The 126,535-nt window shown below is 42.2% G+C and overlaps 4 protein-coding genes and 2 long non-coding RNA genes across 11 annotated transcripts; 3 read left to right on the plus strand and 3 right to left on the minus strand.

The window, feature by feature from the left end:
* Positions 1-17,161: 17,161 nt before the first annotated feature.
* On the minus strand, positions 17,162-29,793 carry SETD4 (SET domain containing 4). Of its 4 annotated transcripts, none has more exons than XM_082220521.1 (12): positions 29,668-29,793; positions 27,753-27,861; positions 26,505-26,590; positions 25,956-25,993; positions 24,960-25,048; positions 23,040-23,472; positions 21,714-21,888; positions 19,672-19,753; positions 19,100-19,180; positions 18,804-18,927; positions 17,570-18,093; positions 17,162-17,282 (listed from the first exon to the last, which is right to left on the minus strand). In XM_082220521.1, the coding sequence occupies exons 2-11, from the start codon at positions 27,800-27,802 to the stop codon at positions 17,959-17,961; spliced, it is 1,293 nt and encodes a 430-aa protein (XP_082076647.1). In that variant the 5' UTR covers positions 27,803-27,861; positions 29,668-29,793; the 3' UTR covers positions 17,162-17,282; positions 17,570-17,958. The 4 variants fall into 4 exon arrangements, with proteins under 4 accessions (XP_082076647.1, XP_082076644.1, XP_082076646.1 ...); XM_082220518.1 differs by having other exon boundaries at positions 26,505-26,600; XM_082220520.1 differs by lacking the exon at positions 29,668-29,793 and adding an exon at positions 29,270-29,621.
* LOC309531180 (carbonyl reductase [NADPH] 1-like) lies at positions 29,751-33,948 on the plus strand. The gene is made up of 4 exons (XM_082220537.1): positions 29,751-29,887; positions 31,052-31,342; positions 32,398-32,505; positions 32,673-33,948. The coding sequence occupies exons 1-4, from the start codon at positions 29,761-29,763 to the stop codon at positions 33,107-33,109; spliced, it is 963 nt and encodes a 320-aa protein (XP_082076663.1). The 5' UTR covers positions 29,751-29,760; the 3' UTR covers positions 33,110-33,948.
* A 2,968-nt stretch (positions 33,949-36,916) lies between these two features.
* LOC309531181 (carbonyl reductase [NADPH] 1-like) lies at positions 36,917-43,071 on the plus strand. 2 transcript variants are annotated; one of them, XM_082220538.1, is made up of 4 exons: positions 36,917-37,015; positions 37,578-37,885; positions 41,229-41,336; positions 42,383-43,071. In XM_082220538.1, exons 2-4 carry the CDS (start codon positions 37,597-37,599, stop codon positions 42,817-42,819), a joined length of 834 nt encoding a protein of 277 aa, XP_082076664.1. In that variant the 5' UTR covers positions 36,917-37,015; positions 37,578-37,596; the 3' UTR covers positions 42,820-43,071. The 2 variants fall into 2 exon arrangements, with proteins under 2 accessions (XP_082076664.1, XP_082076665.1); XM_082220539.1 differs by having other exon boundaries at positions 36,924-37,015; positions 37,551-37,885.
* On the minus strand, positions 42,969-46,196 carry LOC309531203. Its single transcript, XR_014219136.1, has 2 exons — positions 45,725-46,196; positions 42,969-44,572 (listed from the first exon to the last, which is right to left on the minus strand). It is a non-coding gene; the product is annotated as an uncharacterized lncRNA (long non-coding RNA).
* Positions 46,197-46,243: 47 nt separating this feature from the next.
* On the plus strand, positions 46,244-106,411 carry DOP1B (DOP1 leucine zipper like protein B). Of its 2 annotated transcripts, XM_082220483.1 has the most exons (37): positions 46,247-46,435; positions 50,520-50,682; positions 57,155-57,336; positions 58,257-58,427; positions 60,072-60,261; positions 61,500-61,598; positions 62,156-62,279; positions 63,956-64,065; positions 65,352-65,466; positions 68,313-68,433; positions 69,117-69,236; positions 70,008-70,104; positions 70,800-70,991; positions 72,126-72,813; positions 74,334-74,605; positions 75,666-75,818; positions 76,948-77,048; positions 78,581-78,771; positions 80,545-82,162; positions 82,892-83,003; positions 83,863-84,048; positions 84,975-85,100; positions 85,403-85,537; positions 86,087-86,142; positions 89,574-89,678; positions 89,780-89,846; positions 92,227-92,371; positions 93,822-93,904; positions 94,285-94,394; positions 95,122-95,268; positions 95,821-95,882; positions 96,035-96,163; positions 98,314-98,450; positions 99,865-99,920; positions 101,413-101,568; positions 103,450-103,582; positions 106,004-106,411. In XM_082220483.1, exons 2-37 carry the CDS (start codon positions 50,545-50,547, stop codon positions 106,259-106,261), a joined length of 6,885 nt encoding a protein of 2,294 aa, XP_082076609.1. In that variant the 5' UTR covers positions 46,247-46,435; positions 50,520-50,544; the 3' UTR covers positions 106,262-106,411. The 2 variants fall into 2 exon arrangements, 1 of the variants encoding a protein (XP_082076609.1); XR_014219113.1 differs by lacking the exons at positions 98,314-98,450; positions 99,865-99,920; positions 101,413-101,568; positions 103,450-103,582; positions 106,004-106,411 and having other exon boundaries at positions 46,244-46,435; positions 95,122-95,273; positions 96,035-96,093.
* LOC309531198 lies at positions 102,260-105,848 on the minus strand. Its single transcript, XR_014219131.1, has 2 exons — positions 104,708-105,848; positions 102,260-102,541 (listed from the first exon to the last, which is right to left on the minus strand). It is a non-coding gene; the product is annotated as an uncharacterized lncRNA (long non-coding RNA).
* Positions 106,412-126,535: the final 20,124 nt, after the last annotated feature.

The following is a 126,535-nucleotide window of genomic DNA, read 5'->3' on the forward strand; positions in this document are numbered from 1 at the left end:
CTTCAGGTTCCAGACTCTGCTAACCCAGAAGTAGTACCTCAGGTTGAGAACTTTACCTCAGGATGAGAATGGAAATCATGCGGTGGCAGCGGGAGGCCCCATTATCTAAAGTGGTACCTCAGGTTAAGAACAGTTTCAGGTTAAGAACGGACCTACGGAACAAATTAAGTTCCTCCTGATGTCTGCTTTTGGTTGATTTCTGTCCCCTCCAATAGTGGCTGGTGGGGCAGCAGACATAAAGTGCTGCTACTCTCCCAGCTTACAAGTACAGCATGTTACTGCTGCAGTTACCAGAGGGGAGGAGCAAGGTATGGGGAGTTTAACGCTGCGCAGTGGAGCACAGTGGAACCAATCTGCTGCTCCTGCCATTATGTGCATGTACATAGGTTATTTAAAATAGGAAATGTGATGATCATCTGAGGCCCTCTTTCACCTGTTACCTTCACAGGAGGTCCAGAGGACAGCAACACGAGAATGAGCCTTTTCTGTGGTGGCCCCTCATTTGTAGAATGCTCTCCCTAGGCACCTTCCTGTCACCTTCATTACATTACCTTTAGGCACCAAGCAAAAAAAATCCTCTTCATCCTAGCTAATTAAGCAATCTATGACCTTTTAAATTTGGGTGGGGGGAGTATTGTTTTGTTTGTTATTATGTTTATGTTTTGTGTTTTTATACTGCAAACCACCCTGTGGTCCTCAGATGAAGGACAGTTTATAAAATTTAACAGCAGCAGCAACAACAGCGTGTATAAGTTAGTTATTGTCCCATTTGCTTCTGCATTTAAGAGTTTGTAAGGTTTGGTGCACTGCTGAATATCACACACTAGGCCTTCAAATGTGAGGCCTTACAAATCAACATGAAATGTGATAGGTAAAGGTAGGTCGGCAGCTAAGCCTGCTCTGGAAGCCAAGCCAGGAAAAAATACATTGTTGTTGACAGGTCTATAATGCTGTGTTAGACAGCACCCATAGAATGGGATGGATGTGAAAAGCTCACAGAAAGCCACGTTGAATAGAGGGTGGAGGAAGATTCGATAACATTCCAAAGTACTGAAAGATAAAGGCGTGTAAACTTGAAAAGGAGAAAGCTAAACGGATCATCAAACACTGCATTTGGGCTTGAGTGAATGCGGCATTAACATAAATATTGAAACGTTTGCCAATAGCTACACACAGGGAAGCCAGTCATTCTATAGAAAGAAGTACCTTTTCTGTATAGAAGTTAATCAGTACCATGAAGGTTAATGGCAAGGACCCAGGTGCTTCTGATCCTGGTTGTACAGGCAATGCAGAATAGGAAGCAGCGATATTTCCAAATGATAAACTGGGATTGTTAACCAGCGACCCTTCAACCTGCAGCTGGTGCATATTTCACCAGGTGATTATCCCAGAATAGCTGCAGTTGAAATTGGGCTTGAGAGGGAATAATGGAAAACATTTCTCCACATCAAAGGCAGTATGCTACTGAATACCAGTTGCTAAGAATCACAAGTGGGGAGAAACGTGGGGCTGGTTGCAGGCTGCCCATGGGCATCTCATGGGCCACTGTGAGAACAGGATGCGGGCCTAGATGGGCATTTGGCCTGATCCAGAAGGCTGTTCTTACATTCTTAAGTTTACTACCAAACAATACCATTTGGCAACAAGATGTCCTATATAACCCAGCAGCTCTCCTTGGGCTCTGAGAGGAATTTGTAGGGAATACAAGCTTTGCTGAAAGCTTTGAATAGCAGGGGCTTTCTTCTGTGTCAATGTCATTTGTAATCAAGGCCTGACATGAGTATCTTTTATGAGCAATCAGAAAGCACAGCTCTTCCACACACACGCTGTTCTACCGATAACATCAATGCATTCATGTCAAGAATGGAGAACTTGTGGTCCTCCAGATATTGTTGGATGACTAGCTCCCATCAGCCACAGCCAACTTGAACCACAGTCATGGATGATGGGTGATAACGGGTCAAGCAAGATCTGGAGGGCACCGTTAGCTTGCCAGGCAATAATGATGCAATGCGATACTGAAAATCATTGGCACTGAAACATTTCAGGGGTTAAACACATTTTGGCTTTTAAATAAATACTGAAGTGTGATTAGGAGGCTTTCACAGGACAAAAACTTCCCAGATGGTATCGTTATATCACCTCTACACATCTGTCTTTGATTCGTTAAGCCATGTATCAAAATTGGATTTCATTTTAATACACACCGGGAGAAAGAAAAACTATACCATGCTAGCTCTTAGACAGTGGTCTTTCTTTAGCTATAATCCCAGGAGATTTTCTGGATGATCCAGATATCTTTAGAAAGCATAACCTGCACATTTCAACACCACACCTCCATTCACCTTCAGAAATTTGGAACCTTCAAAGAACATAAAAAGTAAGATTTGCAACAAAGGGATACTGCAAAGACCCAGGAAGGATAATGATACTGCCAGCATCTCCCTAAAAAAGACACCATCATTTCTCTTATTAGCTAAGAAGCTATATAGCTGAGGAAGCCCAAACATCAATGAGAAAGGAAATAAATGTGGAAACAGTTTTAAGGTTGCTCCATCATACATGTAAATCAAACTAGGATCAATTTTCAGATCTGGAACTAAGAACTTAAATCTGAGTTTGCTTATTTCCTCTTCGCTACCAATTTGTATTCCTTTTTGTATCATGTCTTTTTAGCTTGTAAGCCTAAGGGCAGAGTATGTCCTGTAAGCTGCTCTTTACTGTGCTGACTGGGGCTGATGGGAGTTGTAGCCCCAAATATCTGGAGGACACCACGCCAAGGGTTGTGTTATTTTGTGTGTGCCAAATGTCATAGCAGACTTCTTAGGACCAACCACCAAACAGATCTCTTGTGATTTTTGCTTTTCCTATTTGCAGCCCTACTTCTCTGAGGATGTGGTAGGGGTTCACGTTTAAAGCTGAATCACACTTTTTGAAACAGTATGAGAACCAAAACACAGCCATCCTTCAAAATTAGAACTTATCCAAATTTTATGATGCTGATCTTCAACCAAATAAGATTTACAGAAATGCCTACATTAGGAGGAAGTGTGCATAAATATGCATATATGAGTGAAAAGAACATTTAAAAAATTTAGGGAAAATACTTTGCAAAGATGTGTAGATTAGTCAAAACATCATATAAATTGAGAAATTTGCCCTAAAATGCTGAAGAATTTTAATAAGGACTTTTTATTTTTAAAAAAAAAAATAGTGAACTGATACGGAATCATGAAGAACTGGTTTATGATTGGAAAAATGAGAAACTGAGAGAACCGAAGTTGACCGATCCTTCCATTCCTAGAAGTGAGTGTTGCTCTGCAAGATTACCCTCATCCCCTGACATAGCTATTAGCTCAATTGGGACAGGGGCGGCCTCTGCTCCTATCTTCTCCCCTCCCCTATTGGGGGAGGGACATGAGAAGAAAGGATTAAACACACCCTGGATCATTGCTGTTCTACATCACCTCTGGTTTGGCTCAAAGCTGTTGGTGAACCACAGGTATTTCCTTAAAAACCACTAATGGTTCATTATTCTAGCCTTTATCTTTAAAAGGTCACATATTTTGTTTTGTGGATTTGTAACTTTTTGTGGCTTTTGTGGCCAGCCCTGCTTCAGAACCAACACTGTTGGCCTGTGTTTCTGCTTGCTTCTCTCTGCTCAACCTGTTCATAAGTAAATAAAAAGATACTGCCAGGTCTCAGCAAATCTCACAAAGGAAACTGACTCTGAAAATCTGCTCTGGAGCGTCTCGTCGCTTGGGGAAATGGTGAACACAAACCAGTATGGGTTTTTTTGCTCTTTGCAATTGAATTATACAAAATGCCACATGTTGGGTGAATTACCATAAAGATCAACCAAGGAATTGATTTCTGCACTGATTTAATAAGTGAATAATCTGTATGCCATTTGCACCAAATGAAAACAAATGTTAGTACATAATCCAAATGACAAATTTGGGAGGGAAAGTGGTATTTCTTTTCATATGTATAAATGTTCCTTTGCATTGCTTGCTGCTGAAGACATCTCTTAATATGTATTGGTATTAGTCAAACACTGCTGCCACTATTTTTCTTCCTTCCTTTATAAATATTTTTAATAGACAAGGAGACTTACAGTTTGCATGATAGGCAGATCATTAATTAATCTCAAAACTGGCCAAGGTTCATATTTTGCTGTGATTGTCAAACCGGAACACCTACACGCTGCCTAAAAGCTTTGGAAAATCAACTTCCAATCATTTATCACAGGGAAAGGTCAGAACTGATTAAATTCTGATTCTTCATCATGCTCTCTTTCATATGCACTTAATCAAGGTTTGCTTGGAATATGAGAGATTCTCAGCCATTTCTTTCTTTCGAAGAACACCCTAAAGCATACTGAATGAATAAATGCAATGAGTGAAATTAAGATCATAAGCATGCAAGTGTCCTGCTGCATCAGGGCTAAGGCCCATCTATTCTAGCATTCTATTCTCACAGTACAGGACCAGCCCACCTATAAGGTCAGATGAGGCAAGTGCCTCAGGCGGCAAGATGCACAGGGACAGCAGGTCCTGGTGTCAGTCTTTCTCTCCTCTCCCCCTGCCTGTTCTTGATGTAGCTATTCCTTCACCCCTTCTTCCCTGGTGGGGAGGTGGCACCATTTTGGAGTCTGCCTCAAGACAAACTCACCAGATAGAGACATTACTGATGTTTCTAACCTGAAGTAGGATCTGAGGTCACTGCCCCTGTGTCTTCCACACCAAATGCAGCAATAAAAACATATAATGTTAATAAAGTTATCTGTAAGTGCCAGCCATGCTTTCACCCCCACCCCAACGTTTCTGAATCAATAGATGCAGGAAAACCTACAGGAAACACCTACAGCAAACTTGGACACAATGGAAGTTTCAAAACTGACTGTTGATATTTGCTCACGTATTCTTTCTAGCCACCTGTGCTGAGTTTACAAAATGGGTGTGTGGTTCTTCTATCTTTTGTGTTTGCAGCTTGCGTTGCTGAGATACGGAGTCTCAGGCCCCAGCAGTGAAAATAAGCCAAATTGTTTTCTCTTTTATTTGAAACCCAGGCGTTCTCAATCAGATCATACACCTGAGTGACGCTAATGAACTCTTTTATGTGGCTTGTCATAGGCTGTCTTTGGAAACTCAGAGTGATGGAGTACGGTCTCGAGGATTTAAGAAAGAAAGAGACTTTAAACAAACAGTACAAAGCCCAGATCTAAACAGACGGCAAGAATTGTGGTCAGTTCCCATGCTGTCTGGAGTTGCAACATTATATCACATCTGTGCAACAATAAATGATCTGCTTAGTCATCAGCCTAAGCAGTGTGTGTTTGGTACCCATCTGTATCTCTTGAAGGGGTAGGGTGCCACCCCTGTGCAGGCCTTGTCGTGCCACTTCCGTTGCTGAACAGATTTCCATGTTTCTCAAGTGCATGGCTGGACTTCTCTGCAAATTTAGACTCAATGCTGAGCGATGATGTTGATCTACAATTTTTACAGAGCAAACCCAAGGGGATCAGAGGGCCAAAGCAGCAAATTCACTGCAACATCCAGAGCCATACCAACAACTTTCAGCTGGGACAGAAGATGTGCAGCAAAGCTGTTTGTTTCCTTTTTGCAGCATCAGCTGCCTTATTGTCTCATATCCACCGTAATAGGAACCCATGGGGCTTCATCAAACTTTGATAGAGTTCCACCCCACACTCTTCCACCAAGTAAACTATTTGGACACAGTGAACACTGACAAACAAAATGTGCAAACACTGACACTTTCTGTCACTTCTGCACCTAACTCATACTGTAATATTTCTCCTGCCGGGGCCTCTCTAGACATTTACTTTATTCCTATCTCATCTTTCATTCTGTGAAATTGACACTGACATACATAGGGTCCCCTGGCACTCACCAGAGCCAGTTCTGCTTAGCTTCAGCAAGTTGGCCCTGCATCCTGGACTCTGAGACCATGGCCTGCCCGAGACACTTCATACAGTCTATGCAGAAGAATAATGGCATGGCACGCACTCTTGAAGTTTTGCCATACAGAATAAACTCACTGAGCTTTCCTTGAGTAAGATTCAGAGCATGAGGCCAGTTCAAACAAAGCTTCGATGGAACACTTGTAGTTACACAGCCGTTTGGCTGCAAATGGAGACACAGAACAGAAAAGTCTTGTCTCACACAACCTGCCTGCTTCCTTGTTTGCTATGGACCCTCTCCTTCAGGCCCATGCTTCTTCAGATGCAAGCTACTTTCTTCCAGGTTTGTTTTTAAAACTTAAAGAAGCTGGATACAAAGTCTGTGCAGAAGAACAGCACAGAAACAAAAGCAGCTTGCACAAGTGGCATTTCTGAACTTTTAAAGCAAGCAGAAGGGAAAGGGTTAAGCAGTCTCTCTCCCTACCATCCTTCTTGTGCTCAGATCCAGCCTGCCTTGGGGTTTTTGTTTGGCTTTTTTCAAGGAGGAAATAATCATAGAACTCCATTTAACCTGTTGTTTGAGGTGCTAATACTGAAAGAAATGTTAGCTAATTCTCATGACACAATAGGGCAGGGTTTGTTTGCTTTGGAAGGTGCTCTGTGTCTTAGTGGGAGCCCAAAATAACTAATCAGAAAGTTGTTCTAGAGGGAAAGGTGGAGATTTCAAAACATTCAACGGCAGCCAAGTTGCCAGGAGTACATGCAAATGAACTACATTCATGCTCTGAAACTACATATACTAAATAGATCAATGTATGCACACAGGCACAAAGTACACAAGAGTTCTCCTTTGCATCCTCAACTCTTTGCAGCCTCACTGACCCTCTTTCACACACTGAAGTACAGGCACTCCTCATCAAAGGCTGTGCTTGAAACCATATGTATGAAGCTTTCGTTAAAATCTTGTGAAGTTGGCTTTGAGCACTCCTAGTTATTTTGCAATGAGACTAGAGTAACAGGATCTGGTTTTGTTTTTTAAACTTACCTTCATTCAAATGCTACTTTTAGTTGTGGTGTAATGACCACAAGAGAATTTTACAACCTTGATTTCACATGCAGAGCATGTCATTTGAATCGCATGGAGAAAGCTGGAATTTAGCATCCCAGAGCAAATTTCCAAAGACTGGGCTTCACCATGTGAATCTCTCATGTGGGAAGCCACATTTGTAAACATATTCACCAGATTTGTAAATAGCCTGGTTGCCTGTGGTGAGCAAGAATCTCCCCAACTCCCGGAAAGGGAGATTAACAACAACAACAAATGTTATTTTCTTCTTCTTCTTCTAAGTTGAGGCAATAACTGAGGAACATGGGTATATATGGGAAGACAAGGTAGTCATAGAGCATGTTACTTTTGCAAGCTGTTTTCCAAGGCTGGCATTGACCACGTGGAATCAACATACATTTGTGCAATTGTTCAGATCCATTAAAAGTCATGCAGCCATTTGATAATGAGGCATGGGTTGTATTCTGTGCCTCTATCCCTTTCTGGCATAGCCATCTCAGAGGGGAAGCAAAAAGAAGCCAGGATTCACAGCTGTCTGAAGGAAAAGGCAGATGTGTTTACAAATACAGTCTCGAGTCACCAGTGTTTACTGTGGCTCCAGCCCTCAAAGCACATAAGAGCTCCTATCCACTTTTCAGCATATCTCCACTGAGGTTTTTGTGGTAAGCCATGAGAAGTGTTCCTAGAGTTACACTATCTAACCACACTTGTGTTATCCCAGCATGGCTGTGGTTTGGTCTTCAAATAATCTCAGAAATCAGCAAACATCATCATACCTTGCGTGACCCCTAAGCATAATGAATACTACTGGATGAAAGCAAGCAATAGTTTAAAACTGTGATTCACATCATTCATCTGAGCGCTGATTCAGCTCTGCAGTTAACTATTTCTACTTCCAGGTCAGACTCCCAATATACACAACCAATAAGTGGTGCAGAGGGCAAATAAAGAATGGTCCTTGGCCTTTAAAGGGGCCTAATACTGGGATCCAAATGTCACACTACATGTATAGGCTGCATCAACAGTTGTGCAAAAAAGCATCGCTATTGATTTTCTCCCCACCAATGTTTTTTGCTATGTTAGGCTGCAGGAAACACACAGCTAATAAGACACTTCAGCATCTGATCTGCCAAGCCTCTGAGCAAATTGGCATCTTCCTTTTCATCAGTCACCTTGGACACATGTCCAGTTATTCCATACTGAAAATATTACATTGTTTAAATTTGTTTTTTTAAAGTAGTGGTTTACTGTACTGAATTATCAGTGGCACTCACTTTGAGTCCTGTCAACTTTGTCACCCCATTCTGAATAGGATGACAACTATTATAATGGCGAAAATTTACAGCATAGCTTCATACTGTGGGGTACTTGACTATAGCTACAGTGGCAACTCCTGAGGGATGCGGACAACCTATCCCATTAAATCTCATATATCCATGGCTACCACCAGCATAAATCAATGTAGATTTGAGCGTGCATCAAAATGCAGGTGCCGTCTAGCTGCTCCATACTTTCAGTGAGATGTGCATTAGAAAGCACACACAGATGAGCATCCAAATAAGCATCTGACTTCAGATGCTCTCATTCTACTCCATCTCTTTTAATAGGCTGTATATTTGGATACAGCTTGTGTAAGAGTTTCTATATCCTTTTGCTCTTCAAAATAATGTGTGCAAGAATTTGTGCTTGCAATCACCAATAATTTTGTGTTTATCTTTAATTTATTAATTAATAGATTTAAATACCAATGGATATATGAAAAATAAATCAGATAGAATCATACACAATTGTTCATACCAGTAGACTATGATACTCAGGACAGAAATCATGGCATCTCTAATAGAGAGCTGAAAACCACATTGGCCCAAAATTTGAGCTTTTCAGCTCATAGGAAATAATTTCTAGATGTCATTCTGAACCTTGACGTTTGTTATATCTTATATGAACACTCTTGCATATCAAAGATTAAGGTTTCATTCTTCCCACACTTTTCAACCTTTGCAAGACCAACATATTGATGGTGATACCCTTTTCATTCCTTCTTCCATTCTCAGCCCCAGCATGTTCTTCTATACAATCCCCAGTGTTCCACAGGCAGCCATACAAGAATACAGCGAAGCTCTCAGTGAACAGAAATGTAGGGGGGAAATCCCAGCTGACTCTACTTTGTGGCAGGATGGGCAAGCTGTTGCCTCCAGATGTTGCCAGGCTCCAACTCACATCATCCTTGAATAGTGGAGTGGCCATGCTGGCTGGGACTGATGGGATCTGGAGTCCAACAACATCTGGAGGGCAACAACATTCCCATCCCAGTCTTAAAAAGTAAAGTATTGTTTATTTACTCTTACACACACACACACACACACACACAGAGAGAGAGAGAGAGAGAGAGAGAGAGAGAGAGAGAGAGAGATGCTGTAAGTATAAGGAACCCATTCCCATTTAGTTGAGTGGAATCAGGATTTTGCTGTGTAAATCTTTTTGCTCTCTTGAGCTATAAAGTTGTCCTTAGCAACCTAAGATTAAAACATGGTTCAGAGTCCTTTTTAAACAAAAAACATGATGATCTACAATTTCCAGTAAGCATTCCCTTTTCTTCTAAGCAACCCTTACATTGGAAATTATTGATGATAAAAACAATATTCTCAGTGATTAAAATACACTTGTGGTTATTTATGAAAGCGCAAAATAATTACCAGTGTTTATTCCTAGAATTTCCAGGCTTAAAATAGTATTTGGGTGAATGGATGTATTAAAAGCATGCGTATACATAAATAATACACAGTGTGTTAAAAGTTTGCCATGTCACTTAGGTCCTGTGTTTCCAATCCATAGAGCAATCAAATCTGCTGAAGAATGGGATCAGCTAATATAGAAGGTTATAAGGGAGTTTAGAGAAATGTGCCACTCACTTGGCTACCACACCCAAAAGCCATGTCTTCCACTGTCTGGTATGTTTGGGATACATCAGAAGGGGCCCTATGTATGCACTGACAAAATTCCATAGAGTTCCATAGGGGACATCCTGGTTGGTCTGGGTCCTGCACCCCATGTAGAATGATAAGGTTCACAGAGATAATATAATTACCGAAGGGACCTTGTTGGACTCCCTCTAATCCAATGTTCTTCAATCTTGAATCCCCAGATGTAGTTAGACTACAACTCCCAGGACGTACCATTTCCTGCATGTGGCTGAATTTCTCATTGGCACCATCTCTCCCTAATATACTTTTTCGCTGATCCATTCACTGTTGCAGACTCTTAGGAAGAATTACCATGCCTTCTCTCTTTTGACAATATATAATTATTTCCTTAAATAAAACAATGGGGAGTAGAACCATTGGAATGAATGGCCTAACTTAGTAACAGTTATTAATTTCAATGTCTACTCTGATTAAAACAGAGTTGAATACCAGCCCAAGGGGTGTCTGTCCTAGAATGAAGCTCATAGGCCTACTGTGTATATTAGGGGAAACTGAGTGAAAATTTCATTTCAGATTCAATGCCAATTTTTCAAAGATTAGGAAGAACATTGGGCCCGATTCAATGAAGCCTCATCATGCACCTGGTCAGAATGGGGGTAGGGAGAGAGAAACCAACCCCATGCAAGCCTGACTTGTGAAAACTGTAGTATTTGTTAATCCATCTTTTGTCATTACTGTAGACAAGCACACCGACAAGAGGTGATGAAGTATTTTTCAATTTGCACGGCTGCATTAAGAGGAAAGGTGATTAATTGCACAGAGGTCTTGGTGTGAGAGTCATTACTCAAAAAGGAAACACCCAGGAAGAAATCTATGACTGCATGAAAAAAGGGAGGGCGTCAACATGCAAGAGGTGCAGTCATCGGGCAAAATATTATACCTTTCCAAACTAGCCAAAACCACAATAAGTGGTTGATTTAAAAAAATAAAACCTTTTGAAAAGAATTCAGAAAGTAACTGTATGTACATTGTGGTTACTTCCCAGACAATACTGTACATTACTAAAGAAAAGCTACTTCCTGAGGTTTAAGAAGGAGAACTCTTCAAGTTACGGAATGCAGACATACATCATGTCTGTAGAGATTGAGGCGGGGGGAGATCAAATGTAATATTTTCTTTCAACACAGACAACTGCTTTGAGATTTTCCACCCAGACAGCCTTGAAAACTGCCTGCAGCCTTTGCCAATTACTACTGACAAATACCACTTGGTCCTGAGTGATGTTTTAAGTGAAATAAAACAGTGAGGAAAACTGAACATGATGAAAGGGCTCCTTCTCTTTTCTCCCCCCCCCCCTTTTCTAAGAGGCGACTACAAGTTATATATTCACAAGGAAAGGTATATGCTTCCTATCCATGACAAATTCCATATGAAGTCAAGAGCCGAGGCAAACTTTGTTTGACAGTAAGAGGAAAGGAAGACTGAACTCATTTTCTTGACTTCTAAAACATATATTCTTTTAATTTTAAACAAAGGAAGAGAAGCTAATACAGTCCCCCTGTTCAACATCATTCTTCACAATATCAGTGCTCTAATGGGGTAAACTGATTCCTTACTGTGTGTGCGTGTGTATAGGATACATGCAGGATCTTTGCAATACAGACTCTCGAGACTTTTAGCATTATAAAATGCTTTGAACACAACAAACCAGCAGCCATTTTAAGAGGCTTAATCATCACGGGCAACTAAAATAAAGATACAGATATAGAAGTACAGCTCCCTCAGAGTGTACATGAACCTTTGTTTGCCACCAGGAATGAGATGTCCTGTGCTTTATTCAAAATTTAAAACAAGCAGGAATTAGGGTTTCTTTGCCAAACTAAACAACCACTATGCCTATCAACACTTGCTACTGCACCCATATCTTCAAATATGCATCACTACTCATTTATTTCTACTATTCCACTTTAGAATAGACTGTTCCAAACAAGAATAATACTTTATTCTATTCTCTCTCACACAAAAAACACACCCCTTGGCCTGCTGCTTGCAGCTTTCATTACCAGGAAGGGGAATCAGATGACATCTGTCATTAACCCCAGTTTAGCTGATCCTTGGGCATGTAAAATACAAACCTCTGCTGGTCAATATAGCACAACCAATTGCTCCTAAATAGCAGCATAAGAAAAGAAAACACATCCTGAACCTTGGGAAGATTCTGTGGACTAAACATGTTAACAAACAGGCATGGGTGTGCAAAACCACACACCCCACATCCCTTGTATGAGGCACTTGTGGAAATCCACAGCAATATGTTCTTGTGAAGGTCAGTTTTATAACTAACTGGGTATACAAGATCAATGGGTTATTGGTTTTCAAAGGTTATCAACATGTTCCCAATGGGAAGATCAGTGATGGGAGACATGCTTCCCTGAGATAACTTACTTGCTGCTTCCAACCTGAAGGCAACAGTGAAGTTTTGTGTGCATGCTATATAGCAACATCTTGAGTGAACTCACTTCTCTCAGCAGTCACATACAAAAGAACTTCCTCAATACGTCAATGTGCAAAAGGTTTCCAGGTTGGTAAAGTATTTGAAAATTACTGATTACAGGTTGGAAGCAGCAAATTTACTTGTTTGTAAATAAAAGTCTTTATATACAGGCATCATCAAATATCTGCAATCAGCATGCAAAGTATTCAAGGGAAGCAGAGCTAAGGGGCTGTGTCTGCCCAACTGCCCAGGTTGATGGACAGTTGGATATGCCAGGATCTCTGTGGGATATGGGACACATGTATTGACCCTGGACTGGATACTTGACATGTTGACTTGCTGCCAGGTAGGCCAGGGGTTTGGGACAAGTGTGTATCAAGCAACCAAATTTAGGACTTAGATTTTTAAGAGCTGGAAGGCTCTTCTATCAAAACTGAACCCACAGTGTATTTGGGTAACTGGAAATGTTGTCCAGTGAACAGGCACTTGAACTTTCTCACTCTTCAAAAACCTCAAAGAGCTATTATGGTTGCATGCTGCAGTTCCCTGCCAAGACCATTAATGGTCAATTTAACTGGACTCCACTGGAAGGAAAAGTGCAGGCCCCTGTGATGAAAGCTATCAGGAATCACTATCATATTGTGCTTTATTGCAAATATTAAATAATGCCGTTAGGAAGGATTTGAACCTTCCGCTTTTAAAGCAGGTGCCTAGTAGACTGATGGGCATTATGGCAGAATTCATTTGAAGGGGGAGGATAAGTAGATAACCAGAAGGGCAGCCTTTTTAAGGCTGGTCGTGAAGTTGAGAGCTCAGATCATCTCACAGTGAGCTTCAGATATATGTAACATTTTGTATGTCTTGTCTGTGTTATGCTTCATGTGATGTTTAACATTCCATGTTGTCTGGGGTCTGTTACTCCAGTTATTTTACAATGAGCCCATATAAATAAATCCAATCTGACCTGACCAAGCCCTAGTGCTGTCTACTTTGGGGGGACTTAATATGCTGTGCGCTTATTAAAATGGGCAAACAATTCTCTTTGAAGAGGTTTCAGAAATACACTTTTGCCTTACTTTTTCTTGAATGGCAGAAGTCAGTGAAGAACTTCACTAGTGAAAGAACAAATATATTTTCAAGCATTGTTCTTTTTAAAAAAATAATAATAAACTTTCAGTAAAGGGTAGCTTCCACTGCAGTATACATGTGCCCTCTAGTGCACTGCTATGTAAACAGCAGTGGTTTCTCAGAAATTATCTTGCCAATGCCTTCTGCATTTGTCTTGAGTTTAGCACATTGCTTCCTTTGTGAGCAAGGCAAGCATGTTTAAAGTACATTACTCCCCCCCCCCCGATTGCTGGGAACTGTAGTGTGTTAAAGGTGCTGAAAACTAACTGTGATGGGTAAACAGAGTTTTGGGGTGGTGGGGGTGATTTAAATGTTTGGTGTGCATGTGACCTAGGTGAAGGTCGACATGTCTTGCAATTGCACATTTTAAAAAGGTTTGTTTCTTATGGCTTGTGAGGAGCATGACACCATGATTTAACCGTATTAAAAATATTACTGACATAGTAGCTAAAAAACAAAACCAAGCTATTAGTAATAGTTTCTTCTGCACATTCAATGGGCAAGATGCTTATTCACTTTTGCAGTGCTTTTGTAACATAAGATGCTATGCATAATCTTCAGCAGCAGCGCTGAGGCTGGGACAGCGATTTGCTGAAGACCAGGGTCAGTGTGGCTGAAATTTAGAATCACAAAATTGTAGAGTTGGAAGGGACCACGAGGGTCATCTACTCCAACCGCTTGCAATGCAGGAATCTTTTTCCCAACATGGGGCTCAAACCCATGACCTTGAGATTTAAGAGTCCCACCATCGTGCTGACTCTGTACAAGCAAAAAATATAAAACACCTAAAAGTTTTTGATTTACACTTTTCACCATATATTGGAATCAATAACAAGCTTCATCCATAGGCCTTTAGTCAGTGTCCCCAGCCTACTAGGCCAGATCCAGAACAGACCTACCCTCAAGCGGGATGGGCAGAGCAGTCTTTAGCCAGGGGTGCAGGGCACCTGGGTGCCGAATTCTGGGGGGCACCAGGTGCCCACCGCTAAAGTCGCCCTAGCTCTTAACTAGCTACCTGTTGTGAAATAATAATTTTGATCAAGATAGAAAAACAAAATACATATATACCTAGGTCTTACCGAAATGTATACCTACTGTTTCGCTAAAGGACTTTCAACTTTGTGTGCTCATTTACCAAAGACGCGACACGCCAGCGGCGGCGCTTGTCATTCACAACAGTGGCACTTGTCAGACTTGGGGGCGCTAGGCAGATCTTTGCACCCCGATGACGCATATGCTAAAGACTCCCCTGGGGGTGAGGGGGCCATTTTTCACAGGTAAGCGGTCACTCAGCTCTTGTCATATGTCACAAAGGAAATGCACTCCAACCGCCCTGCCGATTCCTCCATTCTAGCCCTTTCAATTAACCTTGTGCTACTTTCCCTGTCAAAAGCAACACTTGTGTGAGGGGAGAAACCACTCTCAGCTCAATACCAGCAGGAGTTTTATTTGGGGCCAAATTTAGAAGGTGCAGAATGCAAGTTCTGCTTACAGAGGGACAAGTGGATGCACACTGTAAGACTCCCAACTGCTCCTCTGCAGCCACAGCTGTACCTGCCCCACATACGGCATCGGGTGAGAGGCAAGTGAGCAGGGTTGGGGGGGGGACCCCGGCAAGCCTAATTAGTCCCACTGGCAAGAAACAACATCATTAAAAGGCCCCAGACCTGGGCCATTGGCAAGGGACAGGTTTCTTTGCCCTACAAAGGAAGATTCATTCTATGTTCTGGTCAGAGACAGACTTGCATTGACCCAGTGTCACCCGAGCAGATAGCAGTGCACTGGCTCCTGCTATATTAGACTTTTGCCTGGAATCACTCAGCCTCCGTTCTGATCCTGTCTTGTTTCTTCAGCCACACAGTCCAACTTTAAGGAGAGTCTAGACAAACAAACTTCACAGCTTAATTGCTTCGGCTGACTTTTGCATTCATCTCTCGGTACCACCAACATCACCCACCTACAGCATACCTTTCAGAATTCCAACATGGCCAGCACCCTTCAGCAACAAATAAGGACAGGGATTAAATTCATGCTGTGACAATAAAATTCAGACCACAACGTACATTTAAACTGCTTTTATGCTTATCAAACTATCTTTAAGGTTCTCCTGGCTGCACATTTCAACCATAAAATGCTAGGAATTTGTGTGTGCTATTAGCACAAAAGCAAAAATAGCCCCAGGTGGATGTGAAGCACAGCCTATGTTTACAGTCCCTGTAACAAGTCCAGCCTGCATTTAGTTTGCAATTAAAGCAAGCTAGGCATGTTTCACTTTGCAGCAGGGCTAACCTTTTCTTCCATTCTCCCCGTTTATCGTCTCCATCTACACTCATAGATGCACCATGCTGCAAATTGCTTCATATAATTCATGCTGTAAAAAAAAAAAGTCCCTTTCTTCTAACGTGGCTTCATATTTCTAAGGAATATTTCACTTCTAAGAACAGTGAATCCTTAAAGACATCACTTACTGATCTTTTCCCCTTAGTGAGTGTCATCTTTTGACATTTCATTCATAATGTACTTAAAAGCTTTAATTAACAGAGTTTGAAAGTTGATACTATCTTATCTTTTCCTGAATAGACAGGTCTAAAAGCACTAACGCAAGATGAATGATTCCCACATTTTATAGCTGAAGCTGGGAAACTAAAAACCATTCTAATGATAGCTGTAAAATGATATCAAGGGAGCTTCTGAGATCACCACCCTCCCCCTTTTTTCATGAGTACCTGACTAGTAATAACCAGCAGGGGGAATAAAACACAGTGCCTTCCATTGGCATAACAGTGTAGAAGGCATATACTCTTTCCTGTAACTTTATTATAGCGAACACAATTGTTTCGCTGTTAAATTTAAATAATGCGCTAAAGTGAAATGTAACAGCGTCGCACGACGTATCACTCCTCTTGGCCTTTAAAAAAAATATGTAGTTGCGAAAAAAAATGCTAAGTACCAGAAAAATACTTTGCTATGTAATATGCTAGCTGCTTCATCTCTTCCAGGATAAATAATTCTAAAAAGAGTAAAATCTGTCTTTGCTGGGGAGGTTTGATAAGCCTTATAAACAGATGGAGAAAAGTCCGCTTACTAAGCAGCTCTAATGAATTCCTCAGACACAGTCAACACAGAGACTGCGTAAAAGGAAAATTGCCATATTGTTAAGGATGCCTTGCTCTCAAAACTAACAACTCAACCTTGTTCATGGGGACCCTAACACAAATTCTGAAATTCACCCTCCCACACGAATTCAGGAGTTCTGCTCATCTTCCAAGTCCCTTCTTGGTGTCTTGCTTCTAATAGAGGTTTGGCTGGTGGGGATAAAAAGGCCTCTTTTTATCATGGTCTCCCCACAGGCAGGTGCAGCTGACCCCCACCCCTTTGTCCACTTTTAAAGCTGTCTTGTTCCTCCCCACCCCCATTAATGGTAACTCTTAGGATTAACTCTTATGGGTTTGTATTTTCCCCCACCTCCCTTCTATTTTATTAAGCTCCCTTCAGTGGCTTTTAAATTATTTTACTGTGGTACTGTTCTACTCAAATTGTTGCAAGCTGCCTTGTGTCTGCGTTGCCAAGAAAGTGGGGAATACTAAGTTTTATAATTTAAGTAAATAAATAAGCAAGCTGGTGGCTTTTGCCAATAAATAAATAATTTATTATTTATACCCAGTCCATCTGGCTGAGTTGCCCCAGTCACTCCGGGCAGCTTCCAACACATATAAAAACATAATAAAACATCAAACATTAAAAAACCTCCTAGGGGTTTCCAGCTGTAATGCTTTAGGAGATATGAAAAAAAAAGGTTTATAAATGGGTAAAAGCTTAATGGTAAGGATTTGCTGAACTAACAAATTGAAGTGGAATACAAAGAAGGGAGGTATGAGGAGGTCTGGGGAAATAAGCGTAAGGAAGATATATTATGGAAAATTATTTGTTTTTTAACTGTTTTTATGTTGTATTTTGTTTCTTTTTATTTTTTTATTTTTTTCATTGTTATATTTTAAAAAACTTTAATAAATATCTTTTTTATAAAAAAAAACCTCCTGATACAGGGCTGCCTTCAGATGTCTTCTAAGAGTTGCAGTGTTATTTCTCTCCTTGACATCTGATGGGAGGGCATTCCACAGAGCAGGCGCCACTACCGAGAAGGCCCTCTGCCTGGTTCCCTGTAACCTCACTTCTCGCAGGGAGGGAACCGCCAGAAGGCCCTCGGAGCTGGATCTCTACATCCAGGCTGAACAATGTGGTTGGAGATGCTCCTTCAGGTATACAGGGTCAAGGCTGTTTAGAGTTCTAATGGTCAGCACCAACACTTTGAATTGTGCTCAGAAACATACTGGGAGCCAGTACAGATCCTTTACGACTGGTGTTATATGGCACATTGCACACCAGGTATTCTATTCTGTGATGCAACTCTGTTCCAAGGAGGTCAGATTGTGGTGGAATGTGAATGCTGAAGAATCTCCGCTGACATTTGCAAGATCTTTAGGTCTTCTGTACGCAACGCCTCAACCAAAGTTAGCTGGCTTGCAAGATGCTGGCGATCAATTTTTAACAGAGAAATCTGAAAAGTGAAAAGGTAAAAAGATCATTAATAAAATCCTATTGGACAGAAAGAAGCCTGGGGGGGGTTGCCCCCGCCCATGGTCTAAGGTACCCCACCTATGTGTGATGGAGTGTAGAGAACCAATATTCATGGCTCCTGCACAATTATGCAATTATCCATTGAAAACTGTAACAGCCAAGTTACAGATCATAGATTTAGAATAACATTCTTGATAGAAATCCATTAACTAGAGGTATGGTGGGCTCTCCCTTGCTGGAAGTGTACAAGCAGAGGCTAGACAGCCATCAGTGAGGGATGTTCTAACTCTGGATTTCTTGCATCAATGACGAGGAAGATCTACATTGCCAAGAAGTCCCCTTGCAAACTTCATTATTATTATTATTTGCATTTCCTTATCACTTACTACAAAACTGTCTCAAAGTGCTTAGGATTATAGAAGCACACATACAATGCTAGATATATGTAGAGAGAGATAGAGATATATGAGAACTTTAATTAAAATAATTCTATGATACTGTTTTCTATAGAAATTGAACCATCTTCATTTCCGAGTGTTAAGCTATTATGACAGAAATCAGTGTGCGGGATTTTCAGTCTTTTGGGGATCCTATTGCTCTTAAATGCAAGTAGGAAAGGGGTTTTTTCCCCCATGTGAGTTTCACCTCCAGCCCTTGGGTTACAGCAGGCTAATTCATTCTAACAGATACCTTCTGAAGAGCATGCTGGGTCTCCTCTGTCAATGACATACATATTTTTGTTGCGAGATCCAAACTCTTCTTTTCATTCCTCTTTGAAATTACATCTCCAATCAGCACTTTCTTCCAGGAAGTACTACAGTCAATAAACGTAAACACACTTATTGTGTAAACATAATAAATGTAAACACATTTAGGTATTTTGCTTCTGATCCAGCCATCAGACAGCTAAACAAAGTCCAACAATGGCATTCAAGAAATGCAACTTTTGCATTAACGGCCATTTTCAGCAAACATTTGCTACTTACAATTGGTCTGCTTCAAGACATAGCAGCTTGAGAGCAGTAAGAAGTCTCCAAGATGGTCCATCCCAGTCAAACGTCAGATTACTAGAGACGAAAAATAATAAATCATTTTTAAAAGGATCTATATCCAACATATTTTATAATAGCAGCCTCATACCCAGCACCACTTGGGAATTCTAAGCAACTATAAAACTTAGTGCAGTTTTGAAAAGCTCAGTCCCGCCTCTTGATTCAAAATAGCAGAATCCAATTGTACCCTAACTTGGAGGAAAACCTGTTCCTTGTCCTCATGCAAAATATGGTTATGGTATGTCCAAAGTGTACAGACAACTTTCCAAAATACGTAGTACATACTGCATACGTACTGTATATGACACACACATTTATTAATATTAGCACAATTTATAAAAGGATTTTACTTGATTATATTTTATCCAATTTTTGTCTAAGGTTTAACCATGGGAGGCGCCCACTGATCAAAATATCCTAACCTATCTTCTTTGTTGACCTGAAGTTATAAACTAAAATCACAGGGGGGAGGCTATTGCGTTCCAAGATGCATATGCGTACTTAACTCTAAAAAGTTGTTTTCTTGTAAAATTGAAAGTTTCGTATGCCTCTGCTTATCTTCTGGAAGGGTATATTTGAGTAAGGTTTCTGAAGAAAAAAATTTTTTTAAGCAAACAAGTTATGAGAGTTACGGTAACAAAGAAGCCTTTTGTGTGTCTCTAGCACTATTAACTATTAGCATTTCTGCTGAGAATATTTTAGGAAACAAAGCCAAGAACACATTCGCTCTCACTTGTGGCTGGGTGCTCACATAATTTTAGCATGACTGTCTGACTTCACTGGCGTAGGGGGAATCTAGAAACACACACGTGCTGTGGTTGCTTGACTAGAGGAGGAAATGCAGGTTTTCCTTTCCCCAAGAACGGTCATGTCCACACCATACATTTAAAGCACTCTTACAAGTCACTTTAACCATTAGGACATTCCTACAAAGAATCCTGGGAGCTGTAGTTTGTTAAACATGCTGGACAGTGTATTTCTGTGGCAAGCAAACTACAGTTCCCAGGATTATTTTGAGAAATCCATGACTATTATAAAGAGCCATTTAATGTATGGTGTGGATGTGATCAGTGGGAGGGAGAAGGAAATTGTGTGTGTATATATGCTTGTTTAAAATGAATGTATTTTGATGGAATAGAATATGATCATTTTGTGGAGGGTTTGGCAGGTGTACTTTAAGTTGCCTTGTCTCTGAGACTAAAAGCCTTCCCAACACAAACGTATATATATGAATGACATGACTGAGATACCATTCCATCAGAAAAACTTCAAAGAGATTTGCATAAAGCAAAGTTAAAGAAAATACTGATAAAATCAAACTTTAAACACAAGTAGACATAAATAAAATTTATCAGCTGAAGATACAATCTACACTTTAAAAACAAGCATGCACAATAAAATTAAGTGTCTGAGTAAGCTCGCCTCCCCCACCAATAAAAGCCTACATAAAACAAGTGGCTCCAGCCTAGATGTGGAGAGTTGGAAATGAAAAAAAACAACACAAAAGGCAAAACCCTAGCAAAGGAAAACCAAGGAAAAAGGAAAACCAAAAACAAGCTGGCTATTTAAAAACACAATAAAAAGGTGGGGAATCTGCCTATGGCTTAGATTTTCCCTGCCAGCCCTAACCAGAGTGGGGGGGGTTGTTATTATTTAATTGATTTACAATCCAAGTTGAAGCAACAACATTAGCTGCAAAATATAAAAGCTGGCCGCAAAGAGCACACTGCACACAAATACCAAAGCATTAAACAGAGTGTAAACACCAGCAGCTAAAACCTAAAGGACAAACAGATGCCGAGTGGTAGAAAGCTGAGTTTTCTCAACCAATTCCATAGCTAAGCCAAGATGACCATTAGCACTAACAGCAGAGTGCTAGGATAATGTGTGTACCAGGATAATGTCAGCTCTCAACAGCAAAGGATGATGGCATCCCCTTCAGCGATCAAATTCACCTGGCACATTTTGCACCTGGCTATTGGCCACTTGCGACCAAGTGAAGATGCATGCCTGGGGATCCTTGGATTAGTTTTCACACACTAGCAACACATCCTGTGCAATTCTGTTATATCTCATTGGCACAATCAGAATGAATTTCAGCCATCTGGCCCAAAAATGGCAACTTGGCATTCTATTTTGGCGACTAACCCTGGTTTAAGGAGCCATTTGGCACCTAACTTTTATGTCCGAGTTTCTAACTCTGACCCCCATCATTCCCAGAGTTATAAGCCAGAGGTGGGCAGGCTTTGGAGAGGTGTTATACTGCCACTAATAGTTACAAGTAAAGGACAACCTCACTGTGGGCTTATCATTATTCTACTGCACCGTGCATTGCCCTGGTTGATTTTCAAAGGCAGCTCTGCCCAAGACTTGCAAGATGAACTGAAGTCAGGCAGGTACAGTGCACAGCTAGCTGCAAGTGGTAGCTGGAACCCTTAAAAAATGTAGTGGAATTATAAGCTCCGCCCACTGAGTGGCAGGTTGGCCGCCCTAAGCCTCCAGTAAAACTGCATCACCCATCAATGTCAAGATCAAATCTCAAATTTACCTGTCCCAACATGCACACTGCTGTGTGGATTGGAGTTCGCAACAAAACCATATTCGAGAAGCAGGCGCTGATTATCATGTGGGCCATAACAAATAAATACTTCTTTGTATTTCTGACAGCCTGAAAGTGTTCTTATTTCATAACACTTTGTCTTCTCATTAAATGCAGCTTTCACCTTGGAGGAGGAGGAGGGAGGAGAGAATAAGGCAGTTTTATCTGAAAAGAAAGTTCATGAGAACAAACCAAGCCTAAAATGTTTCAAGCTATTTGTGAACCACTCTTCTTCCCAACACCAAGGACAACAGAAAATAGGAGCGTGTGGAAACGGCAAATTTAAATGCCAGTGCTGGAGGAAATGTTGACTGTTTGGTGTCCATCTCTTGATTGTGTGCCGCAAACGGCGCCTTCACATCTTACTCACTTGGAGAGTCCCTGTGTGGTGCAAGGGAATTAGGACCGCAGCTCCTGGCCCATGCATTGAACATGGATGCCTACAAACAGGCAGCTATGTGTGAACTCCTGCATAGCAACTCCATACGATCACAACCACCACCACCCCAATACACACACCATTTTGCGGATAAGCAGCTGTTCATGCAAAGGTGTATTTTTGCCAATGCTCACACAACATGTGGCCAGGCACAGAAGTGTCCAAGGAGTTGGTAAGTTGTCTGCCCTGGTTGGGCATTCCCTGAAGGAGCAGGTGCAGAGTTTGGGGTGCTCCTACATCCAGCTGGGTCACTGGAGGCACAGGCATCCTCAATGGCTAGGAATGCCTTTCTTACTAACTTCTATCGGCAAGACAGCTGCAGCCGTTACTGGGTCAGGTTAGCCCGACCACAGTTGTCCATGCATTTGAAACCTCACAGTCGGTTTGTGCTCCATGTGCCCTTGGGGTTGGTCTGGGGGCTGCAGCTGGTGCAGAACACAACTTCTATCACCCCCGAGCAATGGTCAAGGGGGCCTGGGGCAGATTGTAATTGTAGCTCGAAACAAGTGGAGTGCACCAGGTTGGGGAAGGTTGATCTACTTCAAAGCAGAACATTAAACACAATGAGCCTTCCAACAATTAAAGTACTATAGTCAGCAGAATGACGGATGTCCCTTTTTGCCTTTTACCTGGGCTCTGGCAGAACACTCGAATTAATTTGGGAAAGTATTAAAAGTGGATTTTTTTGTGCAAAACACAGAGAGGAGTAATGAAAGGAGGGTACCTTGAAAGAAGGCATGGCTGGCTGGAACCGTTCGCACTGCACAGTTCAGTTCCTATTGTTCATGCCAATCTCCCACCTCCATATTCTAGAAACCTGGCTTCAATTAGCTTACCTGGACAGCTGGATTGTGATTTAGCAGATCCAAGTAAGGGGCCAAGGCGTATGTATCTGACTCCCTAGAAAAACAGTCCCCCTGAGAATGTTTCATATACACTGTCCTGGTATTGACGGTGCACCAAGCCCACCGAAAGGCACTATAGTTAAAGACAGATGCTACGTCTTCAGAAAACAGAGGCTGTAAGGAGAAGAAAAATGGCTGGGACGAAACAAACAGCTCCTGGACCCGTCTTCTTTGCTCAAGGGCTTTTCTTCTTAAGGGCTCAGGGAAAAGGTTCACTGTTTCTTGCTCCAAACAAACAGGGCAGGTATATGTTTCGGGTAGGAGTTCCAGGTATGGCTTCCACAGAGATTCCTCCTTGCAAGCACACTTTTCTGCGATTAAAAATGTACACAGTGCTGCCAAAGGAGAAATGGGGGGTCTCCATCTAAAGGCAGAAGAAAACATGAGAACCACAAACACTCCTCACTACATGCCTATAGCTTTAAACGACACAGAAAGCTGCTCACGTAGCATTAAGACTTACTTACGTCACCATCGCCCATGCAAATGCTATGAGTAGGGGCAGCCAAGATGGCACCTCCCCGATGTTGCAGACTTTGTGACTCTCAAATACCCCAGCCAGGATGGCCCCAAAGATCAGGGGTAATGGGAGATGTAGTCCACAGCATCTAGAGGGCACTACATTGACTACTCCCACTCCAGAGTAAGCAAATTAACCAGAGGATCCAGTTTGTCCGTGTGCGATGGATGGGCCTTGGGGTCATCCTCACGGACACCCAGAAGCCAGTCGTGGCTGGGCAGAGTGTCAACCACTCAGGAGGCAGAGGAGAGTTAAAAGACGGAAAGTTTAACTGTCAGGTCTTAAATAGGGCTTAGGGTGTGGTAGATTTTAGAAAGGGTTTGTCTGGGAACTAGCTGGGCTTGCTGTAAAAAGACTCAGATGCTTTATGCTGTATAAATATTTCATATTTCATTTAATCAAGGGAAATATTATGTAAGCAGCTGAAGAGGAGAGGACAGAGGGTGAAGAAAGAGCTGGCGAGGGGGGCGCTTTTCACATCCTCTGGACCCCCTAGGAAACTCAGCAAACCTGCTGTACAGTCATACCTCATGTTATGTTTGCTTCATGTTGCAGCTTTTCAGGTTACAAACGTAGCAAACCTGCAAGTGTTTACTTCCAGATTCACTGCGCACGCACACATAGAAGCAATCTGCGTGCTTCGCACACGTGCAGTAGCGGTTTTCTACTTACGGGCTTTTCAGGGTGCGAACAGCACCCCGAAACAGATCACGTTTGTAAGTAGAGGTGCCACTGTACCTGAAATTGGGTGTGGAGAGTGGAACTGAATGGGACATGGCTGTGGGCAGCCTGAGGAAGTACCATCCACCTCGGGCCTGCCCATAAAAAGCAAGCCTAGAGTGAGAGACTAGGGTGATGTCTCTGGCTGCCAGGAACTCTTCTCATTGTGAGACTTTTGTGGGTGAGCCAAGAGTTTGTTTGAACCGTGAGTGAGAACCCGGAGCCTGAGAGGGAAGAAGTGCCAGAAGGAAAATGAACTGATACTCTTGATTTTTATATATTAGCAACTTTGTTTTCAAATAACATTTTTATATCCAACTGTATTTTTGTAATGTTTTGTTTAAGTCATCTGTTGTTGCTTCAGTTTTTTGTACACCACAGAGATATTTTTATTAAGTGGATATACTTTATTTCACTGTTCTTTTCATATACGTGTCTTCAAATATATAGCACCAAATAACTTCTCTATCTGCATGGCTATGCTGAAAGCGATGGAAATGATTCTGATAAGAAAAAGTACAGTGTGAGGAATGCTAAGAGTAGGTTCAAGGGAGAGCTAGGAATTCTTGATAAACAGAATTCAAAATTGTATTAGGGGATTGTAAACTTACTTTATGATGAATTCTCCAAGGTAGCTGCTAAGGACAGTATCAGTGGTGAGCAAGCATTTTTCAGGCAATGAAATAATCAGCTCTTCTGCCTACAATTTTTTAAAAAGAAAGAAATCAGAGTGAACATACTCCCAAATACAAACTGCAATAAGAAATGTCAAAATGCACACATAATTATCACTATTGGGTCAAGGAAAAATATTGCACTGATGAATCCAAGAAAAAATTAGTATGGCCTGTCTGCACCTTAACAAAGAGCATTAACTTCAAAGAGGCTTTTTTTCTTCTTTTTTTTCCAAAAGACTGAAAGTTGTCACTTGAAACAAGACAAGCACTGGACACTTTAGATACTTTAGATACAGACTATATTACTCAACAGAGTGCTGAAAGATTAGTAGCATTGGCAACAAAGAAATATATTTCTGTTCTGATTAATAATTGAGTAAAAACCAGATAAACTATACAGTTTTTAATTGGTTGTCAGCACCTTTCTCCAGTTCTTTAGAAGTTATATTTAGCCATGAATGTGTGACTTGAAGGTCAAAACTTCTACTCTGATTTTTATTGTGGTCAAACCATTACAATATTACCTCAATTTTGTTAATTTCACACACTGAGTATTTCTAGCAAATTCACTACTAGGAGTTGACCACCTCCTATGCCAATTATTTCAGAGAAAGTGGTAAATACCAGCTTTTACCACCTGGGGGAGCAAAATCATTCACAATAACTTGTTCCACAATAAAAATGGTGTTAAGAAATTGGCCATACACCAATCTACAAAGCTCAGAAATAATTATTTTAAAATGGTTGTTCTGTTTACCCCCCACTTCAGAATTTGATTCTGTGAATCCAGTATAGTCTAGTGCAAAGGCAGCTTTAAGACAGTTGTTAATACTATACACAAGGATACCATGGGGGCTGGTAGAGGGAGGGATCTCATATTTTCAATCTGGCCCAGAAGTTGTGCACCAGCCTCTTCTTTGGAATACAAACCTGAAGAGCTTTTGTGGTCATCAATCCTCTTCCTGTCTCTAAAAGACAAAAAAGAGAAAGCTGCAATGAAATTCACTCCTGGTCTCTCCAGAAACTTGCAAATGGTTGTTAACTGGTGGTTCAAGAAAAGAAATGGGGTCGGGGGCAAGAATTCAAAAATGGTTTGTATCTTCACCACCACTAGGTTCCCCAGAGATATGCAGTATTAATTATTTCATTATTTGACTTGTGAAGCACCTCAAGGCAATTTGACATTACAAGAAAAGCATGTATAAAACAATTTCATACACATGCATACTGCATATCTAAATAGACTGCTCAGGCCTCGAGGAAACAAGGCAGAAGGAGGGGGAAGAACACAGAAGAGTTTTAGAAAGCATAAAAACTCATGGAATGTTTAATCAGAATTATAAATAGGGCATGGAAGCTCCTGCCTTCAAACTTTTGCCGCGGAGGCATCCCAGCTGTCCCTGGATCACCTGTAGTTTCAAACACAAACAAAACACTCAAATACAGCTGAGGTTTGTTATAAAAGTATTATATCATTACCTGAAAATTGTGTTGGCCGTAATTTATTATCTTCATAGCCTCTTTCTTTCAGCCATTTCTTTAGCAGCACATATTCGTCTTTGTGGCTAAGATTTACTGAAACCATTATACAGAAATTATTGTACTATGGCATTCTTTCATTAATGCTGATTCACCAAAAGATGTTTTTCACAGCAACATAACTACTATACATGCAAATCACAACACTGGGGAAAAATGGATGCCATGAAAGTACTTTGGCTTAGTGGAATAAACAGAATAACTTGGCAGTACAGTAGCAGGACTGCGCTCCTCCCTGATAAAACTATTGTATCAATGTTACCCTATACACAGGAAAAAATAGGGGATAGGAATTCCATCTTCCTATCTGCACTATACAATGTGCATTGGGGTGCACTAATCACTTAGGCTGCAATCCTTAGCACACCAGACATCAGAGTACATCCAACTGAACACAGTGAGGCCCGCTGCTCAGAAAACATGTATAGGAGCATGTTGTTACACTGTGTTGGCTCAATGGCTTTTATGAACATTAAGCCCAGTTGCAATACTGAATTAACTATTCCCCCACTCCTAAGCTAGTGTTGTTTTCCCATTTCACTGATAAAAAAAATTCAGTAACAATATGACACCCTGGTTTGTAAGAATGTAAATGTTTTGTATTACAAATCCCATTAAGTGTCCTGGCTTAGGTTAAACGTCTTCCATTTGGGGAAGGCCACAGCAGGTGGCGCTGTGGGTTAAACCACAGAGCCTAGGACTTGCCAATCAGAAGGTCGGTGGTTCGAATTCCCGCGACAGGGTGAGCTCCTGTTGCTCTGTCCCAGCTCCTGCCAACCTAGCAGTTTGAAAGCACATCAAACTGCAAGTAGATAAATAGGTACCGCTCCGGCGGGAAAGTAAACGGTGTTTCCGTGTACTGCTCTGGTTCGCCAGAAGCAGCTTAGTCATGCTGGCCACATGACCCGGAAGCTGTATGCCGGCTCCCTCGGCCAATAAAGCAAGATGAGTGCCGCAACCCCAGAGTCGGCCACGACTGGACCTAAAGGTCAGGGGTCCCTTTACCTTTACCTAGGCTAAATGCTGGAATGCTACATCTCAAAGCATCCATTGGCCCAGCATGTGTTAAGATAGGACTTTAGGTAACTTTGTAATCTTCACTTTTAGGCTTTGCTTAGCTTTCCGAGGTTTGAGGGTGCCTTAATAATAAAAGGCCTTGAAACAAACAAACAAACAAAAACACATTACCACCACATAAAGACAAACTTCTCGATTGTTTTCTTCGCCTCTTTCGACATGTTCGACCTTTACTCTTCTTCATGTTAATCAAAGGCCTTCAGATTCTGTACATCAAATTCTGCATGGAAACAAAATGCATTTCTTACAGTAGGTTTTTTCAGTTGCTATAGATACAAATATGTTTTACACCATGATAATGTTGGGGGAAAACTTTCATGGCCAACACACTCATAAATGGCTTAACACAAAAAACATCAAATGTGCAAAGAAACAGGGAACAAAAATCTCATCCTCTTGCATCCACTGAACTAACTCATTTTGGAACAGACCAACAATAGCTGACTAGTTTGCTGGTTGCCTATCTTCATATTGCCAAAACAGAGTCATGAGGGAGGCATTGGTAGGCTTTGGTGACCCCACAAGGTTTGAGGAAGTACAAACAAAAACAAACAAAAACCCCACAACTATTGTGGGAGGGAGAGGTTCTAAGGGGATGGGTGGGGAGGAAAAACAGAAAACAGCCAATAAACACAGACTGTGTAAAGCAGGCATGGCCAAACTTGGCCCTCCAGATGTTGTGGGACTACAATTCCCATAATCCCTGACCACTGGTCCTGTTAGCTAGGGATGAGGAGAGCTGTAGTCCCAAAACATCTGGAAGGCCAAGTTTGGCCGTACCTGGTGTAAAGCATGCACTGAGATCTATCAGAGTGGGCTTAAAAGTTCCATACTGTATTAAGTTGTTCTCTAAAAATCTGCCCCAAGTTAAGATATACTGCAAAGTAGTTCATCACATATTTGGTGACAGCTGCACTGCATGTGGGTTTACTGTCGGCAAAAATATTAAGCGTTTCCAACCATAACTGTATTTCCAAAACTAATTTCTGAACATATAAAATGAGACTATTCATCTAGCTATTGGCTAGCTCTTGCCATCAAATACCAGCTGCTGGGGGCCAAAAGCAGGACAGGGTTTTGGCCTTTAACCCCTACTTGTAGGATTGAAAGAGGGCAACTGACAGGCCACTGTAGAAAGGAGAATTAGAGACAGCCTTAGTCTGAGGACCATTATTAGTGGAGGGAATCCATAAATATGGGGGGGGGGGGTTACAAAGAAGCAGAAGCAAATCCTCATTTATTATTCCCTCATTTCACTACGATCATAAACACACGAAGACCAATCCTATATATTATATAACAGTGCTTTTTTCTGTTAAAAAAAAAGTTTAGGTACTCTCATTTTGACTCAAGAGAATCACCATTTTATAGTTCAAATCGGGGGAAATAAATACAGTACATGGACAAAAGTACAACGATTCACAAAATGTTTAGGGCTATGCGTAGCCCTGCCTGCTCCTAGGAAAAAAGCACTGCATCCAACAGAGCTCCCGCCTATGTAAAAACAGCACATGACCAATGCTGCAACACAGAGCGACGCAGCCTTGCAGAGACGTCTGCATTGGGATTTGCTGCCTCCCTAAGGAACAAGCCGCGCGGCATCTCAGCGCACAGGCAACTCCACTCACCGAGCCCCCCGCAGTCCCCCGGGCCCCTTAGCGGTTGCCGCGCTTCTCCCTTCGGCTGCCACCGCCCCCAAAACTCTCGCGGGCTCCTTTCCCAGGCTGCAAGTGGCCGGAAGAGGCGGGCCTTGTCCTTCCACGGCAGCCGCCTGTCGGCCAATCCCCTGGCGATTCGAGAGAAAGGGTCGAACGAGCGCCGCTTCCCATTGGGCGGAGAATAAAAAAAGCGCACGCTTTCCTCCTTCACCCCAGCAGCTGCGTCGTCGATTCTGGGGATCCCCGCTTAGAACAGGCGCAGCTCTTTAAGGCAACCCGATATAGTTGGAAGTCGAGCAGCTTTGCTCGCCTGGTTTCCGCAAAGGTCTTTCGCGCTAATCCTACATTATAACGCTTGTTTTCCTAACCTGTAGCCGCGCAGCGACACTAAGGAATTTATTTGTCGCTGGGTGGTGTTGGCGCCTCTGGATCCTAATGCATTCAGCGAGTGCGTCGGTTATATGCGGGGTGTGGCTACTGGGAAGGTTGCAGCCACACGATTATGCTCTGTTCCAGGGAGCATTTTGCAGAACTGCCCTTGTTCATTTTTATTTTATTTTTTTGGCTGCTCTAGGGTGCAGCGTCACGGTAGGGAGTGGCTTGTAGCTGTACAGTAACGCGAGAAGTTTCCTTGGGGAAGTCCAGCCAGATGGGCGGGGTATAAATAATAAATTATTTTGTTATTATTACTGACCCTGAACCTTCTTTCTTTGTAGTCAGATATCTGTTCTATGTTTCGAGTTACGCCACTGAGAGATGTGCTTTTGACCAGAATGGGTGCAAAGTGATAACAGTAGAAAGCATGTTGCCAGTTTCGTGCTTTCGGCTTCCCCTCCTGCATTGCACGACTGCATTTGTAACTGAAAGGTCTTTTTCTTCCCCCTTCGTTGGGCCTCCCTGCTCACGCTTAGGTTACCCCGTTGCAAGGTTATGGCGATCTAAAGCGGTGCTTCCCAAACTTTTGGGGGCCACTGCTCCCTTGGTTGCATAAACACATCCTCAATGCGCGCTGCCCTACGCTGTGAACAGCATTTTTTCAGAAGAGCGGTTTGCACGACCCACTAAGGAAGATAACACAGTAAAACTCAAACCAGTAAAAATAAATAGCATATTAATTGAAAAGCTAATCCAAACTAGTTTAATTAACTCAACAAAGTGGGTGAAGATGCAGTGGTGCCAGTGTGATAGTTGTTTACACCTCCAGTGCCACCCCTGCCACCCACTTGCCTCTTTGAACCCCCCCCCCCCCATGGGTACAGCCCACTTTGGAAACCACTAATTTAAAATGTAGATGGGTTTAATGTTGACTCATGACACAGGGTATTTGATCAATAAAGATCTTAAGTCAGTGCCATGGCTAAACTGTGCTTTGGCTCATAACTGGTGCCATGGCTTACAATGCAAAAAAGCAGCCCAATGCAGTTTTCTTGAAGCACAGTCCTGTGTCTGTCTACTCAGAAGCAAGGCCCACTCAGTTCACTAAGACTTACATCTAGGTAGGTGTTATAAGATTGCAACTTGGGACTCTGCATAGGTTCCAAAGTGGTGTACTAGTTTATTATTTTTTAGCTTTTCAAGCAGCTCACAAGGGGTAATTTATAGAACCAAAATCACACAAAATTAAAATAAAAGCCATTCAATGCTATTGTTGCAAAAGGTTTGATAGAATCTTTTTAGCAGTGAATAAATTAACCATCTCATTCTTTTTGATATGAATGTTCCTTTTGAGTTACTTTGAAATTTGCTTGGCAGGGAGAATGTCTAGTACTCCAGTAGCTGTGGTGACTGGATCCAACAAAGGCATTGGGCTGGCCATCGTGCGGGCTCTATGCAAGAAGTTCACTGGGGATGTTTACCTAACAGCCCGGGACATCCAGCGGGGCAAGGAGGCAGTGGCCAAGCTTCAAGAAGAAGGGCTGAAGCCACAGTTCCACCAGCTGGACATCACTGATCTGCAGAGTATTCAAACCCTCCGTGATTTTTTGAAGGAGAAGTATGGAGGATTAAATGTGCTGGTCAACAATGCAGGGATTGCTTTCAAAGGTAAAATACATTTATAGTCTTTGGCTGCAATCATGCAGTCTGGCTGCAAGTTAACTCTGCTTCAGGCTCCAGCCTTTGTCATTTTCTCTCTTGGTGAGTGGATGTCTGTCACTTTCTGGTACTTCCTCACTTTAATTGCCTGGTTACCTGCACTATGAACAGGTTGCTAGGAAGAATTGTCCAGAGTAATAGGCAGAGCATTTCTAATTGTCAGCCGCAGAGTGTGGTGGAGCAGCATAGCCATACCCACAGTGCTTCTCATGTAGGCTGGGATAGAAGTTGAGGGGAGCAGGGGAAAAGTCTAAACTGGCATAGGAATCAGGTCCAGTGCCATATAGTGATGGGAGAGGCGCTGGATCCTGGTCCGACTCAGCCCCGTTGCTAGTAAGGCTTTTTGTGGGACATCAGCTGTGGGAATCCTGTCAGTGGTACTTCCAGTGGGCTGATTGGAAAGCTCTATGCTGGAAGAGAGAGGCTGGTGCCATCTCAAGGGTAGAGGCTGGCCGAGCTGTTTTGGATCAGGTGGACCTCTGCTTCAGCCAAACCCCCTTCTTCCCCCAGTGGGTCAGATGTGACAAGGGGGTTGGATTGCAACTTAAGGTTCTCTAGCTTCTGCTACTTGAAATACGCTTTTTGATAAGATCGCAGTTCACACATTAAATCATTTTAGATTTGATTTTTAAAAGTTCATTTAAAGCCTCACTGAGACATTTCCTAACAATGGTGATTGGAAACTGTATTTTGGCATGATGTATGCCATTTGCTGTGCTTACTAATAAAACCTAGTTAAGTATTATTGTGTGATCACCTTTCCAGTTCACTTTTGGGTGGACCCCTTCTAATACTTTATTTGTAATGGTGTGCCATATCATCTGGATATAGTATTTTTTCTTATAAACTATTTATTTGTTTTATTGATGTTTAATCTCACCCTTTAAAAAGAAACTTTTCTCGTGAATATTCAAAATAACTCTAAACTAATGAAGAAACAAAAGCAGGATTTTACAAAGTTTATATTTTCATAATGTCCATTCTGCTTTTTGTTTGGCAAAAAGTTGCAGATACAACTCCATTTGCTATACAAGCGGAAGTCACACTGCGAACAAACTTTTTTGCAACGAGGGATATTTGCAGAGAATTGCTACCACTGATGAAACCTAATGGTAAGTGCTCCACACTGACTTCAGGGGAAAATACATTAAGATTTAGACTGTAACCCTATGCACACTTACCTGGGATCAAGGCCTATTGAACTCAACATGAGGTGGGGTGGAGGCAACAAGCTTAACTAAGGCTAGTTTCTTCTCCTTAACGTTTTCCCTTTTAATAGGCAGAGTGGTGAACGTATCTAGCATGTGCGGGGCTTCAGCATTGTCCCAATGCAGCCAAGACTTGCAGCAGAAGTTTCGGAGTGACACAATCACTGAAGAGGAACTAGTGAAACTCATGGAAAAATTTGTAGAAGACACCAAGAAAGGAGTGCATGAGAAGGAGGGTTGGCCAAGTACAGCTTATGGCGTATCCAAAACCGGATTAACGGTTCTGTCCAGAATTCAGGCAAGGCGCCTGAATGAGACGAGGAAAGGTGATGGTATTCTCCTGAATGCCTGTTGCCCTGGGTGGGTCAGGACTGACATGGCAGGTCCCAGAGCCCCAAAATCTCCTGATGAGGGAGCTGAGACTCCAGTGTATTTGGCCCTTTTGCCCCCGGGAGCCGATGGGCCCCACGGGCAGTATGTTAGTGAAAAGAAAGTGCAGAAGTGGTAGTTGTTCAGTGTACACTGAATAATGCATTTGCATTGTTACTACTAACTTGATTACTAGCAGTAATAATGAAAATGCAGATGTGGGCTCTTCCACTGGGATCTGCTGTAACAGTCGTGGCAGGCTCCCATGCAAGGGAAGAAAGTGTTTCATAAATGCATCATATTGTCTGTTAAGCGCCTGTGCAAATAACTATTTTGGTTTGGTGTGTGCATGTGGCAGTTTGTGAGCATCTTTTTGCTACATTTGCTCTTCCCCGGATTTGGGAAGCTGTCTTGGCTTAATATGTATTTTCCAGCTATTTTGAATTATTTTTGTTTCACAATGAGTGAAAACCATTTGCTTTTTGAATTTTAAATTGTGTATACATGATTTTCTCTCTTGTGCAAGTCTGTTTTATTTAATACAGAAATCAAGCCATTACAGCCTTTACTGCAAATATGAATGCATGAAATCAGTAAAATGAACATGATGGCTTATCAAATATAATTTGGGCTGCTGTTGTGGGGAGGGTGCACGTGGGCTGTATAAAGAGAACAAATTTGCACTCTTAAACCCCTAGAAATCATTCACTCCACTGTTAGCATGGTGGGACATATCCTCCAAGATCAGGAAAACACGAAGGATCATTTTTATACATTATGTAAGTGTTAGAAAATAAAAGTTGAATACTTTCTTTGTAAAAGGATCTCTTAATACCCATACAAATGAAACTGAAACTAATATTCCTGGATCTTTGTTTCTGATTAATAAAAATGTCTTCTAAACAATATACATGCATGCATTTTCATATGTTTGATGATAAAGCACATATTTAAAAATAAAAGGCTTGATCATGTTTACCTCTGGTTTTTTGTTATATTTTAAGGGGTCTGCATAAAGCAGAAGGGGAGAGATGCACTTATCCTGTATTGTTTTGTTTTTAAAAATTATACAAGTGATGGGGAAAATTGTGTTTTCTACATATAAATGATCTTATGAATGCCATATTATACAGAGCCATCTCAGTGACAATGGAAACACTACCTGTGGGAATAATTTCACCAGCAGTGCTGTACCTTCTTCTCCTGCTCAGTGCCAATAGACTGCAATGATTTTTTAAAAACCAATAATACTTAGGCATTATTTTTTGAATAATCAATTAATTTTAATTTTGAATCTTGAGAAGTTGACCTATCATCATACACAGTATGATAGGAATCACTTCTCCAAGTACTTGCCAAAACAGTACCATCCACACACAAGAAATAAGTAGCAGTTAGCTTGGGGAAAACAAGATTTGCAAAAGTGGGCTGAGGTGGGGGGGCTCAGTGGAGAAAATAGGCCAATGGGAACTTAAGTGGACATAATGCTGACAAATGGAGGTGGCGACTAGAATCCTGAAGTGGAATAGTCCATATGGCAACATTTAGCTGCAGATCCCACTTCCCAAGCAATGAAATGCAGGAGCATGTTTTGTTCGTTTTGGTAAGCCTCCTTTTCTAGACTAATTTGGCAGCCCCACCTGCCCTCCCTTCTTACACACAGCCAGGGGCTGACTGGACCTGTGACTGGCTTTGACCCTACTGCTGGGCTCCATGATCACTGCAGATGCTGACAGCAGTCCAAAATTAAAAGATGCCTGCTCCTTGGGAGAAAAGTGATGACAAACCTAGACAGCACCTCAAAAAGCAGAGACATCACCTTGCCAACAAAGGTCCATATAGTTAAAGCTATGGTTTTCCCAGTAGTGATGTGTGGAAGTGAGAGCAGGACCATAAAGAAGGCTGATCACCAAAGAATTGATGCTTTTGAATTATGGTGCTGGAGGAGACTCTTGAGAGTCCCATGGACTGCAAGAAGATCAAACCTATGCATTCTGAAGGAAATCAGCCCTGAGTGTTCACTGGAAGGACAGATCGTGAAGCTGAGGCTCCAGTACTTTGGCCACCTCATGAGAAGAGAAGACTCCCTGGAAAAGACCCTGATGTTGGGAAAGATTGAGGGCACAAGGAGAAGGGGACGACAGAGGACGAGATGGTTAGACACTGTTCTTGAAGCTACTAACATGAGTTTGACCAAACTGCGAGAGGCAGTGGAAGACAGGAGTGCCTGGCGTGCTCTGGTCCATGGGGTCACAAAGAGTCAGACACGACTAAACAACAACAACTGCTCGGCTGCCCTCCCAGTCCCTTTGGGCACCACCCATGGCTGCTTCTGCTAGTACAAGATGAAGCACCCAATTTTCATCAATTGTACCACTACCTACTCGCCCTGCAGCCCTCTGTGCCATAACCCACACTTTTGTAGAAGATCTGGCAACTTTCAGCAGCACAGGGGGCTGCAGTGAAATAAGGAGATGAGCTTGGATAAGCAAAAGTGCTTTCCATAATCTCAACTCTTACGCTCACGTATTTTTATTTTCTTCTCATTTTAGTTACAGTACTGTACTTCTCTATAGGTTTCCCTTTACTGACTTCCTCTGTTGCTTCATGTCAGATTTCAACTTCTAGCCGCTATTCAACTTCATGGCCTTGGTGCTTCTTATCTTTGTTCCTTTTCCTCTATTCTCCTTAGCCGCTTGGTTTGCCAACCACAAATCTTCTGTTTAGACCTCCCTTCCTCTGTGCTAGTTTCTGTCTTCAAGGTTTATTTCTTGTGCTAACTTCTTCCCTAAGTAATTATTTTGTACAGTGGTGCCCCGCAAGACGAAATTAATTCGTTCCGCAATTTTTGCCGTCTAACGAATTTTTCTTCTTGCGAAGCACGGTTTAAACGGCTTAACAAAGTCGCAAGACGTTTTCGTCTTGCGAAGCAAGCGCATAGGGGAATTCGTCTTGCGAGGCAAATCGCGAATGAAAAAACCTTTCGTCTAGCGAGTTTTTTGTCTTGCGAGGCATTCGTCTTGCGGGGCACCACTGTATTTTTATGTTGTGAACCACTCTGTGATCTTCAGATGAAGGGCAGTGTACAAATTTAATAAATAATAATAAACTCGTTCTCTCTATTGCATTGTCCCCACCACCACCACTTTCTTCCTATGCCTAGGCTAATGCATGCACTCTCTCTTTCTTCTTTTTACTTTGTTCAATCTTTGCAAAGTTTCCACACTCCCTCCAATTCCTCCTTCCCTTCTTTTCTTATTTTGAAAAATAAAACCCAGTACAAGTTCCTGTTTTCAGGCTCACCACTAAATACAGTAATAATAATGGTGAGCCTGCAAGCAGGAACTTATATTGGGTTGTTGTTGTTGTTGTTGTTTTTTACAGCACCAAACACATATTAGCCACATTGTAAATTATGAATTATAATGAATTTGACACATGATATGAATTGTACCATTTTTAGCTTGTTTACACATAGGTCTGAACACAGGCGCAAACTATTTTTACACATCTTCGAGTTTGCGTGAAGAGTGTGCACTTGTTGTGTTGTAGTTTGTGCATGTTGCTACACAGCTTGTACACAAGCTGAATGTAACTTGCAAACACCCCTATTGCAAGGACATTTAGTTTAAGAAATGATCCACTTTGAACTCAGTGGGATTTATTTCTAAGTAAACATAAGGTTGTGGAAAGTGCTTCTCGCTTCCCTCTTCCTGAGGGCAAACTTGCAAACATACAAGCTGCTTTTAGGTTTGTACAGGTCTCATCTCCCATACACAGATAATACTCCTGAATGTGGAATATGTTACCTAACTTCAGACTGTTGCATAAACAAACAAGAGCGCACAAAGCTAATACCCAGAGGAGCAGATTTATCTTTGATTCTCCTATAGGCTACATTCTAATATTCCCCCTCCTCCTTAAATGCTTGAGGCTCTATACAGCTGCCAGGAAAGGCGGGCCTCCATAGCAACCTTGTCGTGCCTGCTCTGTGCAAGGGAAGGCAGAAGAGAGTCAACAGCAGGCGCTGCACAGAACCAGCAGGGTAAGTTCTTGTTCTTTTTCTTTTGCATGAACCTGCTCAATTCTGCTGATAATCTAAAAAAAAAACAACCAGGGTAGATTATGGTCTCCCTACTACGTCTCTGTAAGTTGCAGAATAAAATAATGTGTAAAATAATGTTCAAAGGTCAGGAAGAGCCAATAGGCACACCCTGGGAATGGAGGTTTCAAAGCAATACTCCAAACCACATGCTCCAACTCAGGCAGTCCTTCATCTTTGCAATAGGGATAAATGTACCTATCCAGTGAAGTTGCCACTCCATGTGTCTGGCAAATTGGCTTCAGACAAAAAAACAAAACCCTTCTGCCACAATAAATTCACAGGTTTTTTGAAAGGTGTCACAAGATTTTTTGTGTGTGTTTGCTGCAAAAAAACATATTTATGGAATTACTCCAGCAAATTGTTTTTGAAGTTTTCTTTCTGATTATGCTGTGCTATCGGATAGCGCAATAATGCTGTGATGTTCTGACGCCATACAGAAAACATGCTCGGTTATGTGGATGTGTTTATTCCTAAGGTGTCTTCCGTCCTCCTATCTGATCAGAATCCGCTTGGCAGAGAGGATGTCTAAGAGCATTCCAGTGGCTGTGGTGACTGGCTCTAACAAAGGCATTGGGCTGGCCATCGTGCGGGCTCTATGCAAGAAGTTCACTGGGGATGTTTACCTGACAGCCAGAGATGTGGAACGGGGCAAGGAGGCAGTGGCCAAGCTGCAGGCAGAAGGGCTGAAGCCACAGTTCCACCAACTGGACATAAATGACCTGCAGAGTATCCGAACCCTACGCGATTTCTTGAAGGAGAAGTATGGAGGATTAAATGTGCTGATCAACAATGCAGGGATTGCTTTCAAAGGTAAAAACAGTGTTCAGTTTCTGGAAAGAAAGTATACGGGGATCAGGTCTGCCTGGGAGCACCGCAGTCTAATAAAAAAATGACCCTGTTGGTCCCCGATGAGTGGGAAGTTGAACTCACTGCAGTTACTTGGTGGTCAGGAAACTTTCATTCACCTTATTTCATATATTCTGGGGCTGAGCCTAGGGCTAAGAACAGATGCTGAGCTGAGCCCTCTAACCAAAGTTAAGTACTAGGTAAAGTACTTTTAACAGTGTACAGTACTTTGGACCCAGTGCAGTACAGTAGTTAAAGATTTGCCAAATATTTGCTTGTGACTTTCATGGGTCCTGCTCCTTCCTGCAGCTCAGGGCAGCTTTCCAACACAGAAAATGCATCAATAGGACTAAGCATGAGAGCTGCACGTAAATAATCCAGTGTACCAATCTTGCATATGAGTACAGTGGTACTTCGGGTTACATACGCCTCGGGTTACAAACACTTCGGGTTACAAACTCTGCTAACCCAGAAGTAGGACCTCGGGTTGAGCTTTGCCCCAGAATGAGAACGGAACGTGCCAGTGGCACGGCAGCAGCGGGAGGCCCCATTAGCTAAAGTGGTACCTCAGGTTAAGAATGGTTTCGGGTTAAGAACAGACCTCCAGAATGAATTAAGTTCCTAACCCGAGGTACCACTGTATTCACTGCATGTACACATGTGCAACTTTGTGTCTGTTGAGCTACACTTGAACCTATGTTTCTTAATACATGATAAAATCTTTTGCATGCAGCAAAGCATAATCTGTGATGGAAAACTGCAAAACATATACAATTAATGTTTGATAAAAATGCAATTTGCTTCTTGCATTTCCTGTGGAAACTATAATCAGAATAGTTAGACAATCAAACAATCATTCAGAAAAAGGTACTTTTCAGTTTGATTACTGGTTAGTTGCAGAGACAGAAGCAGCTAAATTTTTGTTAGTGATCTTTCTCACTATACAATACATAACTGTTCCATGCAGGAAGTAATGAAAAACACAGGGTACCTGGTGGGTAGCTGGCAACTGTCTATTATTATTACTAATTAGCAGTAGTAGTAGTAATTCCGAATGAGAGGTGATACTTTTAGCCTGCTCTTAGCTTTATTCTTGCACACAGAAACCATGGGTACACAGACATAAAATCAATTGTACAGTGGTATCTCGGGTTACATACGCTTCAGGTTACAGACTCCGCTAACCCAGAAATAGTACCTTGGGTTAAGAACTTTGCTTCAGGATGAGAACAGAAATCGCGCGGCGGCAGCGCAGAAGTAGCGGGAGGCCCCATTAGTTAAAGTGGTGCTTCAGGTTAAGAACAGTTTCAGGATAAGAACGGACCTCCGGAACGAATTAAGTACAGAGGTACCACTGTACTTATTAAGGCGGCAAATATAATTTCATGTTCTACAACAGAAATGAAAATTATTCCATCTAGATTTAATGTGGGTTTGTGTGTTATTGTTATTTTGTAATTTAAACATCTGGACACAATAAAATATATGTCATTCCCTCTCTTGGCATGTACAAGCAGCCAGAACTGCGGCAAACAATGCTAACTCAAGTGAATGCAGATGGTGTGGGAGCTTTGTACATCTTCAACATGTTTAAAAGATTGTATGACATCCCAGACAGTTTTGACATGTGTGTTTGTGGCAGCCACCCTAGGTCTTGTGCCATCTGGGGAGAGGGTGTTCCCGGCTAGCATAGAGTGCACCCCTCTACTCAGCCGAGTCTCCCCCTTTAAACAATAGGTGTCACTAGATAAGGTGTAAATGATTTCCACAAGGCTGTCTTTTATCAGCCGGCCTCCAAATTTCCCTGGGGTCTCCTTGAAGCCTCATAAGGTAGTGTGGTATTCTATCTTCTAAGCTTGAGGGTGTTAAAAATAAGCCAAGACCACGCAGGGTTATGAAACAAGTTCTAAAGTTTACTAAACCTGGAAAAATGTGGAGATTTAAGAAAAAGATATGCAGTGCAAAAGTTACAGAAAAGCAGTATATTCCCTTTAAATCAAAATGGATTAAACCACCATCTACTTTCCCTGGACGAAACAGTCCCTTAATCCAGGTTTACAAAGTTTTTCCTTATCAGGTTGAGTTCCACCTTGAACTGCCCATCTCCTCTTTTTATATTGTGATGAGTTGGGAGGAGGGGAGGCTGTATGCCTGAGCCCCTCTTCTAATCGCTGGATCCAGCACATTTTCAGTTACTGAAATGGCTCGCTAATGAGTCATTACGGGAAGGGAGTGGCTCTGTGCCAGAGGGCCAGGGTGGAGGGTGGAGTGATATGAGCTAGAAGCTGGGTGCAAAAGCTGCAGGCAGGAAAGTCAGAGAGAAAGCCAGGCCTGATTTCTGCTGGAATCCAAACCTGTGGCTATGGGAGAAGCAATGCTCTCTTACGGCATTAATGCTGTAAACCCCTCCATTGCCTCTTGGGCTTGCCAATCAGAAGGTTCAAATCCACACAACGGGGTGAGCTCCCATTGCTCTGTCCCACCTTCTGCCAACCTAGAAGTTCTAAAGCACACCAGTGCAAGTAGATAAATAGGTACCGCTGCGGCGGGAAGGTAAACGGTGTTTCTGTGTACTCTGGCACACCTCATGATGTCCCGTTGCCCCAGTAGCGGTATAGTCATGACCCGGAAAGCTGTCTGCGGACAAACACCAGCTCCCTTGGCCTGAAGCGAGATGAGCACCGCAACCCCATAGTTGCCTTTGACTGGAATTAACCATCCAGGGGTCCTTTACCTTTACGTGTGTGTGTGTGTGTGTGTGTGTGTGTGTGTGTATACACTGTATATCATAAAGACACCACAGCCTCTGCCATGCCTTATTCCAAAAGGAAACATGAACCCTGCATCAATGCCTGAACCCCTATAATCCTTCACTACTCAGAGATTGGGGTGGTGTGCAATAATATAGATTCCTGTCAATCACATGAAGCACCTTAGCCAGAAATGAGGCAACTCTCACATACCAAGGACTTTTAATTAACTTGATATTTGAGCCTTGAGGTATTTGCTAGGTTTCCAAGTTAACCCTATAATCCCCCAAACAAGCAGACAGGCTATCAAACAAGTAAAATATACAACAGCTGGCTGGGGGTTGATGGGATAGTCTAAAACATCCGGAGGGCACAAGGTTGTTAAAGGCTGTAGTAAGATTTTCAATAATGTTACAGCTGCACAATGTAATTTCAACTAACGTTAGCCATAAGTGGACTATGTTGTTTGCCTTTTTAGTGTACGTGCTGGAAAGACTGTGTGCATTTGTACCTTAATGCATATTTTTGTATTTCCATTTTCTTTGCCCAATAAAAAGTGGAGGACCCCACACCGTTTCCTACACAAGCAGAAGTGTCCATGAAAACGAACTTCTTTGCAACCAGAAATATTTGCAACGAGTTATTACCACTTATTAAACCACAAGGTGAGCTTTGCATTTTCATCCTGCAGGAGTAAATATTGTATTTTTAAATAGTCACAACCCATCCGGGGACCTTATAGTAGGGCAGGTAGGAAATCAAAAATGAATAATTACTAATAACAACAGACAAACAGATAGACAGACAGACCAACTGAGCTTTTCAAGTCTGATCCTGTTCTTTACAGCCATCGTGTAAAGAGGATAGGATAGCACTCTTTATGTAGTACATGAAACAAGAGACAAATAGAAGTTGAACTAAGCCAGATAGGGCTTAGTGAGGTTTATCACACGGATTTATTGAAGAAGAAGAAGAAGAAGAAGAAGAAGAAGAAGAAGAAGAAGAAGGGGCAGGGGGAGCAAACTGGATTTGTTTTCTGCTCTGTGTGATACAATATTGTAAAATCAGCAGCCTGTCAGATTCAGATTTCTAGCTATTTCGAGAAGCTAGTGAAATTACTGGCATCATACTGCACTATTGATCAACTCTGAGTAACTGCTGCATTCTATCTTGAAATGTCCAAACATTGTATACAGTGCTTTTTTCTGCATACCTTTGAGTACCCCCAGAAAAAAGCACTGTGTGTATGTGTTAAATGCCACTGTGATAGCCTTCAGAGCTATTAAACTCAAATTACACAGCATATATATTTTAGATTTTCCGTCAACCGTTTCTTATTTTAGAATATCTCCATGGCATCATAGAAAGGTTTCTGTTCTCGTGTATGCAACTTGCTTATGATTTATTCTTCATTATTTACTTGTTGTATGACACTTATTATTTCTACTTGCTCTGCAGAGTATTGGGTTGTACACAATCATGGGCATAGCCAAGGGGTGGGGTGGGGGTTGCAGTACAAATAAATTTGGGGTAACAATACAAATAAATACAAATCTGAGGTTCTGGTGTGCCCATGTACCCAACGTGTTACTCAGAGGGGACCCATTATAAATAATTGGCTTGCCTAACTGAGGTCTGCCCAATATGTCTACTTTGAGTTGGATATGGTCCATTGGTTATTGTGGAATTACCATCTTTTTTTTTGTCACAGGAAGAGTAGTGAATGTCTCCAGTGTCATGAGTGTCCGGGCCTTGGCCATGTGTAGCCCAGAACTACAGCAGAAGTTTCGGAGTGAGACAATCACTGAAGAGGAACTAGTGAAACTCATGGAAAAATTTGTAGAAGACACCAGGAAGGGAGTGCATGAGAAGGAGGGTTGGCCAAATACAGCTTATGGGGTGACCAAAATCGGGGTAACGGTTTTGTCCAGAATTCAAGCAAGGCGCCTGAATGAGACAAGGAAAGGTGATGGTATTCTCCTGAATGCCTGTTGCCCTGGGTGGGTCAGGACTGACATGGCAGGTCCTAAAGCCCCAAAATCTCCTGATGAGGGAGCTGAGACTCCAGTGTATTTGGCCCTTTTACCCCCGGGAGCCGATGGGCCCCATGGGCAGTTTGTTAGTGACAAAACGGTTCAACCTTGGTGAATTTTGGCATGTGCCCGATTTTATGGCGCTCCATTCTAGTTGAGATCAGACGGGCTCCTTGCTCCCTACTGAGCCTCCAGCGCCTACTGAAGACTAATTTTATTCCAGCAGGCATTTTAATTGTAGTTTTATTTTTTAGTTTTAGCTGATTTTTATTTTTTGTATTCTTTGTAAATCACTTAAAGGCTATTATAGTGAAGTGCTATATAAATTGTTTTAATAACAACTAACAAATAAAATAACTGGAGCTTATCTGAGATATTGCAGCTGGCTCTTAATGAGTAGAGCTCTTGAAAAGAGGATGGATGGAGAATTTTTTTTAACCTTCCCTGTTGCTCTGTGGTCAGTTGTAATCACAATATAAATTTAAACACTGTACTACTCTGTACAACTTCACACGTAAGGAAACATGTGCATCTCTCTCACCCACATACACAAACACCTCCTGTCGCTACTCACGTGTGGTGTGGTGTGTTTTTTTACATCTCTAGTGCTGCCTTCACCCTTAAAAGAAAATAGAGATGCTGGGTGTTCAAATCAGGGCCCTGTAACCCTAGATTAATAGGTGCCATAGTTATTCAATGTGGAGGAAAATACAGACATAGCCAGCATAGTTAAACAAAATAAAATAAAGATCCCTGTCATATGAGCCCTTGCATTGAAAACCAGCTGTTGGCTAAAATGATGCCCTATAATTAACGTCTTAATTCCTACTATTTTGTTATATCCCTCCTGTAAAAAAAAAATAAGTGGAGCCAAAAGCTTGCTGTCCTTCTTTTACATCTCTATTACTTGTAAGAAAATGAGAATGCATAACCACTTTGCAGGAGAAATTAAATGCAATTATATTGGTACGGCTAACCTATTCTATATATGTAACTCTGAATCAGGCAAATAGTATTTTACATGAACTTTTGTGAGATTTGAATAAATTATGAACTGTTACAATTACCTGCTTATTTAGAGCTTCTTAACATCATCAAGTTTTTTGAATTAGGTTACTTTTTAAATATTCTTTGTTTCAAAGCCAAGTTACCGTATGATCAGCAAACCAATCACAAACCAGCAATCCATGTCCCTAAAGATCAAATCACCCACTACCATGGTCAGAAAAGGAAACCAGAACTGCTGCGTTGGGAGAAACAGGCGAGCTTTCCAGAGAAGCCCCCACCAGAATACTTCCCATCTCACTGATCTGTTCCAGCAGCTGGAGCAGATTTGCAGGATCAAAGCTGTTGGTGCAAAGATTGTTGAGTGGGATGCAATTATCATGTCCTATGATGGTCTCATCTACAAACCTTTGTTTATCCAGGTCAACTACCTTGGTCCCAAGGGAACAAACTAACTCCCTGAGGTCCAGGACTGATTTGCACTCAATACCCCACCCCTGATTCTGTCCATCAGGAAGACGTACAACATTCTGTGCTACACTGGATAGCTCCCACACCTCTGCTGGCATTCTACCAGCAGATATTGTTGCTGAGCGAGTTAATTTACTTGGGAACCTGGGGCTTGTAAGTTCACTAAGGGGAGGGACACAGTAGTCTGCCCTGTTGCTGAACTCGCTTGGCTGCCTTACTTACTTTGGCTCAAGGCTCCGCTCTGACGCTTGGGCATGCAGAAATGCATATTCAGCCTAGTCTCTCCTGTTCTGCTTTTGTAGCCCTGGCAAAATTCCTCCAGCTGCTGATGCAGGAGGTCCTCATTTGAAAATTGCAGAGAGCTGCTGCTCAGCTACTAGTTTCAGCCAATCCTAGTGAGCAGGAATATGAAAGGTGTGTTAGGTTAATATACATACAGTATGTGTGTTATTTCTGAGCAATGAATTATTCAAGGGATACAACAGTCACGCAAGGTTCAGCTCACTGGAGGCTGTGATATTTTTTTTGCAATATATGGTTTACAGTGGTACCTCAGGTTAAGTACTGAATTTGTTCCGGAGGTCCGTTCTTAACCTGAAACTGTTCTTAACCTGAAGCACCACTTTAGCTAATGGGGCCTCCTGCTGCTGCTGCTGCGCCACCAGAGCACGATTTCTGTTCTCATCCTGAAGCAAAGTTCTTAACCTGAGGTACTATTTCTGGGTTAGCGGAGTCTGTAACCTGAAGAGTATGTAACCTGAAGCGTATGTAACCTGAGGTACCACTGTATTTATAAAATGGTTTACAAAAAACCCAAAAGTAGCTCTAAAAATCTACAACCATAGTTAAAACATACAAGTCCAGTGTAGTAGTAGTAGTAGTAGTAGTATTAATACTACAAAGGGAAATCCAAATTCTTCCCCGTCCCCCAAAGAACAATCTTCAATTTTGCCAGTAGTGAAACATCAGGTAACATTTACTTTTGCTCTCTTCTTGTGGAAATAGCTGCCCACATGCCCCAAACAGGAAAAGCCAATGGCGATAGCACGGAGTAGTGACTGAGCGGAGAAAACACAGCATGGAAATACCGTTGTTGTTTTTTTTGCTCCATAAGACTCACTTTTTCCCTCCTAAAAAGTAAGGGGAAATGTGTGTGCGTCTTATGGAGCGAATGTAGGCTGCGCAGCTATCCCAGAAGCCAGAACAGCAAGAGGGATTGCTGCTTTCACTGCACAGCGATCCCTCTTGCTGTTCTGGCTTCTGAGATCAGAATATTTTTTTTCTTGTTTTCCTCCTCCAAAAACTAGGTGCGTCTTATGGTCTGGTGCGTCTTATAAAGCGAAAAATACGGTATTTCATCAGGGGCCACCCACTGATGGCTGGGGAAATAACGGAATACCTATGCAAAACTGATGACTAAAAAAAGGTGTGGACAGAAGCATGTCAGTCATACGCACATAAAAATTAGACTCGGCTGACCTAATAAAGCCCCCTCTGGAAACACTTTTACAACCAAAAGCCGAAGAGTGAAAAGGATCGCTAACCTTCATCTCCCAACCTTTCAACAGCATCCTTTCGATTTTTTTGCAGGATCCAGCCAATGGATCCAGGGGCACAGATTAAGCCCCTCTTTTAATTACGAGATTGGCATTTCCCAAACTGCCCGCAGCAGCCCGACCTATGTACTCCGAGATTAGTGCCACACTCGAACCAAACCAACCCTGCAGTCTCCACTTCTGCCAGCAGGTGGAGCTAGAGACGTGCCCAAACGCGCGATGTTGGGATGCACCATCTCATCGGGGCGGGGTGGGGGTGGGCAGCTGCGCCTTTGAATCCGACTTAAACATCGCCAAGGCGAGCTGTCCACGCTGAAGCGGCTGGGAAGGCGATAACGGGGACGAGGCGAAGCCCCGCGCCACTTTATAGAAAAAGCGGGTGTCCCGTAAATCTTGCTGTCACCATTCTTTCCCCCCCCCCGCGCTTCGAAATGGTACTCCCCCATCCGGCAAGGGCAAGAGGAGGCGTAGTAGCCCGGCCGCCATGGCAACGGGAGATTCCGCCCCCGCCCTTCCTTGTAGTCTCTGGCTCCCGCCTCGGCCCCGCCCAGCCGCGGGACACGTCGCAGGAGAGGGAAGCGGCCGGGGAGCCTCAGCGAAGCTGCGGCGGCGACGCGCGCCCTTCCTCCGCGGTGGGAGCAGCAGCAGCAGCAGCAGCAGCCAGCGCGACGCCTCTGCCGCCTGCTCCTTCCTCAGTTGGTGAGTAGGGAAGATGGGGGACAAACTGCTGCTGCAATTGAGGAAGTCCAGCCTGCCAACGCTTCCTCTTTCCCCTCCCTTTTCTGCATAGGGAGGACGGCTGGGGGGGGGAACCTTCTTCCCTCCACGAAGGGACCAGTTTGCCCCCCGACCAATGAAGCGCAGGTGGGGAGAGGGGGAAACAAAGCAAACACCCCATTTTCTCCCTTAAGCATCCCTTCAGGATCTCTCTCTATTTCTGAAATGGTGCTTATTCCTAATTTCACCTGGGGAGGGGAAAAGGTGGAAGCCAGCGCTCTCCCTCGCTTCTCCACATAGGCAGGCGTAGAAATGTTAGAGGGCATAAACACGTGTTTGTTTGTTTGTTTACGTGTTCAGCAGTGCCTGCGATTCTACAGGTTGTCTGTATCCTGCTGCCGGCCCCCCCTCTCGGGTGCTTTCGCAGCTGCCTGTTATGTTGCTGCTGCTGGAGAACAGCTGTTGGGTTGTGTTTGCTATGTAGGAGCAGCAGCCTGTCAAAGGCGAGGAGAGGGAAAGAAGGGCGGGGGGGGGGAGGAAAAGCTGTTTTACTGCATAATCGATGCTGTATCTTTCCCCACCTCGCCTTATTTGCACACCATTGTGTGTCTGGATGATCTGGCAGAGCTGAAATGAAGGGGGGGTGATTTAAGAGAAGCACTGATTTTAGCACCAGTAAACAGGCTCCGTAGAACAGGTTTGGCTTCCGCAGTACAATGCATCACTGCCAAACGCTGCAGTTTTTCCCTGTCTGTAAGCAAAATGGAGAGAAGTAGAGGGCATTGTAACAATATTTACATGAATGGTCTATTATCCCCGTTTTATGAGTCTTGTGTGTGCTTTGACCAGAAGTTGCATTTTAAAAACAAATGTCTGGTTGCTGTTTTTCTTTTAGTGCATTTTGTTTTATTCTGTACTTGACCTTTTTTTCCAGAATAAGTTCCTAATTGTCCTGTGTTCTTTGTTCATTTTCAAGGCCGTCATACTTGGATAACAAACCCTCATTATCCATGGTTCCCAAACCTTTAGTGGCCTTTTAAAAATAAGAATTTTAGCAGTGCAGCTTTACATGGTGTAGTGCACCATTTGATTCAAGATGTTGTAATTGATGTAGGTTTTCCCTTCTCACTTACTGATTGAGGCATAGGGACCATATCCAAGATGTAAACTGGCAATGGGTGAGTTGCCAGGCTACCAGTGATTGGTGACACACTTAATTAGGGTTTTGAAAACCACACTTCAAGTTTAGAGTATACAAAGGGCCATCAAGGTTCTGAATGATAGCCATCAAATTTTAGTGACAGAACATATACAGTGGTACCTTGGGTTACAAACACTTCAGGTTATAGACTCCGCTAACCCGGAAATAGTACTTCGGGTTAAAAACTTTGCCCCAGGATGAGAACAGAAATCGCACGGCGGCAGTGGGAGGCCCTATTAGCTGAAGTGATACCTCATGTTAAGAACAGTTTCAGGTTAAGAACGGACCTCTGGAATGAATTAAGTTTGTAACCAGAGGTAATTTTGATTAGGGGGCAGATCTGATCACTTTATTTCTTCTGCACACTTCTGATAATAGAGGATGTTTGTCCTTCCAGCTCTTGACCAGGAATATTTCTGCCTGCTTTGCAGGAGGTATTGATAAGGATACAGCCGCTTAGAGGGACTTCTACTAGACTAAAGTCTGCATCAGCTAGTGAAAAAGGCTAGTAAAATGAGAAAAATAGCAGCTGTACATTTTGTCTCATATCTCGCTTCCTTGACTGCTAGAAGCTTACTCCTTTTAGAAAGATGTTAGCTGGTCACTTGGGGCTCATGCTGTGTGGGACAATTCACCTCCACACACATAGATACCTTTGCTGGTGCTTTTTTCAAACTGGTTTCTGGGAGGCCGTTAGGGTTTCCAAATAGCAGTTCTGAATACTGAGTTGATCTTGTCTCTTTTGTGGCCTCTTTTGACTGTGTCTTTCCCTTATTAAACTCCCCTGCCACCATGAAGTCATGGCCATTTGCCTGAAAAATACACAACACTTTCTCTCATGGTTATTAAGATGTGGCACATACAACATCATTTTCTACGTGGCTGATAGTAATGAAAGCTGCTGAAAGGCCCAGCATGAAGATTTTATTGACTATTAAAATATATGAGCCATATTCAACTAGGACATTGCACTTGCAGAAGCCAGGACAAGGGCTTCTGCTGGCACAATGGGATTTCCCTTGAGAGAACCATTGGAACAGTGTGCAGGGGAAGGAGAGAGAGAGTATTGTTACATATGGTAAGCAAAAATGCTGTCACCAATGGAAAGATACCCTTAGCGCTACAGCAAATACAGCCCATAGCTTCTAAAGTCATATGATAAGAATGGCTGGTATGTTTCTCCAAGATCCCCCACTTAATAATATAGCATACTGAGCCGCTTTCTTAATCTAAGAAAGTAACTCCTTCTATCTACATTTGCTTTTGCCTTTATAAAGAGTTAATTGTTAACTTGCTCACTGAGGCTTGCGGGAAAGTGTTCAGTTCCTGTTTACATCTGCCTCTGTGAATTAAAACATATCTCAGTTTCCTGACAGATGGAAAAAATAATAATCACTACTGTACATTTATTTTATTAAATGATAATTAAATGAAAACATAGTATCAGAAGCAATATATACAGTTGCTAAGTTTGGCAAACCAATTAAATCAAGTCAGGCTTCTTCAACCTCGGCCCTCCAGATGTTTTGAGACTACAATTCCCACCATCCCTGACTACTGGTCCTGCTAGCTAGGGATCATGGGAGTTGTAGGCCAAAAACATCTGGAGGGCCAAGTTTGAAGAAGCCTGAACCAAGTAATGCACGTGAGAATGGAGTTTGGAACCTGTAGTCATCCAGCTGTTTCTGGACTACAACTCCCATCTGGACTACATCATCATCTGGAGGGCCACAGGCTAGCCACACCTGCTTCAAGTTTCACTCTGAGTCAATTGCAACAAATGCCTAAAACCTATTTTCTTTTAGTAGTGAAGTGTGTACTGTTAGACCCTAATGACAGGCTTGCCATATATAATTATGGATTCCTTTCCATTGCTGCTGGTTAAAATGTTTGATATACAACATTATGTGCATGAAAAGGTTTGGGTGGCAGGCTTGTGTGCGTGCCCTGCCTCGAGTTGTCGTGTTGTCCAAACTGGACAAACCATTGCTTACTTGTTTGCCAAAATCAATCCGTGACTTGTAGGCAAACAGTGATTTACCCCAGTTCAGACAAAATGGCAAGTTATGGTTCGCTGAGAATCCGGAAGCAAGTGCAGAAATCATGTGCATGAAGTGGTAGAGAGTCCACACCAACCCGAGGCTCAAGCCTGTTTGTGCATGTAATGCACCAATTTGCAGTAATCTTCATTTTTAGATGCTTATTTGAGCCTGAAAAACTGTGATTTGTTAACCATTAGTGCAGTTTGACGTGCTTTGGTTATACAACTGAACCGGCATAGGATTCATGAATTACGAGTACCGAGTAGAGCAATTGTCTATTGTCATTCTTACAGTGAATAAATAAAAACCTCTTGGTTTCCCATAACAGAAAAATTACTAATCTGATTCCAGTGAGAGCAATTTTAATATAAAATACTAGGGTTTCTAGATGAAGAAAAAAGCAGACATGTCTGTAGCAATACTATTTCAAGTATCAACACAGCCTTGAATGTTAACGGGTATTTTGTCCTAGAAGGTGGGACATTCGAGTATATGTGAATGTGTGCAGTTTGGAGTATTTAATTATCTTATCATGTCACATTATCAGTAAAATAACTGATGAGTAACTTTCTTGTATTTTCGAGATTTTGTATGAAACAGTGAATGGTTCTTGCAGTTTCAAAGCATCTTTGGAACTGAACTACAGCCTCAAAGCAGTGGGATCACATTTTTTGGTAGAATTTAATTCAGCAAGAAGAGCATTAAATCAGCTAATCTTGTGTGTTTAGTGACCCTCATTAAGGACAACTGCATACACATAATGAGTACAGTATATAAAATGCCATTAAGATCTGACCAGAGTTTGTTTTTGTTTGTTTCCAAGAACATTTTGGCTATGAAAATTTAAAATGGACCCTGAAGAGCAGGAGCTGCTTGGTGATTATAGATACAGAAATTATTCTTCAGCAATTGATAAAGCTTTAAGGAACTTTGAATCATCGAGTGAATGGGCAGATCTTATATCTTCTCTTGGTAAACTTAACAAGGTACAGTATCTGGTTTTTTGCTGTTCTTACTGTTGTTCAAAAAAATAAAAATGAAAATTTTATAGCACATAATGACAGCTAGTAGGCAGGTTTACAGTTTGTATATCATTCTGAAAAGCTGTTGATAAGCATATTCTGGATGGTATTCTAGTACAAAAGGCAGTTGCAAAATGAAACAAATCAATTTTTACAGAAGTACAAAAAGCAGCTGCAAATGATAGTTTGGAGGGACAAATAGCAGCAGAGCAACAAAACCCTCCAAACAGCCATGCTGGATTGTGTGGACAACTATGCTTCCAAAAATCCAGTTGATTCTCTTGAAATTGTAGCTTCTTTGAAATTTCCTAAGTCATGAATTGCCGTGATGTGTTGGGTTGAAAATGAACGATTCATGACCCTTTAGTGATGCTTTTCCCATATCACTGACGTGAATTAACAGTGTTTTTTACCCTGTGTAGTGTGACAGCTTTCAAGAATGGTTGGTCACTTTTCTGTTGTGGTTTGAATGCGTTGTGATGGAACCAAGTTACACATATAACAGCAAAATTCTCACTTCGTATTTCATGTCACTAAAGAGCTCAGCTTTGTTGCCAGCTTAAGTGTACCACTCAGTGAAGGGGGGGGAGTGTCTCAGGGTCAAACACCAATTTCGGCCCTCCGGGCCTTTCTATATGGCCCTCAGCTCTCCCCAGCCATATCCCTCTCCTGCCTTGATTTACACGCTCAGTTATTAATATTTTTTGCCTGGCTAGAATGTGTCCTTAAGCTTGGGTAATGCTTCTTGTTTGCCTGGATGGAAGATACAAGAAGGGTGTGTGAGTATGTGCAGAAACTAGTTTACTGTACAAAAGTAAAATTCATGTTCATTGCTCTGCCTCCTTTAGCCTCTGGCACTGCCCACCACAGGTATGTGCCACCTCGCAGAAGGTTATCCAAAAGGGAATGTGGCACTCAGGATTAAAAAGGTTCTTCATCCCTGCCTTAGCACTTTGACTCCAAAAAAGAATCGTTCTGGATGCAACTGTGCAAAGCAAGGGCTTATAGTTAAACAGCAGCATATACAAGCTATAATAAACAGAATATGTGCTTACCCTGATGCCAGAGGTGAGGAATCTCTACCCTGCAAGCCTAATTAGGCCTGGTTCTGGTCCAGATTTGACCCATGAAAGAATTTGTCAAAAACCACTCCTACATATGCAGCTAGGAAGGAACTGTCGGGATCTTAAAGAGAGCTCCTGATTCTTCCTTTGCAAGAGGAGCTCCCTATCAACACCAGTCAGTTGGGATCAGCCGCCCTGAGGAGTTCCCTGTCTGCAGCTCCCTAGTGCATCCAAAAGAGTTGGAAAAAATGATTCACAGTGCTTTCAATCCAAGCCATTTCCTGTTCAGAGGGGGAAATGCCCTGTTTAAAACAGAGCATTTCTCTCTCTCTCCAGAGCAAGCCCTTTTGAAGGCACTCTCCCAGTTCCTTCCAGCTGATTGGCATCTGTCAAAGCTCAAAGGAAGTCTGTGTAGCTCCCAGTTGGTGGTTATGGCAACCTATTCTGAAGATGCGCTTTCCGTGCCAATCACCTGATGTCATTATGACGCAAGAAGATGACTCTGTTGACCTTGATCCTCTGTCTAGTTATGCACATGGAACCTGCTTCCACTTTTTCACTCGGTGCCAGTAGCTAGGAGGCTTGCGTCCAACCAGCTTACCAAATACTGTAGATTGCTTCATCCCAAGGAAGGCAAAATCTTTTAAGAGTTCTCTCTCCAGGGACCCTGGTGTTCTTCAGCCTTCATGCGATATCTCCTGAGACAAATTCTCCAACCCTAATTTAGCGTGCTCCCCTTCCTACCTCCTTTCTCCCCGTTGTTTCCTACCCTTCTTCTATCTCTGACTTGATTTTGATACAGCTGTGTACCTAAGGGGAATGCACAGCCTCCTGCTCCCCTTGCAACCCATCTCTTCCTTTCCCCAATTAAGGGGTCTCAAGGGAAACAAGTTGCCTTCCTTTAGAGACTGAAGGGAACCTTTAAAACCTTGCTTACTTTCAGCTTCCCATCATTGCCTTTGCCTGCATGACACTTGTTTCTGTAGAGTAAAACCATGACCCATAATTCAAAAGGAAAAGCTCCCTTTAGCTCTGGTAAATCAGTTGTTGCGATAAACTCCTAGGTCACTGTGAGGCCTTAAGAAAAGACTTCCACACGTTCCATTTTTCCCTGGAACAGGGAAATATCTGTGCTTCCTTTTTTCTATTTCCACAATAATTCCTCTAGTTTCACTGTTCTCCGTCCTGTCCCAAACTTCATTTCGTTTTCAGCTTGAGTTATCTCCAAGGGAATTAGGTATCCCATGCAGCCTGACAGATCAGTTCCCACCCCCACCCCCTTTGAACCACTTGAGAATCGCTGAAGGTCTTGGCCAGGCATAGGCAGACTCAGCCCTCCAGATGCTTTGGAACTACAATTCCCATCATCCCTGACCACTGGTCCTGTTAGCTAGGGATCATGGGAGTTGTCCCAAAACTTCTGGAGGGCCGAGTTTGCCTATGCCTGGTCTTGGCAGACCATTTAATGAGTTTTCTACCTGTTGCAGCAATTGCAGTTTCATAGAATGGTAAGTTGTACAATGTAAGAAGCAATAAAAATAAAATACAATTAAAAATCAGTATGAATCTTCAGTATGATGGAAGTCTTTCAACTTCAACCACAAATTCAGACTAGGTCTGGGCAATATATCGGTATATCACTGAGTGAAACCGCCATCCCACTCTTCCCTCTTGCGACGGAGAGGGGGAAAAACAAGCTGTGTTGACAAGGTGCCGATACAGCTTGTTCCTCCCTCTGCATCTTAAACTGCTCGACTGAGGACGTCCCCCCCCCCCCCGCCCAGCTGAGTGGCGCAAACAAGCTGCATTGTCCCAGCCCACAAGCCTGGGTGAAACAGCCTCACCCCTTGAGGTGAGAGCTGAGGCAATTTCACCCAGTGTCTCGTGGGCAGAGGCCAATGCAGCATGTTTTTTCAACATCACGGTATATCACGGTATATTGGCTGGTGATACACCATGATGCTGAAAAGCTGGTATCACCTAGTCCTAATTCAGAAACACTGCAGATCACCTGAAATTTAGCTCATGGACCACAGCTTCGGAAACCCTGGTTTAGGCTATGCTTTGCTTGCACATTCTTCAATACCTGTTTGTTCCACAGAGGCATACTTACTAATCCTTTCGTTGTTTTGCAGTAACCTATATCAGGGGTGGGAAACTGGATCCAGAAAGTGTGCTGGCTTGTTTATCTTCCCCACTCCCTTTGGGTGGCTAGAGGTGCCTGCCCCAAGGACATCAAGTGCCCCAAGTGGGCCAAGGTAGTATCTGGGGTAATGAGGTGGTGCCATATTACCATCCTTCTGACAGAAGCATTGCTGCCACTTACCTAAATGGTGCAGGGTAGGTCAGGGTGGCAGCAAGGTAGAGACTGCACAGGCACACTGGTGGGAGCGCTGGATTGGCACTCTTGGCGCACCCGTGTAGCCCTGACTTCACCAGCAGCACCCTGACCCATCTCCTCACAGTTCTTATAAGCTGCAGCCCTTGAGAGGTCAGTGGTGTGGCACCGCACAGACCAATCCCAGTTTACTCTGTAATCCTGTACACTTTGAGCTTGGTCTGAGTTAACAGGCATGTTCAAAAATATTTGTAGTAGCTAATCCTAATAGCAGGCTAATAGTCCTAAAATATATTTGTTGATCAGTCAGTGAGTTTTATACAAGTTGTATTGATTAACTGTCGGTAATTTTTGAATCAGGAAACATACTTCCTTTTGTAGATGAATTGCATGTATTTATAGCAGGCATCCTCTTAGACTTATTCCCTCCTATATGCTGGCCAGATGCAAGTTTTATAACAGCATATAGAAAATATTTAAAAAATCTTTCCTGTATCTCACTTTTGCCATTGCCTCTGCGAATGTGCATAAGCCAGCTCCTATTGCTTTCTTTTCATCCCTGTTCTTTCTTGAAGTTTTCTGTAACAATTCTACCATGACCGTCTTACCTATTTTTAATATGGGCTTTTATGTACTGACTATTCACATTGGTATGGAAATGGTAGCATTTTCTTCCTATTGGCAATGGAACAGAATCATGCAGAGCAACTCTTACTCATGGCCACAGCATACGTTATGCAACAGATGCATGTAACAGTCTCTTCATTTTGTGTGAGTATGTTTAATGAAGAATAGCTCTGGGAGGCTACAAATTAAGTAGAGGAACGGCAGGGGAAAGGAACTGCTTAACTTCCCCATCTTTGGAGAGAGAAAATAACATTGGGGACCATACTCACCTAGTTTGTTCTTTGCTTCTTCAGTTGAAACTACTCCGTAGCTGCTAGGCACTGGCATAACACAACAGGAAAACCTTGGAAAATAAGTTTTTTCTTTGAAATGTTCACTGGAATGTGCTCCATTTGCTTAGAACATGGGTATTTGTTGCACATAAATGCAGTGGTCAAGGCAGAATGACTACTTGCAAATTAATCTTAGTTTGAGATGCACACTTAATTTATGGGTGCCAAGCAAAGCTGTACAGTACTGCCTTTGCTTACATGTGCATTAATACTCTTTCCCCATCTGCTTCAAACTTGCATGTGTAGGGTTTTTTTCTTGTCTTTTTCTGCTGCAGGTAGTAAATCACATTCTGAGCTTCTGGGTCTTAAATGCCTCGTTGGTGTTACGGGCAGTGATTGTAATTGGTCTTAATTAGATTTAATGGTATAAACTAAGTTCTCGACAGGATAGTGGGGATTTTCCAGTTGACAGGTCTTGATGTTGTAGCAGATGTTGACCAGGCTAACTTGTCATAGTAGTGTTGAACAGTGTTTGATTTACAGTATTTCAAAATTTATTTGCTGCCTTAAAACTACTAGGTAGTTTGCTTTAAGCTGTTTTTAATGTTGCAGTTTAAATTGTTTTGACCTGCCCTGGGAACATAGACAGAAGGGTGGGTTATTCTTATTACTATATTACTGTTAGTATTAATAATAATACAGCTCATTGCTAGTCAGGCAAGAGCTTAACTATCAGCCAGGTTCAGATGACGCATTAAGAAAACCTTAGCTTAGCTCACTCCTGCACCAAAACGGACCAGAGAAGAACAAAGTGGCTGTGAGCTCCTTCCTGAGAACCCACACATTTGCACTGAGGCAAGGCCTGGCTTAGCATGATGTGTGGACCATTGCTTCATACTACTTCCTTATCATGTGACAAATAGGGTAACTGAGTCCTTCTGATAAGAAGTTTTAGTGCCCCCACGAGCTGTTCAGCTGAATGTTTGAGTGGCATAGCAATACAGCCCTTGCACACCCATATCCATTTGTTTGTAGAAATGAAAATGATTAGCAAAATTTTCAAGATGGGTTTAAATTTGTAATATAAAACACGAGGGGGGGGGAAACCCTGTTGAATGAATTTTTAAATATTTTTCCAATGCCATATTCTTTTGCATTATGGATCACAAATTAGCTGCAGTCGTTTGGATCTTTGATCAGTTTACTTTTGCAAACTCAGCATAGCAATTCACACACCCTTAACAAATAGTCCAGATGTTTACACTCTGTCTACTTGTTCCCAACCCAGTTATATATTCTAGCTTTTACATATTCTGCCTGTTCTAGGACTTCCGTGAAAAGAGAGAACTATTACTATTCTATGCCACAAAACATGCCTTTGTTTAACACAATTCTGTCCTTCTGAAACCAATCTCTAGATTCAGAGTGGTGAACAGGGGTTGGTAGCGCAACTGTATACATAGTCAAATTGTATGGGGACCACATTTTGAGATACTTGCATTGCAGCAGGGTGAACTAGATGACCCCATTGCACAGATTCAAACTGCCAACCTTCTGATCAGCAAGCCCAAGAGGCTCAGTGGTTTAGACCAGAGCGCTACCCATGTCCCCATAAGTCTGCTAGTAACAACATGCATACATAATCTGATTTTTGTGCTGTCTTTCCATAGTCAAAATCATGCTCAAGGTGGCTTACAGCATGAAAAAATACATAATTACAACATAAGAAAAGCCATAAACAATAAATAAAACACCAAAAATACACAACCAAATTGAAACAATTTCCACATAAGATCTGAAATAAAGGTACAAAACAATTAAAACCAGTAACAGCAATAGCCCCCTCACACACACAAACAGTACTCCATCCCATGAGTGTTTTCGGCAGGTTCAGTTTTTGTAACTGGAGTCAGTCCAGGCCCCACCCTCTCAGGCCATGTGGAAAAAGGCCATCAAGGCAGGGAGCAGGTTCTCCAGGACTCACAGCTGAGGTGATCTTTGGCCTCTTCAGCGGCCTCATCTATCTGAAGGCTAGTTCTGTTAAGTAGAAGATTACAGTAAAGCTTTAGCTAAGTTCATTTGCTGACTAATGTTGATGTAAGTTATAACATTTAATTCCTACCATTATTTTACAGGCTCTTCAAAGTAATTTGAAGTACTCCCTTTTACCAAGGCGTCTGATTATTAGCAAGAGGTTATCTCAGTGTTTACATCCAGCGTTGCCCAGTGGAGTGCACCTGAAGGCACTAGAGACCTATGAAATAATATTTAAAATCATTGGAACCAAATGGCTTGCAAAGGACTTGTTTCTATACAGGTAAACATTCTACTTAAAAAGTAAGACTGTAATTTAATATTAGTGGCTGTGCTTGCAGATAATATTAAACTCTGGTTTAGCGCTGCAAGGATGAGTTGCAGAAGGCGCTCCAGCTCCCGCTTCCCCTCCCCTCGAGTGTGACTGCAAAAAGCAGATTTGGAGCTTCTGTTTCAGGTAAACTACAGTTTAATGTCATGTACAAACCCTGAACTGTAGTTAGTCTTCACTATTGTTGTTGAAACGAGCCAACTTCATAAAGTGTGGTTTGAGGTTAACCTGTTTGAACAAATAACTAAGATTAGCCGCAGTTTTCCAGGTTTCAGTAGTCACAAAAAGCTGTGGTTAATTTCAAATGGGAACAAATGTTTCTTAACTTTCTCATAGCTGCCTCAGGGGAGAAGGAAGTGCACAAGCCCAAGGTAGTTGAACGGGGTGTTCAACACATCCTTGTAATAGGTAAAGGTAAAGGTACCCCTGCCCGAACGGGCCAGTCTTGACAGACTCTGGGGTTTGTGCGCCCATCTCACATCTATTGGCCGGGGGCCAGCGCTGTCCGCAGACACTTCCGGGTCACGTGGCCAGCGTGACAACGCTGCTCTGGCGAGCCAGAGCCGCACACGGAACGCCGTTTACCTTCCCGCTGGTAAGCGGTACCTATTTATCTACTTGCCCCCGGGGGTGCTTTCGAACTGCTAGGTGGGCAGGCGCTGGGACCGAGCAGCGGGAGCGCACCCCGCCGCGGGGATTCGAACCGCCGACCTTTCGATCGGCAAGCCCTAGGCGCTGAGGCTTTAGCCCACAGCGCCACCCGCGTCCCATCCTTGTAATACTAAGCCGTAATTTAAAATAATGTGTGAATGCAGCCAATGGCTGACACCCACTCCCCCTTTTTAAATCTCTCATTCTCTCTCTGCCACCAGCTCAGGCTTGTTTCCATTGCTGGCAAATGCAGCAATGTCGGTGAGGCCTGTTCTTCTTGGCCTGTACGAGAAATACTTTATCCCACTGCAGAAGTGCCTCTTGCCAAGTCTTCAAGCCTTCTTGATTGGACTCCTGCCCGGTTTGGAGGAAGGGTCAGAAATCTATGACAGGTTGGTATCACTTGCTCTTACAATAAATGTCATTACATTTTAAAAAACTTTTTAAAAATATATTTATTTAATAGAAATCCCCCACTTCCAAGAGTTGTTCACCTGTGCACTATGGGTTATGTGGAAAGGCTCTTGGTGGAGTCAGAGAAGACAAGCTACTGAAAGAAACAGGAAGGGCAGAGCCGTAAGGATTTAAGAGTTAAGATGTTCTGTTTGTATTTGGCAAGGGCCACAGGACAACTTGAGCAGGAAGTGCCTGTGGCTGCAGAATCATAAGTGCAAACAAGCAGGTTCTTTTGGGTACAAATGGAAATGTCGCTGTGCCAAAAGGCATCTGGAAGCAGCAGGAAAAGCTCCCTTCTGCTTAATATTTACAAGCTCTGTCAATGGAATTTAGAGAAAGCCTTGCCAGTTTCAGAGTTTTATGGAAACATTTGCTTGAGCTTTATCCTCTAAACTCACCCTAAGCATTTTTGTTTTTTTCTTTCAGTCTTATAAGAGTGCAAAGTATGTCACTATTGCCTATTGTAGATAGGAGTAAGGGATGAAACATAGAGACTTAAGGCCTCTAACAAGATTATGACTGGTATGAGATTTGGAACATCAGTGATGCAGAACTGATGCAGTGTAGTTGAGAGTCTTGTCAGCCATCAAGTCTGTCTCTACTACGTGTATTATTTAATTATGCACATAATTTGTGTGGGTAGTTTGCTTTTGGTTAAGCTCACAGGATGCGGGCTTCCTTTCTCTAATTCTGCAAATTCATAGTATTAATCCAGTTATGTAGACAACTGAACTATCAGAAATGATTTTCAAATATTAAAGCCTTCTCAGACACCAGATCTTCACCAAAATCCACAAAAGGCAGGTGAATGGGATACTGTTAGTATTACTTACCTTTCCAATATGTTTCACCGCCACCACATGTTGGTACTCCCCGCCCCCCAAGCAAAGTCTTCGCAAAAATCTGTATTTGAAAGAGAAGAAACAAAGGTGGGAAGCTTGCGTCCTGTTCTTATCAGCACTTCCTGAGGTGATTACTTCTTTCCGATCAAGAGATTCTGTCCACTTAATTTATTCAGATTATGAGCAATCATTGGGTGACTCGTACATTAAGTCTTGCCCATTAGTGATGTGACTTGGTGGGGAGGAGAGATTTAAAGCAGATGGCCATAAGTAGCCCCTTATTATATTTAAATACTGACAGCATTAAATAATTAGCAGCCAAAGGGTGAACTTTTTTTTATCTAAGTTGTATGGTTGAAGGCATGGTCGCATGATCCTTTGAGTCACAATTGCTAAAATGTGGTAAGGTTGACTAGAGTAGTAATTTCATTCAGCACAACCCTAGAATCATTTCTCCATCTTCTTCCGTAACATCAGTTCCCAATTTTGAATACCTGTGACGTACATGAGTGGCAATACAAATTTACTATAGAAAGAGCAGGCCTAGACTGGGTATAACTCGTGACAGAGGGACAAATTATGTGAAAATGTGAATGCAGTGACAGTTCCAAACTGGAGTGAGTGATCTTTTCTAGATTAAGCTGTTGTTTTTTATTTAAAAAAAAAAAAGAATGGTCATTTGATGGAAGTGGTATGGAAACTTCCCTTTTTCATTTCCACTTCTTTTTGTTTTCACAGGACAGATGCTTTACTTGTGAAGTTGTCTCTAGTAATTGGCAAAGAAGTGTTTTACTCAGCATTATGGGGGAGTGTCCTGGTTAGTCCTTCCATAAGGCTGCCTGCCTCCCTTTTTGTTGTTAGTCATATCAACAGAGAATTATCTGGAAAACAGCAGAAATATATGCTGGGAACTGATACTAAGCTCATGGTAGGTTACACAACTGGTAATGTGTGTTCTTTGTATGTGTTTCTAAACAAACAATTCTAGAAGCATGGGCAAATTACAAACTAATCATACACTCATGAAGGTGATACATAGCCATCCTTGGATGTCCTTTCTCAGATCATTTTCTCTGGCTGTGTTGATCAACAGCAACAAATCTAAGAATAATAGGGACCATGTGAAATCTCCCTCAGTTTAACTGCTTTGGAAAGGGGGTGAGTTTATATCCACCAGCAGAACCTTGAACTGGAAGTGCACTGAATCCCTATTTGGAGGAACACACTTTTCGCTGAAAGCAACCATAGAATCATAGAGTTGGAAGAGACCACAAGGGCCATTGAGTCCAACCCCCTGCCAAGCAGGAAACACCATCAGAGCACTCCTGACATATGGTTGTCAAGCCTCTGCTTAAAGACCTCCAAAGAAGGAGACTTCACCACACTCCTTGGCAGCAAATTCCACTGTCGAACAGCTCTTACTGTCAGGAAGTTCTTCCTAATGTTTAGGTGGAATCTTCTTTCTTGTAGTTTGGATCCATTGCTCCGTGTCCGCTTCTCTGGAGCAGCAGAAAACAACCTTTCTCCCTCCTCTATGTGACATCCTTTTATATATTTGAACATGGCTATCATATCACCCCTTAACCTCCTCTTCTCCAGGCTAAACATGCCCAGCTCCCTTAGCTGTTCCTCATAAGGCATCGTTTCCAGGCCTTTGACCATTTTGGTTGCCCTCCTCTGGACACGTTCCAGTTTGTCAGTGTCCCTCAGTGCCCACAGAGTCTTCAGTATAGAAAAATAAGAAAGCTACATTAGTTAGAAGAAGTGCATGTTTGATCGAAAGCTGGCCCTAGTTCTGCCTAACTAAGAAGGAGATGAGGAGAGCCATGCTTGCTCTGTCATCTCTGCAGATGAGAGAAGCAAAAAGTGGGATCAAGGAAGGGAGAAGTAAGACGTGAGGTCAGCAGTCCTAAGAGTCTGGCATCTGAAGAAAATCACTACAGGTTAGGTGAGAAAGAGAGTCTAGGAAGCATGGGGATTACACTCTTACCTACTTTATCCTCATGCAGACCCCATCAGCCTTACTACATCCTAACACTTCCAACAACTTCCCATTCCCTTTGCCCAAGGGAAGCTTGTGCCTCCGTCATGCCCTCCACTACCAGGTATATTCCTTGGCAGCAGAGGGGTGTATTCCTCAAATGCAATTCTGTTCTTTTCTTACAGGTGAAAGCTTTTTGTGTGTCAATGCTGGATTCAAACGTTCTTGTGCAAAGGAACACTTTGGAAGTGGTTCTCTTCTTCTTCCCATTTTATTCATGTTTGGTAAGGAAAAGACTTAACTTTTTGTGGTCCAACTCTAAGGCTCGCTACACTGACAGGCAAGTCCAAGGGAAAACTGCCTAGGCTTTGTACATTTTCTGTACATGCAAGTGATGCCTTGGCTTCTGGTTGGGTTTATTTTTTAGTTCTCCCCCACCCATTCCAAAATCAAACAAACCATTGGTCTCTGTGTAAGTATTCTGAAGATGTTTAAAGAAGGGGCAGCCCTGTACAAAATTCTGGTTCTCTGAGGTGTTCACTGCCATATCCACCAAAACAACATGCTGCTTTAGTAACTGCAGTTTCTTGGCCACCTCAAGGGACATTTAATGCAGATTGCATTGCAATAAATCAAGTCTTGAAGTTGCCAGTATCAGAACTACTATGGTTAGGCTGTCTTGGTCCTGATAGACATGAACAGATTGCAGCGTTAAAGTGAGAGGAGTTTTATGTTGCTAATTTTTTTATTGCCACAGTGCGGTGGCTTTGTTTGTTTTTGCATTTCCTGGTTTTTGTTTGAGGAAACTCACCTATATCTGACTTGTTTGTTCTTTGTTTAGGATCCCAGTGAAAGTGCTGTCACACTGTCTAGATCTGATATAGTCCACCTTCTCTCAGCATCTGCCCAAACTCTCTTAAGAAGAGATATGTCACTTAACAGAAGGTTATATGCATGGCTGCTAGGTACTGTACAAATTATAGCCACATTATCTTTGTGTGTAATTTTTGCTATTGGTGTTCAGATAACTTTAGTGCACACTCTTGAAATAGAATGTTTAAAAACTCCAGGTTTCATCTGTATTTATGGGCCATCTACAGCAGAATACCGTTTTTTACAACATTTTTGTCCTGGGATATTCAGGTAGTATACAGACATCCCCAAACACTGTATTATATGCATCTTTGCTGGAATTGCCTTACACAACTACAGCTGCAGGCCTAACCCCACTTCCCTGGAAATAGGCCACACTGAATGCAATTGGACATACTTCTGAGTAGGCGGGGTTATGATTATACCGTATGTAGAGAAGTGCCATTTGTGTTACCTTGCATAAGATTTTGTGTGCACAAGCGTTTCCCCAATGGAAGGGGAGTACCACAGAAGTATCAATTAGACCAGGGGTACCCAACATGCCCCCCCCCCCGCCATCACCTGTGGCCAAGCTGGCTGAGGCTGATGGGAACTGTAGCACAACATCATCTGGAGGGTGCCACATTGGCTACCACTGCCTTTGTCTTTGAAAAATTGCACCCTTTATTGTCATACATTGCTTACTCAGTGACTTAAATTGACAGCTTGCTTTCTCAGTAATTCAGGAATACCAAGTAGAAAGTTTAAATTAATAGAAGGCTCTGTGTCCACTGTATTATGAACTATTTTGTGAAACAGAAATCAATATTAAGCCAGACAGTTGATTATTCACTTTGTAAGACTGGTGGGATTAAAGGTCTATATTTCACTTACCAGGTAAATGCCATGGATCAGGACATGCTTTGTATGTAAAAAATCCCGGGTTTAATCCTTGGCATCTTCAGATAGAGCTGAGAAACAAATGCTTTTGTCTGAAACCCTAGGGATCTGTGGCCAGGCAATGGAGATGATACTGAACTAGATAGAGTGAGTGATCTGGCTGTGTATAAGTCAGATTCCTATCTCCAGATCACTATTTTACATCCATACTAGATATTGCTTATGTGTGAGGGGAAAGTGTATCCAACTTCATGTCAGATTTTAATAGCACGAGCATAAATCTGACATCCTGTTTATTACATTTTGTTTATTCAACCATTTATGGTCTGTTTAACACCTTAGTCTAGTAAAGGTGCACAATAAGGTCACAAAAAAGATACAATGAAGATAAAATCATGTTAAAAGAAATTGGGAAAGGGTACTGCTAAAATAAAGCACCAGACATTCAACAACCAGCAGGCCTGTCTGAACTCAGCTGGAAGAGAGCTCCAGAGAATTGGGCCCACAGTGCTGGATACACAGCTCCTGGTGGATGCACTTTGGTCTCAATATAACTCACAGGAAGTTAGCATGCATGTATTGCATCTATAGTAGTAGCTCATATTATGGGCTTCCACCACCTACAGTATCGAATGTGACATGTATGTGACTCTACAAAAGACCAAAGAAAGTTAAACGTACTGCCACACTTTCTTTTAGATTGGTCCTGCTGCCAAATTAAGCAAAATCCCCTGATTCCACACTGATGGCTTAAGTGCTATTAATGTCGGAAGGGGAAAGCAGTTCAACCTTTGTCATAGTTGTTTGTGCCGTTGATTTAAAAGTATATTATATTGCATTCATTATATTTAATCCACTTTCATATTTTCTTTATTTATCATGTTCTCAGGTTCTGATATCAAGGGAGGTACTTTTCTACCAGATCCGTCTATTTCTATGTCCTTAGAGGACCACGCCTTCTACTTTTTTGGGAAATATTCCAAAGATCTTTTAGTTGAGGTGCGTAATATTCCTTGAAGAATGTAACCTGTATTATAATAAATTCCCTGAAAGATGCATTCCTTGTTGCCTAGTCACCCGTGTGCAAGCTCAGCAGCTCATAGGATCACATATGGGAATTTTGGTGGTAGCATCCAGTTCTCAGTCTCAGTGTGTAGGTACAGCAGGAGGAAGTGGCACAGCCATGTCAGCAACTGCATTTCATTGCTGACATCATTCAACTGTCTCTACTAGTTATGCTTCTGTTTTGTAGCTCTGAGTGCAAGGAGGAAGCAGGTCGTAATACTAGAACTGCAGAAAAATCAACATTTCCCTTCAATTCATAGAGTCATAAAATCGTAGTTGGAAGGGACCCCGAGGATCATCTAGTCTAACCCCCTCTAATGCAGGGATTTCAGCTAAAGCACCCAAGACAGATGACCATTCAACCTCTGCTTGAAAACCTCCGATGAAAGAAGAGTCCACCAGCTCTTGTGGGAGTCTGCTCCGCTGTTGAACAGAAAGTTCTGTCTGATGTTTGGTTGGCATCTCCTTTCTTGTAACTTGAACCCATTGATTTGGGTCCTTGCCTCTGGAGCAGGAGAAAACAAGCTTTCTTCTTATTCCATGTAACAGCCCTTTAGATGTTTGGAGATCATAGAATCATAGAGTTGGAATAGACCACAAGGGCCATCGAGTCCAACCCCCTGCCAAGCAGGAAACACCATCGGAGATGGCTATCATATCTTCTCCCAGTCTTCTCTTAGCCAGACTAAACATACCCAACTCCCTCAAACATTCCTCATCAGGTTTGGCTTCCAGATCCTTGATCATCTTGCTTGCCTCCTGCACACGTTACAGCTTGTTAATATCCTTCTTAAATTGTGATGCCCAGAACTGAACACAGTATTTCATATGTGGTCTGACCAAGGCAGTACAGAGCGGTACTGGAAACTATACTTCTATTGATGCTGATTCCTAGTTCTAAAGGCAATGTGGGGGAATTGTCTGCTGTGGGTAGGAGCTATTGGCTATGCTCTTTCCCCTGTTCATGCCAAACCACATACTACTTTAGCCGCTGCAGTGCAAGCCACTATGTTTTCTCTGCAGTTGCAGGAGAACCACAATGTTAGGTTGTAAAAGAGGAATTCTGAAAATGGCTTTGGAATCTGCCGTCAGTTTTCCACCCTTCTTTTCAGTCGGGGTTTGGCTGTGTTTTGAGATTAGCAGTAAGCAGTAAGATTAGAGTAAGTGACAATGTTAATGCTATTTTTGCTTCCAAATTCAACATTTGATTGTTTTAACAGGCGTTGATTGAAATACTGCATCAAAATTTTGCAGAATCTGACTTGGAGGAACAGCATCATGCATATTTGAGACCATTCCGCATTCTGATAAGCCTACTTGACAAACCTGAAATAGGTAAGAAGGAAGTCTCTCAAGAGAACTAATACAAAAATATACTTGGCTACATATATTTGTTTTCCATTTGTTCTAGGTTTGTGCCTTTAGCAAGCATCTGACATGGGATGACAAATGATGGTTAAAGAAGAAAGTTAAAGAACTAAGTCACAGCTAAAACAAACCATAGCCAGCAACAAATCCTGACTGCAGAGTATTGTTTGTTGGTTATAAACAAATCATACCAATTAATAAACTATGGGTTAACATTACATGTGAACAGGCCAATAGATGGCTAAGCAAAACAAAAGACAAACTTTACAGCATCTTTGCCAATAGGTAGCAGGATGTAATTCGCTCTACGCAGGGCTGCCCTTGAAGCTGTCCCAGAAACTCCAGCGGGTACAGAATGCTGCAGCGAGGCTCCTCACGGGGTCTCTGCCATGGGAGCATATTCACCCAGTGCTTTTCCAGCTTCCCTGGCTCCTGGTGGAGTACAGGGTCAGATTTAAGGTGGTGGCTTTGACCTTTAAAGCCCTTCCTGGCCTAGGACCTCGTACCTACGGGACCGCCTCTCCCAGTATGCCCCACGGAGGACCTTAAGGTCCATATATAGCAACACCCTAGAGGTCCCCAGCCCTAAGGAAGTTAGATTAGCCTCAACCAGAGCCAGGGCCTTTTCAACACTTGCACCGGCCTCGTAGAACGCTCTGCAGGGCCCTGCAGGATCCGATTTCTTTCCGCAGGGCCGGTAAGACAGAGTTGTTCTGCCTGGCCTTTGGCTTGGAATCAACTTGATCCCCTCCCCCTCTTTTTCCTTTTTCCTTCTGTGATGGAACTCCTATTTGGGGACTTCCCTGGCTTTTTTCTGGCCCACGTAGGTACAGTCTGGATAGTTGGCCTTGGTGAAGATTTGACGTTTTCATCCCCAAAAAGTTTTTGATTTGAATTTCTACTGAAATGAAGCTGCATTTTAATGTTGTATTTTCAGTTTGTTTTTAAGTTGTATTTTAATCAATTGTTTTTATACTCAGTGTTAGCCGCCTTGAGCCCAGTCTTGGGGGGGCAGGGTATAAATAAAAATTATTATTATTGTTGTTGTTATTATTATTATTATTTATTTGTTTATTATTCTTATCATGATGAGTCCCAATAAGGCTTGTGCCCAGATCACTAGTCATGTGCTTCAGTATGCCTCCAGGATATGCAGGAAACACACTATGAACTGACCTTTGTTTTGTCCATATCAGCTTTATGGCCATAGCTTCATATTGGTTTTTAAAACCATCTTGTCTCTAGATTATGTTCTGAATGGCTGTCAACCTTGGCTGCTTGAGTAGCTCTTGTGGATTTCTATTGTGGAAATAACATTTCTGTTCCTAAATGTTTAGAAGTAACTCTAATGGTTCTAGGGGTTGCTCGTGCGTAAGCCAGTGCAAACACCTGGATGGGTTGCCTGAGTGAACCTTTTCTGTCCGGACAGCCACTCACCCGTGGCTATCTCAATCGCTGGCAGAATCCGTCAGTGGGCGTTTCTTAAACTTCTTCCAGCAAAGAAGTTCTTTGACGCCCAGTCTCCTCCTACTCTCCCTGCGCGGAAGCCTTCTGCGCAAGGAGGGCGTAGGCAGCGGAGGACCTCTACTCTCCCTGCTGGTCCCCGGCAAGGAGTCATGTGACCTCCTCGCCGCTTCCCCCATCTGCCCCCCTTCTCCACTGGTGCTACGCTGATTCTCTTCCCCAGAAGATGGGCTGCCTCTCCCACTCCCGGGACGCTCTCTGAAATCCCTCCGGATTTTGCTCTCTCCCTCCGGCACTGATGGCAGTTCCCTGACAGTAACTGCCAAACTAATGTTGCATTTTCAGGGTCTCTTGTGGTTTAACTGTTAGATGTTCTGCAATCCTGCTTTTTCTTTCTCTCTAATAAAATAAGGAAGTATATTCCACTGGTATGAGCATGCTACTGTTACTTCACTTTTAAAAGCCTGACATATAATAGAAAAATACTACCATTATTTCATACATCTGTGCAATATTTAAATATAAGAGAACCTGTGGCATTATTTCTATCCTTTTGAAATATTGCTTGAAATTGGTGTATAGGCTACAGCAAGCAAGATCTTCTCTCAAAAGTATTGTTTGAATTTATTTTGAGGAAACCTAGTGCAGATGTAAAGAAGCGCTAGCCCTTCTGCTTTCAAAGGAACTGGTTGTATATTTGTTGTTTGTTCTGCTCTGAGTAGACCCATTGAAATTAATGAACATTACTTACTTGGCAGCATCTATTCTTTGAAACTCCCTGCTTATTGACATCAACCTTGGATGTTCTCTTTTCAGTGCCTGCTTAAAACATTTTGTTGAAATAACAAATCTGTGGTAAGGGGACAGGCCACAATAGTAGCTCAGAATAAATGTTGTATAATATGAATTGTTGCAGTCATTGCGGGGGGGGGGGGGAATACATATATTTCTAAGTACTTGCAGTGGGTCTTGCTGAGGAATATAAAATAGAAGAAAAGCTCCTGAAAAATAGTTGTATTAGTTTGTTGCAACAAAAACAAGGATCCGTTGCTTTAAAGGCTAAAATGTAATGCCATAAGCATTCTAAGCTAAAGCCTACTTCATCTGATGACCTGAGACCAGTACAGTACTCAGCTTCTCACTAAGAATATTAAGGTTCTAGGAAACAATTTCTGATCACATTGTCGGTTTTTAATCATTCCAGTAAAAATGGAACAGGGCTTGACAATTATCTACATAATTCATTGGGCCACTAAGAAATTGGGTTTCTATTTCCTCCTCTTCTATGCTGAAATAAAATATTGCCACTCATTATGATCAGACTTCATTGTATCTTTCTTTTGTTGAAGGACCACCAGTTGTTGCAGATTTGTTTCTTGAAGTGATCAGAGCATTCTATTCTTATTGCAAGGATACACTGGGTTCTGATCTTAAACTTAGTTACAGTCAAACGGGAAATGTCCTTACAAGGTATGCTTTGGTCTTTCTTTTTCTTTTTTTGCTCTGACATTAATCAGGTGCCTAAAAAACACTACTGGGATTTGATTTATCTCCCCACCCCCACCCCGCTAGTTCCCTGCTGACCATGACTATTGTGTCATTGCATTTGAGTACCCAAATTAGCATTTCCCTGAAAGTAAATTTCATTGAAACTGAGCATTGAACTAGAATACTTAGACAGTTAATATGTCGATCATTTTTTTTATAGGTAGTGGTGAGTGAGCACCCCTGCACTCAGTTTAGAATGGGCACACTGCAAGCAAATTGTAATTAAGGGTTTGGTTTTATTTGAGACTGCATCAAGCTGAGACCTCTCAATTCTCTTGATGATGACATAGGGGGAAATGGCTGCAGGGCCCCTTGTTGGATTATCAGCTGCAAAAGTCAATTGGAAATGTAGGTCCATTGATGCCGGTAGTCCAGTAGGGCTTATGGTATCATGGCAACTACAGTACATAACCCGTCTTCTGGTCAGGATGCTGTCAGAAGCATATGCAGCAGAAATCAACAACAGCCGATGAGACATAGTTCCCATTACCCTGCTAGATTTCTTATTTTGCAGTATATATTTGTTCTTTGACTTCTGTCCTTAATACTTCAGAATGCTTACTGCTGAATATTTACTACATTTGTTTGACTCTTGCTGTTTTTAGTGCAATCAAAGAAAACAAGAATGCATCTGAGATAGTTAAAACAGCTAATCTGCTGATCACATCCTTAAGCACGGATTTTCTCTGGGATTATATGACCAGATGTTTCGAAGACTGCTTCAGGTAGCGTGCGCGCTCTCTCTCTATATATATATATATTATGCTGTTAGAGTTAATCTAAGAGTCTGAACTTTGCTACTTATTCTTGACCTACTGTGTGTTGTATGTATTTCCTATGAAGTTTTATTGTTGTACACCACTGTAATACATTTTTGAAAAGCATTATAGGAATCTTTCAATAGTCATTTATTTAAGTAAGTGAGTGAGTAAGTAAATGGCTGAGAGAATGGTAGAACAAATTTGAATTAAATGAGTTGGTTACTTTACCTAAAAAAGTATTCAGTATATCCTTTTGAACCTGTTGGACAGTTCAGTTGAAGATAATGTTTGAATCTTAGTTTTGTTTGTTTATTTATTTCATATTGTTGATGAATTGCTTCCTATGAAATTTCTTTATTTAACAATAAAAGCATAACTAACCGAAACAATAGTTTTCATATGCAGGTTTTTAAAATCTTGTTTTGTTTGTTAACTTTTTATCTTATTAAAGGGAGTCAGGTTAATTCATCCTTTATCCTTAAATGTGTATGCATTTTCATGTCTTGGCATACAAGATCCTGGCCATTGATATAATGTATAAAACTTAGGGATAATATGCTGCTGCAGTGTTCACTTTCACATCTCTTCAATGCTTGAGCTTTATTACATTTCAGCCATAAATATCGAAACATTTCTTAGCTGCATTTCTACCAAAAGTAGCAAGCAAGATAAAACATCAATGCAGTTCAGTTTCTAAAAAGTTTCTCAAAACCACGCTTTCCCTTTCAATTGCAGAAATAAATCTATGCAGACACAACTTATGACGAGGAATGTTGCAACCGTTTCAGAACTCTGCACTCTACTGATATTTCTTCTAGATGTAATACCATTAGTAAGTCAATTTCCATGTGTATCCCTGCAAATAAACTAATTATTAAGAAAACACATTTTTAATTGCCAAATATCTGATGGTGCATGAACACATTTGTCATTTGAAAAGTGTTTTTTGCATACTAGTCTTGTCTTTATTATTTGCTCAACTTTTATGACTTAAGTCTCACACATCTATTAAAGAGCTGTGGAATGATAGGTTTTGTTCGATGTTTTGTACATTTATGGACAGCTTTTGTGCCCTAGAAGAAAACAAAAGATTGATCATTTGAGCGGGGGGGGGGGGGGGAATATGCAATAATCTGCAAACTTGTTTTTACAACCTCGTTTAATATTGGATAACTATGTATGTGCTGTGTTCTTTAGCTGTTCTTTAGGTTCAAGTAAAGTGACTTCTCTAGGGTTAATAAATTATTTTATTAATTATTTACTTAAATTATTTAATATAACCTGCCATTCTTCAACAAGGCCCAGAATGTTAGCAACATGAGTAAAAGCAGTTGTTTAAAAAATGACATCAAAGTGTACAAGAATCAATCTTTATTTTAAAATGTTAACAGAATAAATAAGATTAGAATAAAGATGTAATTGGTTGCCTGTATATACATAAAACTTAATAAGCAAGAAGAACTGATTTCTAAATTAAATGTACGTCATTTAAGAGATTTGCTTATTTGAAATGTCTTGTTTTTATAGGAACTTTATTCCGAAGTGCAGTCTCTCTATCTGCCACAGATGCTCTGCTGTATAGTTCAATCTCTCCTTGAAAACATGGAAACACTAAGTTTACCAGAGCTCACTCATGCCTTAAGGACATGCTTCAAAGTACTTAGCAAAGTGCAGATGCCCCCTGCCTACCTAGGTACTGATACAGGAAGCTCAGACACTGTAGGTATTAAGAGATGAGTTTATGTCTATAATAAATTTTGTGAACTGATTAATCAGATTGTTAATGTGGTCATTCATTATGCTGTACTGTAGTTCTTATGCTGTAATGGGACGCTTCGCCTCCCCCCCCACCCCACCCCACCATCCTAAGTATTAAACTAGGTATCAGTACTATGTTTCTTGCAAATAACACAAATATTCAGTTTGACTTGTCATGTCAAGAGTCTGATGCTTATGGTGGCTTTCTGCACTTGGCCCAAAAGGCTAAATATTCAGTCTCATACATGATGAGAGGTGTAGGGGCTTCAGTACAGTATTTTGCTATAGTAATATTAATATTGGAATAACTACCAACCGCTACAAATATCCGCTTCTCAGGGAAGGTAGTGGAGAGTTTGACTTTTACAGGGAGCAACCATGCTCCTGCTTCTCTTGTGGCTTTCAGTACCACAGACAGAGATATGCTCCTGGACCAGCTCCATCGGATGGGGATTCTGTGTTACACTGATTTTGATCCTTTCTACAGGACCAAGTCCAGAAAGTTGTATTAAGAGATTGCTTTTTTTGCCCCCTGGTGATTACACTAAGGGATGCTGCACTGTTTTATTTCAAATGGTATTTAATATTGATATGAAGCTGCTGGGAACATTCATGAGGGCAAAATGGCATCAGTACACTGAAACTCAGCTCTCTTTCTCCATAACATCTGAATTTGTGTAATACTTAAAGCAGAATATGCCTTTGCACTTGAATAGCACAAGGATAGTTCCAGGCAAATATAAATCCCCACTGTTTTCTACCAGATATGTGTCTTTGTTTAATGTAAGGCAGTGTTCAACCCCACATCTGTTCATTTACTTATAAAAATATTTATATGCCTATAAAGAAAATAGCAAAGTGGTTCACAACTGTACATAAAGCCATACAATAAAAACCATATAAAAGGTTTACATCAGAAATTGGATAGCTGTTGTGGAAGTATATATTTCTTGTTTGCTTGCACAAGCCTGATGGAATAGAAAAAGTTTTTACCAGGCATTTGAAACATGCAAGGATGTTTTAATTTTATTCATGTATGGTTTTTGTATAAACCTCAACATTCACATTTGGCTCCACATCTTTGCGTTATTTCAGAGCCCCACGGGGGAAGAAAACCAGGAACTGACTACAGAATCCAAAGTGCTCCAGAATGAAGATGACGCTCTTTTTCCTCCACTCAAGTCTGAAGACAGTGGTATAGGCCTTAGCACTTCATCCCCAGAGTTCTCTCAGCACTTGAGAATACCTAGGGTAACTCCTGAGAAAGATGATGTCTGGAAAAAGGGTGGAAGCATGCAGAAGACCTTGCAGTGCATCCAGGAGCTGGTGGCAAAATTTGCCAGCAAATACGTATTTGTCGTTCATCTACAAGATCCCAGTAATGGCAGTGTTCTGTCAGTGCATTCAAGACAAGGGGAGAAAAAAGGAAATCATTATCAAGCTGCTGGAAATATTTCCAAGAAAAGGAGCTCATGGGACTCCAAGCAAATAACTGTGCCTCAGTTTAAGCAGATGCTAACAGACCTATTCACTGTCCGAGGGTCATCTTTTAAACAGAAAGATCTGGATCCTCCATCTCCAGAAGAGCTTGGTGGTGAAAGGGGGAAAAAGGAAGAAGAATGGGATATTGACCAAGTTATGCTTGACTTGGGAGATATGAGAGAAGACTGTAGAGAGGCCTTTGCAGCTATGTGCTACCTCTTATTGGATTGTACTACATTCCCTGTTTATCTTTCTGAGGAGGAAACTGAGGAGCTCCATTTGTCTCTCTTTCAAGTGCCTGGTAAGAGGAACATTATAATTTGCAGAAGAGTACATAATAAGGCAGTGTTGTGTATTCAATAATCTTCCATTAGAATTGTGCAAAAATAGTAATGTGATAGGGCTCTAAATTTGTAAGTGTAGGGCAAGGACCAGTTAAGGCCTAGGGCATGTGGCTTTCAGAGTGCTGGCAAAGAGCAAATAAAGCCCTGAGTGAAGAAAGGATAGCCAGGTATGTGTTGGGCAGATTGAAGGTGAAAGGATCAAATAGGCACAATCTCAGATTTGCCAGTATTTCGTTAAAGTGATGTTTTCTGAAAGAGCTTGTGCTCTTTGACTGCATTCCAATGCATATTTACCTAGGAGTAAGTCCCACTGAGCATAGTTGGACTTGTTGCTAGGTAAATGTGCATTCATACCTTGGTTGCTTTCTTCGGCTTGGCATGTTGAGGTCTGGATGAGATCCCTGTCTAATTTGCATTTCCCATGCACAATTGGCCAATCACTTTCAGATGAAAAATGGGTTGATACTTCTATCATCTTGTTTAGTAATGTGTCTAGCAATGTAATGTACTTACCTAGTAATGTTCTTTAGATTGTGTGTACCGCCAGGGCTCTTAAGAAAGAAGACAGAAATATCAGTTTGTTTGGAGAAAGTACAAAAATATATTTAAAAAAAACTTTAATGGGATAAAAAGCAACCCCAAAGCAGCCCAAAGTGGACTAAACAGGTTGAATAACTAAAGAATGTTGACTGTTGGTTAGAAGGGAAAGTGGTGGTTGTGGGGGGGGGGGCAGGAATGGCTGGGCTGGCTAGAATCCTGAGCAGGATCACATCTATATTAGAGAAGGGCAGAGCATCTGTTTTGCAGACAGAAGTCCCCATGATCAATCCCCAGCATTTCTGGGCAGTTCTGGGAATGTCCCCTAGAGCTGCTGCCAAGCAATGTAGACAACGCTGATCTAAATGCAGCTTCCTATGTACCTATGCACTCATATTATTATTATTATTTTTAAAAAATATTGGTTTTTCAAAAAAAAATTCAAACAAACAAACATAAATCTTCACTATATTTAAACCAAACTTAGTGACATTGTTAAGTGACTTCCTCGTATCCCCCTGGTTGAATTTCAGTGTATATCATTTTAACGGTTCCCCAACACCAATATTCTTATAAAATTAACTTATTCACTTAACATTTTTCTCTCTTTTCAATTCAGCATTACAACATATTAATTCATCACATTACATATTAAAATCCTAAGCCTATCTGGTATTTACAAGCTTTTCCAATTACATATTTAACTAAATAGTCTTTAAATTTCATCCATTCTTCCTGATAATCCTCCTCCTGGTCACGGATTCTTCCAGTCAGGTTGGCTAGCTCCGAAAGTACCTATGCACTCATAGGTGAAGGATGCATTGTAACATTTTGTGGCACTTGCATATGTTAAATGATAAATGTTTGTCAAGGGGACAGACTGTTCCAAATAACGATTGTACTAAAACTGGAGGTAAAACTATTTGTCTGCTCTCCTCAGGTGGCTGTGAATCCAGTTTTCCCCTGTGGCTCAAATCCCTGATGACAATATGTTGCTGTGTCAATGACTGCCACATTCAGAATGTGTCCATCTCTGTACTGCTAGAAGTAATTAACCAATCCCAATCATTGGCACTGGTTATTGAAGACCGAGTAAAGCGGTATAAAGTTCCTGGGCAGAACCCCTTCTTTGGAAGGCTGCAGATGGTCACAGTTCCTCCTATTGCACATGGCGTTCTCAAACTTATTTCAGAAAAAACTGATTTCTACCAGGTAATGTACTAAAATGCACGCCAAGCTGCATTATAAACTTATAAACTGCATTATAAACAATGTGTTGGGCATTGTTGTTTCCATGGAAATGGAATGCTTGTAATGTGCAAGTGGTTTAATGTTGTTTACTTGATTCTATCTAGCACTTGCGCCTCTTAAACAAAATGGCAACTGCGACCCTGGAAGAGCAGCCGTAATGGTATTATGGGGTGGGGAAAGAAAAGGAAAGGAAAAGACATCAACTTGCAGAAATAGCATGGGATGATACTCACTAGAGGTACAAAAACCAAACTCTATTCAGGGTGAAGGTAGCTCAGCATTCCATTCTCCAGTGCTGTTGGCCAAATCAATTCAACCGGCCAAGAAAGTAAATAGACACATCCTGCTGAAGTACAAATCATTGCCCATTTCCTTGCCGTGTTAACTTTGAAAAGCACTTACAAATAATCCTTAGAAACAATTCTGTATTCAACTTTGCTTCACAGTCGCATAGAACTAGTAAAATACAAAACAAGAAGTATATTAATGCACACGCATATCCTGTGGGGGCTTTGCTTTAGCAGAAAATGATTCTGCTCATGCAAGTTGGGGCATCCAAATTCTGTAATTCTTCCTTGCCTGCTGCAGTGGGGCAGGGAGTTTATGTGCGATGAGAGTGCGCTGACTTGCTTTCCACTACAACAAAGTGAACTTGGAAAGAAAGAAATTGTAACATTTTAAAGAAATTATTATATCTTAACTGCCCTTTAAAACAAATGTGCTTTCCAGTGGTATTCATCACCTAGATTATTCTGCTGTATAGGGGTGTGGGGTGGCGCTGTGTATGTTAAGGGTATTAATACCTAGCTACTGTGAAATGCATTTTTGCCCTATCAAATGGCATAGTTTGACTCGAGGTGTACTGTTTTCTGTGTTCACATTATCTTTTGATTGCATTAATAAACATGGTGCTGTATGATGGTGTGTGGTATAGAAAACCATGAACTATTTTCAGTAACACAGATTCCTTTAAACCTGCCTGAAAGTGTGGTTTTTTATTTTTTTTTTTATTTCACTACAGAGAGTTGCTCAAGTGCTTTGGAATCAGCTAAACAAAGAGACGAGAGAGCATCACAACACTTGTGTAGAGCTGTTCTACCGTCTTCATTGCCTAGCTCCATCTGCTAATATCTGTGAAGACATTATCTGCCATGCATTGCTGGATCATGATAAAGTAAGGTTTATTAAAGGTTGTATAGCCTAACACAGCACCCTAGTTTTGTGGGGCGGGGCAGGGGGCATATCACAATCACTCATAGAACAGATTTTGGGGGGAGCATGTGTATAGAAGGGAGAAAGTACCTTTGCCCGAATAGAAATCTTTGCTTGATAGGGTGCACGGGTTAGATACCACCTTATGTTTTTGGAATATCAGTGAAATATATTTTATGTTAAACTGGAGTTGTTTTGAAAACTGTGATTAACATTCCTTTCTGCTAAGACTTTTAAGGGACTCCATTAGACCCCAGATTGATACTGTTTAAAAATAAATAAAAAGGTGCGAGAAGATTAAGGAAGATCAGTTGTGTGTGGTGGAACATATGCCTTGCATGTTGAAGGTCACGGGCTCAATCCATGGCATGTCCAGTCTGAAAAAACAAAATGTGTCTTGAGTAATGGAGCATTGACAAACCAATTGGAAACTCCTGAAGAGTTGCTTCCAACCAGAGTAGGCAGTCCTAAACTGAATCAGCCATTGGCTTCATGCAGTTTCAGACAATTCTTTGGCGGCTGCCCTGTTAAATGTGGCTCTTCTGTCCAGTAGACAGATGCTGTCTCAGCTCCACTCTTGGACTAGTCTCCTATCCCTCTTGAGTAAATATTGGTCAAAATCTTCCTTCTTACACTGCATAGGCTACCTGTAGCCCTAGGTTGGCAAGCACTTTGGGTAGCTCATTAAGGCAAGGACTGAGAAGCCTTTCCTCAAACCACAGTTTATATTTTATCCCTCCTTCTGGGTTTTGAGGAGTAGATGTAATTAACTGGATAATGAAGAGCAGATTTAATTAACCAGCCTACTTGCTAACAATACAGTGATTTTCTTCATTTTTGGAAGCATAAGTAGCCACATGTTGACTATAATCGTTCCATCAAGGCTTCATATTTCTCAAACTAAAAGGAAATAGAGCTAAGCTTTTAGAAGAATATAATGATTCATTTCATTCTGACTACTGCTATTTTCAAAGAGATCTCAAACATTTTTCTTGTATTGAGGGGCAAGTGCACATTCATCAGGGATCATCAAACTAGCTCATAAACATTCTTTTTGTTCTGATTTTGCTTTGGGTTTCTTTCCTTCTAAGGGGACAAGGCTGGAGGCACTGTTCCGGTTCTCTGTCATGTGGCATTTGACCAGAGAAATCCAAGGCAGCAGAGTCACTTCCCACAATCGCTCTTTTGATAGGTATTGCTATTACTTTTATGTCTATTTTGATGGTGTAGGTTTAAATTACATTTACTTTTGGTCATTGAACTGAAAAGACTACAGTTTCATATGTACCCAAAATGTACCTAAGCCAAAAAGTATTGTTGTTGTTCTTCGATGGGCATCTTTAACATTGTGCTTAGCTTGTTTTCCTATAGCTCTATACAGAAACCTCCCACATTTCCACACTTAAGCTTGCTTTCAACCCATTATTGCAGGCCAGCCATAGCTTCTTCCCTACTTGATGTGAACATCCATACTTTTGTGTGTGTGTGTGTGTGTGTGTGTGTGTGTGTGTGTGTGTACGTACACACACATACACAAACAACATTCACCTGTTTCTCCAATTCAAAGATTCTTGTGTTCACAACACCACCATAGAGGTTTCATTTTCTGCTGCTGGTCCTTAACAAACAAATTGAAGAAGGCAGAGAAGGTTACTATTGCTGGAAAAGCTATTTTTAAAATGTGTATCTCTTTTTGTAAACTAGTCTTCCATCTCAACATTTTAACATACCGTATTTTTCGCTCTATAACACGCACCAGACCATAACACGCACGTAGTTTTTAGAGGAGGAAAACAAGAAAAAAATATTCTAAACAAAACAGTGGATGTATGATTTTTGTGGTTCATGCTGTGGCCACAGACATGTGATCTGACGGTGAGTTTGGCGTAGCCCAATGCAAAAATCCTGAGGATCCATGTGGATCCATGCTAAAGTCGCCCTAAAGTCGCAGGGGCGCTGGGGGAGTGAACAGGAAGCAGGAGGAGGAGAACAATCCCTCTCTCACACACAGACACACAGAGTATCAATCCTAAAGTCGCAGGAGAGGCAGGGGCACTGGGAGTGGGAAGCAAGAGAAGGAGAACGATTCACCCCCCCCCCTCTCTCTCTCACACACACACACACACACAGTATCAATCCTAAAGTCGCAGGAGAGCGCAGGGGCGCTGGGAGAGTGAACAGGAAGGAGGAGGAGGAGGAGAACGATAGCTCAAGCACACACACACACACACACAGCCCCTACAGTGGCTGATCCAAAATCGGACAGCAAAAAACTGCAGGCAGGGACATCGAGGACGGGGTTGTTTTAAAGCAACCAACCCCGATCCAACCCCGATCTGGTTCTCTCTCTCTCTCCTCCCGGCTCGGCTGGCTGAAAAGCTTGGCTGCTACTTAGCAGCTCACTGGAGAAGAGAGAGGGACATCGAGCACGGGGTTGTTTTAAAGCAACCAACCCCGATGCAACCCCGATCTGCTTCTCTCCCTCCTCCCCGGCTCTGCTCGCTGACAGGAGCCGCTTACACCCGCTTTGCAGTTTCAAAGAGAGCCATGGACTGCTCACAACTGCAGCGGATTCCCCTGCCATCTGCAGGCATTCGCTCCATAACACGCACAGACATTTCCCCTTACTTTCCAGGAGGAAAAAACTGCGTGTTATAGAGCGAAAAATACGGTAATTCTAGCCTTGTCACCTTGAACAAATATTACTGTAATTTCTCCATCCAGGTCTCTGTTCGTTGTGTTGGACAGTCTTAATAATTCGGATGGAGCTATTGGTGCTGCTGCACAGGGTTGGTTGATACGAGCGCTGTCACTTAATGATGTTGCACGAATTCTGGAACCCATCCTTCTGCTTCTGCTTCATCCCAGGACACAGCGCACCTCTATTCACTGTGTCAAGCAGAAAAATTCAGCAGGTAAGATTTCACTTAAGAAGATTCCTTCTCCTTCAGGTGAAAGGTCCACCTAGTCCAGCATTTGGTCTCCCAATAGATGCCCCTGGAGAGCCTTCAAACCATGCACTAAAACACACATCACACACACACACACACACACACACATGGCAATGCTATATTTAATCCTGGAGGTTTCTTTAGCCATCAAGGCTAGCAGGAAGTGATAAGTCTTGGCCTTCCATGAACACTTCCAATTCCCTTTTCAATGTGGTAGGTATCACTACATTTTTTTGGCCATGAATTCCATAAATTACATGTTATGGGCAGTATATTTCTTTTGTATTTCCTGAAACCACTCCTAGTCCTTTTCATGGGCTGATCCAGCCTGTAGTAGTATGAGAGCAGGAGGGGGCGGGGATATTTGTTAGGCATGCCACCTTTTTGTCTAAACAGAAACCCCAAGCACAGAAAATGTTGGCCTCTACAGGGCTGAAGTCTAAATTTGCCTTCTATGTAGTACACCTTGACTTAGCTGCGCCTTAGCATTTGCCTGTAACAGGTGCCGTGTGTGTGTGTGTGTGTGTGTGTGTGTGTGTGTGTGTGTGTCCTCCCTTCATATCATCACACAGAACTCAGTATCTAGGGGTGAGTCTCAGACATTTAATTCTTTTTTTTTTTTAACTAATAAAAATTGTTTGGCATTTCAAAAGAAGAAATAAACAATATTAGTCAATAACATAGTAGACAAGCATATGAAGGTCATGCATAAACAAGATAGTTCAGAATCCAAGGCATTGATAAAAAGGGTTGAGGTTAAATTTTTAGTTACCTGGATGAAAGCAGTGATCCTCTCAGAAGGAAAGCACAAAGGAATAGCCCAGCAATGGCAATATTTATATCCAAATTTCCTGTGAAGACTTAAGGTTTATTATACCTTAATATAATTAATTGTTATCTGACCCAATTACTAGAGAGAAATAAACTATTTTAAAAGAGAGGCTATAAATCCCCAAGTATATCTGGCTACATTAAAGAAATGCAATAAATCCCAGCATTTAAATCCCAGCATTAGTATGTCTGATCATAGTCTAAACTTTTGCACATAGCAAAATACTTGGTGTGTGTCTGAGCATACTAAGAGTTGTCATTTAGAGAGTTTATTTCAGCTTTGCTGTCTTTGTGAAAACAATATTTCCTGGCTAATTGGGTACAATTAGTAATTTGTAGCTTTTATGATCGGTGTTGTCCAGCTTAGTTATTGTTCTAGGGAACAATTTAAAGGTTTATTGTTTTAAGATAGGGAAGGGCAAACCAGAGGATCAGTATGTGAGCATGGCTTATCTCTCATACCTTGATGTGTATATGAGCATCACAAAGATACAAAAGGATGCCATCATTTCCAGTGTAAGAAGTCCAATTTGTTAAAGATCATAATCTACAAATACTAGCCAATACGTGTTAATTTTTATTTGCTGTATTTATAAATGGCTGCCCAAGAACATTGGACTCTGGGTTGCTGGCAAATAAAATGATAAAATAGCATTAAAAAGGGTTTGGAGCATCAACAATTTCAGGCCAAAAGAAGAATAAAATCAGACACCTAAAACTATACAGCAGATAGACATAGGTCCCTTAACAACAGTCTATTGTGAACACATGGCACAGTTGCAAAGAAAGAGGGTCACCCGTTGTGTTCAGATACTGGGACGTGAAAGCAGCTGCTGTCTGAAGGCTGCACCTTCACTACTGAATGAGTGGTCACTTTTTTAGAAAGGCAATTTTGCTTTCTTTCAGAAGACATGCGTTTCTGGTACAAAAAGAAAAAAGTCCCTTTCCAGAAGTCCTTGGGGCGTTCTGAAAGCAGCTCTGAAGAAAGTTTGCCACTGAGCCAGTTTACAACTGTGGACAGGGAAGCCATTTGGGCTGAAGTTGAAAAAGACCCAGAAAAATGCCTGCTTAAAAATGAACTGGCTGTAAGTGATCATTATCGGTGTGCAGAAGCTTCACCAGACGTAGACGAGGAGGATAATAGTGAACACACAGAGTCTGCTGATACCAGCACTGGACCTACGGATAGTGATAATACATCATCCTTTTCTCCTTCTCTGGACCAGCAGGATATGAGCAATGGCGAGAACTACAGTGGCTCGACAGACGACAAAGAAAGCATGAAGCTCGTTGGTTCTTCTAATGTTTATCCTCCTGAAAGTTCCAAATCCAGCACCATGCTCAATCTGGTACGCGCAGATTCTGAGAAAACTCAAGCATCCGAGTCTCTCTCAAGCGATGACGAGGTGGATTTGGAGCTTCAAGCCCTTAGCACCGCTAGGTTGCTAAAACAGCAGAAGGAAAAACAGGAAATGGCCGAGGCTCTGTTTAAGCACATTCTTTTGTACCTGCAGCCGTATGATTCCAAAAGGGTCCTATATGCTTTTTCTGTACTTGAGGCAGTACTCAAAACAAACCCTAGGGAGTTTATTGAAGCTGTAGCCAGCACTAGCATGGATACTAGCTCCACAGCTCATCTGAATCTCATCTACAATCTTCTAGCCCGCCACCAGGAAGCTCTGGTGGGACAGAGCTTCTACGGAAAGCTTCAGACTCAGTCACCAACCGTGTGTCCCCATTCACTGCTAATAGAGTTGCTGACATACCTGTGTCTGAGTTTCCTGCGCTCTTACTACCCTTGTTACTTAAAAGTGACTCACAAAGATGTGCTTGGCAATAGGGATGTCCAGGTCAAAAGTGTCGAAGTCTTGATAAGAATGATGACACAGCTGGCTACAATGGCCAAATCATCAGAGAGCAGGAACACAGAATTTATACGCAACTTGCTTGGCAGATGCAAAGTTCAAGAATTTGTCCTCCTTTCTCTATCCGCTTCTATGTATGTAAGTCAGAAGTGCTATGGACAGACAATGGCCAGTAAGACTAATGGGTTAAGTGAAGAGTGCATCCTCGAGGAAAGCCTAATCAACTTTGGTCCTGATCAGATTTGGAGCGAGCACCCGTTGCAGATTGAGCTGCTTAAACTTCTGCAAGTGTTGATAGTCTTGGAGCATCACCTTGGACAGACTCAGGAGGAGGTGGAAAATCAACCAGGCCTATCTAAGGAATGGCAAAAGTCACTTAACTTCCAGGAGGCCATTAGTGCAATGCAGTATGTGCATCCACACCCTATAACCTCGCAGGGATTATTTGTGTCTGCCGTAGTCCGAGGCTTGCAGCCCGAGTATGGCTATGGCATGCATCCAGCTTGGGTGGGTTTGGTTGCATATTCCTTGCCATTCTTTGGGAGATCTTTAGGTTGGACAGTGGCACCGTTTATTGTACAGATATGCAAGAACCTGGACGAACTTGTCAAACAGTATGAATATGAAACTCTGAAAGTGTCACCAAAGTCATCTGTAAGGTAAGAGAATGTTGTTCATAAAATCTGGCTTTTTCAGGTTAGCTAATTTAGCTGTTGGTCAGTATGGCTCATTTTCTATTTGTAAGTTTCCTTAAATTATTTGTTTGGTTTCTTGGGGAGGGGAAGGATGTAGGAACATAAGAAACTACATTTATATCAGGTCCGACTCTTGACTTTCTAGCCCAGTATTATCTACTCTGGCTCGCAACAGCTCTTAGGTCTCTGGAAAGAGGTGTTTCCCAGCCTCAGCTATCTGACCCTTTTAATTGGAGGTGTCTGGGGTTGAAATGGGCAGCTGATCTTCTGCATGTAAAATACGTAATTTCACTGAGCTATGCAAGCAAGACTTGTTTCAGCTTCTCAGTTCCACCAGTAGGGGAAATGTCCCACTCAATTCTTGTGGTGTCTCAATCAGAACAGGCTTTTCCCTGCCACATTTTCATCATCTTGCAAAGTTTGTCTGGTATTCCCCCCGCCCAAAAACCACTGTTGTTGTCCTCTCCCATCCAGGACAGATAATCTACACACAGCTCTCTCTTTCCTTTTATGAGTTAGCCAGTGAGCAAATTCTCCCTAGATAGCAAAGCATCAGCAGATAACTGGCTGGGTGGATTAAAAGCATAGCGTGCAAAGGAAAGGTTCTAGCTTAATGGAAGTGAATGCGGGCTATCCCCTAATTTCTTTACAAGACTGAAACAACCAACTGAATTGTTAACTTTCTCCCCAAAGCATGAATTCTAAAAGGGAAAACATCACACCAGATTATCCTCTTACCCTTTTGGAAGGACTAACCACTATTGGCCATTTTTGTCTTTTGGATCATCCAAATCAAACCAAAAAGGTAATGATGTTGTTGTTTTTCTTGCTTTCTTTTGCTGTCTAATATATACTTTTGACAGGTGATGTTTTCCAGTTATTAAAGAATATCCATTCAAACTATGTTGAACTTTAAGGGTGTTACTGGATTGAAACCATGACAGCCTCATATTAGGAAAAGATGGAATAGTGAAATCAAGATAAGCCACAGTTAGAAATTTCCTTATGTGACTGTGAAAATGTTCTTCTGTATCAATTTCATGATTTCAAAGATAACTACTTTGAGTTTGTTGATTTAAAATTCAGCCGAGGGAACAGCGGGTATTTTAGTTTAAAGTATGTTTATATAGTCTATGCCTCAATATACTATGAGATGTGAAATGTGGCCAGACATTTTTTTAAAAAAATTGAAATCCCAGATAGGATTTTCTTTAAAATATCAAGTGAATCTGCACCCGATTTATTAGAGGTGATATTGAAAATCTATCCTGCCAACACATTTCATTTTCCACTTTATTTTTAAATCTGATTGCAAAGCCAAGATAGCTATCCATTATTAAGGTAGTAATACTGCTGAAACAAATTCTGATTTCGAACCCTTTTTTTGCAAATTATAGGAAGTGGTATGTAGTGCAATTGTTTGTAGCCCTATATGCATAAACAAGGCTAAGCAAAAAATTTGGAATGAATTTTACAATGTGGTAAAACAGGGTCTGATTTATAATGTCATTATTGCAAAGAACACCCTTGCTTATTTTTTATATATTATATTGTTTAGGATTTTGAATGTGTTGTTTCTTTCCTGCATATCTATAGTGTGGGTGATCTCCAGTGTTGGTCATATTTGGATTTAATGGGTTATTTATTTATTTTTGTATTCCCAGTCACCGTGGAATGTTGACCCTATAAACCTAAGAAATGCCAGGAATGCCATTTTGGAAGAGTTTCCTCGTATCATTAACACCATGTCTCTCCTTTGGGGTGTCATAAAAAAGGAAGATTCTCAAAAAAGACCAGCTGACTTCCTTGGAACAAAAGGCTCTTCTTCGGTTTACTTTAAGGCAACCAAAGTACGTAAGCTTTATTAAGCCTGGGTGATCTGTGGGCAGGTGCACCACAGCTGGGAAAACCTTGTCCACATTTTTCTGATAGGAAGTTGCTTAGGTTAATAGGCATTTTTGGAAGTGATTGGCAATGCTTCTGCAGCAAGCCATGGAGATAAAGTTCAGGTGCCTACACCATTGAATATCTGCAGATGTAGTCAACCACTTTAAATACATCTCTATTTGTCAGAGAGTCACACCAAATACAGAGGAGGCTTTTATCCGTAATCTTCATTTCTGGTGTCGACCCAGGATGTGGCACTGTGTAGGATCTGTCATCATAGGGGCTCTGCCTTGTAGGGCCCTGCTGCCCCAATGACACCGCAGGCTATTGACAGGCTGGATCACACCAAAAGCCCATCAAGTTCAGCATCCTGTTCTTGCAGTCACCAGCCAAGTGCCTGTGGAAAGCCAGTAAGCAGCACCCAAATGCAACATCACTCTTTCTTGTGCTTCCCAGCAACTGGTAGTCACTGATAGCCTTTTTGATAGCAATAGCTCTCCCACTATGCTTATCCCCACAGCTCCCTTGCTGGGAGTTAGGATTCCTCCCTGAGTAAACAAGCCTTCAGGAAATCGCCTTGGTATAAAGCACATTTTGCATGCACGCAACACGGTTATGGACTGTGTTTTCTCAACAGCAACTGTAATGTTCATTTTCAGAAGCAACTTCCAGGTACCACATGGAAAAACTGCTGCATGATAAATTCTTGCTTATAATGAGAAATACATGCACAATGGGAATTTAGACTCTTTCCCCCCCAGTATGAGAACAAAAAGTGTGATTTAAAAATAGTGAGCTGCTTACGACATTTTATCAGGGCACCTGTCTGTAGGAAAACAAATTCCATCCAAACCCATTCTAGAAGAAATGTTTGTTTTCTTTTTTATAGACATTGAAGACTAAAATCCTTGACTTCTTGAATCCCCTCACTGGGCAGCTTGGGGTGCAACTTATAGCTGCAGTAGCAGCAGTGTGGAGCAGCAAAAAATCTCACAGGCATCAAAACAAAACAAAGGTAAAGGAGAAGAAGAAATCACAAATGTGGTGTGATAAATAGTTCATTCCCCTGCCCAATGATAAGGGAAAACTTCAAAACATCTAGACAGTACCAGGTTGGCAAAGACTACTTCAAAGCATTCGCCGGACCCCCCCCCCCCACACACACACGCAGTATGCCTGGTTTCTTGTTTTTCCTGGGTCTGAACACCACAGTTTCAGCTCCTGTGCATGCTTGTAGAATAGAACCAGATATTTCTGAAAAGGCATGTTACAAATCAATTTACAAGGGGTGGTCCTTTATGTATGTTTTTGTTTCAGATTCCTCCCGCAGCTAGTGCATCTCAGCTTATACTTGTTGATCTAGTTTGTGCCCTAAATACTCTGAAGACAGACACTATATTGCAGCTTGTAAAAGAAGTTGTAAAGAAACCATCCCAAATCAAAGGTGAAGAGGTAGGTGTCATTTTTACTCTGTCTATAATCTCTGTTACTCACAAGTTAGGAAGTTTCAATTGCTCATCGGCCTACTAATTCCTTAAGTTGATTAGTTCTTTAATGAAGAAGTTAGTGAGAGGATAAAATGAGCTGAAAGGTGGGAATAGACCAGGAGCTCTTGGTTTTTGCCTCATCACTATTTAAAGGATTGTGATCAGCATACAGAATTGATTAGCGTTCCGATTTGGTCAGTCACATAGTAACTTGAGGGTTATCCAAGACAGTAAACAAGAGGGTATATATCTGGGATACCATGGCTAATTTGGGATCTCTATTCAAACCCAAGTGTCTTTCAAGGAACTGCAGGTGTCCCTGGTTTTTGTAAACAACTTGTAGGAAATTTGAAATTACAGTTTTATTTCTACAAAACCACTACTTAAACAAGTTTACTTAGAAGTAAGTCATCACTGAAATAATTTGTAGATTATTTTGCCTGTAATATGTTTCAAATTTCCGTTATTGTGTTTTCTTTGTAATTTGGTAATAGGGTTTTCTCTTTCTTTCCAGAAATCTTCTCTAGTGGATATCCCAGTGCTCCAGTTCTGCTATGCTTTCATACAAAGGTAAATGAGCTTCTAGGCTGTTATACATTTCTACTTCTTTTTGAATCCAGTAACTACAAACATTAGGTGGGACGCGGGTGGCGCTGTGGTCTAAACCACTGAGCCTTGGGCTTGCCCAAGGTTGGCAGTTCAGATCTCCACGACGGGGTGAGCTCCTGTTGCTTGGTCCCATCTCCTGCCAACCTAGCAGTTTGAAAGCACATCAAAGTGCAAGTAGATAAATAGGTACCGCTCAGGCGGGAAGGTAAACGGTGTTTCCGTGCGCTGCTCTGGTTCACCAGAAGCGGCTTAGTCATGCTGGCCACATGACCCAGAAGCTGTACACCGGCTCCCTCAGCCAGTAAAGCGAGATGAGCGCCGCAACCCCAGAGTCATCCGCAACTGGACCTAATGGTCAGGGGTCCCTTTACCTTTAATTACAAACATTAATGCATTTGCTTTCTATTCTTTCCTCTTTTTTTTTAATTGCACAGGATGCTTACAGTGATTTTTTTTGGTCCTGATGCTGAGAACTATAGAACTACTTGTTCAAATAGCAGGAGCTGCAAAAGAGTTAATACAAATAGCTCCCAAGTGCCCTATTGCTGCAGTAAGATATTGTGAGGCATGGTAGCAACTTAATTCATTTTACCAGAGGTAGCAAATGCGTTGCAGAAACAGTAAGAATGATTAACTATCTAATTAACAAGCTAGTCAAAGTGTGCACCTCTACAAGATTTGCTGTGGTTTTCAGTTGAAGGCTCCTGGTCAAAAGTCACCCAAAAATGCAAAATAGAATGAGAAGGGAGCTCCAAACCTGCAAGCTGTAGCATTTAGGAGAGAGGCTCTTTGGTGAGAGAAGGAAAAACACCATGTAGGTTGAAGGATTGTGAAAAGGACACAAGGTCAGGATAGAAAGATAAGGAGTAACATGTATTTGTTTTCATTGTAAAGACTGCTTTCATTTCAGATTATTTCCAACACTGAGGTCATTGGTTCTTTCTGTCTTGTTTCACCTCTGAAGAATGTACTACTCATTTAAAAGAATACTTACGTAATTTATGGTGACAGTCTCCAGATTCTGGATTGTCTATTATTTTCATCTTCATTGTAACCTGAGCTCCTTCAACTTCATTATCATAACTGGGTCATAAATATTGTTGAGGCCAAGAAGAGGAATCTTGACACCATTTGGTACCTGGCTGAGAGAGAGGTTGTAAATCTTTCCCGTCCCTTTGTCATCCTAATTGCCCAAACTAACGGTGTCAACCTCTAAGCAGGGAAAATATGCTCTTTAAAAGAAAAATATTAATTCTGTAGTGTCCCATATGGTGGAATTTATTAAAACATTTGGAACATTTCAAAACTTAGGCCATCCAGCCCTCTCGCTTAATAAAGTAAAATAAAAGATTAATTTCTCCTGAGGTACAAAGTTCCCAGTTTTGACAGCAAGGCAGTGTCAACTTTCCAACAATAAAACTGTAAAAGAATGACCCCCTATGCTCAAGAATTTAAGGAACCATAAAAACTCCTTAAACTAATAGAACATAAAAGAAGGGAGATTGACTCACTAGAAATTAATAGGACAATGATCAGCATCCTGTTCCCAAAACAATGTTTTTACAAATTTAAAGGGATAAACCCCAGGCTACTAGCAAACAGATGCAGGAAAAAATCACTCAAAACAAAAATACATTGCCGCACCCAGAAGGATGGCAATGCAACATTCTCCTCTAAAGAAATAATCTCAGAATTTGTTGAATTGTACTCTAATATATACAGAACTTGCCCAAATAGAGAATTAAAACTCACAGAACTTGCCCAAACAGGGAATTAAAAATTTCCTGGCAGGATTGCCCTTGGCAACCTTATTAACAGCAGAGGAACAAGAATACATGGACAGCTTTATTACCCCAGAGGAAATAGAGACTGTCTTCAAAGACCTAAAACAACACAAAGCCGCTTGCCCAGATGGCTTTACAGCAGAATTCAACAAGAAATTCAAAGAAACCCTGATGCCCCACAGGACTAGCCTGTTTAATGACATCATAAAGGGGCCCCCATTCCTAAAACCTGGTCTCCTCCTTCAAAATAGTCTCTATCTCAAAGCTGTTCAAAGACATCCACAAACTAGAATCATACCGCCCATGTGATACTGACACAAAAACGTCCCCTAACAATAATGTATCAAACTGAATGTCACTGACGAAGGATTCAACGTTTTGAAAACTGAATGTACATTTGTTACTCATAATTTTTTTTAAATAAAAACACAAAAAAGAATGCTTGGCCCACATCTTTTTTCTCCCAGGCCTTGTGGATCACTATTGCTTCCTGAAACCAAACTTTGCTTCACACTGTTATTGGGTCTGCTCCCTCTGCACAGAGCTTAGAAAATAAGTCCAAAAAGGTCATAGTTAACAACGATTTCAGTCCAATCTTGGACACCTACATGATTGTGTGGAGAATTGTAAGATGTCTGGATAGGGGACTTATGCAATTCATATGATAGGCACAGTACAGTGGTGCCTCGCAAGACGAAATTAATCCGTTCCACGAGTCTCTTCGTCTTGCGGTTTTTTCGTCTTGCGAAGCACGGCTATTAGCGGCTTAGCGGCTATTAACGGCTTAGTGGCTTTAAGAAAAAGGAAACAAACTCGCAAGAACTCGCAAGGCGTTTTGTCTTGCGAAGCAAGCCCATAGGGAAATTCGTCTTGTGGAACGACTCAAAAAACGGAAAACCCTTTTGTCTTGCGAGGCATTTGTCTTGCGGGGCACCACTGCATTGATGCACAATAAATGCTGGCTAGGAGGATGACCCTTTCTTGACTTTAGTTTGTCATTGCTTTCTTTTTATTTGTACATGTTGACATATTGCATGAGTGCAACAAACATGTATCACACAGATACAATTTTCAATCAGCTAGCAGTCATTATGTGTTTGCAACAATCTCATTTACATATTCTGTGGCAAAACTCATGGTCCTTTTGGTGTGATTCAGTGCCCTTAGGGTCAATAGTGCTCTTAGGGCCAATGAAACAATTTTTAAAAAATTATTTCCTAAACCATACTTTTATTATTGATGTATCAGATTTTATCCATTCTGAAACTGGGTTTTTAATAGGGTACCCAACCTAGTGTATAGCTGAAGGCAGTGTTCCTTTGTCATTGTAAATGTCCCAGAAATATATTCACTTAGGGATTTTTTTATTCCTCACTTCATCGTGAAGACTCTGAAGTAAGTTAGAGCACTTGTGTATTCACTGCTACCTCAACGAATTGCATAAATTGCCTGACAGCAACAATATGTAGGAATGGTTAATCTTCAACATAAAACTGAACTAAATAGCCTTTCCTGTAAGCCCCTATCTGATACTTGCTGTGTGCATGGTTTCAGTATTTTTCAGCACTGGAACTGATGGCTTTGTGTGTGTTTTTTGTTTTCCCTCAGACTTCCTGTCATAGCCTTGCAGGAGAACTTCCAGTCGTTGTTAGGGGTATTGAAGGAATCTGTGCAGCTGAATTTGGCACCACCTGGTTATTTCTTGCTTCTCAGGTACGGCAGCAGCAGTTGTTTTTGCACACTACAATTGTAGCACACTCATAGTGTACACTAGTAGTGTAATGGTACACTAACTTGGGCTTATTCTTCTGCAGCACTCTGAATGATTTTGTGACTAGAACTCCAAACCAGGAAAACAAGAAGGATCAGAAAGACCTGCAGGTAGTCCATAGCATGTTTTCAGTTCATACATGTAGATCTTGATTTCTCCCTGCTCCCCCATGTCATGCACCAAACTTGACTACTTAATGGAAGATATATGCTTAATAGTCCCAAACCACTAGCTTGTTGTGAAAAACGGGTTCTAAATTCAATACATATAAATTGACTGCATCAGCAGGGTCTTCCGTTGAAGCAGGTACTAAGACAAAAGGGGATAAACCTTTGTTTTAGCAGGATCTTGCTACCTGTGAGGTACAAATTAGGGACTTCAAAGCACTAAGTCATGTGATGTCAGCTGACTGGCAGATGGGCAGCCCCACCCACCTGCCAAATTTTACCAATGAGGCAGATCCTGCTAAAGATCTGGCCCATGGTTTCAAAACGGTTCTGCTTCTGTGAGGCAGAACTGGGGGCTTTGGGGGATGATAAGTCAAAGGTCCATACCTACCAGACTTGCTGTAAGTGAGGGCTTTGGTTTTCCATTGGAAGATTCCTGAGCAAAAATAGGGAGAATCAAAAACATAATGAAATAGTAAACACGATAAGAAAAATCTAGCCTCTCTAATGCCTCTTAGCAAACAGACAAGCTTGTACAACAAATGCAGAAATCACAGACCTGTTCTCCCCCTCCCCATAACACCAAGTCAGCACACCCTCATGGAAGGGGCTGTTGGGAGAGGGAGGGAAACCAGTGTAAGCTAGCAGATGTAAGAAAACATTGAAAGAGGGCCCCCTTCCCAAAGTCTCTCTCTTCTTCGTGTTTCCCTAATAGGAAACCCCCCTTTCATTTCAGATCTCAAACCACATTCTGGTTCTCTCTGGTACCCCTGAACAATTTCACTTCTCATTAATAATTAAAGGTAAAGGTACCCCTGCCCGTACGGGCCAGTCGTGTCCGACTCTAGGGTTGTGCGCCCATCTCACTTAAGAGGCCGGGGGCCAGCGCTGTCCAGAGACACTTCCGGGTCACGTGGCCAGCGTGCCGAAGCTGCTCTGGCGAGCCAGCACCAGCGCAGCACACGGAAACGCCATTAATAATTCCATTAATTATTAATATCCCATTAATAATTCCATTAATTATTAATATCCCATTAATAATTAGTCCTTCGTTAATTTATGACTTGTAGCAAGATACTCACCTTCTTTGTTTCTTTTCCTTCACTTTCATCCTTAAATATTTCAGCTTTCCTTATCACAACTAAGTCATAAATTGTGCCAAAATCTGGATGAAGAACATTGAAACCAACTGGTTTCTAATTAAGATCTTGCCCTACTGCCTTACATTAATTGCACAAAACAAAAGCTTCTGACTCTAAAATGGGAATAAAATGTTGATAAAAATAAAAAGAATCTTATGATGTAACAAGCATCACCAGGGACATGACAACACCACAACCTTCAAGTGCCTAGTTCATATCATTTACCCCTTTCCCCCCCTCCCACAGTTTATACCTGGGGTGTTTTCCCTTGAATACTCTGTCCCAGTTTAATTAAACAGAGGCATAGGTAATTCTTAAACTCTGAACAGGAAGCATGGTATTAAAAGGTACCCAAAGATAAAAATGGATGAAAGTAATAAGGTATTTCATTCCTGATTAAACAAAGTCTGTTTTTGTTCCAGCACAAACTCAAAAAGGTCACAGAGATAAATTATCTTTTTTAATTAGCACAGGGAGTAACCTATTTTTAATTAGCATAGGGAGTAACCAGAATTTGCTCACCTAGGGGTCCCTTTGGTGCTACTATTAGAGAACTTTCAAACACCCATCTTCAAAGGAAGATATAGGGCCCATTGCTGTGTTTATCTCAAGCTCTGTATGGTAAGGATGATACTTGTATTCAGGGATGCTTAGCCAGCATCTTTCCTGCTCCTCTAGCCTGGACATAATGATCATCATGGCTTCTTGTAATCAAACAGCAAACAGTTCTTACCAAACATTGGTTCATACCATAAGTGGAGCTCTTCCTTCTGTACTTTACCCTTGAACCCGGAAAACAAGTCCAAAAAGAACATAGCCAACATGTAGTTATAGATCTACAATATGTCCAACAAAACTTTTAGGATGGCTTTTTAATAGAAAAACGAAAATTTCATTATTCTAATGGGCCAATAGGCATATCACAAATGCCTTGCAAACTGCACATCACACATTAGCCACACTGAACCTCCAGCAAGAGGTTCAGTATTTGGTGGGGAGGGGGAATGACTCTGTAGCATGCACTGCCTTCACAGAATTCAAATGGAGCAAAGTGATATTTTGGTTTGCCACTTGTCTCCCTTCTCACAATAAAACAAATATTACTTCCATAAGACAAAATGCCCTGAGTGATGCCTATATGCACGAATCACTCGTCTCTCTTACTGTGCTTTCCCTTTCAGGAGGTAACCCAGAAAATATTGGAAGCCGTCGGGAATGTTGCTGGTTCTTCGCTAGAACAAACTAGCTGGCTGAGCAGGAATCTGGAGGTGAAAGCTCAGCCTCAGGTTGCTTTAGATGAGCCCATGGCTGAAGATGATTTCTGCGGTAAGAAAAATGGAGACCGTTCTGTGGGCTAGCTGTTGTTTTATACAAGCATTTTAGTCCCACAGGTCTGCTTAAGGTGGAGGGAAGACGTCGGATCTGGCAATTATAAAACACTGGCCATATAAGGAATGTTTAGGTTTCACACAATGCTCTTCCACCAGCTTCCATTTTGGAGCACAAATTCATTTAGCTAGGTAACTGATAATATAGAACTGGAGAGGAGAAACAGCAGAGCTTTTCCATCACATCTGCTGAGACCAGTTGCCTTTAGCTCTTCCCCAGTTGTTCCCTAGAGACATTCATTCAGTCAAGTTACTTGAACTATTTCCGTCCCACATGGTTACTGTAAGATATGTGACTTTGAGAAGTAATACCTGAGATTCCCCCTCCTCTCTCCCCATTCGTTTTTCCATGTGTGTCCCATGCCTTTGGGACTGTGAGCTTGAAGGCAGGGGCTGTCTTATTACTAATATTTGTAAGCCCCTCTGGAACCCTATTTTTGGCTTAAGGTGGGGCAGAGATGCTTCAAATATGCCTTTTCATTTCTGTCTGCCCCTTGAGTACTGACCACAGCACACAGACTCTTTAGAAGGTAGATAATAGAAAAAAGGAAACAGTAAAAGTCATTAGGTTAGCAAAGCTGGAGAGGTGTGTGTGTGACCTTTAAGATAAATTAGTTATAGAATCAGAAGATAAATGGATTGATATTCCCAAGTCAGACTGAAACACTTTAAGAGGCGAAGTCTCCTCAGAATTGTGCAAGCATTTCATCACACAAATATCCAGCAACTTTCTTCCTTCCATTATAGAGCTTCTCTTTTAAATAATTTACTTGATTTATCAGCTACTCTTCAGCCAAAATATGTGACTTGCAAAAATAAAAACATAAAATGGATCGCTAAAAGGCCAATATAATTGAGAAGGTTTTCACTTGGTGCCAAAAAGAAAATGGGGATGGCACCGGCAGCTTCCCTTTAAAGGGCGTTTTAAACTGCTAAATTCAGGGACTGGCAACACATTGCATTTTGTGTGCATAAATAAAGAGGCCCCAGCAGCTGGTTTTTCCATAAGGAAAGGCAGCTTGGGGTCTTTGTAGTTCTAACTACACATTAAATGCTGATGTGTTTAAGGGGGGGGGGAGCAAAGCCGTGAGGTTGAACTTTAGAGCAGGAAAGCCTTTGGGGACCCAGGGGTATTCCATCCTTTATTTGCTTTTAATGCCCCACACTGGGTTCTGAATGCTTGTTGTCTTCTGTTTGGTGAAGAACAAGCTGATTTGCTTGTTTTAAAGGCATGTGGCTAGACATTCGGACTAGATAAGTCTTGCCCAATGTCTTCAGAACAACTTTCTAACCATCGGTCTCCCACCCCCCCAAAAAACACCCACTACTAATGGAAAAAAGTTTAAGGGAGAGCATGAAAGAAAAAGAAAATGTTCCTTCTTCTACAGATACATCAACAGTACCTTCTTCAATGGTCTCTGCCTCTGCCCCATCCGTGTACAGTGTTCAGGCCCTCTCTATCCTTGCAGAGGTGAGTCCTGATTTCTTTTTACTCTGAGAGGGAAACCGCTCTATAGCCACTATCCTTCCTATATATATGTTCCATAAGTGAAAGCTCTGCATGTTACCCTCCATTAACAGGCAGAGCTGCTTGAGCATACAGTGTTATGCCAGCCAGGGAGGAGGGAAAGGGGGATGCATCAGTTGCATTGCTAATGTTTTGGAAATCTATCTGAAGAAGTGTGCATGCACACGGAAGCTCATACCAATAACAATCTTAGTTGGTCTCTAAGGTGCTACTGGAAGGAATTTTTTTATTTTGTTTTGGAAATTTGACACTTCACAATTTTCAGGATTACTGTGAAATCAGAAGAGCTGTTCTTTTTTAAATGGAACGTTCTTTCTCCATAGGTTCTTGCTTCTCTGCTGGATATGGTTTACCGGAGTGATGAAAAAGAGAAAGCAGTGCCTTTGATCTCGCGTTTGCTGTATTATGTGTTTCCTTACTTACGCAATCACAGGTAAATAAATTTTTCCTTACATCACCTATATATAACTCATGCAATATACGCACCATACTTGGGGACCTAACTTGGGCAGATTCCTTGCTTCAAGGTCAAAGCTCTTCCAAGACTGTTATTTTGTAATCTTCATAGATCTGCCAAGCATTAAGTGATTGCCACCTACTGCCAAGATAGCACACGTTTCCTTATTGAAACGAGTCGAGAGCATAGTAATTGTGATGCTTTTTTTCTGATGGTGGGGAAATGGATGCTTGACTGGCATGGAAGTATGGATGCTTGACTGGCATGGAAGTATGTGGAAATTTGGGAGGGTACAATGAGAATTCAGGTTCAACTATGGAAACAGGTACTCCTCTCCAGTTGACGGTCCTGACTTACAAGATATGACTTGGCTTAAGGTTGCTCCTTGAATACAAATCAGCAAAGCAGCAATCTTATTGCCAGAGGTTAGAAATGTCAAAAGAAGAACATAATAATTTATCAGCCATGATAGGGTTCCTCTGCTTGCTGGTGGTACTGACTCCAGATCTGAGCTTGGAAAAGATAACACATTAATTTTCCTTGCAACTAACATAATTTTTTTGTTCAATCAATAATTATCTTATTGAATATCAACAAGGTTAAAGTAGAATGTTGCTATGAAGTCTGTCAGTTTTGGGAGCATGTGAGTGACATACATATTTGGAAAGTAAGTGATTTGTCTGTTGTGTGTGTTTGTTTACAGTGCCTACAATCTTCCTAGCTTTCGTGCTAGTACACAGTTGCTCAGTTCTTTAAGTGGCTATGCTTATACCAAGCGCGCATGGAAGAAAGATGTCTTAGAACTATATATGGATCCAGTTTTCTTCCAGATGGATACTTCATGCATTCAGTAAGGTGTATGACTCGGGCAGTCTTGTTGTTGGCTTCTGAATGTACAAATGGATAAACTCCAGTAGATTACAATGAAGTTGTACTTTTAATTTGGAATCTCTCTAAAGTTGCTAATTTTCCAGTGATTTCATTCAGAAAAACATTGGTCTTTAGAAAAAGAGCAGGTTATCGTCACTGTGTTGAGAGAGTATTTTTAACTGAAACTTTGATTACAATACATCTGCATCTATTCTAATACATTATTTTAAAGATGTGCAAGGCATGGTAAAAAACTAAAGTTGTCCCTCAGGACTGTTTCAATAGCAATATGAAATTTTCTAAAGAGAAGTTAGACTGTCATGTGTAGGAAATTGCGATAAACTGTGCAGCTTGGAGTTGTCAATATCTGCATTCATCATAAACTAAGCACAAGATTTGCACAATTTTACTGCCCAGCACCTGGTTGACTTTGAAAGAAATGTCATCTTCCTTTGTGTTTGCTTCACACAAGGTGCTAGAGGATTTAAACTTAAATTACACTAAACTTTACTTAATTGTTAAATTTCTTCAGTTGGCGAGCCATTATCGATCATCTTCTGACACATGAGAAAACTATGTTTAAAGATTTGATGAGTAAGTATTTTTTCATAATTATTATCCCATTACTTTTAATAGAAAGTTCAAATCAAGAAGAAAACAACCAATTAAACTTTTTATCAAGGTAGCAGCTGTTTTTATATACCAAAGCAATTTGATGTTAATAGCAATTCTGTTCTTGATTACAGCTATGCAGAGCAGTTCTTTAAAACTTTTTCCAAGTTTTGAGCAAAAGGCAATGTTGTTAAAGCGTCAGGCCTTTGCAGTTTTCAGTGGAGAAATTGATCAATATCACCTTTACCTTCCTTTAATACAAGGTGAGTGTTAAAGTTTGCATTGTTCACAGATGTTCAGTAAAAGATGTGAATGGAAAGAAGCATGCATACACATAGGCTCAGTTCGTTTAACAACAACAAACCATTGTGTTACATAAACAATCCACAGAACCATATCCTCCTGCACTTCCTCTTTTACACCAAATCATATGAAATGGAAAGCAGAACTGCAAATCAGGATAAAACAGGTTTGAAATTCTGATTTGGAGGGCAATCACAAAGCATAGTTTGCCAGTTAAAATGCAACAACAAACTATGATCTGCCATGCAGGGGAGGGCATTGGAGCATGCAGGAAGGGGGACGGGGAGGGGAAATGAGCCTGATGCTTGCTTATGCAAAAGCCAAATTATGATTTGATATTACAGATGAACGGAGCCAAGTCAAGGTTCCAAGTTGGCAGTAAGGTGCATTGCTCACAGAATGAGGGTCTGTCTGTTGAGTTTTCTCTAAATCTGAGGGATGCAAATTCATCTTCTGATTTTAGAGACAGAGCTCTATACCCTTCAGAATAGTCTGACTGGAGGGGAAATTGGAGACACTGTGTTGCAGCAGTTCCATCCCTATCTAGATAGACAATCTCTGGAGGTGGTTCTGGGGGAATAGTCTTCCACCCCGTAGTAAGGGGTCAAGCATGTTTCTCCCTCGCCCCCCATTCTATTTCATATCTACACAAAACCACTGAGTGAGGTCTTCTGGAGGTTTGGGATGAGCTGTCATCAATAAACCGGTGGCACCCATCTCTTAGTCCCATTTTCATCAAATCTGAGTAAAGCAGTGGAAGTACTAAATCAGTGCTTATAATTTCACTAATACACTGGATAAGGACCAATAAACCCAAGCTGAGTCCAGACAAAACAGAGGTAATGTGGATCAGTGATTCTTCTGCTCAAGGGAGAGGTGTTTGTCCTATGTTAGACAGCCTTGCACACCCTGGAGGGACAAGCCTGCCGCTTAAGGATGATCCTTGGTCCATCATTAAAGATAAAGGCACAAGTTGCTTCTGGAGCACAAGGTTCCTTCAACCTGCTTAGACTGGTATACTAGCTGTGACCCTAGCCTTGTGGCAAGACCACCTGGGAGAATTTTACCTTTATGATTTCTATATAACCATGTATCCTAATGATGATTTCTATATATCCATGTATCCTAATGATGCTTAAATCACTAAGGCTTCAGTAGGGCCACAAGTGGCTAAATCTCAGGAATCCAGAGTCTACCTTTGCCCTATTTCTCTCTGGCCGGCTATTGTGCTTGAAGGCAACAATAAATCTGATGTGTTGGCATTTTTCTATAGGGAACCTTACCCAGACTGTTTCTCATGCTCATGTGATGGGGGACAGGAAAGAGAAGTCTGCCACAGAATGCAATGTTCTAGCCCAATAACAGATGGGGGGTGGGTTACTCAGGCTTCAACTGTCAAATAGGTTTCTTTTCCTCTTTAGAGCTGAAAATTAGGGTAAAGGGCATCATGATGCACAATATGGAAAAGCAGAAGTATTCTTTACATGGGCATAGGAAGGGCTCTTGCCCCACTCATTGGCTTGATTTTGCTGCAATATATGAATATGTAATATCTAACGCTGTTTGTAATCAGGTATATAAACCCAATGCCCAAGGGGCTCCGGGACCCAGGCTCTGGAAAATATTCCAATGGGTCTTTATTGCTCAGCAATAAACTTTGCCTTCTTTTTTGCCACTGCTGCGTCTGTCGATTCTTGGACACATTTTGAGTGGGCAACTGGTATTCCTTATATGCTTGCAACATACAGTTATCCCTGGTAACCTCTATGTTGGTATCCCTGGTAACCTCTATGTTGGAGTCAAATCACACTTCTTATTATTATTATTATTACTTGTAGGCTGCCTTCTGAAGACGCTTTTGTATTAGTGCCGAATATGGCTGCCAGGTTACTAACTGGGACTGAGCATTATGATCATATTATGCAGTTTGACATTATTTTGCAACTGTAATTGTTATCCAAGTTCATAAGTGTAATAATTTTCCAATGGGTAAGAAGCTTGTTCAGTCCCAGGATGATATAACTAAGCCAGCCAGATACGTTTTAGTGCTCCTGATTCATGACAGTTCAATACAAAAGTGTCTTAAATCTTTTTGTAAATTTTATTCTAGAGCGACTGACTGACAACCTGCGTGTTGGACAGACTTCTGTAGTAGCTGCCCAGATGTTTCTGTTCTTCAGGGTTCTTTTGCTAAGAATTTCCCCTCAGCACCTAACTTCATTATGGCCGATCATGGTGACAGAGCTGGTAAATGGTCCTTAGAAACAAGATGAGACAATAGCCTTCAAAATCTCAGGGAAATCTCCATTCTGTAGTCCATACTTGGCCCCCCAGGTCTTGGCATTCGGCTTGCAAGCCCATTTGTAGGAAGCCATGGCCACCCACCCTGCAGCTGACATCATAAAAAGGGACCCCTGACTATCAGGTCCAGTCGTGGACGACTCTGGGGTTGTGGTGCTCATCTCGCTTTATTGGCCAAGGAAGCCGGTGTACAGCTTCCGGGTCATGTGGCCAGCATGACTAAGCCGCTTCTAGCGAACCAGGGCAGCGCATGGAAACGTCGTTTATCTTCCCACTGGAGTGATACCTATTTATCTACTTGCACTGGTGTGCTTTCGAACTGCTAGGTTGGCAGGAGCTGGGACCGAGCAACAGGAGCTCACCCCTTCGTGGGGATTTGAACCTCCAACCTTCTGATTGGCAAGCCCTAGGCTCTGTGGTTTAACCCACAGTGCCACCCACGTACCTGGCATCATATCTGGGGCGAATAAGGATGGGGCTTGGCCTAAAGAGGCTTTGCACACCAAAACCCAGCAGTAAGCAAAATGGACCTTCCCACAGATCATTTCATGCTAGAGCAGGTCAATCTACTTCACAGAACTCAATGCTAAGCAGTAAAGAAACATCATTTGAGGCCTTGCTTTCTGGGAAGGTGCCTTATTTTAGCAGAATCATAATAGATTCCTGTGTAGGTAGCTCTCTAGACCGCCAGACTTATAGACTCTAGGCCTTGAGGGGAAATGGAGTAGCCCAGTTAATCACCAGTTCAGATCAAGAGTAAAGTAAAGAGTTGTTTGTTGAAGAATAAGAGTAACATTGCAGAAAAGAAAATTTATAGTGTAAGGTTTTACATTATCAGCTGATTTTCAATCTGAAAGCCCAAATTCTCACCAGGATTGAACCCTAAAGATAAGACCCTAATCCAAGTCCAAACGTAGCACCAAATTTATAGCTCCAAAAGCCAGCCCTCAGAGGGTTGTTCCCATTATATATATGTCATTTCCATTATATTTTGCACTTCTCTTTCTTCTTACTTTAGCCAAACAACCCTAAATAGAATGGCTGAGGAAGCCGTTTTGCAATAAAGCACTAGCAAGCAGATTAAAGAAGCTAATCATCTCATTATTGAAAAGGTTAAAAGGAATAACCCACATGAACAGACCTATAGCACTTTTATTGGGGGGGGGGGCAGATAAAAATCCAGCGCACCAAGCCAAAAGGTTTTCCCACTGCTGGTGTAACTAATAGGAAATTTCAGTAAACTGTTGACAGTTGAGTCTTGAGATAGTTCCTATATGCATAATGTAATGTAAAGCTGATTTAATATTGAATTGTATATATTAATACCTTGTTGGTTTCTTCTTTCAATTCTGCAACCCAGATTCAAGCATTTATACAGCTAGAGGAAGATTTAGCTGAAGAGGAGGAACCAGCAAAGTAAGATTTTTTTGCTGTACATAATAAACAGATGATCCTTGGTGAGACCATTCAGTGTGGCAGTTGTAGTTGCTTGCGACCTTGTGACCTGTTTCATAAGTCTGCTTGCTTTGGGAAAGAGCCATAGCTCAGTGGTAGAGTTCTTGCTGTCCTTGCAGAAGTCTGGTTCAGTCCCTAGCATCTCCAGTTAGAAGGATCAAATAGCAAATAATTGGGATGGGGGGGGGGAGAGCACAATCTGCAGAGCCACTTTCAGCCTCAATATGCAATACAGGGCTAGATGGATTGTTAGTCTGACCCTGATGTGAGGTAATTTGTGTTCCCAGCTTTACACAAATAAATAGGATGAGGATCGTTGTAGGGAAGACAATGGGCTGGTTCACGCATGTATTTATATATATTTTTCCCTCAGCATCTGATAACTCAGCACCTGATGACAGCTGACATGTGTGGCCAGACTAAATTGAAAAAGAAATGTACTTGAAATGACTTTGAGAGTTCTGTCTGTGTTACTAGACTGTGGTGGCTCATTCACAAATGCAGATCATAGTTTGTATATTGCAGTCACTTCAGGGAATGAACATTTGTCTCAAACCAGGCCAGTAATTTCAAGGGAGGAAAAGAGAAGCCAAAGCTTGCAGATACACAAAAGATTTTGTAGTGGAATAGCTCCTTATTCAGAAGTTGTATTTCTGAAAGCTGAAAAGTAAGATATGTGGGATAGAATAGTGATGTGCCCCTTTTTTGCTGGATGGGTTGGAATATTTGATAAAAGATCAAATTTCACATCATCATAAATTTGAATGCTATAATGGATGCTGCTATTGCCGATAAAGTGTTCTGGCTTAGCATTTTACTTGAATATCAACTATTTGCTTACATGGGATAAAGTCCTTGGGCCAAAGTGGACCTGTCCCTGTGGAGCAGAACCTCTGGGGCTCGATAACTACCTTCCAAAGTCTTTTCAGATATAGCACATTTGTTTTATAAATAGCATTTCTAATAGCTGCTACCTCATAGAAGCAAGCTGCAGGTTACACACAAAGTCCCAGCTCTCTCATTTTCCTTTTATGAAAAACAACTGTGATATTGAGTAGGGAGCTCTTTGGCCTTTTCCCAGCTTGCCATTTTCCCCTTTAAAATCACCTCCCGCCTTTTCCCCATAAGTGGGCATCAGATCTATATGTATGCACCTGTTAGACAGGGCTTCACCCAGGATATGGTAAGAAAGCACATGAAGCCACCAACTTGCTGAAGTTAAAACAGGTTTCTGGTACGTGGCTGGATGGGAGACCTCCTAGAAAAACCCCAGGGTCTCCCTCAGGTACATGATGGAAGAAAGGTGGGATATAACTGCAAGGATATAAATTTGTAAGTCATTTTTGGTTTGCTTCTTATTCAGCATTTACCTTTTCTTTAAAAATCCAAGAGTAAATATAGCTAGCTCTGTATGTGTTTCGATCCTTAATTTTCATATTTATTAATTTCTCAGGCACAACAGTAAAATAAGTAAACAGAAAACATCAGAGGGCAATGGCCCATTGCTTGGTGACATACAGCAGAATGAGCTCTCCTTGTATTTATCAGCCTGCAAATTCTTGGACACTGCACTTTCTTTCCCACCTGACAAGATGCAATTGTTTCAGATGTAAGCATGCTTATTTTTATTCCTATGACAGTCAGATAGCGCAGCATGCCGAGACACAAGAGCATGTGAAGGTCATCAGGTAGCCCTTGTACATCCCTTTGCTGCATTTTCCCCCTGGCCTTTTTTCTGTTTGTGAGCCATCCATGCACAGGGAGGCCAGATTGTATCCTGCCTTCCTAGTGTCGCATTGCCACCTGGAGACTTCACATTTTCAGTAAGCCTTTCTTCTCTTTGCTGCATAGATTTGTTTATTGACTCCTGGGGATTGATGGTTTCTGTGTTTCATTTATTGATTTTGTTTAGTTTCTTTGGGTACCTCCCTTTTGGTGGCTGTATGTGATAACTGAGTACACTCTTCATCTGCAAGATGCAAAGCAGTCCTGCGGTTTTTTTGTTATTATTTTTTAATTCATAAGTAGAAAATGTGGTGGGTGCCTTTTTGCCTTCGTGGTGTGATAGTTTAGTTTATGGTGCTGCAATAAGAACAGGCACCCCACTAATGTCCTGACAGTTCACTGCCAAACCTACATTAGTTGCTCCCACCCTGATGGCGTGAAAGAAGAGAGATGGTGCTGTCCATTGGTCATGTGTGCTGAACCGAAACGAGTTGAATGATTGTGCCCAATAACCTGTTGGGTGATTTTGTGCTGTCAGAAGTTCAGTAAAGTGATTCAATTTCCCACAGCAGCCAAAGTGTAACAGAGGTTGCTTTACTTAATAAATACAAAACACACTATACACAGTTACTTCAAGATGGCTTCTCTCTCTGAGCCCAGAGAAGGTTTTCAGCTTTCAGAGTCCTTGCTTAAAGTTCTCAGCAAGTCCAAGGCCACCAAACTCCTGCAACTTCAGTCTTCTGTCTCTTCTCCACAATATTTCTCCATGCAGAATGCTTCTGATATAGGCCAGAACTACATGCTAAGGCTGCACAGCACAAAGACTAAGACAGTCACAAGTTGTCTGTAGCTGCATCCTGTGGGAAAACAACATTTTTTTTACCAACTTATGGAGCATTAACTCATTCCTTAACCAGGAATAGGTTTTCACCACAGTGGAATAGACATTAACACTTGTCACATACAAGGACTGTATAGAGAACCTCACAATTTTCTACATGAGAGTGGCTTCCCAGAATAAAATTGTTTTCTTAAGTGAAAGGGCCATAAAGAACAGTGGTGAACTGGCATAACTTGATTGACAACGGTTTCCCATAGAAAGGGGTTCTAACCACAAAAGCATCTGTACAAAGTAAAAAGGCAGCATATCGCATCCATTGCTGGGTTGAGGGGAAATACTGCATTTTACTCTTGAAAGAGCAGCCAGAGGGATCTTATTTCCTGAGATCAAGAGATAAAGTACTCTGGCTGGTCTGTAGAGATTGCCGTCTAAAGATCAGGGAGAATACTTTATCTCAATCAAATCAGCAGATAAGCCTGTAGGGGCGGACAGGCCATTTCCCATAGCTGGGCAGCTGCATCCAGGCTGCAGGTTAAGCACTCTTGCAGAAAACAAATGAGGCCTGCTACATCAAAGTAACTACTGCAGTCTCAAACTAGATGTTGCACATTGGTGCTTCATTTCAGTGTTTCAAACCAATCGAAACATTAGTGTTGTCCTTGTGGTACAATAGAATTTCTGAAAAGCGTCTCAAAATGACAAGCATATCTGGATGAATGTGGAGAAAATCTCAGTATATAGGTTCTGCTCTGCCAAATGACAATCAGGAAAAGAGGGAGCTGAGATACCATCCTTCTCCTTAAATAAAGCTGCTTGTTGACAATAGTTGGGCAAGAATGTTTATTCTTTTCTTTCTTAACCAATGTTCTCAAAATAGTTTCCTCCTGTGTATGCTTCCTGATATCAAAATGCTTTTGTTTCCAGGTACAGGTGGGCCTTTGTTCCAGAGGTGGACACACAGGCTTACAGCACGACATCCTCAGATCTAATGGAAAATCATCAGGAATGCAAACCGCATATTGTCAGAATTGTGGACTTAATAAAGCGGAAATATGGGGTAAAGTCTAAATTTCAGTTGGTTTTCATAGTTCTAATGATTTCATAGTTTGTTTAGAAGGATTACCTAGCTACATTTTGAAACCTAAATGTCCTGACTGTCCAGATTATATTTTTATATAGTATATTTGTATCATGCTTCTTCCTTGACAACAATATAAATAAGCCTTCCAAGTCAGAATAGTGGCCTAGCATATGGTGCAACTAGCACAATCCATGCCCAAGCATAGTAAAAAAAGGGAAGTACAGTCGTACCTTGGAAGCTGAACGGAATTCGTTCCGGAAGTCCATTTGACTTCCAAAACGTTCAGAAACCAAAGCGCAGCTTCTGATTGGCTGCAGGAAGCTCCTTCAGCCAATTGTGGTTTTTTAAAATAATGTTTTTATTAATTTTCTATTTTTACAATCCAATAGGCCACATTAATACAATTCCAAATTATAATATAATCCAAATAAAATAACCAATTATTCCATACCAAATCACATAACTTTGTGTGGCTTCCCATGCTCTGAGGTTCGGGCCATAATGATCTAATGTCCTGCAATAGAACTTAGTCCAAATAGTACAATTCTTTGGTTAATCTTCTTTTATTTTGTCAGTCACTGATCCGACAACTTTTTCGCCTTTAAATAGTCCATCCGTTAATTTAGCAAGAGGGTTAATCCTGTGTTATTCTGCGTAGAATATTTTCTGAGCTTCTTCTTACTTCCACCTGTTGTCATCCAAAAGTCTCAGCAACTCTCTGTTGGTTTCGTTTCTGCACACAAGGGTAATTTTCAGTGCATCACTCCAAGACAAAGAAGTCTGGCATCCCGCCATTAACCCCGGGCAGATATCCAAGATTTTGTACTGTGATCTCACTCCAACTGTTAATGAGCAGATTCTTCCCAAAATCCTGATAAATCTAGTCAAGAATTCTTTTTATTGTTCCAATTAGGGTCGTTGCCAAATCCTAATCAAGATTCTACACAGTTCCATCCTTTAGTTAACCCATAGAAATAATCAAATGGTCTTTAAATCCCGCTTGCGTTTTCAAATAATTTATCACTTCGGGGGAGATTTGCCAAATAAAACAGCAAGTATATCAAGAGAGTAAAAAATGGAGGCTCACCCCCCCCCACATACCATTCCAATTGTGACAGAAGTCCTTCTCCAGATCGAAACCTTAGCCCTCAAGACAACCTGCCAACTGAATCAGTCTCTATCTCCCCTAATTCAGAGCATGCCTGTTAATTAAGTCCAAATATCACCTTAAAAGGAGTACTTCCACTTGTGGCCTTGGCTTTGGAAAGTTGTCGATTATGCACGGTGCATAACACCCAGCGCCCTCTGCCCCCCGCATTCCTTCGGAACGGGTGGGAGGTATTGCACGATCTGCGGGTGAAGCTAGCCTCCCCCGGCCCTGGGGGAGTTTTGTGAGGGTAATTACTCCCATATCATCCTCAATTAGCCACGCGAAGCGACTCCGCTGGCATGGGCACAAATGAGCGCCATGGTGGTCCGTGCCGGAAGCCGCTTTTTTGCTCCTTCAGCCAATTGGAAGCTGCAGAAGCCCCACCAGACGTTCGGCTTCCAAAAATAGTTCGCAAACCGGAACAGTCACTTCCAGGTTTGCGGCGTTCAGGAGCCAAAATGTTTGAGAAAGCCTCTCCTCCTTCCGGAGGGGAGGGACTGTGAGCGTGAGACAATTCCCGCGTCACGCAGGGGGCATTCTGCCCCCTGCCCTCTTATCATCGCTGGCGCACCACGCCTACCAGTTGGGCACCCAATCGGGTGCCACCGCGGGGGGGGGGGTTTAGCCGCTCAAATGTAGCCGTGCCAGCTCTCCCCGCCATTGCGCTTCAGAACTTTCTTGGTATTTGGCGGTTAGGCATTGGAATGTGTTGTTGGTGTATGGAAGGGCAAGGTGAGGCCATCGCCTACCTCTTCACTTATGGGTATTCTGTTAAAGGAATCCAGCGGTTGTGGATCCTGTCCGATGCCCTGTGTGGTGGGGGGTCATGGCACAACCCTCGGTGACATCAGGGGAGAGCTTATAGTTGTATTTGCATCAACAGGCTCCCCCTACTGGTGGTTAACCCCTCATTAGACTCACCCCTCTCCGAGTGGGTGGAGTCAAATTTGCTGTGGTCCAGTGCCTAAGCCAATACCTTCTCACATGCTGTAATCAATAAAGTTGTGGCCTTTTCTTGCCCCCATTAACCTAATATACTGTGTCCACGTGTCTTCATTCCCTCAAGCGGGGATTGGGTCCTCGAATCTAAGCTTATCTAAGCTTTGGTAAAATAAACTAATTGTACAATGTTAAAAACTGCTGAATTAAAATTAAAATCCCAGTATTCAATACATGTTTCAGTTTATATACGAAACAAAATTCCTGTAAATGTGTATTTGCAACTTTAATTTTTTGTGTTCTTACAGGATCAAACTACCAATGAGAGAGCAACAAAGCACTATAGCTTCCCTCTTTTGGACCTTCGTTCTATCTCAAGCATCACACAGTTAATGCCATTCTTCAGAATACTAAGCTGTGCTTTTAAAACTGAAAGCAGCAAGGCACTGAATACACATAGCTCAAAGGATTTCAAACTGGACTATCCAACCGGCAGTGGAACAAGGACACTGAAACTACTGGAAGAGTGTGTGGAGCATGACTTTATAGAAAATATGGAAAGTTAATATGCTTTAAAGTACTTGTATTATACAAAGGTTGCAATTGCCACTCAGTTTCAATTGTATTGAAAAAATGTAAATATGAGAATGAAACATTTTAATGTTGACAGATTTTACTTCAGTTTGTTTTTTCCTACTGATATAATCTTTCACCTGTTCTATTGTAGGCTTATGCCTTTTACTTTGCCAGAGAATTGCTTACCCGCGTCCCCAGGGCCGAGAAGAGAACAAAAAAAGTTCCAGGAAAGTTTCCTCTTTGGAGAAAAGAGTTTTATTGCAAATCTGTGCACAGTGACAGTCAGCAGAATATATAGTTTCTAAAATCTGACTGTACCTTTACCATGTTCAGCAAGCATTTTTATACCTAAAAGCATTCACCCTCCTCCCATACCTCCCCCCAAAACATCTCCAATCAGCTGGCGAGTTTTCAACTTATTTCCTTTTAGGGCATATCAATATTTGCTGGCTAAGGCTGCTAGCTAAGCACTTCCCCTGCTGGTTAAGCATTTTCTCTGCTCAGTAAGCACCCCCTCCCAACTCCTTGTACACGTGTCTTCTTTTGCTAGCAAAGCATTTCCTTCGTATCATTACTTAAAAAGCAGAAGCAAAGCAGGAAACATCTTGCTAGTGGTTTTTCAGTTAACAGCAGTTTCTGGCTGGGCAGGAAGCGACCTTCTGACCTGTAGCTAACATCAGCAGTTCCAAATAGCTGATTAGGCAGGAAGTGGCCTCATGACCTGTCTGTTTTAGACTTTTGCAAATAACTGCATTTTTGAGTTTGAGCTGTGTAACCATCCTAGCAGAGTGCAGGAATTTACTATGTGTAGATAATATTAATGATTAACCGTTCCCCTCTCCCTTCACTATGTCTTGTTGATAAGTGGCATGTTGCCTCAGGTTTTGTGGAAGCAAATTAGCATTATAAATGTGCACATGTCTTAAGATGATTTTTGTTTGTTTGTTTTACTTCCAAAGTAAAACAAGCATACTTTAGTTCCTCATGTAATGAAGGCAATAGATAGCAAATCAATCTGAACAAGACTATAATTCGTAGGAAATTTTAAAGACAGGATCAAGATATAAACATGGAATATTTATAACAGGCTTGTTGGCAGACGGGAACACTCTTCTGAAGTTATTTTAGTCCTGCCTCTGAACATCTCTGTAGTAAGCAGATGCAAACAAAATATCTGTACAAATATCTGTGATCCTTCTGCCGTAGCCTTTACAGCCTAAGCCTACAAGCATATGCAGTAGGCCTTGCTGAGCTTAATGGAAATTGCTTTTTGGTAAAGATTCATAAGATTTTAGGTTACAAGGGATATGTTTGCATAGGATATATACAACTAAGAAGGAAAAAAAAGAAATTATTGGAAATTTATTTGACTGGTTTTAAAGTCATTATTGTCTTCTGTAGTTTGCTGAGTTATTGCTGAATTGTTTAGGCCTAGAAAAACATTTTTTTTAAATCAAGAAAATCTTTTTTTAAAATAAAAAAAGAGAAAAACATTAAAAATTGTGTGCATAGGGACTGCACAATTCTTGAAAGGCATGTATATATAATAAAATGTAGCATTAGAGGTACTTAATTTTCTAAGCAAGTACTTTACAGTGCTGCACTAAAACATCTGCGCAGATAAATATTTCCTCTTTTAAAGTGTTGCAAAAGACTGGAAACAACTGCTTTTGTTGTGATTTACGGTAATTTGAGGGAGAAGGTTTTGGTTCTGCCATTTTTCTGGCATAGCATTTGTAATGCACAAGCAGACTAGAATTTGTGAAGGGTATTGGCTAGATGGGTGTCATGCTAGCTTCAACTGGAAAAAGTGTTAAAACAAGAAGTCTAGATAAACAGAATTGCTAGCCTGTTCTTTAAATGTACTGGATATTATGCTTTCCTATTTTTATAACTGTCAATGTAAATAATACTATTTCTTTAGCATGTATTTCCTTTCCCCCACAATATTGATATATCTAGCACCTTCACTTCCTAAAAAAAAGACTGGGCAGAATCCAGCCAAACTTGAGCACTTTTATTTCCCATTTCCTTCAGTAGGAAATGTTTTAATCTATTTAAATCTCTCCACTGAAATCAATGGGGCTTAAAAGTACTTGTATATGGATGAATTGTGCCGCAAGTTTTTGTGTGTGTGTGTGCAATATTTTTGTGGAACACTTGGATTTGAATAATTAAAGCCAAGAGGTGTTTTCCTTTTTCCTTTTTTATTTCAGTGTTGTCACTTTTTAGAAAACTGCCCACCAGTACCAAAAACACGTGGTGTATAGTACAAAGGTTTCTGACAACATTCTTTCAACATTTTATATAGTAGACTATTTGTGTGCTCTTATCTACCGGCCAATTAATAATGGGGTTTCGGAATTCATTTTGATACTAAATAAAATGCTGATACATGCATTACATGCTTTATTGTAATTATGTTAAAGGGACTAAAATAAGCATTTGTTAATATATTTGGTAAAGTGATGATGAAATTATGCTTCTAAGCTAAACCCTCATTATGAATGTGAAATTAAATTCATCTGAATGTAAATTAATTTCATAAGTTGCTTTATCAAAGGTATGAAGGTGGTGTATCCATTTTAAAGCATACCTTGCCCTTCAATATTACGCGTTCACTGGAATATTAAAACAATTACAAAACTTTAAGCAAATGTTGCCAGCACTCAGGGAAACAGAAAAGTCTTCATTTGCAAATCTTTCTTGTCCTAGTACTGTGAAGTGCAGCTAATCTCAGATATTTCACAATACAGTTCACACCATTTTCAACCCACAGAAGTAGGCAGATACTTGGCATTTAATTAGTAACTTGCTGTACCAATCAAGATTACATCTCTCATTAAGCTTTCTTCTACTTTCATTCTTCTTTGAAACCATCTTTGAAACCATCCCTTTCTTTGAAACCATCTGAGGACTATCCTATTTATCAGTTCATGCCATTTAAACATTTTCTTAATTTTCTACAAAATTGCATCAACCTGTCTACTAGAAGTGCTGTTGCTTGATGTCTACTAAATATCACATACTGCAGGTTCACATTCAATGTAACAAACAGCATTCTGCCTTTGTTTCTTCAGGGCCAGTTTCCCACATCTTGTTGTGCAAAAATAATTCCATTTTGGGAATAGGAATAACAACACGGAGTTAGATTTGTGATTCTCTGGTCCACTATAATGTTTCTGAGTTACTGTTCATAACTTACGGCTGCATTAGTTAAATTGATTTAAATATTTGTATTTGCTAATTTAGGGAATAATTTTTCATATTGCTACTGGCATTTGTTTTCCTACTACTGATATAAAATATAAAGAAAATGCAAATTTGATTGTTGCTTTAATGGATATTACTACTTTAAAATTATGAGTTTTGTAGTTGGTACACCTTAGAAAACATCCTTAAAGTACTAAAAAAAACTGAGGAGACGTTTGTGGTATTTAAAATGTACTGCCAAAGAAGAGTCTAATATAGTAACTGAGAGAATGGCTGCTATGTAAAGTTGTACTGTGTAATTGAATGTAACTTTCATATTAAACATTGTGTTGAAATACCTCTTGAAACATCAAAAGTGTTGTCTTTTTCCTGTTAATTTTCCTTGTATTTTGCAGTTTTATTCATTTCTAATCCTTACATTCCATCTTTCTAAATAACAATAAATGCAAATAAACAACAAAACAGTAAAATAACAAAATAGTCAAGTTGTAAAACCAAGATTCTCAAAATAATTTTCATTTGGCAGTGTTAGCAAACACCTTATTTCTTGGGTTAAATGAGGGGGGAGTACCGTATATTTTGCTGTCTTATATGTATTTGCTGTTTTATAGCTCAGTACTATTACCTGATATCAGGCTAAAGTCTAAATAATTATTTGAAGGTCAGCATTGAGCTTATAAGTTTCAGGCAGGGAAGAAAAAATGAGGGCTCATGATGGCAGGCCAAAAGGTAGGGGTGTTTTTCGTGGTTGTCCTGTAGTGTGTTTCCCTTAAAACAGACTGTCTCGTTGTGGAATCAATGGAAGGGAAATCAATTAAACCAGCTCCGGAGCAACAACCTCCTGGTTAGATGAACCACTCTCTATAACAATATATCTGCTGTATCTAATATGGTGTACATCTGTTCATTGTTTTCCATCCATGGTGCCAATACTGGGAAGTAGTAATCAACCCAGGATTAGGCTAATATGTGACTAAAGAGGGTGTGTACTCGTACTAAAAAGTTTCGTTTCCTGGCTATTAGATTGTGACTCATGTGACCTGACAGAAATCTTCATTGCTTTATTGTGGCGTTCCCTGGGTACTTACAAATATATAGTCTCATCTAAAAGCAACTGGGAGTGCATTCTGAGATCTCTTTGATAAGATTTAGCCTGTCCGCACACACGGATTGCTGTTTCACACAGGCCAGAAAACCGATAACAAAATTAAACAAATGTACAATGGTACCTCGGGTTACATACGCTTCAGGTTAGAGACTCCGCTAACCTCAGGTTAAGAACTTTGCTTCAGGATGAGAACAGAAATCGTGCTCTGGCGGCGCGGCGGCAGCGGGAGGCCCCATTAGCTAAAGTGGTGCTTCAGCTTAAGAACAGTTTCAGCTTAAGAACAGATCTCCAGAATGAATTAAGTACTTAACCCAAGGTACCACTGTACATGTGTGCAGACTTTTTATAATATAAACGCTTCATAATTTATTAGAAGTTTTATGTTGTAGATGTTACACCCTTAGAAGATATTCTAAACCATGGGCCGGCAAACCAAGGCCCACGGGCTGGATCAGGCCCAATTGCCTTCTAGATCCGGCCCGTGGATGGTCCGGGAATCGCTGTATCACCAGCAGACACGTTCTTTCCCTCTCCCTCACACGGCGGTGCTTTTCTCCTCAGGGACGGAGCAATCTGGTCACTCAACAGCGGAGTCGGCTCGCCCGCCTGCCCACCTCAGCAGGGCACTACTGTGAAGGAGGCGTGTGACACCGGCTGCCAGCTGCTGCTGCGTTTTCCTCCTGCTCTTCCTCTCCCTCAGTCCTTCCTTCCTTTTCTGTGCCACTTCCTCACACACTTTCTTCATGGTCGTCGCCTCCCTCCCTCCCCTCTTCATTTCTCCCATGGTGTTCAGGCAGGTTGTTGCGATGGCCGCAGCCACCGCTTGCGGATTGACGGACAGCTCTGTCTTCTCCACAGTGCCTCTCAGGAAGCAGACCAGGTGGTGGGTAAAAGCTCCAGCGACACCCTGGTTCCCCTACCTCCTCCACGGCTCCTCTGCCGGGGCTGCTGCTTCTGTCTTCACTGGCCAACGCAGCCTCCTACCCTGCCACGGCATCTGGCTGGCAAGAGAAGCCCAACTGCAGCTATTGGGACAACAACTGGGACAGGTAAATCTTCAGGCCTCTTTGCGGGCGGGCAAAAATCGTTCATTTCTTTTTCTTTCAAAATATAGTCCAGCCCCACACATGGACTGAGGGGCAGTGGACCAGCCCCGTGCTGAAAAAGTTTGCTGACCCCTGTTCTAAATCCTGTGGTTGTAAGCTAGAATAATTAACAGTGGACCGTGTCTGAATAAAAATGCACTTTATCTGTCGTCATGAACTTGCTCTGAAACCTGGGAATCCATCCTTGGTGATCCAGCAGTTACCATATACCCAAGATCCAACACTCACCCCCCTGCACAGTACACTGCTACCACTGCTACCAGCCATTTGGAAAAATGGGTGTAATTGCACTAAGTGCTTGGGCCATGCCTCAAAGAGCCCATCTCCCATGTCTGGAGTCTGTTTAGAGAAAAATCCCAGCTGCACTGAGTGGTTATAAATAGTCTGAGGTCAAAGGCCTAAAGCATGACTCATGCACGCTCCCTTTCTCTAAGGAATGTGTGTACGTGCAGCAGTGGGTATAATGGCAAGGCTAGATTCAGCAGTCTCTGCACGAGAGTGATATATTAGCTCAGTGCACGCCATCAGCAGTAAAACTGGAGGTTTTGCGCTATACGGTGACAGTACTGTAGAGTATGGTGAGCTAGTGTTGTAGACAAATGTCCAATTGAGTTTGGGTGAAGGTAGCCAAAGAATCATACCAAGGTGGGAAGCCAGTGTGTTTATTAGAATCATAGAATAGAATCATAGAGTTGGAATAGACCACAAGGGCCATCGAGTCCAACCCCCTGCCAAGCAGGAAACACCATCAGAGCACTCCTGACATATGGTTGTCAAGCTTCTGCTTAAAGACCTCCAAAGTAGGAGACTCCACCACACTCCTTGGCAGCAATTTCCACTGTCGAACAGCTCTTACTGTCAGGACGTTCTTCCTAATGTTTAGGTGGAATCTTCTTTCTTGTAGTTTGGATCCATTGCTCCGTGTCCGCTTCTCTGGAGCAGCAGAAAACAACCTTTCTCCTTCCTCTATACGACATCCTTTTATATATTTGAACATGGCTATCATATCACCCCTTAACCTCCTCTTCTCCAGGCTTAACATGCCCAGCTCCCTTAGCCGTTCCTCATAAGGCATCGTTTCCAGGCCTTTGACCATTTTGGTTGCCCTCCTCTGGACACGTTCCAGTTTGTCAGTGTCCTTCTTGAACTATGGTGCCCAGAACTGGACACAGTACTCCAGGTGAGGTCTGACCAGAGCAGAATACAGTGGCACTATTACTTCCCTTGATCTAGATGCTATACTCCTATTGATGCAGCCCAGAATTGCATTGGCTTTTTTAGCTGCCGCGTCACACTGTTGGCTCATGTCAAGTTTGTGGTCAACCAAGACTCCTAGATCCTTTTCACATGTACTGCTCTCAAGCCAGGTGTCCCCCATCTTGTATTTGTGCCTCTCATTTTTTTTTTTTTTTGCCCAAGTGCAATACTTTACATTTCTCCCTGTTAAAGTTCATCTTGTTTGTTTTGGCCCAGTTCTCTAATCTGTCAAGGTCGTTTTGAAGTGTGATCCTGTCCTCTGGGGTGTTAGCCACCCCTCCCAGTTTGGTGTCATCTGCAAATTTGATCAGGATGCCCTTGAGTCCATCATCCAAGTCGTTGATAAAGATGTTGAATAAGACCGGGCCCAAGACAGAACCCTGTGGCACCCCACTAGTCACTCTTCTCCAGGATGAAGAGGAACCATTGATGAGCACCCTTTGGGTTCGGTCAGTCAGCCAGTTACAAATCCACTGAGTGGTAGCATAGTCAAGACCGCATTTTACCAGCTTCTTTACAAGAATATCATGGGGCATGTTGTCGAATGCCTTGCTGAAATCAAGGTAGGCTACATCCACTGCGTTCCCTTCATCTACCAGGCTTGTAATTCTGTCAAAAAACGAGATCAGGTTAGTCTGACATGACTTGTTTTTCAGAAATCCATGCAGACTATTGGTGATCACAGCATTCCTTTCTAGGTGCTCACAGACTGTTTGCTTAATGATCTGCTCCAGAATCTTCCCTGGTATTGATGTCAGACTGACTGGGCGATAATTATTTGGGTCCTCTCTTTTCCCCTTTTTGAAAATAGGGACATTTGCCCTCCTCCAGTCTGCCGGAACTTCGCCTGTTCTCCAGGAATTCTCAAAGATGACTGCCAGTGGTTCTGAGATCACATCTGCCAGTCCTTTTAATACTCTTGGATGCAGTTCATCTGGCCCTGGAGACTTGAATACATCTAAACTAGCCAAGTATTCTTGTACTATCTCCTTAGTTATTCTGGGCTGTGTTTCCTCTGCTGAATCATTTGCTCCAAATTCTTCAGGTCAGGCATTGTTTTCTTTATCGGAGAAGACTGAGGCAAAGAAGGCATTGAGGAGTTTCTGTGTCCCCTGTTTGCATTTCACCATCTTCTCCTCTGAGTGACCCCACTGTTTCTTTGTTCTTCCTTTTGCTACGGACATACCCATAAAAGCCTTTTTTGTTGCTTTTAACCTCTCTAGCAAGCCTGAGTTCATTCTGTGCTTTAGCTTTTCTGACTTTGTGTCTACACGTGCTGGCTATTTGTTTGAATTCCTCTTTGGTGGTTTCCCCCCTTTTCCATTTTTTGTACACATCCTTTTTTAATCTTAACTCAGTTAAAAGTTCTTTAGATAGCCACCCTGGCTTCTTTAGGCACCTTCCATGTTTCCGTCTCATTGGTATTGCCTGAACTTGTGCTTTTACTATCTCCCTCTTAACAAACTCTCAGCCATCATGAACTCCCTTTCCTTTTAGTATTACTGTCCATGGGATCTCACCCAACACTTCCCTAAGTTTTATGAAGTCGGCTTTCTTAAAGTCAAGAAATTGAGTCCTAGTATGCTTGGCTGCTCCTTTCCGCTGTATAGTAAACTTCAGAAGAGCATGATCACCCGCGCCTAATGATCCTTCCACTTCTACCCCACTAACCAGGTCATCACATTGGTTAGGACCAGATCTAAAATGGCTGTTCCTCTTGTTGCTTCTCCCATTTTCTGGACAATGAAGTTGTCTGCAAGGCCAGTGAGGAATCTGTTTGACCTTATGCTCTTGGCTGAGTTTGACATCCAACAAATATCCGGGTAATTGAAGTCCCCCATTACTACTATCTCCCTTCCTTTTGCATGCTTGGCCATCTGTTCCAGGAAGGCATCATCTATGTCCTCCGTTTGGCTTGGGGATCTATAGTAAACTCCCACAATGAGGTCTCTGTTATTCTTCTCTCCCTTAATTTTGACCCAAATGCTCTCACTTTGGCTTTGAGGTTCTAAATCTTGGATCTCTTCACAGGTATACACATCCCTGACATAGAACGCCACTCCTCCTCCTTTCTTGTCTGGTCTGTTTCTCTGAAATAGATTGTATCCCTCCATTATTACATTCCAATCGTGGGACTTATCCCGCCAGGTTTCAGTGATGCCTATTATGTCTTATTTAGTTTGCTGTACCAAGAGCTCAAGCTCATCTTGTTTATTTCCCATGCTTTGCGCATTAGTGTACAGACATTGAAGTCCATTAATCATTCCCCCGTGTCTCTTATTTAAGGATTTTTTCCTCCCACCACTAGGTCTGCGTGCTGTTTGCTCCATTTGGTCTATGACATTTGGATGATCATCTTCATCAATTGATAGACTCCTACCTTCAGGAGCACTGTCTCCCTCCCCACATTAGTCAGTTTAAAGCCCTCCTGATGAGGTTTCTGAGATTTTTGGCAAAAACATTCCTCCCAACCATTGTGAGGTGCAGCCCATCGCTTGCCAGAAGTCCATCTTCAAGAAACTGCAGTCCGTGATCTAAGAATCCAAACCGTTCCTGTTTACACCATTTACGAGCCAGCTGTTCACTTCCACTATTTTTCCCTCTCTCCCTGGGGCACGTCATTCAACTGGGAGGACAGATGAGATGACAATTTTTGCATTTAATTGCTTCAATTTCCTGCCCAGAGCCTCGTAGTCTCTTTTGATCTTCTGGAGGCTATTGGTTGCAGTGTCATTGGTTCCCACATGAACCAATTATTCAGCCATGCCAGAAGGCAGAGAGTAAGCTAACACTCAAAGAATCTGCACAACTCCTCAGAGTGCACGGCAAGCACTTATACGGTTCCAATACATTGTTACATGTGACAAATGTGTGATTATAGACCTAATTGGCTAAAGTCAAGCAGTTGCTAATTAGCATTAAGCTTAGGCATGGGTATCCAAAGGAAAACCTTACGGTCTATCTTGAGTTAGATTTGAGAACTTAGTTCCTCAAAAAGCAGCTTTAAGCAAGCTATGTGATTAGTCTTTGTTTCCATCCTCTTCTTCCTGGACACTACGGTTTCAACACTAACTGGAAACTTCCATCCACTAAGCCTGACCATTTACCGGTAACCTTCCGCTAAAAGCACTAGGTGTCAGCTACATGTGGGAGAAGCAATCATGGCTGCACTTAGGCCAAGAGAGTCTCTTTGGCCTCTTCACTAGCATGGCAAAGTGCTAATGGAGTTCTCTGTAAAGTTCTCGCTTTATGAAATTATTTCTAAGACCAGAGAACTGTATTATAGTAGATTAGTTCATAGTGTATCAGTGTGTTTATGCTTGTCTTCTGCCGTGAGACAATACCGTACTTTATACTGTGAACTGAACTGCGTGGCCAATGAGTTTTCTTAACTGGAAACTAGATGACCCTCGAGGTCCCTTCTGACTTTATGATACTAACAGAGGCAGATTTAGGGCAGTTCAAGCAGTGCAGTCACACCAATGATGCAGCCAAGGAGTGTGCCTTTTCAATGCACGGTAAGTGCTTGCCCAGCTTCAGGAAGAGCGTTCTGACAGTGTCCTAGAGTCCTCCTAGAAACTTCCAAAGCACAACGTAATCAGGCACCTTAAGGGCTGGGGGGAGGGCATCAAATGGCTTCACACAGGATGGCATATTACCAAGGTCTGCCACTACTGGGAACTCTGGAAAAGACTGACTACTGGAAAGCAGGAAGACTCTGATGTTCTGCTGGACCTGATCATACTCTGATGATCACACTGGTCAAAGTGCAGTGCAGTGTCAATAACAGATAGTGAACCCAGTACTGTATAACAGGTTATACAAGTCTAACATCACTCTGCCCAACCCTGGAGATTTCCAGACCTTAACTTAAGACTCCAGAGAAACAGTGGCTGGGGGTAGGGGGGTGGACAATACTGTTTCTTGAACCTCAGGCTAACAAATTACACAGAAAATTGGTAAACAAGCAGTGGAAATGTTTCAGTACCAAGGCTTTACTTGAGAAGACACACACTGATTAATAAGGGAGGAATGTTTATTAAGCAAGTAAAAACAGTATTAAGGAGATCTCTAACACAAATGAGAAACACTGTTAAATAAATACAATTAAGGAATACATTTGGTATATCATAAACCGGAATAAAACAACGAAGCTAACTTGTCCTAGCCACTGCTTTGTTTCTAGAAAAAATGGTGCTGGTACTCTGGGCAGTTGCCCTGTGCGCAAAACTTTCTCCAGGCCAGGAAAAACAAATGTAAACCAGCTGCATGTTTTACTGGAACTTCATTAAGATCATGGTATATAGTTATTCCGTTGTATATAGGTGTTCCATTGTACCAAAAGGGGCTTAGTTATGCTGGCCACATGACCTGGAAAGCTGTCTGTGGACAAACACCAGCTCCCTCGGCATGTAAAGCGAGAGGAGCGCTGCAACCCCAGAGTCGTCTGCAACTGGACTTAACTATCAGGGTTCCTTCACCTTCACCTTTACATAGTTATTATACGATGCATGGTAATTAAATTACTTGCTGCAACACCATACCTTTTTCTGTACCCTCAGTACCTGACTGTACATACCTTTTCACCACAGGGTCATACTACCCAACATTCTGCCGGGATATGAGCTTGCGCCTCTTTCCCCTAGCCCAGGAATCATTTGCTCAGCTTAGGGAAGGAGGCATGATGTTCCAACAGGGTCCAAGAGCCCTCCTCCCCCACAAAAAGAGTGGCAGTTCAGCTTTGCCTGCTGAACAGTAGCCTGAAGAGGGACACGGAGGTGTGACTCTACCTGCAGCTGATCGGCCTTCAAGGACATGGAGAGGAAGGCACTGATGAGAACTAGCTGGCTTTAGCCTTTTTAAACGGAGCTCTCAGCAGCAGTCAGATGCTGGAAACAATGTATGTGGTTGCCAGCCCTACCTCGCTGCTTCCTGCTCTCTGCCTGGACCCTTGGCTTCATGATCATCAGATTCCCTGACTATGTGGATTGCTGTTTGCCCTGTCGGAATCTCTGCTACGACCGAGCTACTCCTCCAGTCAAGCCTTCGGAATCTCCTCCAACAATGATTAACGACCTGAGCCTTTGATAAGGCTCCAGGCACATTCCTCATTCAGCAGAGTATCAAATCAGCAGAAGAGACGAGAAATTTGAGCTACATTGCTAGGTTTTATTTCTAACTATGGAGACAGAAAAGAAATATACATGCTCTCTCTGTGAAAGCAGAGAGCAACTGGAAGAACAAAGGAACAGGAAACCAGTAAACATCACATCCATCTCCCGTCTTCTGTGAGACTTCCAACAGCCTGGAAGGCAAAACAGAGTCTTGTGACTCCAAGCACTGCACAGTGGCACAAACAGAAACCAACATGCCTGACCCTCAGAACAGACTTGACTTCGCCTGCTGACTCTGCCAGGCATATTCAGAGACTCTTCTGTTTGGCCTCGCACTCCAGCAAGCTCTGCATGCTGTACTGTGCACATTTAGAGCTTGGTAGAGTGTGAGGCCAAGCAGAAGAGTCTCTAAATATCCCTGGCAGTCAGCATGCGAAGTCAAGTCTGACTACAATACCATTGCATACTACCAGGAAAAGAGCACTTGTCCTAGCTCTGTGTGCTACTCGGGTAAGGCCCCCAAGGAACAAAACATCTAGCATGGAAGAGATCAGCTCCAACAAGGTTCAAAGGTCTCAGACCCAATATGAGTATAAGAGGAGGTGTTCAAAAATTAGGAATAAGGCTGGTTTAATAGTAGAAAGTATAACTGAAGGGAGAGGGAAGGGTTAATCTCAATAATATCAGGACCCAAGCTAACTGCTGCAGTTGTGGTTAAGCAGCTAGCAGCAGCTGTGGTCAGACCACAATTGCTTCAGCTATGTAGGCCAGAAGCTGCTTCCTGCTTCATGTTTCCTGCTTCAGTAACGCAAGAAAATAAAGACACACAAAGAAGTGAGGGAGGGGAGCTTAGCCTGACTGGCCATACGCCATATAAGGTAATAAATTGTAACTCTGCCAGCGGATTGGGGAAGTAAATGAATGCTGTCAGGTATAAGAATGCTTGCTGAACATCATATTGGGGCCGCCAGTCTTTGGAAACTATTCCTGTTATGTACTAAAGTTTCACCCTGGGCCAGCAGGGGGATAGTGTAGATAGTTTTCACTCAGGTCCACGTCAGTTATTTTAGGCGGGAAACCCTGGGTTGTTGTTGCTACAATGTTGATAGCCGGCTGCCTATAAAAGCAGGCCGGCTGAGCTGTTTGTTGTTCAGTTCTGTCCAGCTTACAATAAAGAGCTCCTCTGGAGAAATCACTGTGTCATCTGCTATGTTCGCCCACAACTTAACACTGGCGACGAGGATGGGATTGATGGACATCAGAGCACAGTCAGATGCAGCCACCCTCTGAGCAGAGCTGAATCACTGAGCTGAATCACTGAGCGAAATCACTGAACAGAACCAATTCAGAGCTGACTGTTCTGGCTAGAGCACGGTGTCCATCCATCGCCCTTCTCTCCGGCATTGGAATCATGGCTTCACTTGTACCTCTACCGCCGTTTGCGCCAGCCTCTGAATCATGGGACTCCTACCTCGCTCGGTTCAACTGCTACCTCCAAGCCAACGAGCTGACGCAAGTATCACAGGAGCGTAAGCGGGGCCTATTCCTCAGCCTCTGTGGGCCTGAGGTGTTTGAGACGGCCCGAGCATTGGTTGCGCCTGCAGCAGTCCAGGCAACACCATGGGACACGATCCAAGAGAAGCTCCGCAACCACTACGCCCCAAAGCCATCCAAGATTGCTGCCCGCCATGCGTTCTACCACTGGAACCAGGCAGAGGGGGAGTCAATCAACAACTACACCACCGCCCTGCGACAGGCTGCAATGCACTGCGAGTTCCGAGACTTAGACAATACCCTGATGGATCAAATCGTCTGTGGGGTCCGGGACAGCCATCTGCAACGGCGTCTCCTCGCCAAGCCAGACCTCACGTTACAGAAAGCCCAATGGCTTTCTGTAACGTGAGGTCTGGCTTGGCGAGGAGACGCCGTTGCAGATGGCTGTCCCAGGAGGCTGTGGCCTGAGAAGCTGCTGAACGCTCCGCCCAGGAGATCCGCAAGTCCAGTAGCCCGCGTCTTGCTAGGAAGCCAGTTCCAGTGCATCATGAAGAGGCCAGCAGTGATGAGGCATCCTCCAGTGAAGACGATGACGTGCACCAGACAAAGCGGGAGTGCAGGAAGTTCCAACAGAAGTCCAAGAACCAACCAGAATGTGCCGGCTGCGAAGGCAACCATTCCCGTGCCAAGTGTCGATTCAGAGACGCCACCTGTAGGAAGTGTTCCAGAAGGGGCCACATCGCTAAGGTCTGCCGATCGGCTCCGTCTGACACCCCCCCTTCACCGACTCGCAAGCCCAAGTCTTCACTCCAGTCTGCCAAGGAAAGCTGTTTCGCTCTCACCAACTGCCGCTGCCCGTCTGGAACCACGATTGGCCAAACCGACTCACCTACGCGACGCAAGCTGAACGTCACGGTGCTCATTGAAGGAGCTCCATGCGACATGGAGATCGACACCGGGTCTGCCCTGTCCATCGTGTCTTGGAGCACTATCAAAAGACTGGTACCCAGAGTGTCCAAAAGGCAACTCGACTCTCACCGCGTACACCTGAGAGACTACCAGGGAAACGACATTCCCGTGGTAGGCGTTGGCCGGTTCCGGATCGCCTTCAAGGATTTTTCGGGCCTGCTCTGACTGGTGGTGGTAGAAGGTCAGCGGCCAAGCCTCCTAGGGCTAGACTGGTTTGATGCCCTCGGCCTGGAAGTCACCGGCATCAACTGCATCTCTAACGCAGAGACTGAGGGTCTGATCAAAGACTTTGCCAAGGTTTTTGATGGCACTTTGGGGCAATATACAGGTACACCCATCTCCTTTAGCCTTGATCCACAAGTCGCCCCCATCAAGCTAAAGCCACGCTGGTTTCCCTTTGGCTAAGGTGGATGAACAACTGGACAAGCTGATCGCCCAAAGAGTTTTGGAGCCGGTTGACCACGCCAAGTGGGAAACCCCCATCGTCACGCCTGTCAAGCCAGACGGGTCGGTGAGAATCTGCGCTGACTACAAGTGCACGATCAACAAGGCTCCTCAGCAGCACGCTTATCCGGTTCCTGTTGTCCAACACCTGCTGCATTCCCTGGGTGAGGGTAAGGTCTTCGCTAAGCTGGACCTTGCCCAAGCCTATCAACAACTGCCTGTCGATGATGCCACTGCTGAAGCCCAGACAATCGTCACCCACCAAGGGGCATTCCGCTGCCGCCGGTTGCAGTTCGGGGTGAGTGTGGCTCCTGGCATCTTCCAAAGCCTTATGGAGCGTCTCCTGCAAGGGCTTCCAGGCGTGGTACCATATTTTGATGACGTCTTGGTGTCCGCAGACTCACACCAGCAGCTGTTCGAGCGCCTCCGTGCTGTGCTGACCAGGTTCCAAGAGGCCGGGCTCAAGGTAAAGAGGAAGAAGTGTCAGATCGCCGTTCCGCAGGTAGAGTTCCTGGGCTATCTTATCGACGCCTCCGGCCTTCACCCGACCACATCCAAGATCCGCGCTATCCAGCAGGCCCCCATCCCAAAGAACAAGACGGAGTTGCAGGCATTCCTGGGGCTACTGAACTTTTATAACATGTTCCTGCCCCACAAAGCCACGGTGGCTGAGCCTCTTCACCGACTCCTCAGCACAAAGATGCCTTGGTCCTAGGGTCATCGGGAGACGGCGGCCTTCAACGCGGTCAAGGCTCTCCTTTCATCGGACAGTGTGCTGGTACAGTACAGTGAAGCCAGGCCGCTGGTCCTTGCCTGTGACGCCTCACCTTTTGGCATCGGCGCTGTCCTTAGTCACCGTTTTCCAGACGGAAGAGAAGCACCGCTCGCCTACTTTTCCAGGACGCTATCTCCAAGGGAACGGAATTACAGCCAGCTCAACAAGGAGGCACTGGCACTTGTGGCTGGAGTGAAGAGGTTCCATGAATACCTCTATGGCAGGTCTTTTGACCGCATCACTGACCACAAGCCGCTCCTGGGCCTCCTCGCCGGTGATCGTCCAACTCCACCAGTCCTCTCACCGCGCATGCTGTGATGGACTGTTTTCCTGGCTGCCTACCACTACTGGCTCGTCCATCGCCCGGGGAAATCGATGGGCCATGCTGACGCCCTCAGCCGTTGCCCTCTTCCACCGTTTGTGGAAGACCCGGCTCCAGCTTCATCGCTCCTCCTGATTGAGGATCTTCCGGCAGCGCCTGTATCGGCTGCCACTGTGGCCTCCGCATCTGCCCAGGATCGCACCATCAGCCGTGTGCTCAGCTGGGTGTGGAGGGGGTGGCCACAAGGGCCTTTCGCATCGGAGTTCCAGCCCTTCGCAACCAGACATCATGAACTCTCGGCTCATCGCGGCTGTCTGCTGTGGGGAGACCGCGTCGTGATTCCCCAAAGACTCCGTCAATGCGTCCTGGAGGCTCTGCACGTTGGCCACCCGGGAATTGTCAAAATGAAGGCGTTGGCTTGGTGTTACGTCTGGTGGCCTAACATGGACGATGCCATCACTGCCTGGGTGTCCGCCTGTCAAGCGTGCCAAGAATCGAGGCCTGCACCACCGGCAGCTAAGGGACACACCTGGGAGACGCCAAAGACACCCTGGTCGAGGGTGCACATCGATCTGGCTGGCCCCTTTCACGGCCGGATCTTTATGGTAATGGTGGACGCCTATTCCAAATGGCTGGAGGTGGCCCTGATGCCCTCCACCACTACCGAGGCCGTAATCCGGGTGCTGCGAGGCCTGTTTGCGACGCATGGGTGTCCTGATGTCCTTGTCTCCTACAACGGACCGCAGTTCACGTCAGGCACTTTTGAGCGGTATCTTTTGGGACTGGGCATCCGCCATGCCCTAACGGCACCCTTTCATCCATCCAGCAACGGATCAAGCAGAGAGAATGGTGCGCTCAGCAAAAGAGGCACTGGCACGCCTGGACCGGGGAGACTGGCGGGTCGCTGAATACTTGTTCGTGCAACACATCACCCCTCATGCGGCCACAGGGCGGAGTCCTGCTGAACTGCTTATGGGCCGCCGCCTCAGGTCACCGCTCGACCGGCTGCACCCGGACTTTGCTGTGGCCGAACCCCCAGGCTGTGCCAACGCGCCACGGTCATTTGTTCCAGGAAACCAGGTCTTTGCCCGGAACTATGTGGGGGACATTCCTTGGGTGCCAGCCACAGCAGTGGGAGTCACTGGACCTCGCTCGTACCAGGTGGCACTCGAAGACAGATGCTTGTGGCGCCGGCACATAGACCAGCTTAGGTGCAGGGTTGGGGACTTGGACACTATTGTGGTGCCCCCAACTGCGCTTGTGGCTCCAGAAGAGACACTTACAGATGGCGAGGCTCCACCTACACCTCCCTCACAAACTGCCAGCGTGGAGCCGAACCAAGCCTCTTCAGAGGGTCTGCCAGACTTACCACGGACTCAGACCACTCCACTTGCGGAGGCTCCACCCACAGCAGCGGATACAGGGGATTTGGTTTCAACGCCACCTAGGGTTGCACCACAGCCTCAGCAAGAATTGTGTGGCCCCCCGGACTTGGCTACCAGTCCCCGGAGGTCTGGCAGAGTTTCCAAGTGCCCAACTTATTTAAAGGACTATGTTGTTGGACATGTATCACTGTTGGTCTAAGTATGGGAAATGTAACCGATATGCTTTTGTGCCTAATTCAACCATTATGTGTAGTGCTGTATATAAGGAAACCATTACGATTGTAACTAACGCCTTATCTTGGTGGGGAGGGGTGTTATGTACTAAAGTTTCACCCTGGGCCAGCAGGGGGATAGTGTAGATAGTTTTCACTCAGGTCCACGTCAGTTATTTTAGGCGGGAAACCCTGGGTTGTTGTTGCTACAATGTTGATAGCCGGCTGCCTATAAAAGCAGGCCGGCTGAGCTGTTTGCTGTTCAGTTCTGTCCAGCTTACAATAAAGAGCTCCTCTGGAGAAATCACTGTGTCATCTGCTATGTTCGCCCACAACTTAACAATTCCACTGGCTGCCTCTGCACAGAACTCAATAAACTCTTTTCTCCGAAGACGTGTTCCTGGTGCCTTTGCCTCCTCCGGGTCAGGGGGATTGCGGGCGAATGGGCTCCGGCCCTTGGGATCCTCAATTAAATAAGGCTTCATAACAACTAGAGTGATTCTTATTAAGTGGAATATTACTAGGCTAGAATATTCTAGTGCCTTATCTTCTATGCCCTCCCACAACTAAAACTACTTTCCCAATTAGCAGGCCTCATCCCTAACCTTAGAACACAGCAGTTTAGATCACACAGGTGCCTCAGCACCTTAAACTTATTTCAATCGAGGGGGACAGCTCCTATTCCATAGTCCAGCTTTTACATAAAGGCTAAAGCAGGGGAAATATTTTCTGGACACCTGCCAATAAAGATAATGGCTTCGTTCTGCTAAAGCACAGTTCATGCTGGTACTGATAAAAAAAGATCTGCAGGAACACCCAGCAAATGCTTACGCATTAGTGAAAGGCTTTAGCAGGCAGAAGATTGTAACAAAGGCTTAATCCAATATTTTATTTTTCAGGTGGTATCCCTATTTTTATCCTGCTGCCCAGTGAGATAGCTGCCTGCAGAACACCTCAGTTGGTAGAGCATGAGACTCTTAAGCCCATGGTTCTGGGTTCAAGCCCGACATTGGGCAAAGATATTACTGTATTGCAGGGGGTTAGGCCCTTCCAACTCTACAATTTTATGATGTATATTTGTATGGGGCACTGATGAAAATCAATTGTTTTTCTGGAACTCCATAACTTTTGTCTCAGGTTTACACACCCTGTGTTTAGCTTAAACTTTGGCTACAAAGGAAAGTGTGCTACCTTTAAAGAGAAGAATACAGTAATTCCCATGGATTCAAGAGAGTAATTGCTTGCATTGAAGTATAATTTAGAGCAAATACTTTGAAGACCTCATTTTCTTACTTTTCTAATTTACGTTAGACATAAAACACATATGAATAATGCAGACTCTTCCTCCTCGTGCAAGGAGCTGAGTTTCAGTCTCAGTATCTTAACACACACCTTTAAAGGCAAAGTACACGTTGATCTTTCTTCCTTTTGGTTTCTCTCTAGGTGCACAGGCTTGTATTTTATATAGAAATCATGATACCAAAGAGATGCTTCTGCAACAAGATTAATAGATATGAATTATTTTCTACCCTTTTCAGGTTTCACTAACTACTCATCTCTTGAGGTAGTGTTTATTTCTCATAGGTTTCCTCAATTAGATTTATGATTACCAGTAACTCTTTTCAACCCTATTCAACCAGTACTATTTCTTTCCATCTTAGAATAAGGTAATTACCATATAACTTACTCACCCCATCTTCTTTAAACCATTGTTCTTATAATCTGACTGAGATACAGACTTATTTATATCTCAATTTCATTAAAAATATAAAAGCAGTTTACAACAATCAAAATACACTTGATCTTAGCCCAAAGGCTGAGAAGTGATACAATAACCATACAAACTTTTTTTATTATTATTTTTATAATCATATTTATTAAAGTTTCCAATAATAACAGAATAGAAAAGATAAAAAGGATAAAGAAAAGAAAGAAAAAGAGAGACTAGCTTAGACCCTTCTTTTCATAACCTTCTTTCTGGGACTTCCTCCTTCCCGTCCCGACTGTATTCCCCTTTCCCTAAGTTGGTTCCACAAGTTCTCATCCCCAAATTTAAGCCTAATATATTTTACTCATAAACCAATTTAAATTTACACAATCTTAACATCACTCCTCGTCTTATAATAAAACAAAATTTTCCCCCAAGATCAGCTCTCATTCCTTCCACGAGTTCCCCCTTTCTAAAAAAGAAAAAAAAAACGAAAACATATAAGATCAAAGTTATAAAGAATATAAGATAGAATATATAGAAAAGTTCAAAAAATTGGTTACAAAGCCTTTGGATTCTAAGGTTCCCCCTCCCTTCCCCGGTTTTGATTCCCCATGTCCATTTGTCTGTATGTTGTCGGCCTGGAGATCTTAAGTCCACAGCCGAATTTTCTCAGTCCATCTTGCCGGTTTCTTCAGATTTGGTTGTTTTAATAATATTTAACTTCATAAATCCAGTCTAATAGAGGCCTTTAATTTTCCTTAATCTTTTGTTGCTCCTCCCGTTGTTCTTTCCGTGTCGTATTTAGTCATTTACTCTTTTGCTTCTTGTTTTCTCCGGTTTCTGTCTTGTTCAGCTGTCAAAACATTCTTGTTTCAAAACTTAGTGACTCTACAGAGGTTTGTTATTCAGGGACAAAGACTTACGTCCAGTTCCTTTCTTGCTTCAATAGAAGATTCTATTGTATTATGATCACCTCTGTAGACAAAATAATATTTCAGTTCTGCAGCTTTCCCAAGAGATAAGACCTATGCACATCCCAGAGTAGTTTTCCACATACGACACTTGTAATGTCCCGAAACCCCTCTAGGGGGATTGCAATAACTTTGTATCCTCTAATCCAAAAGTCAATTTGTTGTTTCTTTTTCCCCGACAGT

The sequence above is a fragment of the Podarcis vaucheri genome, assembly GCF_965113315.1.
Source record: "Podarcis vaucheri genome assembly, chromosome: 4".
Taxonomy (NCBI): domain Eukaryota; kingdom Metazoa; phylum Chordata; class Lepidosauria; order Squamata; family Lacertidae; genus Podarcis; species Podarcis vaucheri.

What these genes read in the sequence shown, in the direction of transcription:
- SETD4 (XM_082220518.1), bottom strand. Translation starts at nt 27,825, where the DNA reads ATGAAGAAGAGTAAAGGTCGAACATGTCGAAAGAGGCGAAGAAAACAA. An exon ending in AAGTTTGTCTTTATGTGGTG is followed by an intron (nt 26,601 to 27,752) that starts GTAATGTGTTTT and finishes TAATGGTTTCAG; the next exon opens with TAAATCTTAGCCACAAAGAC. An exon ending in CAGTGTGCATGTTGGGACAG is followed by an intron (nt 19,754 to 21,713) that starts GTAAATTTGAGA and finishes TTTTTTCTTCAG; the next exon opens with AAACCTTACTCAAATATACC.
- LOC309531180 (XM_082220537.1), top strand. Translation starts at nt 29,761, where the DNA reads ATGCGGGGTGTGGCTACTGGGAAGGTTGCAGCCACACGATTATGCTCT. An exon ending in CTCTAGGGTGCAGCGTCACG is followed by an intron (nt 29,888 to 31,051) that starts GTAGGGAGTGGC and finishes TTTGCTTGGCAG; the next exon opens with GGAGAATGTCTAGTACTCCA. An exon ending in ACCACTGATGAAACCTAATG is followed by an intron (nt 32,506 to 32,672) that starts GTAAGTGCTCCA and finishes CCCTTTTAATAG; the next exon opens with GCAGAGTGGTGAACGTATCT.
- LOC309531181 (XM_082220538.1), top strand. Translation starts at nt 37,597, where the DNA reads ATGTCTAAGAGCATTCCAGTGGCTGTGGTGACTGGCTCTAACAAAGGC. An exon ending in TGCAGGGATTGCTTTCAAAG is followed by an intron (nt 37,886 to 41,228) that starts GTAAAAACAGTG and finishes CCCAATAAAAAG; the next exon opens with TGGAGGACCCCACACCGTTT. An exon ending in ACCACTTATTAAACCACAAG is followed by an intron (nt 41,337 to 42,382) that starts GTGAGCTTTGCA and finishes TTTTTGTCACAG; the next exon opens with GAAGAGTAGTGAATGTCTCC.
- DOP1B (XM_082220483.1), top strand. Translation starts at nt 50,545, where the DNA reads ATGGACCCTGAAGAGCAGGAGCTGCTTGGTGATTATAGATACAGAAAT. An exon ending in CCCTCTCTATCCTTGCAGAG is followed by an intron (nt 93,905 to 94,284) that starts GTGAGTCCTGAT and finishes CTTTCTCCATAG; the next exon opens with GTTCTTGCTTCTCTGCTGGA. An exon ending in TAATAAAGCGGAAATATGGG is followed by an intron (nt 103,583 to 106,003) that starts GTAAAGTCTAAA and finishes GTGTTCTTACAG; the next exon opens with GATCAAACTACCAATGAGAG.